General features: G+C 40.2%; 3 long non-coding RNA genes and 1 other non-coding gene across 5 annotated transcripts in view; 2 read left to right on the top strand and 2 right to left on the bottom strand.

Annotated features, from left to right (window-relative positions):
* Positions 1–6,311: 6,311 nt before the first annotated feature.
* LOC132658209 (uncharacterized) lies at positions 6,312–19,875 on the bottom strand. The gene is made up of 3 exons (XR_009597503.1): positions 19,632–19,875; positions 9,958–10,185; positions 6,312–7,009 (listed from the first exon to the last, which is right to left on the bottom strand). It is a non-coding gene; the product is annotated as an uncharacterized LOC132658209 (long non-coding RNA).
* LOC121817205 (uncharacterized) lies at positions 8,353–77,360 on the top strand. 2 transcript variants are annotated; one of them, XR_009597500.1, is made up of 5 exons: positions 8,353–8,546; positions 28,177–28,412; positions 40,061–40,157; positions 42,813–42,970; positions 45,195–77,360. It is a non-coding gene; the product is annotated as an uncharacterized LOC121817205 (long non-coding RNA). The 2 variants fall into 2 exon arrangements; XR_006056990.2 differs by having other exon boundaries at positions 42,658–42,970.
* A 33,800-nt stretch (positions 77,361–111,160) lies between these two features.
* TRNAQ-CUG (transfer RNA glutamine (anticodon CUG)) lies at positions 111,161–111,232 on the top strand. Its single transcript has one exon. It is a non-coding gene; the product is annotated as a tRNA-Gln (tRNA).
* A 190-nt stretch (positions 111,233–111,422) lies between these two features.
* The window catches only part of LOC132658206 (uncharacterized), a 10,539-nt gene continuing 65 nt past the window's right edge, over positions 111,423–121,896 (bottom strand). The window contains exons 1-3 of the long non-coding RNA XR_009597496.1: positions 119,427–121,896; positions 118,447–118,538; positions 111,423–114,096 (exon numbers count right to left, since the gene is read on the bottom strand). The exon at positions 119,427–121,896 is cut by the window's right edge and continues 65 nt beyond it. This is a non-coding gene — a long non-coding RNA (uncharacterized LOC132658206). The remainder of the gene's footprint in view (positions 114,097–118,446; positions 118,539–119,426) is intronic.

Below are 121,896 nucleotides of genomic sequence, written 5' to 3'. Positions count from 1 at the left end.
TTAGTAACCCCAATGAAGAGACAACAAATAAAAAACTAGCATAAACCGTGTCATGAAGATGTCCACATCTTTTCAGTTCCATTTATTGATACCATTCCTGATAACAGATATTATAAACAGATTTATTAAGGGGTGTGCCTTCCAGTTTTTATAGAAAAGTAATTTCAACAGCAGTAGCCATGTTTATATATGCTAAGATATTGATTAAGATACCAAACATGTTATGTGCACTGCTAGGAAATGCTATGGAAAAAATTAGGATGAAGTTGTACTGGTTTTGGTGAATAGATAATTATTTCCCAAATATTGGAAATTGTTTCCCTCGGGAATTGGCTAGTTTTGGAATAAGAATAAATCTGCTATATGAGGTTTCAGCAAATGTGCCTAAAGAATTTAAGACCCTTATGTTGATCTATTTTTTGAGCATTTCAACTCAAATGTTCCTCTCCAAAAGCATTTTGACAGGCATTTCTCTCCTCCTTCCAGCCATATGGAATTCAAGGGAAAAACTCACACAAAAAAGTATTTCTAATTCTCCTCCCTTCATCTCAAGTCATGTTCCAATAAAAAAAAAAGAAATCTCCTTTCCTTGGGAGAAACTGTTGTGCAGGTTGCTATATACTAAATTCACACAGTTGGGACTGCACGGGAAAGAGGTCATTGTACTTGACTTTCCTTTTGGACAGAATGACACCTAAGCACCCTCTGAATGGGTTGGATGAGTAATCTACTAAGAGGAAACCTTTAAGAGCTTGTTCTTAACACAGTCTTCTAGACCAGACTTCACACTGTAAGTTACAGACACACAGACACAGACACACACACACACACACACAGAGGAACTCCTTTCTATAAACTGGATTAGAAATTATAACTACTGAACAAGGGGAAAGGGAATTCAATCACCATTCTTACTACAAATGTCAGTGATTATGTAATAGAACAAGACACAGTGTTTCAGTATCTTATCAGTATATAGACAAACTTGTTGAAACAATGCAATTTCTCACAGAGTTTAACCTTTACTTAAAAAGGAAAACCTCCCAAAGAAGAATAACATTCATTTAATTCGGCTAACTTTTTCTAACTTTTCTCATAATGTGTCGTCAACAAAGAAGGAACTAGAAAAGGTTCAAGTTTATTTGAGGCCACCTAGGTAATTAACATTCAGCTATCCATTTTTTAACTGTTGCATCCCAAAGTGGGACTGAAATATACTTCTGGGAATATTAGGCAGGCAGTGAGCAGTAAGCGACTCTTCTAGGCATTCAGAAAGTATTTGCATTTCCTTAATTTGAAACAGTTACCATACCTTAATGTCCCTTGGTCTGTCCTATATTAACTACGGCGTGGGCAGCCGTCCATGGGGTCGCACAGAGTTGGACACGACTGAAGTAACTTAGCAGCAGCAGCAGCAGCAGCAAACTCAGTAAAACTGTTGTCTTCCTTATTGGACTTCTGAATGATATCTATGATGCTGATGTCCATGCAGAGGTATTTCTGCACTGAAAGCATCCTACCCTTAGGGGTGAGAAGTGGTGGAAATGGGGGAACAAGGAAGTGTCATAGGGAAGAACAAATCTGACTCCATATTAGGTATGTTTCTTTTACTTTAAGCTTTTCTATTCTGTTGCTTTTGCTTTGAGTTAAGAATGTTGCCTACAGCTTGAAATATACAGGATAGCCCATTCTCAAAGCTCTGACCTTTAAGAGTATAACACTTTCCCATTCATATAGAGATACAAGAAAGTTTCTGCAGAACAGAAAATAACATTTGTCATGTTGGAGGTTTACAGGAACATCATGACCTGACCTATCTGGACAGCTGCAAGAACAAAGGATTCCTGCACCAAGAAATATGTAACAACAACCAACCATATCCCTCCCCTTTTTAGTATAAAAAAAGTCTATATTATTACTGGGGTAAGATGGTTCTCTAGGACATTAGTCTGCCATCTTTTCTGTCTTTTGGCTTTCTGGATAAAGTCTCTATTCCTTGTCCCAACAACTCATCTCTTGATTTACGGACCTGTTGTGCAGCAAGCAGAAGGTGTTTGCAGAAGCTGTGTTGTTACTCTTTTAGTCTGGATGCTTTTGAATTTATTTCATATCACATTTGAAATGAAAGGGCATACAGGTAACCAGGTAACCCCAGCTTGGGGGGTTGAGCTCACCTACACACTGGCAAACATCTTAGACTGTCGACAAGCTCCTTTACACATATTCCCTTAAGACACCAAATTAGTGCCCTTTAATGAAGCTTTCAAATTGGATTTTCAAAATAAGGCAAATCGCTAAAATAGCCCAGCTACCTTTATAAGCACCTTTTCAGCTGAAGCGAGAAGTAGAATTTCCATGCTGTTGAACTTCCATCATTTCTCAACAATTAGGCTGCTAGGAACTCCCCTTTAGGGCATTCTTCCCCATTACAACAAAGACCCACAAACCCCATAGACAGAATTCTCATTTGCCCTGTTTCCAACAAAACAGTCTAGGGTCTATTAAATACCAGTCTTGGGTTTAACGCCCTACAGATATGCCTGGTACAGAAAGCCAGGGGAGTCAGAAGGGAGGGTGGGGGGAGAGTAACATTTTAACCAGAAAAGTTGAGTTCCCCATTCTTAATTAGTGCTAAGCCAAAATAACTCTAAAACACATTGCAGAACATCAACAAAGAATGTTACATCACGTATGCATCTGAGCATGAAGAAATGTCACGATCAAACACAAAGAGGACTTGGGAGCCTGGAAACCAAATGTTCTGATGGCACAGATCCTTCTGGAGTCTGCTGTGCACAGTACAAGAAAATGATCTTCACGAACCCTTGGTGTTCTCACAGGCAGACCAGAAATGAAAGCTGGCCGGCACATACACACGCGGTGATGCTTGGCTGACAGGGCAAACTCAGAAATTTCCTCAAAAACGAACCTGTGCAGTATTTTCTTGGAGATGCATCTAAATCAGAGGAGGGACAATGAGAAGAAAGAGCTGAGAGAAGCTTAGGAAACCTTTCATCTGAGCATCGAAAGACAGGAAAGGCTGTTGGCTGTTACATATTTCTTTTCAGCATCTTTTGGGATAGAAATACCAGCATTTAGACACAACCTTAATATTTGGGGGTTTGGGCTCCCGCTGCCCCCGCCCCACCCCCAGAGTACTGTGCATTTTCCCTCTCTGTATCTATTGCCCCGAGGGGCCCGTGACTTCTGCATGGCTGAGGCCTGTGTTCCAGGCAGGAGGCCGCTCAGATGCAGGGACTCTGACTGCAGAGCAGGCATGCGCTCAGGCAGGATGTCCAGTGGCCTCCCTACCTGCCTGAGGTGGGCACTGCTCTCTGGGGACTCTTCAGCATGAAGTGTTTTCAGCTTCCTATGGAACTCATGGAAGATGCTTTCGATTTTTAAAAACTGAGCCCAGAACGGAAAGCATCAATGAAGCAGAAGCATCGAGGGAATATTGGGAAGGGCAGAGGAAAATGTTTCCTCCTGCCATGCAAAGAATGATCCCATAACCTAGCATCTGCCAAAGCCCTGTGTAATCCTGTCTCTAGTTCTGCATTCCTGGTCCTGAGATACAGCATTTTCTTCTGCAGTGGACACTGTTTCCCTTTTTCACACAAAGGAAGACAAAAAGGTTACCGAGTTATTCAGAACTGAAATAATATATCTGGCTTCCTCATAACGACATAATATTAAAGGTCTGTGAATTAGCCCCTAGAATAAAATAGCTACAATTCATCTCTAATAAAATATAGCACATTTGGCATTTTCAACTGTTCTTCATAACTTTCAATGGTGTGTGTGTGTGTGTGTGTGTGTGTGTGTGCATATGTGTTTAAAAGGTAAAACATATTCAGTGTTACTATTTCAAGAGTACTATGATCTTATTGGAAACCCAGCTATAGGCCAACATCCAGCATCTAAAGAAGCATAATGTACAGCTTTATAATGCGACATGAAGGTACAATTTGTTCTCAAAAGCTACTCCCTGAAGAACTTTTTTAACTTTGAAAATAAATGTGCACTTGCAAAATCTATAGAGATTTATCACCAAAAAAAAAAAAAATGAGGGTGGGAATCAAAATTAAGAAGGAACAAAATAAAATCTCCCAAAATACCACCACCAACAGCCATCACTTTTATGCTTAGCCAATTTCTGTACATATCCATAAATATATAGGTCTATTTTGCATAAATGGATTGAAAAATGCATATCACTTCATAAAACGCTGCTTGTTTTTCTATATAATAAGTCATGGGGATTCTTTTCATGACACTGGATATTTCAATATATTAATGACAGCAGAGTAGAGTATTGAAGACAAAACATGTGTTACACACAAGTGAAAGCTATTGGAGAGTGTGGTCTCCAAACTGGAGGATTATCCCTTGGGAGGGTAAGTCTTTAAATCTGAATTGCTTATCGACCATGTCTCTATTTTACATTTTGGCATAATTCTAGATTCAAAGATGCTACATCAGCCTCAGAATGTCTTTTGTTTTCATTACTAATCTTTATTCAAGAGCTGGTTGACCTTTGCCTCCCTGGTAGAAATTATACACAATAGCAAAAATAAATACACTATTAAAAACATACAAAACATTGTTCTGTGTGTATTTTTAAGTTAAGGCAAAATTTCCCTTTTGGAAAGAGAATTAAAAGTTTTGTGAGTTTACCAATTACATTTTTGCTTCAGATTTTTCCCTTAACACAGACACCAAACACTTTTTTTTCTATTAAAAAAAAAATGGTAAATTTTTGAGACAGCTGAGTGAACCCTTTCAGGCCAAGAAATTACCCTGTTTTGGTGGACTCTGCTCTCTTTCACCCAGAAATAAAGCAGATCCCTAGGAGCCATGAGCAAGCCTCTAAAGCATTTTTGCATCTTCTTCTTTTTCTTTTTTTTTTCTTATCGTTTTAACCATTTTAAGCACAAAGAGCCCAAATCACTGATTTGACATATACTTATCCTTTGATTCAATTCTCAGAATAAGGGTACAGACACAAGATGTCAGAAATTTGTTAGGAAACCAGAAGCTTCTGTGGGAGAGAAATCATCAGGTAAGAAATCACCAGTCTGATACAGATGGCCAAAGAGCACATGGAAACATTCTCGAAATCACTATCAGAGAAATGCAGATGAAAACAATACCTTACAATAAGCTCTTACCTCACACCAGTAAGAATGGTTATCATCAGTAAGCCTACAAACAGCAAATGCTGGAGAGGGTGTGGAGAAAAGGGAACCCCCTTACACTGCTGGTGGGAATGCAAACTAGTACAGCCACTATGGAGAACAGTGTGGAGATTCCTTAAAAAACAGGAAATAGAACTGCCATATGACCCAGCAATCCCACTGCTGGGCATATACACTGAGGAAACCAGAACTGAAAGAGACACGTGTACCCCAATGTTTATCACAGCACTGTTTACAATAGCCAGGACATGGAAGCAACCTAGATGTCCATCGGCAGACGAATGGATAAGAAAGTGGTGGTACATATACACAATGGAGTATTACGCAGCCGTTAAAAAGAATACATTTGAATCAGTTCTAATGAGGGGGATGAAATTGGAGCCTATTATACTGAGTAAAGTAAGCCAGAAAGAAAAACACCAATACAGTATACTAACACATATATATGGAATTTAGAAAGATGGTAACAATAATCCTGTATGCGAGACAGCAAAAGAGACACAGATGTATAGTACAGTATTTTGGACTCTGTGGGAGAGGGTGAGGGTGGGATGGTTTGGGAGAATGTCACTGAATCATGTATATTATCATATGTGAAACAAATCACCAGTTCAGGTCCGATGCATGAGACAGGGTGCTCAGGGCTGATGCACTGGGGTGACCCAGAGGGATGGTACGGAGAGGGAGGTGGGAGGGGGGTTCAGGATGGGCGACACATGTACACCCATGGCGGATTCATGTCAATGTATGGCAAAAACCACTACAATATTGTAAAGTAATTAGCCTCAATTAAAGTAAATAAATTTATATTTAAAAAAAAACTAAAAATAGAGCTACCATATCATCCAGCAATCCCACTTCTGGGCATATATCTGGAGAAAACCATCCTTTGATAAGAATGCACCCCAATGTTCATTGCAGCACTATTTACAATGGCCAAACCACAGAAGCAATCTAAGTGTCTCTTGACAGAGGAACGGATAAAGAAGATGCGGTACACGCAGTAGACTATTACTCAGCTGTAAAAAAAGAACAAAATAATGCCATTTGCAGCAACTTGGGTGGGCCTGGAGATTATCATACTTAGTGAAGTAAATCAGACAAAGACAAATATCACATGATATCACTAATACGTAGAATCTAAATTTTAAAAATGTAATGAACTTATTTGCAAAATATAAACAGACTTATAGATATTGAAAACATTCAAATTTATCAAAAGGGAGGAGGGATAAATCAGGAGCTTCGGATTAACATACACACACTACTATATGTAAGATAGATAACCAACAAGGACCTATTGCACAGCACCAGGGAACTCGACTCAATATTCTGTGATAACTCATATGGGGAAAAAGTCTGACAAAGAATGAATATATGTATAAGTATAACTGGATCACTTTGCTGTGCATCTGAAACTAATACAACATTGTAACTCAACTATACTCCGATAAAATTAAAAATAAAACGAGAAATTGTCAGTCTATCAATTCAGTTACTTCCATTTCATCACGTGCAGTTGTAACCCAGCGCTCACCTCACCCATCTCTTCTTTCCCTTAGAGGACAGCACATGCCCTGGCCTTCTTGCATTCAGGAGTGACCACATCACAAATTCTCACCAAGGACAAGTGAACGTGACTGTACATACTGCTTCTGGGCCGGGGCAGTGAGAAGCCTCTGTGAAATCCTCTGGGTTCTCCTGGCCTCCACACAGACACAGAGTGGGTCAGAGGTCAGACAGTCCAGCTCCACGGTGATGGAGCCTGCATCAGACGGCATCCCTGAAGTGGACTAGACGTCAACACTGACCTATGTCACACAAATAAACAGAGCAAGAAAAAAATGGTTTTAAGCCACTGACTCTTACAGATTTTGTATCACCAAAGCACAACCTAGATTCTCTGATGTATAAACACTCTACTGGTTAGTCTGTGAGACAGCAACATATACTGGAGTAAAAATGCCGAGAACAGATTTTAGGAGACCAGAATTTTGGTCCTGAATCAGCTATCAAATCATTATGAGATTTCAATGAGTCATTTCCACCTTAGAGTGGAAATTTTGACTTGACTGTGGCCTGCAAGTTGCTAGATTGTGGGATTCTTTTGTGTTGACTTTTATAAGCTGTTTATGATACATATCACATAGTTAAGGAAAAGAATAATGGAAAAAAGAAAAAAAAAACCAAAACTATACCACCTCTAACCTGTATCTTTACTTACCACCCAGCTTAACCTGAAACAGTGTTATTGATGTAAGAGACCCACTGATTCATGAATGTGAGGGTGCTCAGTGGCTCAGCTGTGTCCGAATCTTTGCAACCCCACAGACTGTAGCCTGCCAGGCTCCTCTGTCCATAGGATACTCCAGGCAAGAATACTGGAGTGGTGTGCCATGCCTTCCTCCAAAGGATCTTCCTGCCCCAGGGACTGAGCCCAGGTCTCCTGCATTGCAGGCAGATTCTTTATTGCCGAGCCACCCAGGAAGACCAAGTACAGTGTATGCAACACTAAAATAAAATTTGTTTGATAAAATATTTAAATGCAAATTTAAAAAGCACAAACTACAATTCAAAAAAAAAAAAACAAAAAAACCCCCACCAAACTCAGGTGGGTACATAATCTGGGAATGTGTAAAACTCTTTTAAATTATAGAACTGATATTATTCAGATTATGCCAGGCTATGCTTTGAGGAAAGGAATACACCTCCAAAATCCTTTTGTTTTTTCCTAACAGACTTCTTTGGGGGGCTACATATTTAATGTGGGTTGGTGCTATGCTCTTTTCTGCTTGATCAGAAATGGAGGCCTTCTAGTCCTGGCTTGTGCTGCCATTTCAACAAAGCTATGACTGGAGAGGGCTGAAGGATGGCATACCAGCTCTGAGACAGCACAGACATGACACACGGTGTATACTTCTGTCCACAGTCCATCACATGGATTAAAGGGGGCCAACAGGAGGACTGGAAAACTGTCAAAGCATGGATAGTCGGAAAGAAATTTATCTACGTTTATTCATTTTACACTTGGCTATATGGGATGTCTCAAGAGCCCAGGATTTTATGAGGACACACTCGCATATTAAGGGATACATGCACCGCAGAGACACTGAAGATTAAAGACTTGGCACAGTAGAGTACTAAGTCACACCACTTAACTTCCACTCCCACGACTAACCTCATTTTAGGTCCCAGGTGTTAGGGGAACCCTTCTCTAAGACTTCTGCCTTATGGCCTAGAGACAGAAGACTCCCATGTTTGACTGCCTTGAAAATACCTGACATCGCTAAGTATGGAGACGATGCAGCTTTGGAATGCAGGCAGAATTTGAGCAGTGGAAGCACTGAGGTAAGAGAAAACACAAAGTAATTAACACAGCATATCTATCCTCCGGGTGTGAATTTAATTTTTTTAATATATTGAAATATGTTCTCTGTATTGCCAAGTGTCTGTTTTGCTGCTACTTGTGGTTTTCAATTAATTCCTCCTCAGATATTCATTTATGTATCACCACACTATTTGCAACAGTTGTATCTAGTGACTCTGGAACATGTTGCAGTAAGCAAATTCTATTACTCTTAAATTTACATGTACATTTCCAGATAAAATATAGGACAATCAGTGTAATTTAAATTTTAGATTAAAAAATGAGTAACTTTTTTCAAGTAAGTATGTGTGAATGCAGTATCGGAGTACACACGCATGAAAAATTATTGCTGTTTATCTGTAATCCAAATTTAATGGGCTGTCTTGTATTTGTATATGATAAAATTGTATAACATGCCTAAAGGGCAATACTGATGGTTTACATTGGAAACTAGATGGACTTTAAAGGCTAGAATTGTGATTAGTTTTATGTCTAAAAAGTAATGAATTTGATTTAAATAATTTTAAAAATATAAATGAAAATTTATTATACTTTATTCAAATTAGTGATTTTATTTTTTATTTTTAATAAAAATAATAAATACTTTAGAAGAAAAAGAACATTCCTGAAAATCTAAATTCTACAGTTTTTGATTTTTTATACTTGTTTCATGTTCAAATTGTCAGCACTTTGAATGCATTTCTATTTTATATTTTAATCTTGTCTGTTACTAATGTTGGGCTTCTCAGGCAGCTCAGACAGCAAAGAAGTCACCTGCAGTGCAGGAAACCCAGGTTCGACCCTGGCTTGAACGCAAAGTTCAAAAGGAGACAAGCTTTATATAAAAACATAATTATTGATTTTACCTGAAGTGTAGGCAAGAAAAGCAAATGCTACAGAATCAGTGCACATTAATTTATATAGTATATATACCTTTATATTACTACTCACGCAAGCATGGCTGAGCTATCAAACACCTAGACATGAATGCTAATTATTAAATTCAGATATCCTTGATATTTTTAAATTCGAGACATATAAATACATAAATACCATAAGTTTTCATCCTAGTGATCACCATGTAGGTCTTTGCTCCCTTCTTCTTGCACATTGAGAAAACAAACAACAATAAAAACTCACTTGTCATGGGAGACAATCCCAAATTCCAACTAATCAACATATTTATTTCAAAGTCTAGGATCTCCTAGTGATGTGTGGTAATTACTATATCAGGTCCACAAGGACTTTCTATAGAATGCTATAGAAATTTGTGAATTAAAAGGAATTTCCTGTCACCCTCTCAACCCACCCCTAAAGGCAGAGATTACATAGGAGAGAGTAACCACAGTAAACATACCTCCCTGGGAAGTGGAAAGAATGGGAGATACATACCACCCATAGGTTTGGAGCAAACTTTAAAATCCTCTGGGTGACCTTCTTAAGGTCTTCCACTCTCCGGATACAGAGAATTCTTTAAGTCTTGATTCCGGTCTTGTGTAGAAACAACCTTGTTTTTACTCATCGCGTCTCTAGACAATGCCTTCTGGGAGGTGGCTCTTTTTCCATCATCCTCTTTGGCCATCCTTGAAGGCCATACAACTGTTTTATTCTGCCTCTTTCCTGCAGAAATTTGAGAGCCAAAGGGTCATTTTAAGTCTCAAGCTCTTGCTTTCTTTGTAACTATCTTTCAAAACTAACTTGACTTCTTATAGTATGATTTCAGTAAATTCTATGTACTTATGGCGGTTTTCTAAACTTTTCTAGCCCTCCTCCATGCCCTGCCCACCAGGCACTCCTAAACCTCTGGTTCTCTCTCTAGGGTATTTTCAAGACGTTATCTGCAATAACACATGTAAAAGCCAAACAAAACTCACTTACTTGTCATTTGGGGGACAATCCCAAATACCAACTAATCAACATATTTATTTCAATCTTTTCCCTGAAGCAAAATAATGCACTGAAAAATTTTAACTTATGTATGTAATAACACTCATGTTGCTTTTTGCTTAACATCATTTCAATCAGTGGATTAGCTTTAATGAGCACATTTCCATTCAAAGCCTCTTTATTTGCCACTTCACTAGGATTTAGATGGAGAAGGCAATGGCACCCCACTCCAGTACTCTTGCCTGGAAAATCCCATGGATGGAGGAGCCTGGTAGGCTGCAGTCCATGGGATTGCTAAGAGTCGGACATGACTGAGCGACTTCACTTTCAGTTTTCACTTTCATGCATTAGAGAAGGAAATGGCAACCCACTCCAGTGTTCTTGCCTGGAGAATCCTAGGGACAGGGGAACCTGGTGGGCTGCTGTCTTTGGGGTCGCAGAGTCAGACACGAGTGAAGCGACTTAGCAGCAGCAGCAGCAGAATTTAGAAGCAGTATACTTTTCTAACAGAACTTTTGCTTCTTTCATTTTTTTTTGAAACCAGCCCAGTCTATCTGGATTTAATCCCTTTTTTAAACACTTTGCCAAAGCATCCAATAATATTCTACACACGTTAATAACATGTTCTATCTTCATAACTTTCCCCCTATGCCCTCATGTATGTAAGGCATGTGATTTGCTTCCTAGTTACTGGAGGTAACAATTTTGTCAGACATGTTGCTCTTTTCAGCCTCTTATATCAGTCTTCCTACATCTGCTGCCTGATTGCTAAGCCAATACCTCCTAGGGTCGGTTTTGGTTACAGTCTCTCTTTCGGTATAAATTTTTTCTTAGTCTTGGTAACATTGAACTATGCTTCAGATTCCTGTTTTCAAAAAATATTGGATAACGCAATTCAACCCCACTTCTTATCTGAAGAAGAAAATGAAACCCAGAGTTTATGTCACTGCAAATTTACATATTTGCAATGTTCTGTTAAGGTCTACAAGTGTTGGGGTCAGGACTGTGATCCACACATCTCTATTTGTTACTTTGTGTTCTTCAGATTCTATTATGTAACTATAGAGGAAACTGTGGTTCTTCAGGACTGTTTCAATCAGGTGTGATATTGTATTCTGCACTCCATTCAAGGTGTTATTTTGAACAATGAAATGTCAAAGTCTTAAAACTTCCCTATAAACCGTGAATTAGAGGTCCCTGTTTGTATACTGGTCTCTTCTTCATGGAAGACCTTCTTAGCTGCTCTAAACAGAGTTACTGCCTCCTCTTCGAAGTCCCCAAGTGGCAATTTATACAGAGTTTGCTGCCTTTAACAGTGCCCCACATTGTAACTTATACTTTGGACTCTTTGAGGTAAGATTTTCTGTCCTTTTTCTTCTTATCATCACTTAAAATAGTGCTTAGGACACTGTAAGTAGCTTTGCATGTAGAAAATACAAGGCAGAATGAACATTCTAGAAGTTTGCATAAAGTACCAGACTGGAGACAAAAATACTAGGATTGGGAATGCTGCGTACCACATTTTATTCATTTTCTTTTCCATCTTCTAACATACCAGAGGCTCTTATGCCTGTCAAATCAATCCTAACTAAGTATCTCGCAAGTATTTCTTAACTAAATAACAATTTATTATTTGAAAATTATTTACATACATTATAAAGAATTTAAGGTTAAATCATCTTTGTAATGTGTGTGTTCTCCTTAAACAAAAAATATAGGTATGTAGGTAGCCAGTAGGTAAGTAGGTAGATATAAACAAAACCTTTCAGAGGAATTTTATAGTACATGCTACTTTTAATAATAATAACTTACTTGGGTATAGGGTGAGGAGAAACAGAAGCAAAACGATATGGTTTGTTAAATAATAGGCGAACGTTTTACACTCTAAGTGGTGGGATTGCCCCCAAATCCTGTAAGTATGTAAAAAATACTAGGAAAAACAGTAACAGGTTGAGAGTAAAACATTTGTCAGTCCCATGTTTCAGTTTTGGTGGATTCCACACTTAGGAAGAAGAAGAAACAAGCAGTTTTGCACTTCTGTCTCCGTGTGCATGCTTGTTCACTTGCTTGTATCCATCTCTTTGCGATCCTAAGGACTGTAGCCTGCCAGGCTCCTCTGTCTGAGATTTCCCAGGTAAAAATACTGGAGTGGGTTACCATTCCCTTCTCCAGGGAATCTTTCCGACCCAGGGATTGAACCCATGTCTCCTACATTGGCAGGTGGATTCTTTACCACTGAGTCACCTGGGAAGTGCCACATCTATCTATATGTCTCCCCAAGTTCTCAGCAAATATGAAGAGCTGATTGTAAGATATGAGTCAAGCAAATGAATATCCTTACCAATCAAGCTTTACTATTAATAATAATTTAATATGCAAGAATTGAGAAGCTCAACCAAAGCAAACAGAGGTTCCAAAGACCGTGATTCCTCAGGTTCTTCCTTCCTTTGCCAAGGTGAGAGGTCTTTGGACCAGAGCAATAAATGAGGCCTCTGATTGAAATCTGCCAGTCTTACACAGCGGAAAACATTTTGGTCACGAAACATTTTCATTTGATATTCCAGACAGTCATACATCTTATATAATATTTTTTGGGAATTATGCTTTATAATGGGGCTTGCCAGAATCTGCCTGCCAATGCAGGAGATGTAAGTTTGATCCCTGGGATAGGAAGATCCCTGGAGTAGGAAAAGGCGACCCATTCCAGTATTCTTGCCTGGAAAATCTCAAGGACAGCCCCACCTGGGGTGAGGGGTGGGGCTATATTCCATGGGGTTGCAGAGTTGGACACAACTGAACAGACACACACACACACACACACACACACACACACACACACACACACACACACAGGTTTCATGAGTCCATTTGTACTGGTCTTGTTCATCACAGGCAATTCTAACCCATGGGTGTTCTGTTAAGGTAATTCCATAGATAAGAACCTTCCCTCCTACCAAATGTCATCATTAGTTACCATTTTAAAAAAGATTAGGTGAGATCAACAGCTTTTTCCCTTCCCCAACAACATTCTTCCAATAATTACAGACTAGCTATTTTAACTTATTTTCAGCCAGTAACATTCTTTATTTCCATGGTCAAAGAATAAACTATGTATATCTGTCCTGTAACTATAATTGTTTAACCTTATTTTGATGGATTCCATGACCATAGTTTCTTTAATGTTTATTTTGATTCATCTCGTGTTTGTCTGGATCTTGTCAACTAAGTATTTTGAGAAGGTCTCAAGGATACTTTTTTACCTTGAGATTTCCCATGTTAAACTGTGTTGGCTAACTGCTTTGAATAATAGCTTGACAGGTAATATTAATCTGAGGCATCTCTCCAAACCTAGCAGGCGTTGGTCAACTTTATTTTCTTACCTTGACTAATAATGTTTTGAACAGAGAAGGCAAATAGGTTTTAAATGAAGGGCAAACTGTGACTGGTTGGTAGGAACTGACTGGAGCACTATATTCCAAGGTAGCATCTGGACTCTGCAGGAAGGAAGACCTTGATCAATTAGCCAAGTCTGGCAAAGGCCCAGGAGGGAAGAGAGATGGCATCAATACCTGGTGATTGCCAGGCCAGCTGGAAGTATCACCTTTTCTAGGGCTGGTGGCATTTCTTTAGAAATTTTTGAAAATAAAAATCCATCTGGATGGGAAGGATTCCATTTCTCATTATGGAATTTTGAAAATGTAGAGAGAGATTTTGCAGCAGCTTTACAAATATGTAAAGCTAAAGTGGGCGGATCCATAGGAGAGACTTTGGAACTTTTTTCCTTAAAAAAGGGAAAAATAGTAAAGATATGATTGTACTATTAATAAGTATGATGAAAAAACTCTCAAAAGCAGCTCATATCTTTCAAAGAAAAAAATAGACTTTTTTTTTTTTTTACAAACCCAAACCAATGAAACATTATAAAAACAGATTGTATGCTAGGCAACAGGCAATTATCTTTAATTTTTAAAAATATGGACAACATATTTTCTGACCCTGATGAAATCAAAGCATAAATCAGTAATATATTAATGGCTAATGCTCTCCAAAACATGTTGAGAAATTATATTTTCTACTTTGAAATAATAAACTAGATAAAATACAGATAAAATTATTTAAATGACCTGTTTTTCAAGCTATTGGGAAGTAGCTAAAGCTGTGCTCAGAGGGGATTTCATATCCCTACAAACAATGGATAGAGATAGGTAGGTAGGTAAAGAGATAGATAAATGGAAAAATAATTGATGTGATTATCTAAATACCCAACTGAAAAAGAAAGACAAGTATAGTTCAACCAGAAATGAAAGCAATATAAAAGGATAATGAACAAATTATTTGTACTTTATTTTAATTATAAGAAAGATCATTTTTCCAAAAATAGTTCATTCCTTGAAAATCAGGTAATTCTCTAAGAAAATAAAGAAAAAATATAGAAATAAACACTCTAATAGGATGCATAAGAGTAACATTGCTACAAATGAGAGATTTCTTTTGTTTGATTCCAAAATAAGCTAGAAACATTTGTCTACAAAAAAATTTTTTAAAGCTTGAAAAAAAGATATATCAAAGAATACTGTAAGTTAAAAAGAGACATAAAAAGCTACTGAAAATTATTTTAAAAAATAAAAAAGCAAATATTATATTCACTAACATAATCTCTAGCCCCCCAACTTTTTCTATTCCCAAAAGGAAACCTCTATGGGGAGCAGGATCAAGTCCTTTAGGATTAGATCCTTAAGCCAATCACTTGCTTCTTTTTGACTATGAGGTCATCATTCAGTTCAGTTCAGTCGTTTAGTCATGACCGACTCTTTTCGACTCCAAAGACTGCAGCACATCAGGCTTCCCTGTCCATCACCAACTCCCAGAGCTTACTCAACCTTCTGTCCATCGAGTTGGTGAAGCCATCCAACCATCTCATCCTCTGTTGTCCCCTTCTCCTCCCGCCTTGAATCTTTCCCAGCATCAGGGTTTTTCAGATGAGTCAGTTCTTCAGATCAGGTGGCTAAAGTATTGGCATTTCAGCTTCAGCATCAGTCCTTCCAATGAATATTCAGGACTGATTTCCTTTAGATGGACTGGCTGGATCTCCTTGCAGTCCAAGGGGCTCTCAAGAGTCTTTTCCAACACCACAGTTCAAAAGCATCAATTCTTCAGCACTCAGCTTTTTTATAGTCTCACATCCATACATGACCACTGGAAAAAACATACCCTTGACTAGATGGACCTTAGTTGGCAAAGTAATGTCTCTGCTTTTTAATATGCTGTCTAGGTTAGTCATAGGTTTTCTTCCAAGGAGCAAGCATCTTTTAATTTCATGGCTGCAGTTACCATCTGCAGTGATTTTGGGGCCCCCCAAAATAAAGTCTCTCACTGTTTCCATTGCTTCCCCATCTTCTGCCATGAAGTGATGGGACTAGTTGCCATGATCTTAGTTTTCTGAATGTTGAGCTCTAAGCCAACTTTTTCACTCTCCTCTTTCACTTTCATTAAGAGGTTCTTTAGTTCTTCTTCACTTTCTGCCATAAAAGTGGTGTCTTCTGCATATCTGAGGTTATTGATATTTCTCCTGGCAATCTTCATTTCAGCTTCTGCTTCATCCAGCCTGACATTTTGCATGATGTACTCTGCACAGAAGTTAAATAAGCAGGGTGACAATATACAGCCTTGATGTACTTCTTTCCTTTCCCAATTTGGAACCAGTCTGTTTTTCCATGTCTAATTCTAACTGTTGCTTCCTGACCTGCATACTGATTTCTCAAATTAAGAAGAGGTGGCAAGAATACACAGAAGAACTATACAAAAAAGATCTCATGACCCAGATAACCATGCTGCTGTATTCACTCACCTAGAGCCAGACATCCTGGAATGCGAAGTCAAGTGGGCCTTAGGAAGCATCACTCTGAACAAAGCTAGTGGAAGTGATGGAATTCTGGTTGAGCTATTTCAAGTCCTAAAAGATGATGCTGTTAAAAAGCTGCACTCAATATGCCAGCAAATTTGGAAAACTCAGCAGTGGCCACAGGACTGGAAAAGGTTGGTTTTCATTCCAATCCCAAAGAAAGGCAATGCCAAAGAATGAGGTCATATTTTATGTTATTCATCTATTTTGAGGTAAATAATGGAATTTAAAAACAAATGAGGAAACAGACAAAATTAAGCCAGTCTCTCAAACTAGCTTCTATTATTCCTCCTTAGATACACTCACTGTTATTTGTTATTATTACTTACTATTTAGCCTCTTAAATCAGGCTTCCTAAACGAAGACACAAGCCTATTCTCTACATTTCCTCCTAGGTTTAAACATTGCTGTTTTATGACTTTCTTTTGTTCTTCTCTAATACCTATGATGTTCATTTTAAACAGTTTCCCCCCTACATTAGAGCACGTTTGTGGGGGAAGTTCAACAAGACATTGTCACCCAAACAATATCTTTTGCCTCCTGGCAAGCCCCTCTAGGGATGGCATCTCCTCAGGGTAGGATGGAGATGCTGACGGAAATTCCTCAGTCTTCCGAATGAGCCTGCTCAGAGCTTACGTTAGGATGAGTGCTCACCATCTTTTCTTCCATCAGTATTTTCTGAAACTTTCTTATGCTCTCACCTCTGTGTTCCTGCCTGAACAGTCTGACTAGCTCCCCTCAGCTCCTCACAGAAATATCTTCGGGAACTACCATACCACCTCCCTTTGCAGATTCAAAACTGTCTCCACTCGGGTTCCCCAGGAAGCAGATTCTGAACTAGAGTTTAATCTGCAAAACGTTGATTAAAAAGAGTGCTTGAGGTCTGTTCTTGTGGAAGGGATGGAAAAGACGGAAATAAAGGTGGAGTAGAGTTGTCTTGTTGGACATTTGCCAGCTTCAGCCAACACTCATTCCACACACACAGACACCCCTGCATGCATGGAGCCCTAGAGCTATAATGGCCCCTCTGAGTTGTTCCTTCCAAGTTGGGATGTCTGTACCTTTACATTCCACAGCCATCAGTCATCAAGATCAAGTATGGACTGTCTCACTAAGGGCCGTGCCTTTATACGAGGTCCACTAACAGTTTTCCCAGTAACTGGGATAACTCGGTCCTTCCTTAAAGGGGACTCTGGGCATGTGACTGCATGTAGTCTACACGAACCACGCATCAAGGGCGCAGTAGCAGGGATCTCAACTTAAATATCTGGCTCCAAGCTTCAAGGACTTTCCATCACATCCCAGCTGTCTCCGTGGCCTTCTCACCCTAGAATGTTCATCTGTGGGGGTGCAGTTTGTTCCAGGTGAGTCAAGTGAGAGACAGTTTGGTGTGACTGGAATAAAAGAGAGAAGGATTTCAATCTTGACTCTTCCAGTGGCTGACTGTGTAACTTCGAGTTACACAGCTTTTATGGCAATCATAAGAGCCAACATTTATTGAGCCTTTATTATGTGACAGTCACCGTTTTAACTGCTTTACATGCGTTAAACTATCTGAGCCTTTGTCTCCTTGATTATAGGCAATAATACCTGCTGAGGAGCTTTGCTATGTGGATTAAATGAGCTAACATATTATCTAAATCTCTTTGCATACAGTGGGTTTGACATCGATGTCAGTGTATTCCTCCTCTTCCCCATCATGCATGAATAATCTAGACCCCCTGTATATGGACTGCTCTACCAGCCTTGACAAACAATAACATTATAATAATAGTAATTACAGCTCCCATTTATCGAGGGCTTACCATTAGTCAGTGTGCTAAGTCTTTGACATATATAGACTCATTGAATCCTCATGATACCCCTGCTGGCAGAGACTCCATCCCCTTGAGTCTTTCCTACCCTGGAAAGAAACCCCAGAGAACATGTCTCTTTGCAAACCACTGCAGTCATTTATCATTTCCTCCTTCTGAACACACACACACACACACACACACACACACATACACACACATATACTTCATCTCAATTCTCTCTCTTATTTTTTACAATTGCCTTCTTTTTTATTTCTCTTTGCCTCCATCTCTAGACATATTTAAATTTTTTCCCTTTTGTTTTATATTCTGAATTATTTTATGCTAAAAAATTACAGTCCCAGAGAGAAAGGAAAAAAAAAAAAAACACCCTCTCCTCTGCAAAGCTCAGCACGGGTGGGAATCCTGCCATTGCACAGTCTGCCCGTGTTCAATTTTAGCATCATATAATTTCCTGCATAATTGTTTAAATGTCCTCATTCTCATCCCTGTCGCTCTCCCCACACTTTGCTATTTTTTAAAGAAAGCATCCAAACTGCATGTGTGGTTCAATGGGGAATTTCACAGAGGAAAAAAATGCCAGGCTGCATCATATGCCTTGAGTTACATTGCAACACCTAAGAAAAAACGTCGTGCATGGCGATGGAAGTCCTCCAGTTTCTGCTGCCTCTGGTGACCTCCCCTCTCTGCCAGCCGCTTCAGGGCCAGGCATGTGAGAATTCCTCATGTGTTTATGTCATTCGATTCCCAAATATCACATAACCAAAAATATTAAAATAAAACTGCTCATAACATTTTCCTGAATGCCATCTGGGCCCCACTGGAAGCTGACACTATCTGTCAAACTCAAGATAACCACATTTTCCCCTCCTTTGTATGTGTTAATGTTTGTCATAATGGATTTCACTTTAATGCCCCAATTACATTGATGACATTCTTTCAACCGAGTGGCACTAATGACTTTCATTATTATTTATGCTCCTCCTTAATTATAAGACTCTCACCTCTCTCATTACACACACTCCTTCATAACCCCCTCACTTGCATACACGCTCTCTGGTATGAGGCTAATGTGCCTTGGCTTCCAATTTCAGAAAACACAATGATTAATTACTCCTGTTAAATCGCCCTACCCTAGGGTGATCGGATTGGCAAAATGAGACGAAAGGCCAGATTGCTACTCCAGAAGGATTTCCCAGGACACCTGTCAGAAAGAGAGAGAGAGAGAAAAAAAGAGGAAGTGTCCCCAACCCTCCAATAAATAAATGCATGGCATCCATACTTGTCTTAGCTCTGGGATGAATCACAAGGAGATACAATTCTAAATTAAAACTACGAAGTTTTTGCTATGAATGCCCTCTTGCAGGTGATGATAGACTCAGTGAAGTGACTTACAGTTGAGCATCCTGCCATGCGGTACAGTGTTCCTCTGTCAATTAAAATTGCATCTAGAAGGGGCTTACCTGGCAGACGGCAAACATCGCGTAAATTCTTTCAGCTCCTCCATCAAGAAAAGGAATGTATTTTATGCTTCTTAAATCTGGGCTGGGCTTATGACTTGATGAGCCAAAGACTGTGGCAGAGGAAAAGTGTTTCTTTCACACCTGGGACACAAGAGGTCTCAGAGCTTCCATTTTGCTCTCCTTGCGCCTTTGCTATTTCCGTGGGAACAAACGCAGCCACTTCAAAAAGGTCTCCCCTACCCCCTGTCACAGGCAGCCTTGGGTGCCTTACCAGCTAAGTGCAGTCACAAGAGCAAGCCCAGCCAAGATCAGCCAAATCCATAACACATCATCCAGCTAAATCCAGTTCAAATTGCCAACTGGGGGAACCCTGAGCTCAGGAAACAGTCTTGTTTAAAATGGTTTAGGGTAGTCCACTAGTCAGCATAAGCTAACTAGTATACCTGTCAAAAGAAAGACATCAAATGAAATCTATGATGGAGGTTGCATCCCCATGGAAAAGAATGCAAAAAAACCTGTCTGAGGAGGCCTTACAAATAGCTGTGAAAAGAAGAGAGGTGAAAAGCAAAGGAGGAAAGGAAAGATATAAGCATCTGAATGCAGAGTTCCAAAGAATAGCAAGAAGAGATAAGAAAGCCTTCCTCAGTGATCAATGCAAAGAAATAGAGGAAAACAACAGAATGGGAAAGCCTAGAGATCACTTCAAGAAAATTAGAGATACCAAGGGAACACTTCATGCAAAGATGGGCTCGAAAAAGTACAGAAATGGTATGGACCTAACAGAAGCAGAAGATATTAAGAAGAGGTGGCAAGAATACACAGAAGAACTGTACAAAAAAGATCTTCATGACCCAGATAATCACGACGATGTGATCACTCACCTAGAGCCAGACATCCTGGAATGTGAAGTCAAGTGGGCCTTAGGAAGCATCACTACAAACAAAGCTAGTGGAGGTGACGGAATTCCAGTTGAGCTATTTCAAATCCTGAAAGATGATGCTGTGAAAGTGCTGCACTCAATATGCCAGCAAATGTGGAAAACTCAGCAGTGGCCACAGGACTGGAAAAGGTCAGTTTTCATTCCAATCCCAAAGAAAGGCAATGCCAAAGAATGCTCAAACTACCACACAGTTGTACTCATCTCACATGCTAGTAAAGTAATGCTCAAAATTCTCCAAGCCAGGCTTCAGCAATATGTGAAACATGAACTTCCAGATGTTCAAGCTGGTTTTAGAAAAGGCAGAGGAACCAGAGATCAAATTGCCAACATCCGCTGGATCATGGAAAAAGCAAGAGAGTTGCAGAAAAACATCTATTTCTGCTTGATTGACTATGCCAAAGCCTTTGACTGCGTGGATCACAACAAGCTGTAGAAAATTCTGAAAGAGATGGGAATAGCAGACCACCTTACCTGCCTCTTGAGAAACCTGTATGCAGGTCAGGAAGCAACAGTTAGAACTGGACATGGAACAACAGACTGGTTCCAAATAGGAAAAGGAGTACATTAAGACTGTATGTTGTCACCCTGCTTATTTAATTTCTTTGCAGAATACATCATGAGAAACACTAGACTGGAAGAAGCACAAGCTGGAATCAAGATTGCTGGGAGAAATCTCAATAACCTCAGATATGCAGATGACACCACCCTTGTGGCAGAAAGTGAAGAGGAACACAAAAGGCTCTTGATGAAAGTGAAAGAGGAGAGTGAAAAAGTTGGCTTAAAGCTCAACATTCAGAAAACGAAGATCATGGCATCTGGTCCCATCACTTCATGGGAAGTAGATGGGGAAACGGTGGAAACAGTGTCAGACTTAATTTTGGGGGGCTGCAAAATTACTGTAGATGGTGACTGCAGCCATGAAAATAAAAGGTGCTTACTCCTTGGAAGGAAAGCTATGACCAACCTAGATAGCATGTTCAAAAGCAGAGACATTACTTTGCCAATAAAAGTCCGTCTAGTCAAGGCTATGGTTTTTCCAGTAGTCATGTATGGATGTGAGAGTTGGACTGTGAAGAAAGCTGAGCTGCGGAGAATTGATGCTTTTGACCTGTGGTGTTGGAAAAGACTCTTGAGAGTCCCTTGGACTGCAAGGAGATCCAACCAGTCCATCCTAAAGGAGATCAGTCCTGGGTGTTCATTGGAAGAACTGATGCTGAAGCTGAAACTCCAATACTTTGGCCATCTCATGTGAAGAGTTGACTCATTGGAAAAGACTCTGATGCTGGGAGGGATTGGAGGCAGGAGGAGAAGGGGACGACAGAGAATGAGACAGCTGGATGGCATCACTGTCTTGATGGACATGAGTTTGAGTGAACTCCGGGTGATGGTGATGGACAGGGAGGCCTGGCATGCTGCAATTCATGGGGTCACAGAGTCGGACATGACTGAGCAACTGAACTGACTGAACTGAAGGAGAACTCATTTTTGCTCTGGGTACAAAAAAAGAATGAACTAAACCAATCTGAGAGGAAACTAGTATTCTTATCTTTCTTACTTTCTGAATGAGAAAACTGAGGCCCAGAGATGGAACAAGATCAGACTGAGGAAATAATTTGCACAAGATCTCAGAGGAGAAAGCAAGGACCAAAGCTAGACCTGTCTGGCTCCAAAGTCAATACGTGGCCAAGTGCCACACCTGCTTACACACACTGAAACTCCCTCATCACTGGAAGCAACCTTTCCTGAATCCTCTTTGCCTTTCCTAGTGGGAACCTGCAGAAAGAGGCTTCTGGGTGACTTCCCTGCTGGCCCAGTGGTTAAGAATCTGCCTGTCAACTCAGGTACATGGGTTTGAACCCTGGTCCAGGAAGATATCACATGCTGTGGAGCAACGAAGCCTGTGTGCCACCACTACTTAGCTCAGGTTTTAGAGCTGGTGAGCTGCAGGTACTGAGCCCAGGCATTGTAACTACTGAAGCTTCATGCCTGGAGCCCGTGCTCGGCAATAAGAGAAGCCACTGCAATGAGAAGCCTGCACACCACAACTAGAAAGTAGTCCCTGCTCACTGCAACAAGAGAAAGCCTGTGTGCAGTAATGAAGACTCAGCACAGCCAAAAATAAATAACGCATAAATAAAAATCTCACAAAAACCATAAGAAAAGATAAAGAGGTAGCTGGGGCAGGGAGGACAGCAAAGTCTCTCGATTCTGTCCTCACTGGAAGGCAGAGTTGGCCCGTTTGAATCTTTTTCATAAGCTGATGGACTGGAGAGGAGTCAGAGACAGCTCCTTAAGCCACCGCCAAAGGCACATGCAGGCGGAACGATGAATTTTGTCAAAAGCTGCATTTCAGTGTGTAAAATGAATTTGCTGAGAAGTGTGAGTTATGCTTGGAAAGTCTGCATGTCTGCTTAAAGGACCAAGCAGTTTTCAGAACAGCCCCTAGTTATTCACTGCCTTTAGTATGCTGGCCTTTTGCTCTTTCTTTGTAGGAAATTTTCCATCTAAAATCACAGTGTCTTAAAAACCACGTTCTATCTTGTTGCTTTTTTACCCCTTTGCTGAGAAACTAATGAGGGTGAATCCTTTTTCCTAAATCGCTGTGTGCCAATCTTGATTTACAACAGACACAAGCTGAAAAATAACAGTGATGATTTAGAAAAGTGCTCAAGTAATCTGTAACCTAATTTGCATTAAATGTCCTCCTTAGCCCGCTCTGTTTCTCTTCGCTCTGTGGTTCAGTTGCTGTCATGACCAACTCTTTGCGACCCCATGAACTGCAGCATGCCAGGTTTCCCTATTTCAAATTTCATGTATTGAACTGACCGTGAAAGTTTATTTGGGTTTTTCCATAAGTCGGAAAAACTCGAATGAACTTTGTGGCCAACTCAGTATATAAAATTCTGGAGGAAACTTTAGTTTGTATACCATGTAATAAATTATTCAAAATATTTACTCACTTTAAAAAATTTTACTCACTTTCCTGGTTTTGACTCAAGGCCCAGCCCTGCCTCCATCTACGTATGGTAGCCCTCAGCCCTAACCAATCTCTATTTAAAAAAAAAAATGGAGATAAACTTTGTGATTTCTGAGACCCCTCTGAAGTCTGAAAAACTCATCATTTTATAAAGAAAGCTATCTCTACCTACTTAGGATGAATTAGGATTTTCTAATTCAAACAGTATGAAAGTATAATATATTTGTACATTGAGCTTTTCCAAGAGATCTTTAGTAGTTTTAACTTTGGAGGCCAAAATCTTACTGGAACCGATTCTTACCATCAGATGGTCACATCCAGAGAGAAAACTGAAGGAGACAATTGATGAGGCTCCATAGTCTTTCCCAGTGGACTTGGAGGGATGGTTTCAGGCCCATCAGTTTTATGCACAAATCTCACAAGACAGATGGGAAGGCCCACTGCTCACCCAAACTACAGTTGTTCGTGAACTCTATGTACTTCCTCCCTAGCTGAAGTCATCTTGCCCTCATAGAAAGTGAAATACCAGTCACATATTCTACACATGAGGTTCCGAGTTCCAAAGTTGAATGAGTCCCAACTCCCCTAGAACAGTAAGTCCAGTGACAAATCTTAATCCCACTGACTGACAGGTTACATCAGAATCATCTGGATGGCCTTATAAAATACCTGTTCTCTCATTCTGATCCAGGAGATTTTATTAATTCTGGAATGGGGTCAAGAATTCTGTGTTGTTCATGAGTCCTTGAGGCTTTGAGATCTGTTGTACTGCAAACTGATGTGAGAAAATGAAGGGTTTTTTTTTTTTTAATAAGTTTTTTTAGTGATGTGAACCATTTTTAAAGTCTGTATTGCATCTATTACAATATTGTTTCTGTTTAATGTTTTGGTTTTTTGGCCATGAGGCATGATCGAACCTGCACCCCTTGCATTAGAAAGCAGCTTCTTAACCACTGGACTTCCAGGGAAGTTCCAAAAAATGAAAAGATTAAATGAGTTTTATTCTATGTGGCCAAAATCTTACTCTACACTTTGTATCCAACTCTGGCTATTTGTTACTAAAGAGACTTGGTAGATTAACTATGTTCGAGTGAAAGGCAACAAGAATTTGTGGTCGCTATGACATCTCCTTGCTGTATAACTTCGAGTCATCACTTAACTTCGCTGGATATCAATTTCCTCACCTGTAAGAACAAGGCGTTAGAAAAGACAATGACCAATCTCTCTCAGGTGACAGGACACACTTGAAGCTTCCTCCAGGGTCAGTGGAGCTCTGAGTCTGAGCAGTGGTTAAACAGACCAGGCCACACACAAGGGCTCCTTATGCTGAACACTCCTCTTTGATTTACTTACAACATTGAAGAGAATTGTGTCTGGAGAAAGGGCTCCAGTGATAAAAGTCTGGACAAGTTGTCTCCAAGGGCCATTGTGACCCTGCTGTTAAGTACGAACAGCTATTAAAAGGAGAATTACACCAGAACAGGCTCACTTGTGAAGCAAGGCTGATAACACAGTCAGACCCATAGTTACAGAGCGATTAGTAGCAGCTCTGTCTGAAAGACTCACAGCAAAGCATGGTCTCCCATTGATTTCTGTAGCTATTAGAACTAACTCTCTAAGGTAACATGTCTGGCAATCACGATTAGAACTGAATAATGGTGACCCTTTCCGTTTTCATGCTTGTTACACACGGTGGAACACTAGCAATGACTGCTACACCCTAACACCTCACAGCACATCCTCAGCGTTCAGAGAAGGAGCCTAGCGTCTTTGCTACACCCTAACTCATTCTTCAAGATCTTGCTCAAATGCCATCTTCCCAAGGAAACCATATTGCCACTCAGGAAAGGACGGAAGATTCATAAACCTGAGTTTTCTCAGCATCTAATGTGAACGGTAAATTAAAACTAAAATAATGAAAATAATCTCTTGCCTTCTTCTTTCTTCTTCTTCTTTTTATCTCAGGAACTACCTATGCTTTACCCACATAAAAATCTGGTACGTAATCGTTGTCATTTTTATCTGTCTTTCCAAACCACTAGACTGTGTGCCGAGTGGAGTTTGGGAATCTTCTGAGTTAATGAATAAATAAGTAAATGAAAGGATGCTTTCTTTATACCTTCTACGTTCTCATTCTTCCCATCCTCACAAACTCTCTTGGCTCCAACTCAAGACTGCAAGTTCTGACTCAGGTACTCAGCTGGGCTATTCTCAATGAAAACCAAAGGCACTGAAGGATAACCAAGACCCCTCTGCCCCAAAACTCATTCCCTCTCATGAGCACACCCAAACCACAATACATGCAGAACAACCACCTATGAAGAAGGCTGAAACTTCTCAGAAAAGGTCTTCTATAACCAAAAACAAAATGAAGCAACCACAACAAGATGGGTAGGAGGGGCAGACTCGACATGTAAGCAAAACAAAAGGCATGGGAAATATGCCAGACCAGCGGGCTAACTCATCAGATACTTACTTCCCCAAAGATAGACAGGGTAGGTTCCCTAATTTCTAACTGGTGCAAGCACAGTTGAAATGTTTTAGAGACAAACTTTCTTGCTTCCTGCATCCATTGCAAGATCTTGTCTCCTCTAAAACCCAAGGTACAAGCCTCATATTTGTCCTTTATTAAATTTTCCAGTTGTTTTGGTTCCCAAGGAATTTAAGACGTTGAAGGCTTTCAGCTCTCTGAGGACATGGACTTCTCACCCTTGTTCCATAGAGCACCTTGCAAAGTGAGCCTCAGTCATCTCCACTGGAAAATAGAAGTTGCTTCTTGAGGGTTATAAACTGTCAGTGGGAAGCGGGAGACTGTGAAAATGTAGAGATGCTGTTTTACTGGAGTGGTGCCTGTCATCACTGAGGGGCTTGTGCTTTCGAATTAAAAGGGGTTTTAAAACTGGTAAGCAGTGCTTTAGCCCCTGTTATGCTAGTGCTGTTGATCAGAAAACAAACAAAACAAAACAAAAACACTCTTATCTATGCATATGGATTCTACATAAAGAGATGCATACATTTAAATCACAGACAAAGCTAAAATACTACAGGGTGTTAATTGCCAGGAGAGTGGTCATCAGTGTGGGAGGAGGCAGCTATGACTGGCAAGGTTCAACAGGTGGCCTCCAGGGTGCTAGAGATCTGCTAGTAACATCTGTTATTAAACCTGAGTGGTGGTTTACAAGGATACGTTCATTTTGCATCCTGTCATCATCATGCACGATTTCAACTCATGCAATTTAATGTTTTATAAGATATACTTCAGTCAAAGGCTAGAAAGAGTGTTGAATTTATTCAGTGAATGTTTCTGAGTGATTTCTATCAGCAAGATACTATACTATACTATGAACAAGACATGGCTTTTACCTTTAGAACATCATAACTTAAAATAGAAAAAAAAAGAAATTGTACAACTATTTTCATTAGATTGAAGTTATATAACTATCTTACCTATTGAAACACATGTTGTAACAAAGAAAAATATGGGACTTATAGACACAGGAAAATCAAAGAAGTCTTCTGTCTATTGAGATCATTTAAGATTTGATGGAGGAGGATAAAGAACAAGGTCCTACTGTATAGCACATGGAACTATATTTGCTATCCTGTAATAAACCATAATGGAAAAGAATATATGTATATATACACACACACATATATATCTGCATCAGTGTATAGCAGAAATTAACACAACATTGTAAATCAATTATACCTCAATGAAATAAATGAAAAAAATAGAAAAGACTTGATGGGGAATATAACATTGGAGCTGGGTGTCCAACGTTGGACAGATTGAAAGTTGGAGAAAGTCATAACAAGAACCATTTACTGAACAATGAACATGTCCCAGGCATCAACTCATTTAAACTTTACAGCAAATCTTGAACGGGCACCATTCCTTTAGCAGTTAAGGAAGCCAAAGTTCTCACAAATGGAATGACTTGTACACAGGTAGCCTTTAAAAGGAGAGTCGGAAATGAAACCTTGGTTTGTAAAGCTTAGGTTTATAGCTAGTCCTCCTCACTGTCCCCTGTGAGAAGGACAAGTAACCAAGGGGACGAGTAGGCATGGAGTTGCTTATGAAGGTAAGTACAGGGCATACTACTACTGCTAAGTCGCTTCAGTCATGTCCAACTCTGTGCAACCCCATAGACGGCAGCCCACCAGGCTCCCCCATCCCTGGGATTCTCCAGGCAAGAACACTGGAGTGGGTTGCCATTTCCTTCTCCAATGCATGAAAGTGAAAAGTGAAAGTGAAGTCGCTCAGTCATGCCTGACTCTTGGCGACCCCATGGACAGCAGCCTACCAGGCTCTTCCATCCAAGGGAATTTCCAGGCAAGAGTACTGGAGTGGGTTGCCATTGCCTTCTCCAAGCATAGTTAGGGCTTATTAGTGTATGCTTATGAGGAAACATAGTCCCTTCAGCCTTTCCTGCTCTGCTCATTCTGTTACATTTAGTGAGGCTTGATTAAGGACCAGCTGCTTCAGAAGCTCCTGGCTGGTTAAAAGGGGGAAACTGAGGGGACCACCTCTGTATTCTTGAATTTTACAGTCTTATTGCATAGGCTTGGAAGGCTGACATCCCACCAGTTAAAGTGGATTCTTGAATGTGGTTATTTGTTTTTTGCAGGAGGCATCTGGAAGTGGGAAAGTGTGAGCAGAGGACTGTGTGCTCTGTGAGCTTTATCACCCACTTCCTTGTCCATAGATGATGCAAAGTGCTAATTGGAAAGGATCCACTTATTCCTCAGAAGGAAAAAAAAAATTAAAAAGGCTGGTTTTCTGGGTCAGACTTTTCACAAAGCCCTCGACGTTCATCCACTCACTGGGAGGCTGTCAACTGGCAGACTGCTGAATTTGTCCTTGGTGAGTAAATGTTTTTAAAGTGAAAAAAGAATAAAACAAAGCAAATTAGAACAAAGCCTTTCTAAGGAACATGCACGAGATGGTCTCTCCTCTGCAGGCCCCATCCTCCTAGTGCTTTGCACCCACAGTCACTGCTCACTCACATCATTTCCTGGCTCTGCCGAGCATCTGAGTTTCTCATTTCTTTTATTTTTTGGGCTGCGCTGGCCCTTCATTGCTGTGTGCAGCCTTTCTCTAGCTGTGGTGAGCAGGGGCTACTCTTCATTGCCGTGAGTGGGCTTCTCACTGGGGTGGCTTCCTGTGTTAGGGAGCATGGGCTCTAGGGCTCAGCAGTTGTGAGGCACAGGCTTAGTTGCTCTGCAGCAAGTGGAACATCCCTGGTCGGGGACAGAACCCATGTCCTCGGCAGTGGCAGGTGGACTGTTATCCGCTGGGCCACCAGGGAATTCCTGAGTCTCTCATTTCTGAGTGAAGGGTAGCATTAAAGAACCTAAGCTTTAGAGTGAGTGTACATGCAATAGGAGACTGGCTATCTGTGACCTTGGGTAAGTTATATGTGCTACTTAACTACTTAACCTGCTTTCCCTGGAGAAGGCAATGGCTCCCCACTCCAGTACTCTTGCCTGGACAGAGGAGCCTGGTAGGCTGCAGTCCATGGGGTGGCTAAGAGTTGGACACGACTGAGCAACTTCCCTTTCACTTTTTACTTTCATGCACTGGAGAAGGAAATGGCAACCCACTCCAGTGTTCTTGCCTGGAGAATCCCAGGGACGGCAGAGCCTGGTGGGCTGCCATCTATGGGGTCACACAGTCAGACACGACTGAAGTGACTTAGCAGCAGCAGCAACCTGCTTTCCCATCTTCCAAGTAGAATGATGTATCTCTTCTGAGTTACTGTGTGTGAAGTTCTCAGCACAGTGCCTGGCACAGAGTAAACGTCCAGTGGCTATTACTACAGCTTGCTTTGGCTACTACTACAATTACAGGGAGTCTGGGGCTCAGTATATTAAAGTTGTTACCCCTGTCGTGACACCACAATTCCCACCCAGGACTTTCCACTCTGCTTCCTTCCTCCTGTATTGATTGGGCTCAAATATTCAAGCAAAGCTAACTTTCTCTAACATGCGGAGTCTGGCCCATTAGAGTTTGCAGTGTGATCAATTTGCTACTTGCTAACTAAAGAAAGGTAGGTAGGTGCCATGTCATGGACCAGTCACTCCCATTTTCCCCGCTTGTTTTCAGACACCGTTGTTTAGAAAATGTTTTCTATTTTATTTTTTAGCCATGCTACATGGGTTGTGGAATATTAGTTCCTTGACCAGGTATTGAATCTGGGCCCTTAGCAGTGAGAATGAAGAGTCCCAACAATTTTACCGCCAGGGAATTCCCAACACCACTGGTTTTTGTTTTTGTTTTTTTTTTTAATTATCTTACTTAAAGTGAGAACTGATGCTTTTAAGTCCCACCTGTAATATCATTACTCCTTTGGTTAAAGTATATAATTACCTGATTCCTAACTTACCAGAATATTTCCCAGCTTTCATTCTGGCTCATCAGATAGCATACTAGTGTAAACCAATTCTGATTTTTCTGTTAGTATTTCAGAGAGAGACACAATTCAATGACAGCTTCTTTATTAAAACGCAATAGAGGATTCTGAGGTCTTAACAATTACAAAGTTTAAAGCTAAGATTGCTCTTGGTGTAAAAGAGAGACAGAGTTCTTGAAGTCTTTCGGCTCCTGGTTACAAATATTCTAAAGTTGAATACCTTATTAAAACTTATAACAATAAGCCTAATAAATCTCTTCACTTGTTATAAGTCTATTCAGATTTCTACTTCTAACTGATTCACGTTGTAGCTTGTGTCTTTCTAGAAGTGTGTGCATTTTACTCATGCCATCTGACTTGCTGGCATACAATGACTTTCCTTATGATGCTTTAACTTTCTGTATGGTCAGTATTAATGCCTCCTGTTTAATTTTTGATGTCAGTAATTTGAACCACCTTGTTTTCTCTAGGCCAGTCCAGTTAAATTTTGTTGACTCTTCAGTTGTCGATTTTGTTGGCTTTTTAAAAGTATCAGCTACTGGTGGTTCTTTTCTTCATTCTCTGTTTTAATAATTTCTACTTGAATCTTTATTGTTTTCTTTCTTCTTCTTTCATTAGACGCACCTCAATCTCTTTATCCAGCATATTAAGGTGCAATGCTAGGTTCCTAAATTGTGATCCCTTTTTTCTTTTCACATAAGTGTTTAGAGCTACAAGTTTTCCTCTAAGCATTGCTGTCTCCCATAAGTTTTGCTACAGTGTGTTTTTATTGATGTTCATCTCAAAGTATTTTCTAATTCCCTTGCGATTCTTCTTGAGTCACTGGTAATTTAGAGGATATTATTTCACTTTTAATTTCCAACTTGGTATCTGTTTTTGAACTTCTCTTTTTCTGTTTCTCCCTCCCACTGCATTTGAAGAATTACTGCGCATGTTTTCAATCTCTTTAATTTACTGAGGTTTGTTTGGAGTATGTGACATAATCTGGAGAATGTTCTATGTGCACTTAATAAGACTGGGTATCTTGTTGCGATGAGTCAAAGATTCTAAAGAGTCTTTTAGGTCAGGTTGATTTCTAGTGTTGTTCAAGTTTTCTATTTCTGTGCTGATCTTTTGTAAAGATGTTCTAGCCATTGTTAAAAGCAGAGTATGAAGTAACAAACTATAACTGTTAAATTGTCTATTTTCTGTTCAGTTCTGTCAGTTTTGACTTCATGTGTTTTGGGGATTCTGTTATGAAATGCACAAAAGTGAAAGTCACTCAGCTGTGTCCGATTCTTTGCAACCCGTGAACTATAGCCCCCTAGGCTCCTCTGTCCATGGGATTCTCCAGGCCAGAATACTGGAATGGGTAGCTGTTCCCTTCTCCAGGGGATCTTTCCAACTCAGGGATCAAACCCAGGTCCTCCTCACTGCAGGCAGATTCTTTACTGTCTGAGCCACAAGGGAAGCCCTGGAGCATGGATATTAGATGCACACATATTTATAATTATTACTGTTACTGATGAATTGACCCTTTTATCATGGTAAAATGCTCTTTATTATTCCTGCTGCTGCTAAGTCGCTTCAGTTGTGTCCGACTCTGTGCGACCCCTAGCAACATTTTAATTTTATTGTAAAGTCTATTTTGTCTGCTATTACTATAATCACTCCAGCTTTCTTATTGCTTCCATTTGCCTTATGCATTTTTTCCATCCATTTACTTTCAACCTATTTGTGTCTTTGAACCTGAAGTGTATGTCCTATAGATATCAAATAGTTGGATTTTTCCTTTTTAATCAAGTCTGATAATCTCTGCCTTTTGGTTGGATTGATTAATCTGGTCACACTGAACATCATTATCAATAAAACTGGATTTATGTCTAACATTTTACTATTTGTTTTCTTTGTATCTCCTATCCTTTAAATTTCTCTATTCTTCTGTTACTGTTTTCTTCTGGATGAGTGAATTATCCTAGTAGAGCATGTTAATTCCATTAGTAATTTGGTCACTATTATTTTGAGTTGGTGTCTTATTTTCCAGGATTTATTCTGATAAATTCTTTAATTTGTTCAAAATCCAAAGGTGTTTTGTTTTTCATGGGATTTTGTCATTATTGTTGTTTGTTTTTACAAAGGAACAGTTTAGGGATACAAACTAAGCTTCTTATGTTACTGGAGGCAGGGCTTGGCTTCTCTCTTCCTTGAAGGCCTTTTGCTGGCCTCAGTGTTCACCACTCCCCTCCCCAGCCTGCCCTCTGGAGGAGGAGTGGGCACTACAGGCCTCCCGAATGTGGCCCATCCTGGGGATCAGCTCCTGTCACTTCCACCACATGAGCCTCCCATGCTCGATGTTCATGTCTTTTTCTGAGCTTGTCAGCAACCAACTGCTCAGCTTCCACTGCCGACTTCAGTATCCTAATAAATTCTTGTGAAACTTCTTAGCTTTTGTTTCGTGATTCCGTAACTGCATCTATGTGCTAACTCACCTTATCCTTGCAATGCTGTCAACGTTAAAAGGCAATGGAGGGACTTCTGTGGTGGTCCGGTGGTTAGGAGTATGCTTTACAAAGCTGAAACTCCAGTACTTTGGCCACCTAATGTGAAGAGTTGACTTATTGGAAAAGACTCTGATGCTGGGAGGGATTGGGGGCAGGAGGAGAAGGGGACGACAGAGGATGAGATGGCTGCATGGCATCATGGACTCGATGGACGTGAGTCTGAGTGAACTCCGGGAGTTGGTGATGGACAGGGAGGCCTGGCGTGCTGCAATTCATGGGGTCGCGAAGAGTTGGACACGACTGAGCGACTGAACTGAACTGAACTTATAGTGCAGGGGACACAAGTTTGATATCTGGTCCAGGAACTTACGATCCCACATGCTTCAGGGCAACTAAGCCCAACCACCACAAGGCTGTGCCAAGCCCTAGAGCCTGTGCTCTGCAACAAAGGAGGCCACTGCGCTGAGAAGCCTGTGCACCGCGACTTAGAGAGGAGCCCCTGCTCACTGCGACTACTCAAAGCCCACACGTAACCAAGAACCAGAGCAGCAAAAAAAAAAAAAAAAAAAAAAAAGGAAAAAACCCCCAGGCAATGGAATATGGATGCTTGCAAGGAAGCAGTATTCACATCTATGTCCATAGATCCAAATGTTCATAAACAAACATATTAATGGTAGAATCAGGTTGGTGCTATAATAAGGAAGTGATTATTTCAAAGTCTTTTAAATAATCCCTTTTTCCATGGACATTTGACAGAGACCATGCCTAAGCCTGCCATCATCTCTATGCACATACGATTAATTCTTCTCTAGCCGGTGGAAATTACGAGTTGCAGGAAGTGGTCTGTGAACAGTAGCTACCAGAGATTATTGTCTTCCCTGCTCTCCCTGCAAAGCATGGGCAAATTAATGAAAAGCTTTATCTCTATCATAAAACAATAGTCTCTATAGCTCTGAGAATGCAAGCAGAAACATTACAGAAGCATGTCGCAAAGATTAGTAGTGGAGAAGAGCAATGAATAATGTAGCAAGATCTTAAACAAGATTATCACGCCAAGGTAGCTTGTCCGAGCACTGGGTAGCTTATTTGACCATCCGTCTTCCTCAGCAGTCACTGAGTGTGTGCTGGCTGGCCCCATCAGAGCATCCTCGTGCAGCTCCTGTCCAACAGTCTTTTATATTATGTTTATGCTCAAACACAAAGTGGTGATGGGCCAGTGCTTGAAGCCACAAATTACATGGCACACTGTCCACACATCCACATAAGCCAAGAGACGCTGGCTTGGGGGTTATCAAAAAACACCAGTGCTCTCTGTTATAAACATTCATCTCACCAGAGACAGCATCTTAAGCACTCAGAGATATTTCCGCTAAACATTCAAGCTGCGAAAAAACTCTTTTGGAGTAATTAAGACAGCATCTGTCTAGGCCCATGCTAAATTAGTTGAAACGAATAAACAAAACTATGCAGTTAGAGTATGCCCGTTATCTTAGCTGGGTCTAAAATTTAGGGTATCACTAACATGGTATGCAAATACGTTCTGAAATATTTATTTACCCAGTAATATTTTGTCAGAATAAACACCACCTAGTTATGCCAACACCCTCTGCGAGGATGCTAAGTACTATGCAGGAAGAGGAATTGAGAGTAATAACATTTATATAGGAAAGCATCATCTGAACAGAATTTATTCCAAGGTCACGAGGCCCAAACTGGATTTTCTAGACTCTATCAAAACCAGAACATTTAAGTCTGATCCAAAATGAAAAATTCATTCCAGTTGAGAATAGCTAGGTCATCCAGTTCCATCCTGCTGAGCATTCTGTGGTTGCTGCGGTGGACACACACACAGGGGCCCAGTGACAGGGCCATGCGGCAGTGGTCCACCCAGCGTGGGGCTTATATCTCCAGCGAAACATGCTTGGGAGCCAATAGTGCAGGAACTTTTGGGTTGTTAGTTTTGTGTGTCTTCCAGGTACACCTCACATTTGCTGCTCAAGGTAAACCACAGGGGCAGATTTAGCATGATCAGCTAAGAGACTGTAGAAGTACAAACAAATCTCAGCAATAAGGAAGATGATTTCGCCTTGTGCGGGCCTGTGACTGACATGAGGTTTTCAGAATCTAGAACATTCGCCATCTTGAATTGTTAACACCATTCATTATACTATTTCCAATGAATTAGTTAAAATTTAAACATTCTCCAGAAGTTATCCGTGTGTAACTATCAGCCTTTGCTAACAACTATCTTGTAATGACCATCTCTGAAAGTGAAAGTGTTAGTTGCTCAGTAGTGTCTGATTCTTTGCGACTCTATGGACTATAGACGGCCAGGCTCCTCTTTGCATGGGATTCTTCAGACATGAATACTGGAGTGAGTTGGATTTCCTTCTCCAGGGGATCTTCTGGACCCAGGGATCAAACCCACATCTCTTAAGTCTCCCGCACTGGCAGGTGGGTTCTTTACCACTAGCGCCACCTGGGAAGCCCCATGGACCCAAGTGAATTTTATCTCAAAAATTTTATCAAATTAGAGATCTCTTAATTTGCTGAATTTCCTTGAGAAACTTGACCACAACTGTTAAGGACTGTGGTCTTTAATCCTTTAAAATTTTTATTTTTATTAAAAATTATTTTTATTACAGTATAGTTGCTATACACTGTCGTGTCTGTTTCTGCTGTATGGAAAAGTTAATCAACTGTACATATATACATAGCCCCTTTTTCTTGGATTTCCTTCCCATTAGTCATCTCAGAGCACTGGGTAAACTTCCCTATGTTATCTAGTAGGTTCTCCTTAGTTATCCATTTCATACATACTAGTGTGTGTACACCAATCCCAATCTCCCAATCCATCCCACCCCTATCTTTCCCCACTTGGTATCCATACATTTGTTCTCTTTGAGTAGTCAAACAATTAGGGCTTTATCAGAAAAGCAGAACTAGTAGGATCTATATCTATATTTTCTGTCCAATATCCAAAACAGAAGATTTGTTATAGGTGCAGGGTCTCAAGTGAGCTGGACTGGTAACGCTAATTGTTAAATACTCAGGAATTTTGTTAAATTATCGTTAAGTGGGTACTAGCACTCCACTGGGAGACAGACGTGAAGTGGCTGTGAGAAGAACAAACCAGAAGGTGCGGGAGGCCACACCAGTCTTCCCCGCCACCATGGGTCCAGCTGCCATGGAGATGACGCAGGTGGCTTGCACTGTGGAGCTAGATACATACCTGGCCGTCAACAGGGAATGTAGGGAACAGGGTTCCCCAGAGATTACAGAAGTGACTTTATAAATGGAAGTCAGAGGAAGCAGCAAACACCCTCTTCCAACAACACAAGAGAAGACTCTACACATGGACATCACCAAATGGTCAATGCCGAAATCAGACTGATTATATTCTTTGCAGCCAAAGATGGAGAAGCTCTATACAGTCAGCAAAAACAAGACCAGAAGCTGACTGTGGCTCAGATCATGAGCTCCTTATTGCCAAATTCAGACTTAAATGGAAGAAAGTAAGGAAAACCACTAGACCATTCAGGTATGACCTAAATCAGATCCCTTATGATTATACAGTAGAAGTGAGAAATAGATTTAGGGGACTAGATCTGATAGATAAAGTGCCTGATGAACTATGGACAGAGGTTCGTGACATTGTACAGGAGACAGGGATCAAAACCATCCCCAAGAAAAAGAAAGGCAAAAAGGCAAAATGGCTGTCTGGGGAGGCCTTACAAATAGCTGTGAAAACAAGAGAGGCGAAAAGCAAAGGAGAAAAGGAAAGATATAAGCATCTGAATGCAGAGTTCCAAAGAATAAAAAGAAGAGACAAAAAAGCCTTCCTCAGCAATCAGTGCAAAGAAATAGAGGAAAAGAACAGAATAGGAAAGACTAGAGATCTCTTCAAGAAAATTAGAGATACCAAGGGAACATTTCAAGCAAAGATGGGCTCGAAAAAGGACAGAAATGGTATGCACCTAACAGAAGCAGAAGATATTAAGAAGAGGTGGCAAGAATACACAGAAGAACTGTACAAAAAAGATCTTCACAACCAAGATAATCACGATGGTGTGATCACTCATCTAGAGCCAGACATCCTGGAATGTGAAGTCAAGTGGGCCTTAGAAAGCATCACTATGAACAAAGCTAGTGGAGGTGATGGAATTCCAGTTGTGCTATTTCAAATCCTGAAAGATGGTGCTGTGAAAGTGCTTCACTCAATATGCGAGCAAATTTGGAAAACTCAGCAGTGGCCACAGGCCACTGGAAATGTCAGTTTTCATTCCAATCCCAAAGAAAGGCAATGCCAAAGAATGCTCAAACTACTGCACAATTGCACTCATCTCACATGCCAAAGTAATGCTCAAAATTCTCCAAGCCAGGCTTCAGCAATTTGTGAACCATGAACTTCCAGATGTTCAAACTGGGTTTAGAAAAGGCAGAGGAAGTAGAGATCAAATTGCCAACATCTGCTGGATCATGGAAAAAGCAAGAGAGTTCAAGAAAACCATCTATTTCTGCTTGATTGACAATGCCAAAGCCTTTGACTGTGTGGATCACAATAAACTGTGGAAAATTCTAAAAGAGATGGGAATAGCAGACCACCTTACCCTGCCTCTTGAGAAACCTGTATGCAGGTCAGGAAGCAACAGTTAGAATTGGACATGGAACAACAGACTGGTTCCAAATAGGAAAAGGATTACGTCAAGGCTGTATATTGTCACCCTGCTTATTTAACTTCTATGCAGAGTACATCATGAGAAACGCTGGGGTGGAAGAAGCACAAGCTGGAATCAAGATTGCCGGGAGGAATATCAATAACCTCAGATATGCAGATGACACTACCCTTATGGCAGAAAGTGAAGAGGAACTAAAAAGGCTCTTGATGAAAGTGAAAGAGGAGAGTGAAAAAGTTGGCTTAAAGCTCAACATTTAGAAAATGAAGATCATGGCATCTGGTCCCATCACTTCATGGGAAATAGATGGGGAAACAGTGGAAACAGTGTCAGACTTTATCTTTTGGGGCTCCAAAATCACTGCAGATGGTGACTGCAGCCATAAAATTAAAAGACACTTACTCCTTGAAAGGAAAGCTATGACCAACCTAGATAGCATATTGAAAAGCAGAGACATTACTTTGCCAACAAAGGTCCGTTTAGTCAAGGCTATGGTTTTTCCAGTGGTCATGTATGGATGTGAGAGTTGGACTGTGGGGAAAGCTGAGTGCCAAAGAATTGATGCTTTTGAACTGTGGTGTTGGAGAAGACTCTTGAGAGTCCCTTGGGCTGCAAGGAGATCCAACCAGTTCATTCTAAAGGAGATCAGCCCTGGGTGTTCTTTGGAATGACTGATGCTAAAGCTGAAACTCCAGTACTTTGGCCACGTCTCGCAAAGAGCTGACTCATTGGAAAAGACTCTGATGCTGGGAGGGATTGGGGACAGGAGGAGAAGGGGTCAACCGAGGATAAGATGGCTGGATGGCATCACTGACTCGATGGACATGAGTCTGAGTGAACTCTGGGAGATGGTGATGGATAGGGAGGCCTGGCGTGCTGTGATTCATGGTGTTACAAAGAGTCAGACACGACTGAGTGACTGAACTGAACTGAGAGGAAGTAAGATACAGATTTTGAGGCACTTCTCAGGGGATAAAGGTGAAAGGTGCTGAATTGCTCAGGGAGTTCTGGGCTTCTGGAGACACACTGGCATTACTGAGTGAAAAGGCAGAGGGCCACTAATCCTCAGGCTAAAGTACTTTACAACTTGGCCTTGAGCAAGCTGATGATACAAATATGTAAGGCTGGTGGAAGCAAGCAGATGGTAGCCTAACTACTTTCTGATCCTATCTGGCCTTGATTTTTACAGCTGTGCTATGAAGACATAGAGTTTTCCAATATGTAGTTTTCAGAGATGTCACTTATGACGGGACTAACAGAGTTAATAAAACAATAATATTAGAAATACACTAGAAAAGTTTTCAAAAAGTCATGTCTGGGATTATGGGTTATTTTTGACTTAAAGAGATAAAATCAATCATGCTATGAAGAGGGACTTTCAGATTCACGGAAATTTATTCAGACCTCCTGAGTCAACAAAAGAATCTACCTGAGGCTTCAGAAGAAGATTCTAGAGAGCCAATCCCATCAAAATATTAACTGTACAAGCCAGGAATGTACAGCTGAATGTTAAAAATAAAAATCTCTTTGTTTCTACATGAGCATAAAGACACTTAATCAACTGGAATGATTTATAGTAGAGTCACAGGGAAGATCTCTGTGAGAAGAGACAGCTTTCAAGAAATCTCGCCAGAGCAGATTTTGATGGATTTTTCCCTAATTAGATCAGAAATTAATGGATGTTGTCAATAACTCTGAAAATATAGAAAAATTAGAGAAAAAGTCAAAATTACTGACTCCTACTATCCACAATATGTGCCTTCTTTTTCCTAAAAAGTAATAAACTTGAGTTTAATAGACACCAAGGGCTAAGACATTTATGTTTTGTGGATTATTCATAGTTTCACATTTTTCCATAAATATACATTTCTCTTTTCATGAAAATAATCTAAATTTGTTGATTGTGAGAAGTGCTTCTTTTATAATGTCATTCTATCAACATGAATCACAAATTCTTGGTATTTAAAATTTTTATTTATTTTAATCATTTTAAATATGTTTTTTATGTATTTAAGGTTTACAACAAGATTATTTGATATACATATTCCTAGGGAAATGATGACTACAGTCAGGCTAAGTAACATTTCACGTGTGTGTGTGTGTGTGTGTGTGTGTGTGTGTGTGTATGATGTGAGAACAAATGAAATCTACTCTTTAAGCAAATTTCTAGTATTCACTGCAGCATTATTTTTTTTTCACTTTATTTTTAATTTTAATTGGAGGATAATTGCTTTTAGTGTGTTGGTTTCTGCTGTAGTATAAAGTGAATCAGCCATAAGGATACATATGTCCCCTCCTTCTTGAGCCTCCCTTCCACTCTTCATCCTACCCCATTACAGTATTATTAAGTATAGCCATCTTGCTGTACATTAGGTCTCTATACTTATTTAACCTACACAACTGCAAAGTCTTGTTTAGTAATCCAGACCCGATTCCCAGGCAGCATAATTAGTATTACCTAAAACACTTCTGATATTTATGATCTATTTATTAGTAAGAGTTACATGACTAATACGTTTCTGTGTATATACAGTCCCTCTATACTGGGAAGTTTGACATGACTGTAAGAACCTGATTTTAAGGCTATCTTGTTAAGCTCTCCCCAAGGTCAGTGACTTTCTTAGGTCTTTGTGAAGTCTAAAAATAAATGACCTTAAGATTCTAACAAACAGGAAACTGAGTGCAAACTGGAAGGATGAACAGAGAGCTTCAAATATCCAGCTTCCTTCCCTCCAACCAGGGCTCATTCTTGGCATCTAACATGCCACCTTCTAATTTCAGAAGCTTTGGCCTTGGATATTCTTTAGGTCTTAAAGTCTTAATGGCTTTCTGTCCTTCATACCAACTACTGGGACCTTGTTCATAAAAGAATCATCACTTTCATCAGTTAAGTGAAATGAATATTTCTTTCTTTTCTTTTTAAAACTTATTTGGCTGCACCAGGTCTTAGTTCTGGCACACAGGATCTAGTCCCCTGACCAGGGATTGAACCCTGGCCCTTTGCATTGGGAGCTCGGAGTCTTAGCCACTGGACTACCAGGTAAGTCCTGAATAAATATTTCAGTTGAACCAAATATACTTTGTTTTCAGTTACCCTTTGAGGCAAAGCTCTTCCTCTGCAAGGCTCAGGCAACCCAAAGAGAGGCCTTGCCCTTATTAGGCAGACATTAAGTGGGAAGATTGATCCCCATTCAGAAGGGTATTGCAACGTGATAACAGAAGAAAGAGGAACTAAAGGGCCTCCTGATGAGGGTGAAAGAGAAGCGTTTAAAAGCTGGCTTAAAACTCAGCATTCAAAAAACAAAGATCATGGCATTCAATCTCATCATTTCATGGAAAATAGATGAGGAGAAAGTGGAAATAGTGACAGATTTTATTTTTTGGGGCTCCAAAATCACTGTGGATGGTGACTGCAGCCATGAAATTAAAAGATGCTTGCTCCTTGGAAGAAAAGCTATGACAAACTTAAACAGCATATTAAAAAGCAGAGATGTTATTTTGCTGACAAAGGTCTGTATAGTCAAAGCTATGGTTTCTCCAGTAGTCATGTATGGATGTGAGAATAGGGCCATAAAGAAGGTTGAGCACCAAAGAATTGAGGCTTTTGAACTGTGATGCTGGAGAAGACTCTTGAGAGTCCCTTAGACAGCAAGGAGATCAAACCAGTCAATCCTAGAGGAAATCAACCCTGAACATACATTGGAAGGACTGATGCTTAAGCTCCAATACTTTGGCCACCTGAGGCAAAGAGCTGACTTATCCCTGAAGCTGGGAAAGACTGAAGGCAAGAGGAGAAGGGGGTGACAGAGGATGAGATGGCATGACTGTGATAACCTGATTTCAAGGCTGTCTGTTGAGCTCTCCCCAAGGTCCATAAAGAAAGACCATAAAGAATGCTGGCTCTGAAGGACCATAAAACAGAAGGACCATGAAAAGAGGGAGCATAAAACAACCTGGCTCTGAAATTAAAATACGCCAGATTAGATGTCAGGGATGGCATCATACTGACTCAGCAGGCATGAGTTTGAGTAAAGTCCAGGAGACAGTGAAGGATAGGGAAGCCTGGTTGCTGCAGTTCATGGAGTCACAGAGTCAGGGATTACTTAGCGACTCAACAACCACAGCAGAAAAAGAATACAGGCAAGGCCCTTAACTAACAACAAGACTAAGCAGAAGAAACAAATTGTCCCACAGAGTCATCTAAACCTCTCTGATCATATTAACACAGGGTCTTTGTTTTAAAGATGGCTGGTATTGTGTTTTGTTTTCTCTAGGGAACCATGTGAAATAAATTTTTTTTAAAAAAAAAACCTGTTGTTTAGCATCCCTTAAGACAATTGCTTTTACAAATGTGGTGTGTTTAAAAAAAAAAAGTTTATATAGTTTTCAGTTTATTGCCCATCTGTGACTTGATTTTGCTGAACTAATGAAAACAAATGAACAAACAAAAAAACAATTTGGCAAGGTAGCAGGTCTTTTTATCTAGAAACCTCTCTCACATGAGCAAGAAGAAAGTCTAATAGTGAATGGACCCCTCTTGACCCACTCAATGAAGACAAGTTTCCATCTTGTTTGTTTTGGTTTTTGTACCTCACTTTCCTGACACCTTAGCAGTTGTGACAGAAGACTTCAGAACTCAGGACTGATTTCCACCACATTCAAGGACACTCTATAAGCACATCTGCCTGTAATAAATAATAGACAGAAGAAATTCCCGAAGACCCCATGAAACATTGACTTCAGTCTGGACTGAGCGATGCCATTATGCTTCTATGTAAGCAGATTAAAATCTTACAGCACTATATCTAACTGATATTTCCAAGCAGGCAAAAACTCTGCCCAACACATCAAATCATCAATGTGAAGCTATATATACAGGTTTCAGGGAGATACGTAGAAGGCAATGGCACCCCACTCCAGTACTGTTGCCTGGAAAATCCTATGGGCGGAGGAGCCTGGAAGGCTGCAGTCCGTGGGGTCGCGAAGAGTGACTTCACTTTCACTTTTCGCTTTCATGCATTGGAGAAGGAAATGGCAACCCACTCCAGGAGAATCCAGTTGCCTGGAGAATCCCAGGGATGGGGGAGCCTGGTGGGCTGCCGTCTATGGGGTCACACAGGGTCGGACACGACTGAAGCGACTTAGCAGCAGTAGCAGTAGCAGGGAGATATTGATGACTGGCCTCTGTATCTACCCTATTTATGTTACAGCTTTCACAAGGCATTGCTAAAAAATGTCATACTCAATGAAGCCATTCTAAACTGCTGCCAACTCCATCAGCTGTCTCTTGGATTCCCCCACACATATTTTAATCGGATGTCCTTCAGCCTCTCAAAGCAGCAGCATGATAAGGCTAAGGGGACAGTGAAGGGGAGGGGATTCCATATTCATGGGCTGCACAGATCAGAGGAAGCAGAGGACATTTATTAGTATACTGCTTTCCTGTTTAAAAATCCAGCATTAACAGTGTGTAAACATAAATCTCAAATTGTTTACCCAGGTTAATACAAAATAATCATGTGTGTCTGTGCTCACTACAGCACTAAAGATTTGGAACCTTGCAACGACTGGAGCGGACAGTGAACAGGATCACTCTGACCCCAAATCATCTAGCCCTTTGCAGCAGGTCCTGTACTTTGTTGAGCCCTGAATTTCAAAAAGTCATTCATCGCAAATAGAAACACTGCTTCTACAGGTTCAACAGCATGGCCATGGCAACTGAGTCTGGATTTCAATCCTGGGCACCATTATTAGGCTTGAGGAGAGTCATCCTCAATTGTAAGCCTGTCCTCAGGGACACTCGAGTCGATCTCATGGATCAATTGCATTGAAAGGAAGAAAGTAACTGCAAAGGTAAGTTTGATGGCTATGGAGTTTCTATTTTTGACTTACTACCTGAGTTCATCTGGGATAAAGGCTTTAACAAAGTTAAGAATCCTATGTTATAACATGATACTAACCATTTTTCTAAGCATTTATATGAGATACACCCTAAATCTCAGACTATTCATATTTAGGTTTAGCACAGACTCCCATGGTGGGGTGGGTACAGTGATTATGCTAATCTTCCTGTCTGCTGGTAAAGAATCATCTGCAGTGTGGGAAACCTGGATTCAATCCCTGAGTTGGGAAGATCCCCTGGAAGAAGGGAAGGGTTACCCACTCCAGTATTCCGGCCTGAAGAATTCCATGGATTGTATAGTCTGTGGGGTTGCAAAGAGTCAGATGTGACTGAGCAGCTTTCACTTTCCCTTTCCTATCTGCAGCCTTCACATGCATTGCTGCTGCTGCTGCTGCTGGGTAGGTTTTAAACCTCACAATGGGCTTTCCAGGTGGAGCTAGTGGTAAAGAATCTACCAGCAATGCAGGATACCTGGGTCCAATCCCTGGGTAAACAAGATCTCCTGGAGGAAGAAATGGCAACCCACTCCAGTATTCTTGCCAGGAGAATCCCAAGGGCAGAGAAGCCTGGTGGGCTACAGACCATGGGGTCACAAAGAGTTGGACACGACTGAACATCTGAGCACAAAAGCAAAAATCCCCAAATATGGCAATGACAGAATGGAAAGTAATATCTCTTTTTTCTGTCTATGATGTGGTTTCCTTACCTTATAAAATCCTATTTAATGATTCCCTTCAGTTCAGTTCAGTCGCTCAGCCGTGTCTGACTCTTTGAAGTCCTGTCTAATTTATAAGGTGTTTTATTAGTGAGAATCCACTTTAAAACTTGATAGAATGTCTTTTTAAAATATTTTTTTTGATGTAGACCATTTTTAAAGTCTTTATTGAATTTGCTACAATACTGCTTCTGTTTTATGTTTTTTGGCCATGAAGCGTGTGTGATCTTAGCTCCCTGACCAGGGATTGAACCCACACCGCCTGCATTGAAAGGTAAAGTCTTAACCACTGATCCACCAGGGAAGTCCCTACAATGTCTTCTGAAAAGCAATCTTTTACATTTCCATAAGTATGCAGTGCCTTCTATTCAAGTCAAAGTATGGTTTTAAACATTTCCAACCCAAGCAGTAGGACATGGAAATGCTTTCTAGAGTTAGACAATAACCCTTCTTGCTACTGTCTCCCAGATGTCCATTCTGGTCCCATGTGCTTTCTCCATCACCTGTGAGGCACAGGCTGAAATTTACATCAGGGATCACTCTTAGAGTTTAGAAGCTATCATCGGAGAAATGCACCGATTTCGCTCTACAGTCAGCATCATCATTGCTATTGCAACTGTGATAGGTATTGCCAGCTAACGCCTAAAGAGGGATTTTGGGGGGGGGGAGTAATTTAAGAAAGGAAAGATTTCTTAGAGGGGGAGAAAGAAGATGTGCCTGGGGAGTTAAGGATTGAAAGGAGTTCCTGTGATGGGTTGCAGACAGGGGTGGAGAGTTAGTTCTGAACAGCTCTAACAGGCTGACAAAACTTCAGGGATCTGAGTGGATAAAACCTGAAAAGCCTCCAGGATGACTTTTATTAAAACTCTAACTTGGGCAAGTCACATGCTTCTTTGTATTAAACTTCTAGCATGGTCTCTACACTCTTAGGCACATGGGAAGTCAGAAGGTGTTTCTCGCCCTTTCTCACTGAGACAGCAGCTTATAAATCCTGTTATCCAAAGAGAGACATGGTGTGCAAAATATACAATAGACTTGTTAAAGGCCCCTGATTAACTGATCTCAGACCCTGGAAACTGAAAAGTCATTCAGTCGTGTCTGACTCTGACCTGTCTTGTCTGTGGCTTGCCCGTCAAGTTCCCCTGCCCATGGAATTCTCCAGGCAAGAATACTGGAGTGGGTTGCCATTCCCTTCTCCAGGGGATCTTCTGGGCTTAAGGATAGAAGCTGGATCTCCCGCATTGTGGGCAGATTCTTGTTTAATGATCTTAGACCCTTAGACACTGAATATCATGTTATGCTCATGCAACTATTTGCTTGAGTTCATTCAGAGTGGTGAACCCTGGCTTTGTCAAGACCAAGTGCAAAGCCGACTATTTAATAATCTGTGTACGGGCTCTGCCACCTTCCAGATTCCACCTGTTTAATTTGTGTTCCTGGTTCCCTCCTTCTCATTTCAGTCAGTATACCCAATGCAGAAAAGAGGAAAATGAACTCGTAATGAAGTCCATGAACCCCAGCGCGCACCAGCTGTCTCTAGAGAGCATTTGAGAGAAAACTATGCAAGCTTTAAATTGTTCCTCAGAATTTAATTATTGAAAAGCACTTGAAAATCTTGGTTTGGGGGATACTATCTACCCATCGATGCATTTTTATGACTTTCCACAAAAGCTATTTTCAGGAACTGTGCAAAGATGTTAAGATGAGTCTACACAGTAGGTTTTTGTGGTTTTATTTTACAAACATTCATTGAGTGTTCAGTAGGTCCAGGAACTGGGAATGGGAAATACAGAGATCAATTTTTAAAATTAAATTGTTCACACAGCAACAAACAAATTAATTATGAAACAATCAGGTATGTACTACATTAGTTATTCCACAGAGGATGATATTAAGGAAAAAAGAAAACAAACCCTGGTGTTAGCATTTCCTGTCCTACAAGAAAGAAGTCATTGTTAATGGGTTTCAAAGGTGAACTGAAGGGGATTCATGCTGAGGGCCAAAGAATTGATGCTTTCAAATTGTAGTGCAAGAGAAGAATCTTGAGAGTCCCTTGGACTGAAAGGAGATCAAACCAGTCCATCCTAAAGAAAATCAACCCTGAATATTCATTGGAAGGACTGATGATGAAGCTGAAGTTCCAATACTTTGGCCACCTAATGCGAAGAGCCAACTGATTGAAAAAGAGCCTGATGCTGGGAAAGACTGAAGGCAGGAGGAGAAGGGGGTGACAGAGGATGAGATCACTGGATGGCATCACTGATTCGATGGACATGAGTTTGGGCAAGCTCTGGGAGATAGTGAAGGATGGGGACGTCTGATGTGCTGTAGTCCATGGGGTCAGAGAGAATTGGAAACGAGTGAGCAACTGAACAACAATGCTAGATTTGGACTGACTGGGAAGAGGGATGAAGTGGAGCCACATTTTTGAATGGGAAAAGTAAAAAAAGGCTGGACACCAAATCTGAGCTTCTTACAGGCCTTGGGCACTAAGGAAGGAAGTGCAGACAAGGGTTCCTCTGGCCTTGAGTGCCTTAGGTGATAGGATGACAGAAGGGTAGCTGTGATGCAGCATCTGTGGTCAGCGTTGTGGACCGATGAGAGGTGCCCAAGGGACAGATGGTGGAGACCACACGAGGCCAGGAGCACGGCTTTTCCTGCCAGCAAATCAGTTGCAGACTCTCGTATATCTAATGGTTGGAGTGGGAAGGTTCCCTGATAACTAAGATTACTTAATCTATCCTTCAGATAGAAGGGGGCCTCTGAGCATGTTACGTATGACTGGAAGGAAACAAAGAAAGGCTTTGATTTCTCCTGCACTTGGGGTTTGGATAAATGAAACCTCTTCCAGTTACTCTTCTTTGTTCATCTTTAAAAATCCTGGCAGTTTCAGGTGTGTTTCCCTGAAACACACCTTCTAACAGTGCTCATCGAGCTTTTGGTGGACTTTGTCTGCTGACCCAATCAGGGCTCCCTGATTGCTGGCAACAGAAATTCAACCCGGATGCATTTAAGCAAAAAACCTCCCGACACAAAGGATCCCAGGGGCTCAGTGAATTGATGAGAGGTGAGAGAAGTGAGACAGGAGGCAAGGCAGCTGCAGAAGTAAGAAGCAGAAAGATGGTCCCAAATGTTCAGGGCTCATTCATAGAGACAAAGTCTATACTGGGCATTTCAGTCTTTTTGTTCCTCTAAGTTTATAATCCCAGAGAAGAACCTCCCAACTGGTCTAACTTGAGTGAAATGATCACCTTTTAGCTATGATGAAGCTGCCAGGCTGATTCTAATACATTAGAAATATTTCTTCAAATTGAAGTCAGGGTGTTGTTCGGAAAGAGAAATCTAGTCAAGGCTATGGTCATGTATGGATGTGAGAGTTGGACTGTGAAGAAGGCTGAGCGCCAAAGAATTGATGCTTTTGAACTGTGGTGTTGGAAAAGACTCTTGCGAGTCCCTTGGACTGCAAGGAGATCCAACCAGTCCATCCTAAAGGAGACCAGTCCTGGGTGTTCATTGGAAGGACTGATGCTGAAGCTTCAGCTTCAATACTTTGGCCACCTCATGCGAAGAGTTGATTCATTGGAAAAGACCCTGATGCTGGGAGGGACTGGGGACAGGAGGAGAAGGAGATGACAGAGGATGAGATGGCTGGATGGCATCACCAACTCGATGGACGTGAGTTTGGGTAAACTCAGGGGGTTGGTGATGGACAGGGAGGCCTGGCGTGCTGCGATTCATGGGGTCACAAAGAGTCAGACACGACTGAGCGACTGAACTGAACTGACCTGAACTGAGTTAAAGAGAGGAACTCTGCAGCGCATCTCCGTGGCTTGGTTTCACTGCCGGCCACCAGTCTTCCCACACTGTCCCCACCCCCCACCAGGCCTGCTGTCCACCACCACACGCCGTTTCACTGCTCTTCTCTTCCTATCCTCTATATGTGGCATAATCTCAGAGTTACATACTCTTCACATCATGTTCAATGTTCTGTATCCTGAAAAAGTGAAAGTGAAAGTCGCTCAGTCATGTCTGACTCTTTCTGACCCCATGGACTGTACAGTCTATGGAATTCTCCAGGCCAGAATACTGGAGTGGGTTGCCTTTCCCTTCTCCAGGGGATCTTCCCAACCCAGGGATCAAATAGAGGTCTTCCACATCACAGGCAGATTGTTTACCAGCTGAGCCACAAGGGAATCCCAAGAATACTGGAGTGGGTAGCCTATCCCTTCTCCAGGGGATCTTCTTGACCCAGGAATCAAACCAGGGTCTCCTGCATTGCAGCCAGATTCTTTACCAACTGAGCTACCAACGAAGCCCAAGACTGTTATAATAATAAAGCTAGACAATGCAGGCAAAAGACATAACATGGTATAATTTTGAAATAATTATGTTATATAATATAATTTACATAATTATATTATATAAATATACATGAAATATATTTATATATTTATAAATATTATCCTGAAACCCTTAGAGGAAATTGACTGTGGAAGGAGTTGAATATGTGGTCATCAACTCAAACTATTCACCAGTCTTTCCAATGCCTGACCTATATGCATTCAACTTTTACACTAAATATTAATGCTATCTCAATTCACTTGAATGCCATCTTTTCTTGGAACCTTCTAGGTTCTGAATTGTGTGAGAAAGTTCTGTGCAGCCTCTGGTGGAGGTAGTGCATTGGACCAGGGAAATCTTCACTCTCTATGGGCCCCATGGTTTTCTCCACCTCTCAGATTCCAGCTCACTAGATATCCACCCTGCGGTCTCTCTTTGGGACAGGGACACTTGTGTCTGAGTCAAGTATAAAGGTAAACTGTCCCTGGGGTCTGTGAGGCTGTGCCAAGGCCAGAATATTCAGGAGCTGATGTTTAGGAAAAAGTTGAATGCATATAGGTCAGGCATTGGAAAGACTGGTGAATAGTTTGAGTTGATGACCGCATATTCAACTCCTTCCACAGTCAATTTCCTCTAAGGGTTGGCACGAGGTACTGTTCTTGGTTCTTCCCCTTCACCTACATTGCCCTGTGTGGAAGGAGCCACGTCCCTTCTCCAGTAACTTAGCCCTGCATGCGTGCTAAGTTACTTCAGTTGTGTCTGACTCTTTACGACCCTGTGGACTTTAGCCCTCCAGGCTCCTCTATCCGAGTTCCTCCAGGCAAGAATACTGGAGTAGGTTGCCATTTCCTCCTCCAGGGGATCTTCCCGACCCAGGGATCAAACCGGCATCTCTTACATTTCCTGGATTGGCAGGCGGATTCTTTACCACTAGCGCCACCTGAAGAGCCCTATCACGTTCCTAACCTGAATGAGCTATTTCTACTAGGATGCCCTCATATCCTCCTTAGTCTCTGGGCTCCAGAGGGAAGTCTGTAAACCCATGATGGATTAGAAGTCTCTACCACTTTCAGCTAAATTAACATTATATAAAAGCTAAGGCATGGTGCGTCCAGAGTCCACCACTGCTAACTAAACCTGCTTTAGTCAGACTGTGTTAGTGTTGGGATGAGAGGATTTTCTGGTGGTCCAGTGGTTAGGAATCCACCTCCCAATGCAGGGCACACGGGTTCGATTCCTGATCCTGGAAGATCCCACTTGCCATGGAGAGGCTGAGCGTGCATGCCACAAATACTAAGGTCTGCACGCCTTAGAGCCCGTGCTCCACAACAAGAGAAGCCACTGTAATGAGAAGCCTGAACACTGCAACAAAGACTCAGCACAGCCAAAAATAAATTAAAATTTTAAAAAAGTACTGAGATACCATGCAATGAGAAGGAAACACCTGAAAACCCTGGAGACATCTTTAAATTCAAGTTGATCAAACTCCCTTCTGTAGTTCTTTTTCTCTTTTTTGGTGTAACAAAATACAGTTCCTGCATTTCTTAAAGACAAATTTTTGCAAAACAATTTACTATGTGTAGCCTCTTTTCAGTCAGACCTCAAATTCATTTTTGAAAATGTTCAATTGGAGTTCCGCTCCTAAGGTGCCACCAAAGCTGCTCTTGTAAGATAAACAATAACTTCCATGTTCAAAATCCAATTGGTTCTTCTTCATCTTCCTAGTTGCAATTCAGAGATGAATGCTCCACTTTTTTGAAGTGGTCAGCCTCTTTCTTTAGTCCCTCTTCCTCCCTCATGCTCCAACTCTTGGTGACCCCATGCGCTGTGGCCCACCAGGCTCCACTGTCCTTGGAGATTCTCCAGGCAAGAATACGGCAGTGAGTTGCCATGCCCTCCTCCAAGGGACCTTCCCAAGTCAGAGATCGAACCCAGGTCTTCCAAATTGCAGGTGGATTCTTTACCGACTGAGCCACGAGGGCAGCCCTCACCTTAATAGGTTCCCTTTCCTTTGCCACTCTGCATCTGCCCCCCAGGATTTGATGCTAGGTCCTCGTAGCTTTAGTGATTTCATCCACTTCTGGTGCTTCTAAAGGTCATGTGTGTGCATGGACCACAACAAGAGGGCTGTTTCTGCCTCAAACCTGTTCTCTGTATGCCAGGGTTATTCATCAGGTATATAGGTGACTTTTCCATTTGGAAGTCAGAGGTGCATCTCAAGCAACCCGGCACAAGATGAAATCTGAGCCTTCCTTCTTTCCTCATGCTAGTTTTCTAACCTTTCCCACCTAATTAAATGGCATCATTCAAGTCATTTGCTTAAATCAGAAATAGCATCATTCTGATCTTCCTTTTCCCAACTCCCCAATCGATTGCATCAGGAAATCCTATCAATATCAATTTTACTTGCAAAACTATCTCACATATATCAATTTCTCTTCACTTTTAATTCCATTATATTAGTCCAAGATATACCTATCTCTTTCCTGGTCATGAAGTGTGAAGAGGACTATTTTTCTCACACCTGCAAGTCACTTATCTACTAGTTAGTTTTATTCTTTGAAAAAAAAATTTTTTTTAAGAGAGCTTGGGAATGGGCTATTTTCTTATTTATTTTTGGCCATACTCATCTTCTAATGTTGAGTCAAATCCCACATTGAAAAGGAGTATTTCATTCTTTAATCCAATTTTCTGTTGATGGGCAGGGCTGTGTTCCCTCCCTGTTATTTGGCCTGAGGTCAAACTGTCAAGCCATGCCTCCACCAGAGACTCCTAGACACTAATGGGCAAGTCTGACTCAGGGCAGATGGGCGGGGCGGTGTTCCCTCCCTCCCTTATGGCAGAAAACAAAGAGGAACTAAAGAGCCTCTTGATGAAAGTGAAAGAGGAGAGTGAAAAAGTTGGCTTAAAACTCAACATTCAAAAAATGAAGATCATGGCATCCGGTCCCATCACCTCATGGCAAATAGATGGGGAAATAATGGAAACAGTGACAGACTTTATTTTCTTGGGCTCCAAAATCACTGCAGATGGTGACTGCAGCCATGAAATTAAAAGACGCTTGCTCCTTAGAAGAAAAGTTATGACCAACCTAGACAGCATATTAAAAAACAGAGAGATTACTTTGCTTGCCAACAAAGGTCTGTCTAGTGAAAGCTAGACATACCAGTAGTCATGTATGGATGTGAGAGTTGGACCGTAAAGAAAGCTGAGTACTGAAGAATTGATGCTTTTGAACTGTGATCCTAGAGAAGACTCTTGAGAGTCCCTTGAACTGCAAGGAGGTCAAATCAGTCCATCCTAAAGGAAATCAACCCTGAATATTCATTGGAAGGACTGATGCTGAAGCTGAAGCTTCAGTACTTTGGCCACCTGATATGAAGAAATGACTCATTGGAAAAGACACTGATGCTGGGAAAGATTGAAGGCAGGAGGAAAAGGGGATGACAGAGGATGAGATGGTTGGATGGCATCACCAACTCTATGGACATGAGTTTGAAGCAGGCTCTGGGAGTTGCCGATGGACAGGGAAGCCTGCTGTGCAGAAGTCCATGGGGTTGCAAAGAGTCAGATACAACTGAGTGACTGAACTGAACTGACTTCATTCTTAAAAAAAAAAAAAAACAAAAAGAAACATTTTTATACCTGGGCAACTCAAGATTCAGAAAGACAAAGCCATCTCCATGAAACTATATGGCTTGGACAGGAAGTTGCTTTTTACTTTTATGAGCCTTTTCAAGAGAATAAAGGGGATGGGAAACAAGCTTAACCACTTTCGTATGTCAGGTGATGCATGGGAACTGTGTCACAGGTGGGTTCATGTAGGATCTGAGATTCACAACTTGCTAGTTTGAATGGAAATCCATCTTTGTGATCATCTGGTTCAAAGGTCATGATTTAGAAATGAAACAACTTAACTTAGGGACTAAGGACTCAGAGTCCCAGAGTGAATAAATGGGATGGTAGGGGTGGAGGGACTCCTGGGGTTACTACTCTTTCCAGAATGTCTTGCTGCCTCCATTGCAAGTAACATTATGAGATTAGTTTGTAGTATAATAGATAAAGGAAATAAATATGTAATACAAATATTGATTGTTTCCATCAACATTCAAGGCATAGTTCTAGGCACTTTATGTACGTTAACTTTTAAATTCTTGCCAAAAAAACACAAAATATCTAAGTTAGAATTACTTTCAAGATTGTGTGTGTGTGTGAATGCATGCTCAGTCACGCCCGACTCTTTGTCACCCGTGGGCTGCAGCCCACCAGGCTCCTCTGTCCATGGGATTCTCCAGGCAAGAACACTGGAGTGGGTTGCCATTCCCTTCTCAAGCAGATCTTCCTGACCTAAGGATTGAACCTACATCTTCTGCATTGGCAGGCAGGTTCTTTACCACTGAGCCACCTGAGAAGCCCTGAGATAAGGAAACCAAGAGAAAGCCTAGAGAGTTCCATATATTGCTCAATGTTAACACCCAGCATCAACACTCATTTAAACTAGGATTATAATTGAGTTTTATTTTGTTGTTGTTGAGCTGCCTGAAGCTCATTGTCTATTTTGAAAATTAACATTCTCTTACACCATACACAAAAATAAACTAAAATTAAAGACTTAAATAAAGAGCCTTTATTTAATAAGGTATGTTGTGAACCATTCTTTCTATGCATTATTTTAATCCACCTGGATGTCACCTGGAGACACACTGTCACTGGTGACAAATTCTACTGCACCTGTGATAAGAAGGGGCTTCCCTGGTGGCTCAGACAGTCAAGAATCCACCTGCAATGCAGGAGACCTGGGTTTGATCCCTGGGTTGGGAAGATCCCCTGGAGAAGGGAATGGTAACCCAGTATTCTTGTCTGGAGGATCCCAGGGACAGAGGAACCTGGTGGATTACAGTCCATGTGGTCACAAAAAGTTGGACTAATACTTTTACCTTCCTTGTGATAGGAAACTCCTAACTCTTCTGAAGTTTCTTCTGGGATCCTACATGTTGGTAACTATTTAATCTCCCCAGACAGACACCTTCCCCTCATTCATTCAGAGTCCCAAGTGGAGAAGCCTTTTTCTGGGCAGTCATTTACTGAGCCTGGTGGCTGATGGACATGAGGGTGTCACACAGATCACAATGGGTCACTGCTAGGCAGATGGTATCTTAAGAAGGCTCTGAGTGACTCTTTCCAGCTGAGAGTCCCAGGGCCCCCACCCTCCTCATCCTAGTGGGCTTCTCTCCAGTTCTAGAAACTTGGAAATTCTTATTTATTGTGTAGGGCAATTTCATCTCTTTCTTTCACAAACTTTCTTTCTTAGCATGCCTTGAGGATGATACTGTCACAGCCAAATGTCCCAACATTTCATTTTGCTCAACAAAAGGTTACCTGCTCCAAAGAGAAATGACACCCCTGTAGGGGTAGAAGCTGCCATCACCTGTGATTTTCGGTAACAGTCTTTCTCTTTCTCTCTCCCTCTGCTTCTCTTCCTTCCTTCAGCTATGCGTTTTGTAAACTGATCAGGTAGGAATAGCTACCTTTAAGTGGAGAAGAGATGGAAGTTCAGAAAGGTTAAGTGACTTGCCCTTCTATAAACAGAATCTTTCTCTCCATCTCTTGTTCTCAAAGTATTCCCATTAATTCCATGCTCAGAAAACAAAGGAGCATGGGTTCCACGCTAGGTTTACATTGTCTATTTTTATAACAAAAATGTCCAAATCCAGTGCTCTGAAAACTAGCTTTCCTTTCTGTTTATCCTCCATCAGCAGTTTCGAGATCAAAATTTCTGCATGAACTGTCATAAATCTGTACCTGTTCTCACACCTTCTCAACATCCTACTCATCTTTCATGTAAATGTATATCTAATCTTTTCTGAAATTAATGTTGTGGGAAAACAATTTGACAGCAAATTTGTAAATGTAAAATTATGAGATTTAGCTCACGCTTCCAGAATCACCAATTCTCTAAAGTATTTATCTTTTTGAAGGCAGCTGTTAAAAATCTTTATAATTTTTATTTTAGCCATACCCCAAGCACTTGATTCAGCTCTATCATTCTTATAATTTGTATATGAGATAGGCAATCAACAAATGAATACATTATTGTTGTAAAAAATAAAAATAAATCATTCAAAAGTGGTTCATCCCCACCCACAGCCAAACCCACTCTGTTCCCAGAATTACTTCTACTGTCTGCTGTGTTGTCTTCTATGATTCTCCTGAGAGCTTTCTAAATAAGCATTTATGCATAGTCACACATACAAAGCTTACATTTGTGGGGTCTGAAAGTACTAATTTTGCTATTTTTACATAACTAAGATCATGCGTTAGAAATGTTTTGCTTTAAAAAAAAATCTACAATATGCCTTCGAGAGCTTTCCATATTATTTTAAGAAGAATTTCCTTCCATCATCATCTTTCTCCAAGTCTGAGACAAGAGGCCTCCTAAATATTGCTCCTCATCAGTCAGTGTGATCTTTAGAAACATAAATATGATGGTGACCTCCTTGATCAAAACCCTCCAGTGGTCACCCAATGCAATTAAAATAAAATCCAAATTTCCTCCCTTGGCTTCTGAGCGCCTCGGGGCTCTCTATCTTGTTTCCCCGGAATCTATCTCCTGATAGGAGCCTCGCGGGCTGCAGTCCACGGGATTGCAGAGAGTCAGACGTGACTGAGCAACTAAGCAGAGCACAGCACAGCCTTTCACTTTAGCCTTGCTTTTGTTGGAAGACTCCACTGACAGTGCTCTTTGTTCTAACTGGAATTCTCTCCCCCAAACCTACTTCACTCTTTGCTCAAATGTCCATGCCTCCAAAAGCCCTTCTACGGACAGCATCTTTCTCTCTATCGCCTGTTCTCAAAGTATTCCCATTAACTCCAATGTTACTGTTTACTCTTGGGTTGGTCTGTTATTGTTGGTCTCCCTCATTCAAAGGTCATCTCTAAAAGTACATGAGTACTCTTTATTTTGTTCACTCTCATCTCCCCAGAAGCTAGGACTGGGCCTGCAGGTTCACAAATAAAGGACTGACTGAGTGATTCAGTCTCCATCTTTATAACTGTTGCATAGTATTCCACTGAATTTCTTTATCGGCTTTGTTAATTACTTCCCGTTGTAGCATATTTGCCTGCTTGTTGTGCTGTTACAGGCAAGGCCGTGGTGAATATTGAGAGAAAACTTTCATTTGGAGGGAGAAGAAGGACCTTCTGTATTAGCCTGCAAAGGTTTTATTGTTTGACCTGAGTGCTGTTTGGGAGAAGACTGTTGGCTTTCTAATAACTCACCCAGCTATTGTTTTGTCTGGTTTTCTGTATATGAGTTTTATTGTACAATCAAAAGGTAGGAGAGAATCCGAGAGAAACAGTTGAACAGAGAGAGAGTTTCTGAACCACGTAATTTGCTCCAGCCAAAACCTCCGACCCAGGAGGCATGGAGGAGGGGGTAGGCCCTGGGTACCCTGGTGCTCAATTTCTCTCTCCACTGGAGTGAGGGTGCGTCCATCACCTGTTTATATCTCTTTAAAAGGATCATTTACCCAGCAAATAGCCATTTAGGATTCTCTCTACTTGATGAATGAAACTAAAAATTCTAAGTCTGGTTGTTCATTATGGCTGAGAAAAGCAGTTAATGAGAGAGAGGGAAAAAAAAAAGGTTTGAGTTGGAGCGAAATCAGTGCACCTGAGAATCCTATCTCTATAAACACAAGCTCTCCTAGCCACTGCAGATTCCCCATTGAATCTACCCTGTGCAGACACATCTTCAATAACTTCATCTTCAATAACTTAGATGAAGTTTTCATCAGTCACGGATGTAATTCCACCTATGTTTATTTATTATTCCAACCCATCCCACTTAACCAGCTGATGAATCCTCCCTTTCTCCTTGACTTCTATGATCCGTGGGTCTCAGGATTTATTCCCTAGTTTCACACTCTCCATCACACTGCTCACTTGAACAACTCAGGTAGTAGGGGAAAGAACAATTTCTTTCAAAAAGAAGGAAATACATTGTTGAGCTCTGTGCACACACACACATCCATTGGACAGTTTTCATTGGGATATTTAGGCATATTATTTCACACCTGAAATTGAACAGTGTGATGAGACCTGTTCCATGGGGGTAAATCTCATTACCTTTCTAATCAAACCAATCAAGGGAAAGGACATGACTATTCTTAATTGAGAAATTAAAACTACCTTTGGCTTGGAGGGAATTAACTACAAAAAGATAAGAAAATTACTGATATTGTACCAAATTTGGTTCAATTCTTAGCAAGAATTTTTTGCATTTAGTTCAGAATTAGGAATCAAATACCTCCAAAATTAGCCACGTTGCTTTAAGTAAGTGACTTTCCTCACTTGAAATGATTTACTTGACCACTAAGACTCCAACTATGTCTAAAACTTTTTGCATAAATGTCTACTTTTTGGAGCTACTTAAGACATAACTAAAGATGTATATGTTTCTAATTTGAGAGAGTTTGAGGAAAGAATCTCTTGGCATAGATGTATCTTTCCATCAATTTGTGTTACACTATTTCCAATTCAGTGAAAGGACACCAACCTAGACCCAGGCTCATGCCCTAGTTGCAGAAGTAAAGACTTAGTCTGTTATTACTTTAAAGGAAGAAAGCTGTTGGAACCAAGGACTTCTTTCCAGTTTCTAAGTGGATAGAAAATGTAATTGCACCTCTTGATGTTATTGTTATTTATTGATTTATAGCCCATGCTTCACAAGATTAAAAGAACTGCAGAATTTCAAGCAACACTTTTTCCCTCCTAAGAGTTGCTTATTATTTTTTAGCAGTAGCTGGTTCCAAAGGTTAAGTATGTATAGCTCTGAGTTCTTTTTGATGTGAGAATCAATCCACTATCATCCACTGAACTGGGCTCAAGGGGAAGCTGAAATTCAAAATCTAGGCATACACTCCAGAGTGGAGGACTTGCCCAAGTTGTCATTTATGTGATGGGTATTCTGCTGAGGATTTAAATTAAGACAGGACTTCACTGCTAGTGCAAGTGACTCTTGTAAGAGAAAATAATTTTCCTCTCGAAGCAAAGCCACTATGGATGTACATTATAGACCTGTTATCTTTACTTAGACTGTGAGCTCCTCAAGGGCAAGGCCTATGATTTATTCATGTCTGTATCCTTAAAGAGTTTCATGCCTGACATACAGCATCATAAGTGATTTTGAACCGATGGCTCATAAGTTCTTTCCTGACATGGCACCATACTAATGCATAAAAGGCAAATGGCCTGGTGAACAATATATACTTTATAATACAAAAAAGATAAATATAAAAGATAATATATAGTATCTATACAGATATATAACTTTTATATATTATAAAGTATATATTATTTTAAATATATAATAATATATGTTGTATATCATGTAAATATATATACACACATAGAAGTAAGATACAGCCTAGTATTAAGCAAAAGATGGAAATAGATCATTATGCAGGCTAACTTAAATTAAAAATACATAAAAGTGGAGCCAACATGTGATAAAAATTTTGAGGGGATATTATTGGAAGTAGAGGATGAGATGGCTGGATGGCATCACTGACTCGATGGATGTGAGTCTGAGTAAACTCTGGGAGTTGGTGATGGACATGGAGGCCTGGCGTGCTGCAATTCATGGGGTCGCAAAGAGTCGGACATGACTGAGCGACTGAACTGAACAGAACTGAACTGAAGGAATATTTTTAACAAGAGTAGTGATTTTCTATCAAAAATGTGTGTCAAATATCATCAAATGTCCTTTTTAAAAAATAAGAAGATTCCTTTTTAAGAATTAATAGATTGAATTATATTAGTAAGGTTTTTTTTATGTCAAACAACTTTTGATTTCTTTCCAAATATTATTTATTAATAGTATATAATATAAATTTGAGTTGGGATGGTTTTTAATTAAACTTTATATGTATATTCTAGTTGAGATTGGTCTTCACATTTCTGTTAGGCTATTTTCCTAATGTAATTTACTTTTAGGGTTATGCTAGTTGTATAATATTAATGGGAAAGCTTGAATTTTTCTATGTTCTAGAACTTAATATTGAAGGCATTATCATGCTTTGAAGGTATGATAGACTTCATCCATAAAACTATCTAGGCTAAGGTTTTTATTTGCAACTGATCATCATTGCAAACTTATCTCTGCAAATAAAATATGTGTATTTTAATTAAATAACATTCTAGAGACACGCATAGCATGAATACAACACCTCCTGTTGTTTCCAGTAGATTCTATTTGTGCATTCCCACCATGAATACTTCTTTAGTAAATAAACAGAATCCATTGGAACTCTTATCACTAAAGACCAACAAAGAAAGATGAGTGTTAAATTTTTAAATAAGACATAATTTCAGCAATAATCTTTATTTTCTAAAACTCCAAGTGTGTTTCTTGTAATGCATTATCTATTTCAGAACTGACATTTTAGACCAATTTGTTAAACTCATTTGTAAAAATTACTCCGGAAATAGATGTCCATATGAAATTTATCTCTGCAAATACAGTAGAGATTTAAATGAAATAACATTATAGAGACATGCACAGCATCTCAAACTTATAATCTCTGAAAAACATCTTCCATCATGATTTTCAAACGTGTGAACATGGAATGGTGGACATCATGGTCCTGCACTCAGTCATTGCAACTGTGTCAGGCTCTTTGTGACCCTATGGACTGTAGCCTACCAGGCTCCTTTGTCCATGGAATTCTCCAGGCAGGAATAGTGGAGTGGGTTGCCATGCCCTTCTCCAGGGGATTTTCCTGACCCAGGATCAAACTGTCATCTCCTGTGTCTCCTGCATTGCAGGAGAATTCTTTATCCAGTGAGTCAACTTGGAAGCCCCACAGTGAGGTCTTACATTTCATCTTTCATATGTCTGTGACTTTATTCTCAACAGTATTTCAAAGTTTTTGTAATTGTGGACTATTTTTATAGCTGGTGGATTCATTCTTTTAATACTATGAATATTTCACTCCACTCCCTGTGATTTGCATATTTTCTGAGGAGAAATGTATGTATTTTTTAATGAGATGAAAAAGAAATAGTGGTGCATCCACATAACCTGTTGCAGTCAAAAAAAGGAAAGAAATGTAGATCTGTATATATTGGCATGTAAATATTAACATTTAAATTAAAGATATTTACAGTTAAAGAAGGGAAGACATTTCCAAAAGACTATGCTTATGTATGTTGCTATATAATTTAAATATATTATATGAATGTATATTATATGCATTAATAATATGAGCTTATGTTCATACATGCTTACACAAATTTTAATGTCTGGGACTATATCAATCAACCTGCTAGCAGTATTTAATTTTAGTATTTATTTATTTATGGCTGTGTTAGGTCTCAGCTTTGGTGTGTGGGCTCAGTTGTTCCATAGCATGTGGGATCTTAGCTTCCCTACTGGGGATTGAACATGTATCTCCTGCATTGGAAGATGGTTTCTTAATCACTGGACCACCACCGAAGTCCCAGCATTTAATTTTAAATAATTGTTTACAGAAGAGGATGAGTTGAAAAGATACATTTTCACTTCATGTATTACTTACTATATTTCACTTGTTTGTTTAAAGACCATGCATTATTTTGATGATGATGATATCAAGCAGTGTCCATTTGGAAAGCATAAATAAACAGAGTCCTAAAGTTAGACATCCTAAACTGACAACTCACTTGCAAACCTATTTCTGCCGTAGAAGAACAGAACTCAAGAATCATCTCAGGAGAATAACTCCTGGGTTGACAGCAAGTGGATCATAGTGAGCTGGATTCTAGAACTCCTAGGAAAATAAAAACCCGCAGTTGATCATACTGGGCACAGAGAACAAGGACACCATGGGCAGAGAATTCTGTCCCAGAAAGCCACCTCACCAGAAGGGTCACCCCAGAGAGAGGGCTATGAGCTGACCGCAGAGGGGAAGGCCACGATGCAGATTCCATGACAGGACCCATGGGAGCAAGGGAAAGCAATTATGCAAGATTTATACGTATTATGCGCAAATACGCTTCCTAAATGCTGAAAGTGACACCGTGCATGATCTTTAGGGGATACAAATAAACTATAGAATTCTGCAGGATTACATGTATCCAGAACTTAACCATTATCAACTAATCATATTTTCTAATTTTTTAAACATTAATCAAAACAAACAAACCAAAAAATACCAAACAGACATTAAAGGAAAAAACATCATAGTATATCTAGTTTAGATTTTCCCTTCCCCCCCTCCACTCCCTCCAACCTCACCCGACCCAGGATTATGGTAAAGAGATACCCAAAATAACTGGAACTTTTGGTGCCACAGCTGTCCTTTATACAAGGAATAAATAGATACAGACTCTGTCGGATTTATTTTTTACCCTAATGCCTTTCTTGACTTGCGCGTAGTTTCTTACCCCAATATATTTTCCAGTTGAGCAGATTCCTCAAATAATTTTTGTATTGTAGAAATGGACAGGTGTGGGGTTTATTTGTGCTGCAAAGAAGTATTTTCTTTCAAGTAGGAAAAGGAGGGGGAACCCATTTACTTGTTGAAAAGCAATTCAATTTCCTTGGTGACTGTCAAACAAGCCAGGGATGAAATTGATCAATTTCAGAAAAGTAATGAAAAGAATTGTCTAGGGAGTCTAAAGGGTCTATTTTGGGAGAAAATCAGTATGTAGATAGACTTCAAGCTAATAAAATTATGGCCAAACTGAGTAACAACAATTTTTTATATCAACGTCATTATCAGAAAAATATTTATTGGGTTTCTTACTATGTATAGTATAGATCTGAGAGCACATTCTTTGTGGTTTCTGATATGCCAAAGTCCTCATGTCACGCTTAGCTTTTCTAGTTATTTCACCTCACCTATGCAGCACTCATGCGATTTCTGTTGTGTAGAAGGTGAACTGTGAATCTATGTGTCTGGATGTTTGTGTAGTGAGCTAGTGTCAGCTACAGGAAAGAGGTAAAAAGGCAGTTGACAACAACTGGGGAGAAAAACCAAGTGAAGGATTTAGCTAGGTAGAAATTATGACGCCATCATCGCATATATGACAAAACAAAATGAGCCAGTGAGTATGTGACCCACTGGGTCACAGTAGGAAATACATTTTTCCCAAGTAGTAGTCTAACTTCTTGCAACCACAGATCAAATTGCCAACATCGTTGGATCAGAGGAAAAGCAAGAGAACTCTAAAAAAAAAAACCACATCTAATTCTGCTTCACTGACTACACTAAAAGCCTTAGACTGTGTGGACCACAACAACGTCTGGAAAATTCTTAAAGAGATGGGAATACCAGACCACCGGACCTGCCTCCAAGGAAATTTGTATGCAGGTCAAGAGGCAACAGTTAGAACCAGAGATGGAACAACAGACTGGTTCAAAATTGGGAAAGGAGTACATCAAAGCTGTATATTGTCACCCTGCTTATTTAACTTTTATGCCGAGTTACATATTCATGTGAAATGCTGGACTAGATGAGGCACAAGCTGGAATCAAGATTGCTGGGAGAAATATCAATAACTTCAGATATGCAGATGACACCACCCTTATGGCAGAAAGTGAAGAACTAAAGAGCCTCTTGATGAAAGTGAAAGACGAGAGTGAAAAACCTGGCTTAAAACTCAACATTCAGAAAACTAAGATTATGGCATCTGTTCCCATCACTTCATGGCAAATAGATGGGGAAACAATGGAAAAACAATGGAAATAGTGACAGACTTTATTTTCTTGGGCTCCAAAATCACTGCAGATGGTGACTGTAGCCATGAAATTAAAAAAGATACTTGCTCCTGGGAAGAAAAGCTATGACCAACCTAGACAGCATATAAAAAAGCAGAGACATTATTTGCCGACAAAGGTCTGTCTAGTCAAAGCTATGGTTTTTCCAGTAGTCATGTATGGATGTGAGAGTTAGACCATAAAGAAGGCTGACTGCCAAAGAATTGATGCTTTTGAACTGTGGTGTTGGAGATGACTCTTGAGTCCCTTGGACTTCAAGGGGATCCAACCAGTCAATCCTTAAGGAAATCAGTCCTGAATATTCATTGGAAGGACTGATGCTGAAGCTGAAGCTCCAATAATTTGGCCACCTGATGCGAAGAACTAACTTATGAGAAAAGACCCTGATGCTGGGAAAGATTGAAGGCAGGAGGAGAAGGGGATGACAGAGGATGAGATAGTTGACTCAATGGACATGGGTTTGAGCAAGCTCTGGGAGATGGTGAAGGACAGGGAAGCCTGGCGTGCTGCTGTCCATGGGGGTAACAAACAGCTGGACATGACTGAGGGACTGAACAAAAAGTCTGACTTCATAAAAGAGTTTAAAATGTAGTCGGAGGGACTTATTTCATCTTTGAAATATTTATATTTTTGATTGTTTTTAAAGCTGGGGATCAAGATTATGCTAATAGTGTATTAGATTTATCTAAGAAGAGGGTTGATTGGAGCAGTAGTGAAAGACAAGAAAAACAATTACCAGGAGCTTGACATAATGTTTGTGTGAGAAGAAAATGTTATACTTCAAGGGCTGGAAAAACAGAAAACTGGAGAAGGGAAAGTTTGAAGGAATTGTGAATGAGATCTGCTTTAATATGGAATAAGCAAAGATAATGTGACTCTTAGAATTAGATTTCCTTTGATACATGGACATTATGTTCCTAGGACTCAGAAAATCTGGTGTTTCTTTCCAGCAGTGAGATCCACCAGCTGTGTATTCAAAAGATAGTTATTTAAATGCTTAGAACCTTAGACCCTTGCACTGATAAAAAGGCCAATCAGCTATAATCAGAACGTGTCATTTCCAGCACAAGCGACCTCACACTAGTCTGATGACTGAACCAGACATCTTTAATCTATCATGGAGCTTTCCCAGTGGGTACAAATGAAGCCTCATTATTAACTAGGTTCTCTAGAGAACCAGTCCTAACTGAAGGAATTTTGAATTTACAACAAAACCAGTTTCTAATGTAGAATGTAGATATTTTGCAATGTTTCTTCATATTTTTGAGGTTTCCTTAAAAATTTATTTGTTTGGCTGTGCTGGGTCTTAGCTGCAACATATGAGATCTAGTTCCCTTACAAGGGATTGAACCCGGGCCCCCTACATTGGAGACAGAATCTTCACCACTGGACCACCAAGGAAGTCTCATTATTTTTGAGTTTTCAATCCTTGAATTCTACTGTTTGCAATTTTTGCAAACGGAGGAACATTAGACTCTTTGCTGGAAATAGGAAAGTTGGAAAAGGGAGTGGTTCAGGGGAGGCTAGAGAAAGGGTGTGTGGGACAGGCTTCTATCCCGAGTGTTGATGTCAGAAGTTCACCCCTGAGTGCCCTTGGTTACCACAGCTAGTCTTTCAATCAGGAATAAGAATGCTCAACAGAATGGGCAGTCCTGGGTGAAGAGCAGAGAAACTCAGGTCAGTACACTGAGAAAGCATCAAGAAATTGATGTTGAGATATGCATGTACCAGAATGAAGGTCCTTCTCTTTTGTCAGGGAGAGGAGGTGAATGCTGTCTTTCCCACTTGAAAGAGACGTTGAGGAATCAGGCAGCTTATTGTGAAGGGCATTGTAAAGTGACAACAAGCAGCAAAAGTAAGAGCAGAGAGATCCAGAATCGTGGACTCTGGCAGCAACCTTTCACAGAGACAAAGGATGCCCCTCCCCCACGGAACATTTGGTTGTGATACTTCCGGTCTCAGTTAGTTACTTCCGGTCTCAGTTAGTTACTTCCGGTCTCAGTTTCTTCCGCATACTTGAATACCCGGCATACTGAGTTGGTACCCCTGCCAGGTGTATTCAATTCCTACCTGCTGTAAGGTCTTTGGTTAATGAATACATACTCATGAAAACCCCAGTCAATAAGACTCTAATTTTGTAGCATGCAGACTAACGTCTATGATACAGTATATAATTTGTTATAAGCTTTGCAATAAGCTTTATCTACAGAGAGCTTGAAAAATCTGTCCTGAGTGTACATGATGGCGATATACAAGTGGAATTAACTGAAGGTTTCTGATCTTCGGGAGACTTTGGATCTATAGGAGCAAATCCCATCTCAGTTGTCTTCATTAATAAATTCTTCCCCTATTTTTATTTTTTCATGAAGGAATAACTGTAATAAAGAAGTTTCATTAAATTCTATATTATATGCTAATTGAACAGACTTATATTCCAGATGTTACACATTTATTTAAAATATGGCACCTCTCTTAATTATAAGTAAAGTAACCATCTAACAATATGACTATTAAGATTATTTCCTGGTTATGACGCCAAAATGATTTTAACTTTGAAATTGTGATATCTCGCTTTATTCTTCCACGTGAGTGGAAGACATTTGCCTCTTTTCATAGCCCTATGTTCTTTAATTAGACTATTATTTTGTCAAATGTTTAACTCTTCATTGTCTTCTCTGCTCTTGTACAGACCTATTGGTTTTCTCAGTTTGTTTAAAGACAAATATATACTTCCCAGGCACTAGCTTTTTCTCTCTTTTATCTTCTTTCTTCTACTTTAGTGCACCCCTGCATTCCTAACTAACGACCTCTCCTCAGAAACTTCCCAAGTTAAACCAAAACAATTCTCCCCTGGGATTTCACGGAATTGCTTCATTCACTCAGAGTCACCTCCTATTATTATACTGCCTCTCTGTTTCTTCATATTTTTGTAGACAGATTATCGTTGCAATCAGGGGCCAAATCTACCAGTCCTTCCAATGGTGAACGTATTTCTGACTGTGACAATCATTGCCTACATAATTTTTCCTGCTTTATGTCTATTAGGCATGTCAGGGGATCCAGGTTTCATCCTTAGTAGTCTATCAATTCTATTTTCTTTAAATAAACTCCTCTTGCTGATCAAATCCATGCATTTATGTGCCATCTTCTTTCATTTGGTCCTACAATATCATTCATCTAATTGTGCTCCTCTGAGACCTTCTCTTCAATTTTATTCTCAGAGATCCCCATGCTGACAAAATGTGAGAAAATTACAAAGATAACAGAAATGCTGAAATGAAAGGCACTTGAAGTCCTAGGACAGACACAGAAACAGATTAAAAATATGATGAGTTTGGTGACAGAGATGTTTGCAGGGCATTCTAAGATAACGGAAAGAACCTCTCAGTGGCCTATGAGACTTCAAAAGAAAACAAGTGATAATCACAGGGAAACTGACAATTTCATACCTAATACTGAGCAGTATAAATCAATGCAGGCTTCCTTGGTGGCACAGACAGTGAAGAATCTGCCTGCAATGCAGGAGACCCAAGTCCCATCCCTGGTTGGGAAGATCCCCTGGAGAAGGGAATGGCAACCCATTCCAGTATTTTTGCCTGGAGAATTCCATGCAAAGAGGAGCCTGGAGGGCTACAACCCATGGGGTCACAAAAAGTTGGACATGACTGAGTGACTAACACACACACACTATAAATCAATACAAGTGTTCTGAAGGATAATTTGGCAATTTGTTACTATATCACTAAAGTGATTTCTACCCTTTAAAAGTCTTCTAGAGAAAAAGGTGCCCCAAGACTGGAATGCGATTGCTCAAAGATACACAGATAAAAGGGCTACTACAGTCCATGGGGTCACAGAGTCGGACATGACAGAGCAACTTTCACTCACTTGGATAAAATGATCATACAGTATAAACCACTTACTTTTAATCCTAAAGCCACCAAACTAGACTGTATGCTAACTTCTTTTTTTTTAATGCCCAAACTGATATTTCCTGATTTTCCATTTACTCTGCCCACAATGGCCAATTGTGGACTGGATTGCAAAAGTAGGAAGTCAGGAAACACCTGGAGTAACAAGGAAACTTGGTCTCAGAGTACAGAATAATGAAGCAGGGCAAAGGCTAACAGAGTTTTGCCATGAGAATGCACTGGTCATAGCACACATCCTCTTCCAAAACACAAGAGAAGACTCTACACATGGACATTACCAGATGGCCAACATTAAAATCAGATTGATTATATTCTTTGCAGCCAAAGATGGAGAAGCTCTATACAGTTAGCAAAAACAAGACCGGGAGCTGACTGCAGCTCAGATAATGAACTCCTTATTGCCAAATTTAGACTCAAATTTAAGAAAGTAGGGAAAACCCCTAGGCCACTCAGGTATGACCTAAATCAAATCCCTTATGATTATACAGTGGAAGTGAGAAACAGATTTAAGGGACTAGATCTGATAGACAGAGTCCCTGATGAACTATGGATGAAGGTTCATGACATTATATAGGAGACAGGGAGCAAGACCATCCCCAAGAAAAAGAAATGCAAAAAAGCAAAATGGCTGTCTGAGGAGGCCTTAAAAATAGCTGTGAAAAGAAGAGAAGCAAAAAGCAAAGGAGGAAAGGAAAGATATACCATTTGAATGTAGAGTTTCAAAAAATAGTAAGGAGAGATAAGAAAGTCTTCCTCAGTGATCAGTGCAAAGAAATAAAGCCAAACAATACAATGGGAAGGACTAGAGATCTCTTCAAGAAAATTAGAGACACCTGGGGAACACTTCATGTAAAGATGGGCTCAATAAAGGACAAAAATGGTATGGACCTAACAGAAGCAGGAGATATTAAGAAGAGGTGGCAAGAATATACAGAAGAACTGTAAACAAAAAGATCTTCATGACCCAGATAATCATGATGGTGTGATCAACACCTAGAGCCAGTCATCCTGGAATGTGAAGCCAAGTGGGCCTAAGGAAGCATCACTATGAACACAGCTAATGGAGGTGATGGAATTCCAGTTGAGCTATTTCAAATCCTAAAAGAATATGCTTGAAAGTGCTGCACTCAATATGCCAGCAAATTTGGAAAACTCATCAGTGGCCACAGGACTAGAAAAGGTCAGTTTTCATTCCAATCCCAAAGAAAAGCAATGCCAAAGAATGCTCAAACTACTGGACAGTTGCATTCATCTCACATGCTAGTAGTAAAGTAATGCTCAAAATTCTCCAAGCCAGGCTTCAGCAATACGTGAACCATGAACTTCCAGATGTTCAAGCTGGTTTTCAAAAAGGCAGAGGAACAAGAGATCAAATTGCCAACATCCACTGGATCATTGAAAAAGAAAGAGAGTTCCAGAAAACATCTATTTCTGCTTTATTGACTATGCCAAAGCCTTTGACTGTGTGGATCACAATAAACTGTGGAAAATTCTGAAAGAGATGGGAATACCAGACCACTTGACCTGCTTCTGGAGAAACCTGTATGCAGGTTAGGAAGCAACAGTTGGAACTGGACATGGAACAACAGACTGGTTCCAAATAGGAAAAGGAGTACATCAAGGCTGTATGTTGTCACCCTGCTTATTTAATTTCTTTGCAGAATACATCATGAGAAACGCTGGGCTGGAAGAAGCACAAGCTGGAGTCAAGATTGCTGGGAGAAATCTCAATAACCTCAGATATGCAGATGACACCACCCTTATGGCAGAAAGTGAAAAACTAAAGAGCCTCTTGATGAAAGTAAAAGAGGAGTGTGAAAAAGTTGGCTTAATGCTCAACATTCAAAAAACTAAGATCATGGCATCCAGTCCCATCACTTTATGGCAAATAGATGGAGAAATAGTGGAAACAGTGTCAGACTTTATTTTGGGGGGCTCCAAAATCACTGCAGATTGTGACTGTAGCCATGAAATAAAAAGATGTTTACTCCTTGGAAGAAAAGTTATGACCAACCTAGACAGCATATTAAAAAGCAGAGACATTACTTTGCCAACAAAGGTCCACATAGTCAAAGCTGTGGTTTTTCCAGTAGTCATGTATGGATGTGAAAGTTGGACTGTAAAGAAAGCTGAGTGCCGAAGAGTTGATGCTTTTGAACTGTGGTGTTGGAGAAAACTGTTGAGTGTCCCTTGGACTGCAAGGAGATTCAACCAGTCCATCCTAAAGGAGATCAGTCCTGGGTGTTCATTGGCAGGACTGATGTTGAAGCTGAAACTCTAATAGTTTAGCCACCTGATGTGAAGAGCTGACTTATTGGAAAAGACCCTGATGTTGGGAAAAACTGAAGGCAGGAGGGGACGACAGAGGATGAGATGGTTGGATGGGATCACTGACTCAATGGACATGAGTTTGGGTAAACTCCGGGAGTTGGTGGTGGACAGGGAGGCCTGGCGTGCTCTGCTCTATGAGGTCGCAAAGAGTCGGACACGACTGAGTGACTGAACTGAATTGACCTGAACAATGGCCAAACTGATATTCCTGCAACACTAGCTTTTGTGTCTTATTTTCCTATTTAAGAACCCACCATTGTAGCTTATGTACCAAAGTATCTACTTCTAAATGTATTTGGCTATTTGTCAAAATCTATCTGATTCCTTGTATCCAAGAAAATTTTGGAATGCACTGTCTAACTTCTGTTCATCTATTCTTTTCCTTGGGCCAGAAATCTCTTGCGTGCCCTTCCATCGTGACTTTCCAAGTTTCCATCCTGTTCTTTCCCATGGGAGGCTGCCTACTTGGATTAAACACCTGAGCTCCAATGTCCACTGGCTTTCAGTACTGTGACCACTGGGGATTTTGATTTTCTCTGCAATTCAGAAGTTGTTCAAGAGAAAGTTTAAAGTATATCCAAGGAGACGAGTTTTTAAAATTTTCTAATTATGCTGTTATTTACCAATGTCATTATATGGTGTTCTATAATATCTTCACCTAGAAAATAACAAAACATATGTGTATCTTTACCCAGACCATTTATTTGTGGTCTTCCCTGACTGATTTTGTTCTTTGTCTAAGCCCTGTGTATGCCATCACTTTTGAGTCTTCTTTCCTTTTTTTTTTTTTTTATAAAATAATTATTTATTTATTTGGCTATGTCAGGTCTTAATTGCAGCATGCAGAAACTAGTTCCTTGACCAAAGACTGAACCCAGGCCCCTGCAATGGCAGCATGAAGTCTTAGCCACTGGAGCACAAGGGAAGTCTTATCTTTGAGTTTTATTTCAATGCTACTCTTCTATCTTCTTTTTTGTTATGACGAGAAACAGAGCAGATTTAAAGGAGAAGGCAGTCAGTGCTTTAAGGTTTTAGATATTGAGCACTTAGCCATCACTGGAAGAAAGATTTTCAAAAGGCCCCTTTCATGTGTTTTTATTAATGATTAGAGAGAATTTTCTTTGTACTCACTCCTGTTATTTCTCCTGGCCATGTTAAAATAAATGGCAAATTAAAGAATTTTTTCCTCCTTCTTTGTGTCCCTAGTTATCCACAGTGGCAAGAATGTTTGTTTGTTTGTTTTTATAAAGGAATTTTTGGCTTCTTTACATCTAATCTGCAAGTGGATTTCCTCCATTCACATCCTTTCTCACAGGGCTGTCACTGAGGTGTTCATGCTTCATTTTGATTTTAAAGACAATATTTTTCCATTACTTATTCATTGGTGAAATTTGAGTCGTATGGGGTTTTATAGTATTGGTACATTTTAAACTTTTATTGATATATTTTGGTAGGTTTTGGAGGAAGGGGGCATAAATCTGCTTTTGCGTTATTATTTCCTTCCCCACTGAATTCTCCCTCTTTTGTTATCTTACTCTTGATCATTAAGTGATGACAAAGACTAATCAGGCAGGCTATAATTTTCATCATGGAAAGTAAAGATCCTGCAGTCCCTGAGTCCATCAAAAAACCCACCTGTATATCACAGGAAGCCTTTGTCTTGGTGTGGACAGTACAGTGTCCTCTTTTCAAGTTATTTCCAACCTCTATCATTACCAAGTAACTATCTACATTGTATGATAGTAGTTAGAGACATCATATGGAGAAGGCAATGGCACCCCACTCCAGTACTCTTGCCTGGAAAATCCCATGGACGGAGGAGCCTGGTGGGCTGCAGTCCATGGGGTCGCTAGAGTCGGACACGACTGAGCAACTTCACTTTCATTTTTCACTTTCATGCATTGGAGAAGGAAATGGCAACCCACTCCAGTGTTCTTGCCTGGAGAATCCCGGGGACGGGGGAGCCTGGTGGGCTGCTGTCTATGGGGTCACACAGAGTCTGACACGACTGAAGCGACTTAGCAGTAGCAGAGACAACATATGGTAAAGATATGATACATGAATTCAGTAATAAAATTTATTGATCTCTACTATTGGAAGGGACTTAAAACAATCAGCAAAACAGACAAGGGTCTGATGCTGCTTATAACCCCTAATGAAACAGATGATCATTAAACAGATAGTCACACAAACTAGAGAAAATCACAATTATGTCCATTGCTAGTGAAAAGAGGTGCATGTTGCTTTGAAATGTGGTAAAGTTGACATTAAAACTCATCCTAAAAGCCAGGGAAAGCTATTTTGAACAAGTAGACATTGAGTTCAGGTCTAAAGGAACAGTGTTAACTAAAGAAAAAGATGGAGAGATGGTGAGTGGGAGGAGAGAGAGGTTGTGAATTCAGGGAGTGTGTTTTGATGTAAAGGGAAGAGCATGTGCAAGGACACTGTGGTGGAAGAGAACACACTGCATTGAGGAGCTGGGGAAGAAGCCAGAGTGAAAAGTCAGGGGACATAAGTGCACACGGCACACAAACCCTTCCATGGGGCAGGAGTCCAGTGCCTTCAGGGCGACATTTCACTTTCCTGTGGTCTGTCCAGAAAGCCCAAATAGCTCACAGAGGTGTTTTTTTTTTTTTTTTTCACTGATTGCATCTTCTCAGTCAGTTTGGTTACCCCAGATAAGGACTGGGGTAGTGCATAGTGCTTCATCCATCATTAAAGCATTAAGCTCATCTTTCAATTGTTATGTGTGAGTCAAACAGAGCAAAACTCTACAGAACATTTTAAGAAATTTGAACTTTGCCCCAAAGCACGAGAAAATGACAAGACAGCTATAAGAAAGAAAGAAAAGGAGAGGGATTTTTTGAAAATATTACTCTAGCTTTTAGGGACATAAATAATTGGATAGTAATCTACCCTTTTCCTTGTTAAACCTCATCTCTTCTTTCCAAGATCGGGCTTTTATAATCCCAAAGCATCCACATGCCTATACTGACAAATTCAGGCTTTCCTGATACATTAATACTTCTGTCATTTCTCTGATTGATACAGCAGTCCTTCATATAAATTAGGGGTAAGTGGAAGTGCTCTAAGCGGAAATGTTTTGAAACTATCCCAGGACTCCTCTGTTTAACAAAGAGCAAATCTGAGAGCTGTAAGATTGCTTAACACAGTTTTTAAGGAGAAGAAACAATACCTAAGATTCCAGACAAGTGATTCTTAGGAAGGACACCTAGACTTTGCCTCTTTTTTGATTGAAGCCATCCTAACAATTTTGAGCTGGAACTTAAGACTGTCTGGAGTCTATAAACAAATTTCTCAGAAATAACTTGGTTTGGAGCAAAAGAATAAAGATCTTTTAGTTAAATTAACATTAATAAAATGTCAAAGCATTCAGTCATTTCAAACCAATAAGTCCAAGGCAATTAAAAGAGAAAAAAGGAAGTAAGTTAATGAGCAAAAGATATAAATTCTTAAAACAGGTCTTGCTGATTCCAAAACTAAGTATGTCTTTGTTGATACAGCTTCAGTTATTATATTTAACTATAGAAAGTAACATCACTCTTAATATAGGGACTTAATAAATTATAATATTACATTCTCCAATAATCTAAAATATATTGGTTTTTATATATTAATAACTTATGTGATCTTCTTTTGTATGAATATAGCTATTTCTGAATATTTTGGCTGGGCTAAGAAGTAGTCTGAATTAATGAGCCCTGGCTGTTTGAAAGACATCAGTCTTTCCAAGAGACAATGGAATAGATACAAATGATCACTTCCACTAAAAAATTCATCCTGCAGATGTACAGTATAGTAAGGAAATTTTGGACAAATCCATGAGAGGAGAAATTTATTGTCAGTCCGGTAGTCCCTAGCTTGAGTTACTTGTAGTCAATAACATGCGTAAATTAATTCTTTCAATACTCTCTTGTACTTGTTGAAGCTCTAAACAATTTGGAATATCTCTCTGGAGACCTGTTTTTCTACTCAGCTTGTTTTCTATAAAGATGTTATTCTCTCTTTAAAATACTTAATTATTTAGGAAACATTATTCACTCTCAAATTTCTGGTGGAATTTCTTTGTTGAAGTGAAGTGAAGTCACTCAGCCGTGTCCGACTCTTTGTGACCCTGTGGACTGTAGCCTACCAGGCTCCTCAATCCACGGAATTCTCCATGGAGTGGGTTGCCATTTCCTTCTCCAGGGGATCTTCCTGATCCAGGGATTGAACCTGGGTCTCCCACATTACAGGCAGATGCTTTACCATCTGAGCCACCAGGGAAGGTTTCCTTGTTGAAATGACACGCAAGTTATAATATGCAGTGTGATATAGACAGTTAGCCATGTGTCTCGTCATGGGTACCAGCTATCCCAACTTCAGAAGAATCTGTTAACATCAGCTTTACAGAAAGACAAATGTATAAGTGGAAAGAGAAAAGAAAAGAAAGAGAAGGAGAGGAAAAGAACTTTTATTGCCATTTTTTGTGTAACTATGAAATATATTAAAAATCTAAGTCCTTTCTGGGGTAGACACACTCAAAGATGGCCCCCAAGATTTTTGCTTCCTGGTATTCATACTCTATGGAATTCCTGCTCTTGATTGTGAATGGGACCTGTGACTTTGGCAAATATCATGATCGTAATAGTGTTCCATAAGATTTTAACCCATTTTGCTAGAAGATATTCTCTGTTGAAGGTTTGAGAACAAACGGTTATACTGAGAAGACCCACATGGCAAGAAACACATGCTTGTTGGCCAGCAGTTAGCCAGCAAGAGACTCAAGCTCTCAGTCCAACGGCCCACAGGGGACTAGATGATGACCACAACTGTGAACTTGAAGATGGATCCTTCTTTATCTGAACTTCAGATGAGACTGTAGCTCTAACCTACACCTTGACAACAGCCTTGTGAGACCCTGAAGCAGAGAAAACCCACTAGGCTGTTCCAAGACGCTTGATCCAACAAACTGAGATAATAAATGTGCATCATTTTCAGCCACTAAATTGGTGGTGACTTTGGTGTGTATATATATAATATAATTATTTTGTATTAGACATCATAGTGGGTTATATAATTTCTGCAGAATTTTATCTGGAAACTTGCCTTACATCTATGTTCCATTTCACCAATGATTTTATACTTGGTTTAAGTTGCACAAGTCATAGGTAATTGTTTTACATATGTGTATTGTACTTGTGCTAAGTCGCTTCAGTCAAGTCCAACTCTTTGCAACCCTATGGACTGTAGCCTGCCAGGCTTTTCTGGCCATGCGATTCTCTAGGCAAGAATACTGGAGTGGGTTCCCCGGGGGATCTTCCCAACCCAGGGATTGAACATATATACTTAATTATAGAATTTTATGTTGTTCTTTTCTTTCTCCTCTTGATGGAGTTCAATTAATTTCTTACAATTTTTACTTATAGTTTAAACTAAGTCATCTCATATATTAAACAAATGCTTAATTTAAAAAAAGTCATGAGTAATATATATTTATCTGGATTCTCATTCATTTATCTTGTAATTATAATTGGAACTTGAACACATGTTTAGAAGGGTGTGTTCATGACAATCCTGAAGATATAGATTAAATGTATGCAGTTGCGTCTGCCAAGTGTTCCATGGGGAAGGCCATGTGTATGTTAGTTTCCCTTTAAGAGTTTTCATACCACATGGGCTATTAAATCCAGGCAAGGTGGCCACTATGTCTGTGAATTCTAAGTAGATTTTGTTTTTGTCTGCAAAGAGCTCACTCAGGCTCTAACAACCTTGTCATCAGCTTGTGCCAGCTGAAAGGTGGTTTTTCTAGTCTTCAGTTTGCTGCACACTGCCCCTTTTGCTGTATCCTGTTTCAAGACAAGGTCTCAATACCAGGACCATATATGGAAAGGGTACAGTAAACCATCTTCTATCCCTGACTGTGGGCTGTGGTTTCCTCTCATCCCCTGACTGCAGAGAAGCTGCAGAAGTAGATTATGAAATTACTATTTTTTGGTTTTCAGTTTTCTTTATTCCTTCCCCATCCTTGGCAATTTTCTGTGGAGGCTTTTTGAGGTCATTTGTGAATTTAAAATGTTGTTTTCTATATTCTATCTAACATTTCTAGTTATTTGTATAGAGAGCTTTTCAAAGTATATGGTTTTCCATAAAGCCTTTTTAAGGTGTATGTGTTAGCTTAGCCTTGTTTTAAAGAGTAAGAATTTAATTATTGGAGATTTGCATATGATCTAACACAACCTTTCCTTTCTTCATAACAATCTCTTTTATTAAGTACAAAACTTTTCCATTTGTAAGATGACTGCAGGCATGAAATTGAAAGACGCTTACTCCTTGGAAGAAAAGTTATGACCAACCTAGATAGCATATTCAAAAACAGAGACATTACTTTGCTGACTAAGGTCCGTCTAGTCAAGGCTATGGTTTTCCCAGTGGTCATGTATGGATGTAAGATTTGGACTGTGAAGAAGGCTGAGCGCCAAAGAATTGATGCTTGTGAACTGTGGTGTTGGAGAAGACTCTTGAGAGTCCCTCGGACTGCAAGGAGATCCAACCAGTCCATTCTGAAGGAGATCAGCCCTGAGATTTCTTTGGAAGGAATGATGCTAAAGCTGAAGCTCCAGTACTTTGGCCACATCATGTGAAGAGTTGACCCATTGGAAAAGACTCTGATGCTGGGAGGGATTGGGGGCAGGAGGAGAAGGGGACGACAGAGGATGAGATGGCTGGATGGCATCACTGACTCGATGGATGTGAGTCTGAGTGAACTCCGGGAGTTGGTGATGGACAGGGAGGCCTGGCGTGCTGCGATTCATGGGGTCACAAAGAGTCGGACACGACTAAGCTACTGAACTGAACTGAACTGAGGCTCTCAGTCAACTTACTGTGAATAATAAGTTGCCAGTGCAGAGACAGATAATAAACCTACATTGATAAAAGATGTCCAAGTACATAGTACAATCCCATTTCTATGCAGTTCAAGAACATACAAAACCAATCAATGGTTGCAAAAGTCAGAATGGTGGTTACTTCTCGTGTTACTGACTAGGAAGGGGTTCAAGGGAAATTTCTGGGATGCATCAATCAAAGTGATCAAGGTGGTAGTTACATAGGTGTTTACCTATGTAAAAATCCACCAAGCTATATACTTAAGATTAATATTCTGTATGTTATATAAAAAATATAACACACACACATATATAACATATGCACATTATAGTTCAATTAAAAAAAGAGGTTTTCAAGATGTCTTCCATAAGTCATACTCAAAAAAATTTAGAGTCATTACCTTGACCATAACTTAGCTATTTTTACTTTATTTTAGTTTTTAAAAGTTAATTGTTCACAGAACTAGAACAAATAATGCTAAAATTCATATGGAACCCAAAAAGACCAAGAATTGGTAAAGCAATGGTGGAGATAAAGCACAAAACAGGATGGATAAACTTCCAAAAGTTCAGACAACACTGCAAAGCTACAGTAATCAAAACAGAGTGGTATTTGCACACAAAAAAGGGCTTATATAGAGCAATGGAACCGAATAGACAGCCCAGAACCCATACACCTAGAGTCAACTAATGTTTGACAAAAGATTTAAGAATATACAGTAGGAAAAATACACCTTCTCTTCAGCAAGAGGTGTTGGGAAAGTTGGACAGCCACCTGTAAATCAAGTTGGAACACACCCTCTCACCACACAAAAAAACAGAATAGCTTAATGACTGAACATAAGACATGATAACACAGAACTCCTAGAGCAGAACACAGACAAAACATTATCTAACAAAAATCATACCAATGTCTTCTTAGGTCAGTTTTCCAAGGCCATAGAAATAAAAACAAAACTAAACAAAAGACATCTAATCAAACGTGCAAAATTTTGCACAAGAAAGGAAACCAAAAACAAAGCAAAAAGATAACCTACAGGATAGGAGAAAATGTTTGCAAACTATATGACTGGCATGGGCTTAATTTCCAAAATACACAAACAGCTCATACAACTCAACAACAACAAACCCAATCAAAAAATGGGCTGCTGCTGCTGCTAAGTGGCTTCAGTCGTGTCAGACTCTGTATGACCCCATAGACGGCAGCCCACCAAGCTCCCCCATCCCTGGGATTCTCCAGGCAAGAACACTGGAGTGGGTTGCCATTTCTTTCTCCAATGCGTGAATGTGAAAAGTGAAAGTGAAGTCGCTCTGTCGTGTCCGACTCTTCGCGATCACGACCCCATGGACAGTAGCCTACCAGGCTCCTCTGTCCATAGGATTCTCCAGGCAAGAGTACTGGAGTGGGTTGCCATTGCCTTCTCCTCAGAAATGGGCAGGGAATCTAAAAAGATATTTCTCCAAAGAAGAAATACAGGAGGCTGATAGGCACATACAAAGCTGCTCGTTGCTCATTTTAGAGAAATGCAAGTTATAACAATAATGAAGGACCACCTTACACTGGTCAGAATGGCCATCACCAAAAAGTCTACAAATGACAAATGCTGGAGAGGGTGTGGAGAAAAGGGAGCCCTCCTAGATTCTTGGTGAGGATGCAACTTGGTGCAGTCACTATGGAAAACAGTATGGAAGTGCCTCAGAAAATTAAAAATAGAATGATCGTATGATCCAGAAATCCCCCTCCTAGGCAAATATCCAGACAAAACTATAATTTGAAAAGATACAGGCACTCCTGTTCATACATGTTCATATAGCACTAGTCACACTAGCCAAGACATGGAGACAACCTAAACGCCCAACTACAGAGGAATGGATAAAGAAGGTGTAACACACACACACACAGAGGAATGCTGCTCAGCCACAAAAATTACAAAATGATGCCATCTGTAGCAGCAGAAATGCAGCCAGAGATTATCATACGAAGTGAATTCAGTCAGAAAAAGACAAATGATATCATTCATATGTGGAATCTAAACTATGACCCCAATGAACCTATCCATGAAATAGGAACAGAAATTTATAACCCCTTTGGTGATTGCCAAAGCGGAGGGGTTTAGGGGAGGGGCTGAGTGGGAGCTTGGGATTAGCAGACGTAAGCTATTATTTATGGAACAGATAAACAAGGTCCTACCGTACAACACAGAGAACTATATTCCGTATCCTATGATAAGTCATAATGGAAAACAACATTAAAAATAACATATATGTATGTATGTATGTAGGTATAACTCGGTTACTTTGTTGAACAGCAAAAATTAACACAACAATGTAAATCAACTATACTTTAATAAAAGATACTAAAACTGAAAAAAAGTTGATTGTTTTCTCAACAGCTAAATCCCAACAATTATAGGAATTAAGGACTTCTAGAACTGGAGGCTGGAATCAGGATACATTGTTAATCCATCCCAGTCACTGTTCTCCTGTTTCTACACAAAGCCCTATAATCCTTTTGAACATGGCTAATCTGGTAGCCATCACCAATCAATTAGGGTGGGAAAGTGAAAACAGATCCACTTGGGATGCCTGATCTGGATGATCTCTAAGGGCAAACCAGTTTCATATTTTATGTCTAAGACTGACTTATAGTGCCCATCTATCACTAGTCTACTCATACAGCATTTGAAAGTAAGTGAATATTCACGGCTGATCTTTTTGTTTTTCAAAGCAAGACTTGCTTTTTATATAACTATGATGGTGTGTTAATTGTCATCTGCATACAAATTTGTTCTTAAAACCTAGCATCCTACTGGTTTCCCTTTAAATTCAGTCATTGCCAGGATGGTGATTATATTGACTGAAATTCCAGTACACTACACAAGGTTAAAGAAAAAAAAACTTAACAGACAAAATCATTGCTTCATATATATAATCATCTGAGACTACTGCCGTCCAACCCAAGGTTCGCACCCATCATACCACCCCTTTTCTTGTTGTTTTCACCAGAAGCTCTGTGCCTCTGGATGAAGCACGCCAAGCCTTTATTAATATTCTTAGCAGACACCATAGAGGTATGAGGGGAAGTGACAGAAAACTCTCTTTTATTGTGCCTGGTCTGTGATAGAAAATAACTTAGAAGACTTGAACCTTGAACTAGAAAACTTGAACCAATTATTTGCTTAAATTCCTTTGTAAGGAAGATCCCAGGGAAGAGTCGAATTTCAGACTCAATTTATTTTGTCTTTTTGTTCCCTCTGGTGAAGACCTTGCTTTTCCATAACAAATCACGAATCCTTAAAAAAAGATGGCTCTGATATTTATATTGACACATCCTCACACTTTTAACCTTCATGTATATCATATTTTGAAAGAAAAATGTTCACTAGAAAATTGCATTCATGTAATAATATATATTTTGCCAATTTTTATAAAGCACAGAATGTTCTAGTTTGAATTCCGCACAAACAGGGCTCAAGAAAAGGACTTGAGGACTGGATGGCCATTCATGTTGTTGGTTGTGTCAGATTTAGATTATTACATTTGATCCCACCTCAAACTATATATAGACCAGGAGACTGAGTTTCAGAGAGAAAACAAGTGATAAATTGGAATTCAAACTCAGCTGTGTGTGTGCCCAAGGAACTTAAGAGTTGCTCTAACAGCTGGATGTTCAGCCCGGACCAGCTTCCATATGTGATCTTAGGCAAATCACTTAGCCTGTGTGGACCTCAGGATCCTCAACTGTGAAAACACAGTTCTGTTTTGCCTCCCACATATGGGAGCCTGCTTGACTTGGGATAGCCATTGTTTAAAAAATAATTGGGGACTTCTGAGGTGGTTCAGTGATTAAGAATCCACCTGCCAATGCAGGGCACACAGTTGCATCCCTGGTCTGGGAAGATTCTACTTGCCAAGGAGCAACTAAGCCCAGGCTCTGGAGCCCTCAACAAGAGAAGCCACTGCAATGAGAAGTCTGCACACCACAGCTAGAGATTAGCCCTGCTCACTGAAAGTAGAGGAAAGCCAGTGCATAGCAACAAAGACCCAACTCAGCCAAAAATAAATAAATGAATAAATACAATGGGGAAAAAAAAAAGAAAAACCCTGGACTGCAGCATACTGGATCATCTCAGGGTGGAATATGTGTCACTCACGAATATGTGTCAAGGACGTGTGGTGTGTTTCTGGGTCCTCTGCAACAGAATACATAGCTTCAAAAACAAAGAGAAAACAAACTTTGTCCCATCACAATTTTGTGGTGAATTGCACAAAGAAATTGACGTCTTTCTGTGTGTGAATAAGGAGGTGAATTTAACAAAAGGCCTAAGCAGGGGACATTTGGCCACTGACGTGTGCACCCCTGGCTTCTCTGCCCTAAAACTGCCTCTAGTTTCTCAGGGTGCCCACCATCGTTTAGGATCCGAGAGCCCCTGCCTGTGTGTCCTAGATTTCTTTCTTTAACAACAGGTGCCTGCATTTCTGAGAGATGGTTTTTATTGCATCTTGATGTCATGACTGCAGCTGCTGGTATATAAATAAACTGGAAGCCACCCTGGGGCTTTTTAAAAGCCTAAGACCTACAAAGAAGAAATGCCTTAATATGTCTTAGATATTTTAACAGAGAAGGAGAAGGAAAACTTCCACTGAAACTAACTTTTAGTATTTCAACGAAGATTCAGCGCCAGTCATTTCTTTCCAGACATCATGTGACTGTTACAGGAGGGATGAACTAAGTGTAGGCCATGCTGGTGTGAGCTAAACTAGAGTAGCCACTTAATTTTTTTGCAGATGTGTGGCTGTCACTCCAATAGGATCCTTTCTCTATTTTCTTCCTTTCCTACTCTCTGACTTTTGCACCATGTAACACAGAGAAATTACAAGAATTAATGGGCTGGTCCATTTGCTGGCAGAGGAAATTCTCAGAGTCTTCCATTTAACAAAATACTTCTCATATGCATTCAACACGGTGAGAGAAGAAAAGATGAAACCCTTAAAAGACCATTATGTCTGTGCATTACCAAGGTTCTTAGTTTTTTACTGGATAGATTTGTGCGTGTGTGTGTGTGTGTGTGTGTGTGTGTGTGTGATTTTCTCTCTCTCCATTGCCAAAACTATGAGATTGAATCTGGTGATACAGTCTTTAGTCTGTAACTAATAGGAAAATTAACTATGGCTCTGGGGACCCTTTAAAGACTGGCTACAACAATGGAGTATTACATTCTGCCACCATCCAGTCTTTGAGAATGGAAGGAATTGAATTTTAAGTAACTCTTTCAATACCTCCTTTTCAACACTTGTTTAATAGTACATGTCCTTTAACCAAAGAACACAGATGGTACAATGAGGTTTTAATTAGATTTCACGTTCGATACAATTAGCTACAGTTGCAAATGTAAAATGTACAATAGAGCATTAAGAAATAACTTTATCAAGTCACTTCAATTAGTTAGGTCACTGGCCTTCCCCGATTGCAGTGGGCACACAGCTTAAGATAACAGTGTCATGAATTCCTATTTAAAACATACGTCAGTGGTTAAAATTGGGTCTGATTTGCAGGTTCAAAAATGGTCTTTCTTGACTTCTCTACTTAAGAAAATATGAATAAAGACGAAATCTCTCAAACACAGATGGAAACGCTAATTCTGGAATTTGGAGAGAACTTATTCTAACAATGAGGCCAATTGGGCTGGATTAGAAATTAAAACACAGCCACAGATGTATCTGAAATACACCTCGTGACATAAGTAGAATTTTCTACATAAGACGGGATTTGGGAGGTAGATGGGGAGCAGTGCCAAAGTGTGTCTTTCATGGTTTTGCCTCCATGAAACCGTAAAAAATGTAAACGATAAAAAATAGCATGCCCACTGCACCTCTCCTACTCTTTTACCTAAGGTGTGTTGCCTCTGAGATGTCTGAACATGGTTCTGCCTCAAGAGTGTCTCTTACTTCTACCCCCTCATCTTCACTTTTGGCGTTCAGTGACTTAGTCATGTCCAACTCTTTGCAACCTCATGGACTGCAGCACACCAGGCTTTTCTGTCCTTCTCTACTTCCTTGAGTTTGCTCCAACTCATGTCCACTGAATCGATGATGTCGTCCAACCATCTCACCCTCCGTCATCCCCTTCTCTTCCTGCTTTCAAACTTTCCCAGCATCAGGGTCTTTTCCAATGAGTTAGCTGTTTGCATCAGGTGGCCAAATTACTGTATTGGAACTTCAGCTTCAGCATTAGTCCTTCCAATAAATATTCAGAGTTGATTTCCTTTGGGATTGACTGGTTTGATCTTCTTGCTATCCAAGGGACTCTTAAATCTTCTCCAACACCCTAGATCGAAGGTATGAATTCTTTGGCACTCAGCCATTTTTACTGTCCAGCTCTCACATCCATACACGACTACTGGAAAAACCATAGCTTTGACTAGATGGACATTTGTAGGCAAAGTAATGTCTCTGATTTTTTAATATGTCATCTAGGTTTTTTATAGCTTTTCTTCCAAGGAGCAAGCGTCTTTTTAAATTACATGGCTGTAGTCACCATCTGCAGTGATTTTGGAGCCCAAGAAAATAATGTCTGTCACTGTTTCCATTGTTTCCCCATCTATTTGCCATGATGTGATAGGACCGGATGCCATGATATTAGTCTTTTGAGTGTTGAGTTTTAAGCCAGCTTTTCACTCTCCTCTTTCAGTTTCATCAAGAGGCTCTTTAATTCCTCTTTGCTTTCTGCCTTAAGGGTGGTGTCGTCTACTTATCTGAGGTTATTGATATTTCTCCCCACAATTTGATTTCAGCCTATGCTTTATCCAGCCCAGCATTTTGCATCTTTACTTTAAAATATATTCATTCATAACAAGAATCAGGGAGAAAATAGGCTGAGAAGTAGGGTAGGGATAGTTCGACCGCAAGGCACTGCACCTTGACCGGTGATACCTCCTGCATTTGAAGCAGGAGGTGCCGGTGTGAAGCAGCCTGTCAGCACGCCCTGCTGGAGGCAGTGGCAGCCCATATACTGCAGCATCTCAGCGGAGCAGAAAGTGGGGAAAGACAACGACTTCATGTCAGTCGGTCAGAAACAAATGGGATGAGAAAGAAGAAACCTCTCTGACGACACATCAAGTCTGGCTGACACTGGGAGTCTTCAGTTGCTGTGTTTAGAAAAAGCTCTGGGGCTTTCCCTGGTGGTCCAGCGGTTAAAACTCTGTGCTTCTACTGTAGGGGGCACAGGTTCAATCCCTGGTGGGGGAACGAAGGTCCCACATGCCCCGCGGTATGGCCAAAAAATAAATAAATAAATTTTTAAATAAAAGAAAGCTCTGTTTCTCCATTAAAAGGAAGAGTTGTTTAATAAAATATGTCTCTGTCATGGGTGAAGGAGGGGTGATTGATTGTAAAGGTTCATGTGTTTAAAAATCACCTAAACAGTCCCTCATAAAATTTGGTTAAATGAATGAAGGCCTATACACTGTGATGGTAAATCGTATGCGTGAACTTGACTAGACCATGAGGTACCCAGATAGGTGGTCAGGTATTATCCCAGGGTATCTGGGAAAGTGTTTTTGCCTGAGATTGACATTGAAATCAAAGGACTTTCAGTGAAGCAGACTGTTCTCCATAATGCAAGAGAGCCTCATCTAATCAATTGCAAGTCAGATTAGAACAAAAAGACCAGTTCTCCCCTGAGTTTGAGAGAATTCTCCAGCTGATTGCCTTTGGATTTCATCAGCAGTATTGACTCTTCCTGACTGATGGCCTTTGAACTTGAACATCAGCTCTCCCTGGGTCTCCTACACCACAGGCTGCAGATTTTACCAATCCTCATACTCACGTAAGCAAATTTCTTACAACAAATCTCTCTCCATATATATATGCATGAGTATATATGCACACAATATATATGGTTCTTAATATGTAATATGTAATATAAACAATATTGGTTCTGTTTCTCTGGAGAACCCTTTACCATACATTAACAAAGAACATCTTATTCTCAAAATCACATTGTGAAGAATATTTAAGCTCAGGAAACCTTATTTGATGTCAAGTATAAAGGATGAAAACCAACACTCTCCATATAACATTATTGCATTTTATAATATTTATATGTAAATACAAAGAAGGCATGAAAGAAATTTAGCAATTATGAATAGTGGTCATCTCTGGGTATTAGGATTACTGGATGATTTCATCTTTTCAATTGTCCAGATTTCTAAATTCTCTTTAGTGAATACTCACTGCTTCTAAGTCAGTAGGAAAAATGCTATTACTTTTTAAAAAATGTAAGCAGCTTAAAAGTCAAGTATCACGGTTAAAATTTTACTGCCTGCAAACAAGAACAGAGAGTAATCAGTTTCCACAAGAACAAAAACAAAGTTTAGGTCAAAAAACTGAAGTCGCAGTTTCTTTCAGCAGGTATCCCACCTGAGCAGATGGTATTCAAGAAAGAAATCACTGCATCCTAATTGGAGGCAGAGATACAATTTTCCCAAAAGGTGACATTAAGAACAGATGACATTTGGGGGCATCCCCATGCCTTCTTTTCAGTGGTTCACCCTACATATTTGTAGCTTTGTTTTCAGAGGACCAGACATCCCTAATCTCCAGGTCCTGGTACTGTGTGAAACACAGGCCGCTACACACCAGTCACAATGGTCATCATGAGGGAGTCTGCAAATAACAAATGCTGGGGAGGGTGTGCGTAAAAGAGACCCCTTCTACACTGTGGTGGGAATGTACGTTGGTGCTGCCTCTATGGAAGACAGTATGAAAGTGACTTAAAAAACTAAAACTAGAGGGACCTAGTAATTCCATTCCTGAGCACATGCTGCTGCTGCTGCTAAGTCACTTCAGTCGTGTCCAACTCTGTGCGACCCCATAGATGGCAGTCCATCAGGCTCCACCGTTTCTGGGATTCTCCAGGAAAGAACACTGGAGTGGGCGGCCATTTCCTTCTCCAACGCATGAAAGTGAAAAGTGAAAGTGAAGTCGCTCAGTCGTGTCTGACTCTTAGTGACCCCATGGACCGCAACCTACCAGGCTCCTCCATCCATGGGATTTTCCAGGCAAGAGTACTGGAGTGGGGTGCCATTGCCTTCTCCATCCTGAGCATATACCCAGACAAAATTCTAACTCAAAAAGACACACGTACCCAATGTTCTCAGCAGCTCTACTTACAATACCCAAGACATGGAGACAGTCTAAACATCAACTGACAGATGATGCAAAGATGCGGGGTGTGTGTGAGTGTGTGCGTGTGTGTGTATGTGTGTGTGTGTATAATATGAATATATTTAGAATTTAGTATTTAGGATATTTAGAAGCAGGTGACATAAATGAGAAGACTGGCAAAGAGGTTGGAGGAGAAATAGGTCTTGGAGTTTTAGGAGTCAAGGAAGGAGAGAATTTCAAAGACAAGAGAAGGATTTGTCATTGGGAAGACAGTAGCTTTAGAAATTTGATTTTTTAAAAAATGTATTTAAGTGCTTCTATGAGAGGAACTGGGAGACGCAGGTTTGATCCCTGGGTTGGGAAGATCCCCTGGAGGAGGAAATGGCAACCCACTCCAGTATTCTTGCCTGGGAAATCCTAAGGAGAGAGGAACCTAGCGGGCTACAGTCCATAGAGTCACAAAGGGTTGGACACAACTGAAGCAACTGAGCATGAATGTGTGTGTGTGTGTGTGTGTGTGTGTGTGTGTGTGTTGTTCAGTTCAGTTCAGTTCAGTTGCTCAGTCGTGTCTGATTCTTTGCAACCCCATGGACTGCAGCACACCAGGCTTCCTTGTACATCACCAACTCTCAGAGCTTACTCAAACTTATGTCCATTGAGTCAGTGATGCCATCCAACCATCTCATCCTCTGTCGTCCCCTTCTCCTCCTGCCTTCAATCTTTCCCAGCATCAGGGTCTTTTCCAATGAGTCAGTTCTCCACATCAGGTGGCCAAAATATTGGCGTTTGAGCTTCAGCATCAATCTTTCCAATGAATATTCAGGACTGATTTCCTTTAGGATGGACTGGTTTGATCTCCTTGCAGTCCAAGGGGATTCTCAAGAGTCGTCTCCAACATCACAGTTCAAAAGTATCAGTTCTTTGGTGCTCAGCTTTCTTTATAGTCCAACTCTCACATCCATACATGACTACTGGAAAAACCATAGCTTTGACTAGATGGACCTTTGTTAGCAAAGTCATGTCTCTGCTTTTTAATATGCTGTCTAGGTTGGTCATAATTTTCCTTCCAAGGAGCAAGGCAGCTTTTAATTCCATGGCTGCAGTCACCATCTGCAGTGATTTTGGAGTCCCCCAAAATAAAGTCTCTCACTGTTTCCATTGCTTCCCGATCTATTTGCCATGAAGTGATGGGACCAGATGCCATGATCTTAGTTTTCTGAATGTTGAGCCAAAACTTTAAAAGTTTTAAGCCAACTTTTTCACTCTCCTCTTTCACTTTCATCAAGAGGCTCTTTAGTTCTTCTTTGCTTTCTGCCATAAGGGTGGTATCATCTACATATCTGAAGTTATTGATATTTCTCCTGGCAATCTTTATTCCAGCTTGTGCTTCATCCAGCCTGGCATTTCTCATGATGTACTCTGCATATAAGTTAAATATGCAGGGTGACAATATACAGCCTTGACGCACTCCTTTCCCAATTTGGAACCAGTCTGTGTTCCATGTCCTGTTCTAACTGATGCTTCTTGACCTGCATACAGATTTCTCAGGAGTGTGTACTGTTAGGGAAAGTAAATGACAATAGCCTTGTTCAGGCTTCAGAGACAAAGAAAGCAGCACAGACCTCTGACCTTGCTTTCGACCGGCCTGTACACTGCCCTGACTACATGCCAGCTGTAAAGGCAAACTGCGTGACACCCTAATGGCAGAAAGCAAAGAAGAACTGAAGAGCTTCTTAATGAAGGTGAAAGAGGAGAGTAAAAAAGCTGGCCTATAACTCAACATTCAAAAAATTAAAATCATGAAATCCTATCTTATCTTTAATGGCAAAGAGATGGAGAAAAAATGGCAATGCTGGCAGATTACATTTTGGGGGGCTCCTAAATCACTGAGGATAGTGACTACAACTACAAAATTAAAAGATGTTTGATCCTTGGAAGAAAAGCTGTGACAAACCTAGACAGTGCATTCAAAAGCAGAGGCATCACTTTGCCAACAAAGGTCCATATACTCAAAACTATGGCTTTTCCTGTGGTCATGTATGGACATGAGAGTTGGCCGTAAAGAAGACTGAGTGCCAAAGAATTGATGCTTTCAAACTGTGGTGCTGGAGAAGACTCTTGAGAGTACCCTGGACTACAAGGAGATCAAATCAGTCCATCTTAAAGGATATCAACTCTGAATGTTCATTGGAAGGACTAATGCTGAAACTAAAGCTCCAATACTTTGGCCACCTGATGGGAAGAGCCGACTTGTTAGAACAGACCTTCATGCTGGGGAAGATTGAGGGCCAGGAGGAGAAGGGGACGACAGAGGATGAAATGGTTGCATGGCATCACTGACTCAATGGACATGTGTTTGAGCAAACTGTGGGAGACAGTGAAGGACAGGAAAGACTGGTGTGCAGCAGTCCTGGGCTCGCAAAGAGTGGGACACACCTCAGTGACAACAAATGGAGGGGGTCCGGCCAGCCATGCCTGGCGCTTAATAACTTAATAACTTTGCAAGATTTGAAGACAAAACAAACAGTGTTGTAAAGAAAGATTAACTTAGAACCAGAGTTGCAGTGTGCTCTTTTGTGGACTGGGATTACAACTGGCAATCCCCAAACTGCAATTTTGAAGTCTCACCCATGGATCCAACTGGGACTCCCAAGTGCTGTTACATGGGACTTCCCAGCACTGTTTGAGTTTGGATGTCCTTCAAAACCCAATTTGGTGATGTATGAGCAGTTATTTTCCCTTACTGTTCTATTTCTCTTTCTTTTTAATGACTATATATTGGAAGTAAGATAAATATTCTCTATTACACATTGATTCCTTTTTCTTTTAATGCTAGTATATCTAAAGTAAGACAGATCATTTTGTATGAAATGCGGGAATTGTTTATTTGTGTATAATGATTAGTCTCTTTTGCTAACAAATCCTTTGAACCTAAGACGAAAGTTAAAACACTTGGCAAAACAATGTATACACACACATACATACATATGTATATATACGCATGCGCACGCGCACACACACACACACACACCCCTACATACAATGCATGATTACCCAGCCATTAAAAAGAATGAAATGAAAAAAAAATTAAAAAAATAAAAAAAAAATAAAAAAAAGAATGAAATGACATTTGCAGCAACATGGATGGACTGAGAGACTATCATACTAAGCAAAATATGTCAAAAAGAGAAAGAAAACACCATATGATATCACTCACGTGTGAAATCTAAAATACAAATGAACATATCTACAAAACAGAAACAAACACACAGACAGAGAGCCAACTTGCGGTTGCCAATGGAAGGGAAGGGTTGTGAGTTTTTGGATTAGCAGATACAAACTCTTCTATGTAGGCTGAATAAACAACAAGGTCCTACTGTATAGCACAGTGAACTATATTCAATATCCTATAATGTCATAATGAAAGACTATAAAAAATAATATATATATAATGTGTGTAATTGAGTCACTCTGCTGAGCAGCAGAAATTAACACAACATTGTAAATCAACTATACTTTCATAAAACTTTTTAAAAATGGACAATAAGCAAGGTCAGGAAAGGAGAAAACAACACAGAACACTAAAACATCAGAGGAAAAAAGATTCAGTTCAGTTCAGTTGCTCAGTCATGTCCGACTCTTTGAGACCCCGTGAATCGCAGCACGCCAGGCCTCCCTGTCCAGCACCAACTCCCGGAGTTCACTCAGACTCACGTCCATCGAGTCCGTGATGCCATCCAGCCATCTCATCCTCGGTCGTCCCCTTCTCCTCCTGCCCCCAGTCCCTCTCAGCATCAGAGTCTTTTCCAATGAGTCAACTCTTCGCATGAGGTGGCTAAAGTACTGGAGTTTCAGCTTTAGCATCATTCCCTCCAAAGAAATCCCAGGGCTGATCTCCTTCAGAATGGACTGGTTGGGTCTCCTTGCAGTCCTGTTCTGAGGTTGTGATTTACTGTTTTTTAATAGATGATTGGGACATAGTTTACTGTACAACTCAGTAAAAATCCCTTCCCTGCCTACTCTTCTAACATTTTTACTACTAAAATAACACAATTTACTCAAAGTCTAGGTGGTGTGTGTGTTTACACGTGAAATGCACATGCATATCTACACACACACGCACACGCACATAGTTTCTGTCTTCTTTCACCTTCTCTCACCCTCGTCCCTTTTCGCTCATTCTATCTCCTTTGCTCCTTAGTCTGTAAGTGAATGAAGGAACTGTGTATGCTGGTGTCTGCTTTAAAAAAATCCAGGACAGGCTTATTAGTGTTACCAAGCACAAGTTCATGTGTCCAACGCACAGCGAGGCCAAACAAACCAAAATGTCAGATTTTGGAGCATAGCAAAGTGTATTATAGGGCCAAGCAAGGAGAATGGGTCACTCATGCTCAAAAACCCTGGACTCCCTGATGGTTTTGGGGGAAAAGATCTTGATAGGCAAAATTTGGAGTGAGGGCTACAGTGGCTTTCTTCTGATTGATCGGTAGCAAGATAGCAGGGTGATGCTCCAGGAATCTTGTGCTCAGCCTGAAGTTGCCATCCTCTACCTGGGTGGGTGGGGGCCTGAGTACCTACAGAAGATCTCAGAGATATATTCTATATATTCCCTGAGCGGGAACCAGGACCCTGCCCCAAGACTGCACTACTGTTTCTTCACTGCTCCTCTCTTCTTTGTGCATTCCTTCCCTTCTCTGATTAGCAGCTGTTTGAATCTGCCCTTTGGAACTCCAGAAAGGTCTAGGAGGTTGAATGTACCTATTTCCTACAAATAAGAAACAGTGGGTGGGGTAGGAAACAGAAAGGCTCTGTACTCTGGAGCCCCACAGAGTTCTGCTTGGTTTCCCTCCAGAAGTTGAAAGATGCAAGGAATGTCCCCCTCCCCTCCCCCACCAGAGATTCTGGAGGGAACTGGGCTCTGCTAACAGCTTAATTTAGGCCAAGTGAGACTGATTTTGAACTTCTGGCCTCCGAAACTGTGATAAGATACATTTCTCTTGTTTTAAGCCACTGTTTATGGCAATTTGTTCTGGAAGTTCTAGGAAAGTAATATGTGCTGTGCTAAGCTGCTTCAGTTTTGTCTGACTCTTTGCGACCCTATGGACTGTAGCTACCAGGCTCCACTGTCCATGGGATTCTCCAGGCGAGAATACTGGAGTGGGTTGCCATGCCCTCCTCCAGGGCAAATTCCCGACCCATGGATCAAAGCCACATTTCTTATGTCTCCCACACTGGCAGGTGGGTTCTTTACCACTAGCATCACCTGGGAAGCCCAGGTAAGTAATACAGGGTGCAGCTAAATTCTGTGGCTGGCGTCAGGTAGAGTGCACAAGTACACCTTCCGAAGTTCTAATCCCTTCAAACCCGTCAGATCTCATTTTCACTTTCATAGATCCAATTGGCTGCTGGAGTGGGCCTTCAGGAAAGCCTCTGAGGTTGAAAATTGGCATTCTCCTAAATGCCTGCAAGTGTAATGATGTATGGATATCTCTACCCGCCTGCCAGAACACAGCGCCTGCGTGTTCTACATGCTGGGCAACTTGCGGGCAGAAAACACACACACACACACACACACACACACACACACACACACACAATCTGAAGACGATCCTGCGCAGACTGCCTAGCATTCTTTGTGTCTGTGTTTTCCAGCCAAGTAATCCTAACTGATTGCGCCTCGTTTACATACCAATTCTTACGGAATGAATTTATATGAAAAAGTGAGGTCTGACCTATGTCCCAGATTTCACTCTGATCCAACCTAATTCTTTTGATTGTTGTTCAAATTTATGACACCCTTTTTGACCTCCTGAAGACCGAAAGTATACGTCAAGTATTTAAATCTGTATATAAGGACTGATATTTTAAACAGATTTTTTTTTCTATTTAGAAGAAAGTATGAGTTAACACTGACCCTGAGGTTTAAGAAATCCATGAAAAGTTATTTCTTCTTTACACTTTCTATTTCAAAGTTCCTGAAGATGAATGTTAAAGAAAATGGCTATTTTGATAATTAATGTTCCTGTGAGGAAAGAATCTCATGTCCCCCTTCCCTACACTGCGCCAATGAGCTGTGTGTATGCCAAGGTAGTGTGAAATTCCCTTTGCCACATTGACCTCTGCTGGATGGAATGTCTTACCAGCTCAGTTTAGCTTAGAAACTTTATCCTGTTGGCTAAGGCTCTAGTCTAAAACCCTGCTAGACACTGACATATATACAATACCACAGTAGAGTAAATAGCTAGTGGAAAGCTGCTGTATAGCGCAGGGACCTCAACTGGGTACTCTGTGACAACCGAGAGGGGTGGGATGGGGGTGGGTGAGAGGGAAGGGATGTATGTGTGTATATATGGCTGAGTTACTTGTACATCAGAAACTAACAATATTTGCAATATTGTAAAGCAATTATCCTCCAATTAAAAACATAAAACCCTGCTAGAAAGCAGAGGGGACATAAAGAGGCAGAGGGAAGGTAAAAAGGCAGGGGGAAATACGGTGTGGAAGGAAGGAAGGAAGGAGAGGAAAATGAATGGAGGAAGGGAAGACCAGAATACAGCAAGGCAGAGGCAAAAAGAAGGGAAATGCAAGAGGCAAAATGTTTGAAGTGCTGAGGAAGGAAGTTCACAACCTGGTCATTCTTCAGCAACCTGTGCCTCCTCAAAAACGGACGGAGCAGTCCTGCTACCAAAGCAAACCGTTGGGTCTGCTTGCCTGTGTGCAATAAAGCCATCTACTGGGTTGTGGTGGAGGAAAGTGCAGGGCTTACTGCAGACGCTAAACAAGGAATCCAAGGCAGCTGGTGCTCAAAAAGTCTGAGTTCACTCCCCAGCGGGCTTCAGGAGGACTATTTTTTTGGCTTTTGTCCAATTTGAATTTACTATTATTTATTTATTGAAGTATAGTTGATTTCATGTTAGTTTCAGGTATACAGTAGAGCAATTCAGTTACGTGTGTGTGTATACATATATCTATCTATCTATCTGTCTATATATATATATATATATCTATCTATTCTTTCTCAGATCCTTTCCCCTTAGGGATCATTACAAAATACTGAGTTTAGTTCCTTGCGCCATACAGTAAGTCCTGCTGGTTACCTATTTTATACACTGCTGCTGCTGCTGCTGCTGAGTCGCTTCAGTCGTGTCCGACTCTGTGCGACCCCATAGATGGCAGCCCGCCAGGCTCCCCTGTCCCTGGGATTCTCTAGGCAAGAACACTGGAGTGGGTTGCCATTTCCTTCTCCAATGCATGAAAGTGAAAAGTGAAAGTGAAGTCACTCAGTCGTGTCCGACTCTTTGTGACCCCATGGACTGCAGCCCACCAGACTCCTCCATCCATGGGATTCTCCAGGCAAGGATACTGGAGTGGGGTGCCATTGCCTTCTCCGATTTTATACACAGTGGTGTGTATATGTTAATCTCAGCCTTAGAGAAACATTTTTAAAGGCAAGATGAGGGAGTGGGGTCAGCAGGGTATGTTAAAAATTCTGATTGGTTGATAGTGAGGTAATTATCAACTGGCTACAAGGTGGTGTCACAGAGGTTAGCATTATCAGTCCTTAGGTCTGGGGTTTATGAGCTCTTGATCATCAAGTACTTAACTTCTTCCATTTAGTGGGAGTTGTGTTAGGGGAAACACGCTGACTGAAACCGTCCACCCTGGCCAGGCACCATAGTAACCACTTGCACGAGTTATTTCACAATAGGACGTCCTGGTAAGGAATATGGAAGTATTAGCCGCCAGCAGCCAGAAAAATCTGGGAAAGATCAAAAGGAGACACCACATGCTCTTCCACCTCCCAGAATCCTCGCTGGCATCCATCATGGCTGGGCAATGTGTGCGCCACCAGGAAAGACCCAGAGTCAGAGTGATTGGCCAAAGACCACCCAGAAACTGATCCCATCACCATCAAACCCGAGACTGTGAGCCACGTGGCAGAGCAGCTCTCCTGGGGTCCCTGAGCCTCCTGGCTCTCCACCGCTGTGCCCCTTCCCAATAACGTCCCTTGCTTTGTCAGCCTGTGTGTCTTCTTGGACGATTCATTTCCGAGTGCTAGACAAGAGCCCACTCCTGGGCCCTGGAAGGGGTCCCCCTTCCTGCAACAGTTTGAGCATCAGTGAAACAACTCAGGAAACGTGTGCCAGACACTGTTCTCTGGGTACTTCAGAGAGGAGCTATAGCAGAGGAGCTGGGAGGAGGGGTTAATCCTGGGAAGGCCCCACAGTGTCCTGCTCAGTTCTAATTCGGCAGCTGTCTAGTTAGTTTGGTTATTTCACTAATTAAAGACACCGTCTACTATTTTGACTGTTTCTTTGGGTTGCCTGAATTACTCAGGTTGAATGTCTCCATGGACCAGGCATGTGAGCACTTAGTCTGTCTCCACTTATTAAGCATCCATTTCACTCTGGGCTCTGCAAACCCTGCCTGGAAGGAGCCAAAGTCAATGAATTCCATGAGGTGAGGTGTACACTGTGCCCAATGCCTCAAGAACCTAAATCGAGTATTTCATGATGGAGCTGAGAACTGGACTTTAAAAAACCCAACTGTATCTTCCAAAAGCCTGTGCTCCTTGCTCGCAGCCTTTCAAGAGAGGGAAATATAAGGCACTGTGAGGCCAGCTCTTCCTCGCGAGTTGGTTGCTCTGTGAGTGGCCAAAGTTTCTTCCCCCAACTTTTTAGCTTCCTGCCACTCCCAGGTCACAGGTTCCCGGTGTCCTGTAGGGGAATGAGAACACCAAAGCTGCTGGCAGCCTCAGGCTCCTGTCCTGTGTGCCACCGAAGGCACTAGTCCCTCCCGCCCCACTTTCTTTACCCTCAGAAGAATCTGGCCAGTGGGGCACCTTCTCAGGCTTGTTTAAAAAAATCGGGAAAACAAAAACCTCCCCATCCATCACTTCATGTTGTCTTCCTCTCTTTCTACTCTTTGCAACTTTATTCCCCCCTACCTTGGCTCAGCATTCTGCCTTTGAGAGTATGCTTCATAATGCAACTTGACTTAAATTATGACCCGGCTGCACTGTTTCTTTGAGCTGCTATTTCCCCTGCCTGTTCCAGCTGCTGAGCACAATTGCTACAGCTCAATTATTAAAGAGATGCTAAAAATAGCCAAGTGCAAGGCTGTCGACAAAGAAAAATCATTCAAACGCAGCAAGAGACACAACCTGGGCAGCCAGCGCTCACTGTTATTAGATCCTTAATTCTCCCCACCCCCTCTCCCTTTCTGCGTCTCTTTTCTCTCTTTCACCAGTAATAAAGTAATAGGCAGCTTAAAAGGTCCCTTTCCTGTACCCACAGGAATTTGCATAAGCTGATGACTGCTTTGCCACTGCAAAGACTCCTTAATAGAAAAGAACAGTCTTAACTTTAGGAGCCCCTTGCAAAGCTGAGGTGTGGAGGAATTTACAAATGATTCTTGTCCAGGCAGGTGGTGTGTGAGTCCCACCCAGGGAGGCCTGACCACCTCCAAAGTGTTCCTCCTCAGATGCATCCCTTTGAGCTGTTAAAATCAAGAGTTTTCCTCTTGGGGCTCATTTTATTTTATCTATATCTATATCTATATCTCTAGATATATTTCTTTTAATAGTAGACATTAGAAAAATGATGGAAAAAATATCAGAAAAGACAGCTGCAAGTCTGGAGAGTTAGAGTATTAGTATTTCCCACCCCTTTTCCCCAATATACTATGTGACACTGTTAAACACAAATTACCTATCTGAGCTCTACTTTTCCTATATATTGTCAACTTAAAAAAAAACTGCACAATGTTAGAGATGGGAATTAAGGGAGCTAAGGTTTATATGGGGTGAAATGAGGACTATAGCCCAGGAGATAGCATTTCAGATAGTTCTGAGAAACTGCTTCAAAGAGGTAGGGGAAAGGTCAACGTATGCGTGGGCTTTGGTACAGGGGCAGTATACGCAATCAAGGACATATTTTTGCAGAAGCTTTCTACTAGTTCACAAAGAGAAGTTGTCACCATGAAGGGATTTAGTGCTTTTCTAGATAATGAGGAGATGCAATAATTAGGCTTAAAAAAATCAGTTCCTGAAACTACGTAACGATCTGAAGCCCTTTTTTTGCCAATTTTTCCTTCTGGCACAGAGTGTCTCATTCCTGCTCTCCACCCTGAACTCCTTTCAGGGGGTGTTGAAAGTCAGCAGCTGCAGCAGCTCATGATTTAATAATGGCAAGTGCCCATGGTAAGTGCTGATTTGGAGTTGACAGTACTCACTCACATACACACACACACATGCACATGTTAATGGAATATATTCCTTTTCTCATAAAAAAGAGAGGAAAGTTGTAGTCTGATTAGTTTGAGAGAACTGTAAAATTTTCTGTGCCCAAGTTTCTATGTATCACTTTTCCCTCCAGGGAATTTTCCCAGTTAGTCTAAGGAGAGAGGCTGATAATTTGAGGAGAGAGCTGCTTCCAAGAGTCACAGAACCAGAAGAGTTTTCAGTGATCCCATAACACTGGGAAGCAAAAATTGCATTTCTGGTCAAGGCATCCCAGGCTTAAGAGCGCAACACCCCAGAAAAAAGAGAAGTAGAAGTGTGTCCAATATCTTTGGTCTCTTTTTCTCTGAACAGTTGCTGATGGTAGTTTCCCAAAGAGAGAGGCCCCAGAAGCTATTCAGACAATGGCTGAAAAACAAAAAAGAATTTCAGCAGTTTCATAGTGCTGGGGATCAAAAAAATGAGTTTAGTCAGATCCTGTCAAGGAGAAGGGACTCGATATGTCCTTCCGGTTCTCATTTGGAATTCCTGGTGAATTAACACCATAGTTAAATCAAGATGCAAAGGGCCTCATCAGTACCTCAAATCTTATATAATGTTAAAGGACAAGATCACAGTTGGAGGAGTGGCATTACCTGACATTAAGACTTACTCTATGGGGACTTTCTTCACGGTCCAATGGTTAGGAATTCGCATTGCAATGCAGGGGACATGGGTGTGACTCCTGGTTAGGGAACTAGGAGTCCACACGCCACAGGACAACTAAGACCATGAACCACAGCCACTGAGCCCGTTGCCACAACTAGAGAGCACATGTGCTGCAATGAAGACCCAACACAGCCAAACAAATATTAAAAATAAATACACAGTGGTTAAAAGAGACTTATTATAAAGCTGTAATAATGATGATGGAATGATATTAATACATGAGTAGACACATTAATCAATGGAACAGAATAAAGATTCCAGAAATAGACTCACATAAATATAGTCAACTGTTGGGAGCTTGGGATCGACATACACACACATTTATAAAACAGATAATTAGTAAGAACCTACTGTATAGCACAAGGAAACTCTACTCAACAGTCTCTAATGACCTATATGGGAACAGAATCCAAAGAAGAAAATATATTATATATATATTCTACATTATATATATATATATATATATATATAGTTGTTGTTCAGTTGCTCAGTTGTGTCTGACTCTTTGTGACCCCATGGACTGCAGCATGCCAGGCTTCCTTGCCCTTCACCATCTCCTGCAGTTTGCTCATATGCGTATATATGTAACAGATTCACTTTGATGTATACCTGAATTTAATGCAACATTGTAAATTAACTATTCTCCAGTGAAAAATAACTTGAAAAACATATAGTCAACTGATCACTGAACAAGGAGCAAAGGCAATGCAAGGGAGCAATACATACATATGTATTATATATATATGGAGTTGTGACTCCTAAACGAAAAGTACTGGAACCACTAGAAATGCACGCGCAAAAAAGCAAAACAAACAAACAACAAAAAACGAATCTGCAGAGTCCTTATACTCTTAACATAAACTAACTTCACTTAACAACTCATCGAGATTATATGAATGACGACAAAACTATTATATAGTTCATTTTCAGAAAAAGAAGAAAAAGATGGAACTTGAAACTTTAGGAATAAAAGAGAAGAACGAGGGCAGGATTTGGTGAAGAAAAAGAGAAACAGAGCAGTGAAAATGCCTATGCAGTTGAGAAATAGATCCAAGAACTTACTATAACAACTTATTGTATAATACAATGGGAATTTCAAGCTATGGGGAAAATAATTAATTCAATAAATTGTGTTTGGACAAGTTGAAGAGGTATGTAAGAATTCTATCTAACATCAAATTAAGTGTAGATGTATTAATATCCAACTGCAATAAAATACATTTATAAAAAATGAAAGTAGAGATGTAATTTTGGATTTCTGAAGATATTTCATATTATGAGAGTAGACTCTGAAATTATAATATAAAATGCTGATAGATTTTATCACCTAAAAACTAACACTTCTCTTAATGTAAAATGCTCTGAGCAAATTTAAGAGTAAGTGACAAAGTGAAAGATTTATTTGACAAAGAAGGGTCAATTTTAAAGAAAGATTACATGATATGAGTATATAGGTATGTATGTGTATGTATACACACACACACACAATCTCAAACACTTATTTACCAAAAAAGAAAAAAAGGACTCCAGTAGGAAAAAACGGTGAAAGGATTTACACAAGTAACTAAACATAACTGTAAATCAGTGTGAAATTTATAATGATATTTTCTTACTTACAATAAATCAAAAAGTAGCAGAGCTACCCCATGTTCAGTTTCTGGCTTTTGGCTGAGATATAATTATTGATTAACCACTAGTGCCAGGGACAGAGCAAGGTAATACACAGACTCACATAAGTTAGAATTATAAACTAGTGCAAATTCTGTAGAAGGCAGTTTGCTGAAAGGTAATAGAAGCCTTAAAAATTCATATGCCCTTTAACTTAAAGTTCCTTTTCTAAGCTTACTTCATTAAGTGATGAAGCAAAATACTCTTTGAAAATCTGTATAAAATAACAAATAAGGGAGAATCTCTAAAGTAAAAGTAAACACTGGATTAGAAAAATACATTAAAAAAATATGATGAACCACTGAGAGACTTAAATACATAAAGCTGTAAAAGGCAGTAGGTTGATATAGAAACTCATTATTTGCTATATATTTATCTGAAAAAATAAAATAAAAAATAATCCCTAACATATATCATTTAAAGCAAAAAGGAATGTACATAAAAACTAATATTTATACATAATAGACTGAACATATTTTTCTCTTGTTTTTGCTTATATTTTTTTTAATATTTTTTTCTTCAAAACTTTATCATAAAGCACAATGAATACAAACAAAGTTCGGTAAAGTTTGAGAAATATCATCTGAACAAACCATGTGTGTTAAGAACTGAGATACCCTATCTGTGCTTATACTTTCAGTGGAAACACCCATAAACCGGTCACCATGTCACAGTGACTTCCTAAGACCTGGTTTAACTTGCTGAGATGAAAATAAAAACAAAAACAAAAAAACAGAAAAGAAGCACAATTAATTCATCCAAGTTTAAAACCTCCAGGGTCACCAATATTTAGTGACCCAAGAATTCTACGGTGTATCTGACTGCCATAGACACAAGTCTGAGAACTAAAATAACTCCAAGGATAAACTCATTGAGATAGCCAGGATCCACATTCATCCGGGAGGACACGTTTTCGCTGATTCTGGGAACAGCATCTGCACCTTTCATGCTAGCATCTGGTGTGAAGATTTTTAAGAATTTCCCATCACCAGCTTATAGCTATGCTCTTCTGTGAGGATGCTGAGTCCCATCCTACCTTTATAATATATTGTGAAATCAATACAATTCAAGCAGAACATCCTTCTCAGGAAGCAGAAACATCAATCATTGCTCCAAATTTGAAGTCTTCTGACGTTTTTGTCTCTGCAGTTTCCCAATGAAAGTCCCTTTGCTTTAGCTTTTCTTTAGCTTCTCTTTCTCAGAGTCTGTGATTTAATCCTACTGGTCACCAAGGATAGAATGAAGGCAAAAGTGGAGAATGGCAGGTAATTGGAAGAGAAAGCAAAAAAGAAACTGAAGTACATTGCTTTGTTATTTATAATTCAGCCTCCTGGTTATGGGACATGGCTGAAATGCTTCCCAGTGAAGGACAAAGGGGACAAAGGAAGTTGCCAGATCACAACACAAGCTTCTTTAACTGGTTGGGATTCCTCATGAGTCTCGCAAACCTTCCAGGTAGCAAAAACCCAGAGGAAATGTGTCTTCAGAACACAGGGCCTATAAGACTTGATAAAGCTTTGGGCAACACCTGCATGCCTGTCTGCTAAGTCGCATCAGTCATATCTGTCTCTTTTGCAACATCATGGACTATAGACCATCAGGCTCCTCTGTCCATGGGCTTTCCCAGGCAAGAATCCTGGAGTGAGTTGCCATTCCCACCACTCTATTTATTTCAGAGGATCCCAGCTCTCACCCCTCCTGCATCCCTCACTGTCTTTCCCAGCATGTAGCTAAATAAACATCCTAATTCCATATTTAGAAGGCTCAAGATGGTAACCACATAGGACCTAGGCACAGACACTGACATTTCATAAAAATAAGAAAAAGAAAAAGAAGAGGGGCAAAAATAAAAGGGAACACGTATCAGAATAATAATATTTACTCCAGGAGACAAATGAGTTCATACACTCTTCCACAGTGCCAGAAAAAATTCATGAAAATATATTTTCCCTGAAAACGGGGATCAAATGACTGATATCGACAACTTAACATAGGATGATCAGACAACCAAAGGTGATCAAAATGAGCTCAACAAATCTGGACAGAAACGGAAAAGAAAAATGAATCCACTTCAGAGATGAAAGCCACACCAAGAGAAAGTAAATGAGAAATGAATTCTGTGCTCACAGTCGGTACTTTCTGGGAAATGTGAAGAAGTTCCATGAAGTAAGAGAGAAAAGGGAGAGGAAGAGATAATGTGAGTAGATAAGAATGACAAGGAAGAGAGGTAAAGGAGAAGAAAAGTATATGATACTATTCCTGGAAATGAAAATGAAATAAATAGAAGCAGGGATAGAAACTTCAACAATTCCAAGATAGCACTTATGTGAGAGAGATTTATATCTACCTATCAAAGAGGAACATGGATTTCTAATATCAACTAGCATCAAAACCGCACAGTGACACAAAAATTCTGTATCTAAGTCATGTGTCAATTGTAGAAACTATGGCCTGATAAGGTCAAACATGAAGGGTTTAGGCAGTGTGCTATAGGTGAGCCTTTCTTGAATAGTTATCATTTTAAAAGATACTATAATATGAAGTTCACATATTCAAAAGATGAGTGAAAGTAAGGAACTCAAAAATACCCAAAGTTTGGTAAAAGAACTAGCATTGTGTATTAACGTATTTAAATATTAAACTGAAACTAACATATTCTGTGAACGTGGGTAGAAAACCAAATGTAAATTCTATAAATCATGCTGTTGCTGAAATAATCATATCACTAACCAAAAACTAGTGGAGGAGAGAAAGCTAGGAGAGTCAGTTCAAGAGTTATCATTGTTATCATTACTAGGAGCTAAGTAAATCTTAAAGCACTGAAACAGAAAAAAACAACAAAAAAGTAGAATGACCTTAAATTCCAGACGTTACTTAGAAGTTTCATATTTTAAATTAAAAAGTTCCACGAGCACCTGAAAAAAAGGTGAAATTCATTGTTTTGGGGTGAAATGTCCTATAGATATCAATTAGGTCTAACTGATCTAATGTATCATTTAAAGTTTGCATTTCTTTGTTAATTTTCTGTTTAGTTGATCTGTCCATAGGTGTGAGTGGGGTATTAAAGTCTCCCACTATTATTGTGTTATTGTTGATTTCCCCTTTCATACTTGTTAGCATTTGTCTTACATATTGCAGTGCTCCTATATTGGGTGCATATATATTTATAATTGTTATATCTTCTTCTTGGATTGTTCCTTTGATCATTATGTAGTGGCCTTCTTTGTCTCTTTTCACAGCCTTTGTTTTAAAGTCTATTTTATCGGATATGAGTATTGCCACTCCTGCTTTCTTTTGGTCTCTATTTGCGTGGTATATCTTTTCCAGCCCTTCACTTTCAGTCTGTATGTGTCCCTTGTTTTGAGGTGGGTCGCTTGTAAGCAGCATATAGAGGGGTCTTGTTTTTGTATCCATTCTGCCAGTCTTTGTCTTTTGGTTGGGGCGTTCAACCCATTTACGTTTAAGGTAATTATTGATAAGTATGATCCCGTTACCATTTACTTTATTGTTTTGGGTTTGGGTTTATACACCCTTTCGTGTTTCCTGTCTAGAGAATATCCTTTAGAATTTGTTGGAGAGCTGGTTTGGTGGTGCTGAATTCTCTCAGCTTTTGCTTGTCTGTAAAGCTTTTGATTTCTCCTTCATATTTGAATGAGATCCTTGCTGGTACAGTAATCTGGGCTGTAGGTTATTGTCTTTCATCACTTTAAGTATGTCTTGCCATTCCCTCCTGGCCTGAAGAGTTTCTATTGAAAGATCAGCTGTTATCCTTATGGGAATCCCCTTGTGTGTTATTTGTTGTTTTTCCCTTGCTGCTTTTAATATTTGTTCTTTGTGTTTGATCTTTGTTAATTTGATTAATATGTGTCTTGGGGTGTTTCACCTTGGGTTTATCCTATTTGGAACTCTCTGTGTTTCTTGGACTTGGGTGATTATTTCCTTCCCCATTTTAGGGAAGTTTTCAACTATAATCTCCTCAAGGATTTTCTCGTGATCTTTCTTTCTGTCCTCTTCTTCTGGGACTCCTATAATTCGAATTTTGGAGCATTTCATATTGTCCTGGAGGTCTCTGAGATTGTCCTCATTTCTTTTAATTCGTTTTTCTTGTTTCCTCTCTGATTCATTTATTTCTACCATTCTATCTTCTATTTCACTAATCCTATCTTCTGCCTCCGTTATTCTACTATTTGTTGCCTCCAGAGTGTTTCTGATCTCATTTATTGCGTTATTCATTATATTTTGACTCTTTTTTATTTCTTCTAGGTCCTTGTTAAACCTTTCTTGCATCTTCTCAATCCTTGTCTCTAGGCTATTTATCTGTGATTCCATTTTGATTTCAAGATTTTGGATCATTTTCACTAAGAAACCAGAAAAAAGTCAAATAAATAACCTAACTCTACAACTAAAGCAACTAGAAAAGGAAGAATTGGAGAACCCCAGAGTTAGTAGAAGGAAAGAAATCTTAAAAATTAGGGCAGAAATAAATGCAAAAGAAACAAAAGAGACCATAGCAAAAATCAACAAAGCCAAAAGCTGGTTCTTTGGAAGGATAAATAAAATTGACAAACCATTAGCCAGACTCATCAAGAAGCAAAGAGAGAAAAATCAAATCAATAAAATTAGAAATGAAAATGGAGAGATCACAACAGACAACACAGAAATACAAAGGACCATAAGAGACTACTATCAGCAGTTCTATGCCAATAAAATGGACAACGTGGAAGAAATGGAAAAATTCTTAGAAAAGTACAATTTTCCAAAACTGAACCAGGAAGAAATAGAAAATCTTAATAGACCCATCACAAGCACGGAAATTGAAACTGTAATCAGAAATCTTCCAGCAAACAAAAGCCCAGGTCCAGACAGCTTCACAGCTGAATTCTACCAAAAATTTCGAGAAGAGCTAACACCTATCCTCCTCAAACTCTTCCAGAAAATTGCAGAGGAAGGTAAACTTCCAAACTCATTCTATGAGGCCACCATCACCCTAATACCAAAACCTGACAAAGATGTCACACAAAAAAAGAAAACTACAGGCCAATATCACTGATGAACATAGATGCAAAAATCCTCAACAAAATTCTAGCAATCAGAATCCAACAACACATTAAAAAGATCATACACCATGACCAAGTGGGCTTTATCCCAGGGATGCAAGGATTCTTCAATATCCGCAAATCAATCAATGTAATTCACCACATTAACAAATTGAGAAATAAAAACCATATGATTATCTCAATAGATGCAGAGAAGGCCTTTGACAAAATTCAACATCCATTTATGATAAAAACTCTCCAGAAAGCAGGAATAGAAGGAACATACCTCAACATAATAAAAGCTATCTATGACAAACCCACAGCAAACATTATCCTCAATGGTGAAAAATTGAAAGCATTTCCCTAAAGTCAGGAACAAGACAAGGGTGTCCACTTTCACCGCTACTATTCAACATAGTTCTGGAAGTTTTGGCCACAGCAATCAGAGCAGAAAAAGAAATAAAAGGAATCCAAATTGGAAAAGAAGAAGTAAAACTCTCACTGTTTGCAGATGACATGATCCTCTACATGGAAAACCCTAAAGACTCCACCAGAAAATTACTAGAGCTCATCAATGAATATAGTACAGTTGCAGGATATAAAATCAACACACAGAAATCCCTCGCATTCCTATACACGAATAATGAGAAAGTAGAAAAAGAAATTAAGGAAACAATTCCATTCACCATTGCAACGAAAAGAATAAAATACTTAGGAATATATCTACCTAAAGAAACTAAAGACCTATATATAGAAAACTATAAAACACTGATGAAAGAAATCAAAGAGGACACTAATAGATGGAGAAATATACCATGTTCATGGATCGGAAGAATCAATATAGTGAAAATGAGTATACTACCCAAAGCAATTTACAAATTCAATGCAATCCCTATCAAGCTACCAGCCACATTTTTCACAGAACTAGAACAAATAATTTCAAGATTTGTATGGAAATACAAAAAACCTCGAATTGCCAAAGCAATCTTGAGAAAGAAGAATGGAACTGGAGGAATCAACTTGCCTGACTTCAGGCTCTACTACAAAGCCACAGTCATCAAGACAGTATGGTACTGGCACAAAGACAGACATATAGATCAATGGAACAAAATAGAAAGCCCAGAGATAAATCCACACACATATGGACACCTTATCTTTGACAAAGGAGGCAAGAATATACAATGGAGTAAAGACAATCTCTTTAACAAGTGGTGCTGGGAAAACTGGTCAACCACTTGTAAAAGAATGAAACTAGATCACTTTCTAACACCGCACACAAAAATAAACTCAAAATGGATTAAAGATCTAAATGTAAGATCAGAAACTATAAAACTCCTAGAGGAGAACATAGGCAAAACACTCTCAGACATAAATCACAGCAGGATCCTCTATGATCCACCTCCCAGAATTCTGGAAATAAAAGCAAAAATAAACAAATGGGATCTAATTAAAATTAAAAGCTTCTGCACAACAAAGGCAAATATAAGCAAGGTCAAAAGACAGCCTTCTGAATGGGAGAAAATAACAGCAAATGAAGCAACTGACAAACAACTAATCTCAAAAATATACAAGCAACTTATGCAGCTCAATTCCAGAAAAATAAACGACCCAATCAAAAAATGGGCCGAAGAACTAAATAGACATTTCTCCAAAGAAGACATATGGATGGCTAACAAACACATGAAAAGATGCTCAACATCACTCATTATTAGAGAAATGCAAATCAAAACCACAATGAGGTACCACTTCGCACCAGTCAGAATGGCTGCAATCCAAAAATCTGCAAGCAATAAATGCTGGAGAGGGTGTGGAGAAAAGGGAACCCTCCTACACTGTTGGTGGGAATGCAAACTAGTACAGCCACTATGGAGAACAGTGTGGAGATTCCTTAAAAAATTGCAAATAGAACTACCTTATGACCCAGCAATCCCACTGCTGGGCATACACACCGAGGAAACCAGAATTGAAAGAGACACATGTACCCCAATGTTCATTGCAGCACTGTTTGTAATAGCCAGGACATGGAAACAACCTAGATGTCCATCAGCAGATGAATGGATAAGAAAGCTGTGGTACATATACACAATGGAGTATTACTCAGCCATAAAAAAGAATTCATTTGAATCAGTTCTGATGAGATGGACAAAACTGGAGCCAATTATACAGAGTGAAGTAAGCCAGAAGGAAAAACACCAATACAGTATACTAACACATATATATGGAATTTAGGAAGATGGCAATGACGACCCTGTATGCAAGACAGGAAAAAAGACACAGATGTGTATAACGGACTTTTGGACTCAGAGGGAGAGGGAGAGGGTGGGATGATTTGGGAGATGGCATTCTAACATGTATACTATCATGTAAGAATTGAATCACCAGTCTATGTCTGAAGCAGGGTGCAGCATGCTTGGGGCTGGTGCATGGGGATGACCCAGAGAGATGTTGTGGGGAGGGAGGTGGGAGGGGGGGTCATGTTTGGGAACGCATGTAAGAATTAAAGATTTTAAAATTTAAAAAATAAAAAACTAAAAAAAAAAATTAAAAAGTAAAATTTGGAAAAAAAATAAACGTGTCTCTTATCTATCTTGTTGTTATTGTTGTTTAGTCACTAAGTCGTCTCCGACTCTTTGTGACCCCATTGACTAGCCTGCCAGGCGCTTCTGCCACATGGGATTCTCCAGGCAACATTACTGGAGTGGGTTGCCATTTCCTTCTCCAGGGGATCTTCCCAATCCAGGGATTGAGCCCACACCTCCCACATCTCCTGCACTGCAGGTGAACTTTTAACCAATGAGACAACAGAGAAGCTCATGTCTTCTATTCATCTCCCTGAAGCAACAGAAAAAAGCAATATGAATTCTGTACATTTTCTACCCTGAAGGCAGAGTACGGAGAGAGCTAAAGAATGGAGGAATTCCATTCAAACAGCTGAGATAAGACTTTAAACTAGTACTCTGGTCTAGCCCTTTCTTACAGAGTAGGAAATGGGTCTGGGTCTGGTTCGAAATAGTTATTCTCCATCTTAGCCAGGGCCATAAGGGGATTTTTCTTTCTTTACCTGAAGAACCTGGTGGAATTCCTGATGGAGGAGCCTACATTTGTATTGGAGGCTCTCCTAACACTGTTTTCCCAGGATTTACATACTTTATTGCCTTGCACACTCAGCCTCCAGCAATTCATGAAGATAACCATATATGTTCTTATTTATTTGGCTGCACCAGGTCCCAGCTGGGGCATGTGGGATCTAATTCCTGACCAGGGATTGAACCTGGGCTCCCTGCGTTGGGAGTACAGAGTCTTAGCCGCTGGACCACCGGGGAAGTCTCCCATTTAATTTCTTATTAGTCCACGGCTGCAATAACTTTCTCCCACAGCTTCTTCTCCAGCTAAGCAGACCTTGGTGCCATATCTCTCTGGATGCACTGTCTTTCTAGCTTTGGGCCTGACGATCAGCTTTGGACCTTGGTTCTGTGACTGTGCTCATCCTCAGTGGTTTCAGCTGTTTCCTACTTTTACGACTCTACGAACTGTAGCCCAGCAGGCTCCTCTGTCCATGGGCTCTCCAGGCAAGAATACTGAAGTGGGTTGCCATGTCTTCCTCTGGGGAATCTTCCCAACCCAGAGACTGAACTCTCATCTTCTGTGTCTCCTGCTTTGTAGGCAGATTTTTTTTACTGCTGAGCTGCAAGCAAAGCCCGAGTTCTCTGATGGTCCTAGGAAAACTAAGGACAAGACTGTCAACTTCCATGCATTGCAATAGCCCTTTACCTACCAAGAGGAATACAGACGAACCATCGCTTCTTTATCTACTTTTTGAAGGTTAATGTTAAAAGCTTTCTGTATTTTTAGAGTTCATGATTTGCTCTAATCTCTAATGGAGCCATAATCCAAAAATCAATGGCAAATAAACCAAAAAGACTATGCTTTGTCATGTCTCGTAGATATAATGATGTCTGTTCTTTTGGTCTTTTGATCCTAGTAGATAGATAGGTGCGAAAACAAACAAGCAAACAAAAAAAAATCTTTGGAGAGAAATGTCTTAAGAGCAGAGAGTAGTTTTACTTATCCTTGCATATGGGAGACGAACCAAACCAGCTCCCACTACATCCACTTAGCCAATTCATGGACGATTTAACTCTTGGATCCATGAGTTTGTGACCCATGCAAATACTGACTGAACACTTTACACATGGGATTAACTCCAGGTTCATGCAGGACAGCAAAACAGCTGGTATTTCAATTATTGTTGCAATAAATGTATAAATGACATTGGAGAGACTAGTCACCTTAAAAGTACTGACATAGACTCTATGAACCCAGTATATCTTTCTACCTATTATTTTCTCTTAAGAGTGTCATTTTAAAGTAAATGGTGGCAGGACTTCCCTCATGATCCAGTGGTTAAGAATCTGCCTTCCAATGCAGAGGATGTGGGTTCGATTCCTGGTGGGGGAACTAAGATCCCACATACTGCAGGGCAACTAAGCCCTTACACCACAGCTACTAAGCACACGCACCACAACTAGAGAGACCACGTGCCACAAACTAGAGAACCCATGCACTCTGGAGCCCCCGTCACAACTGGAGAGAAGTCCACGTGCCATAACTGAGACCTGACATAGCCAAAAATAAATTAAAAAATAATAAATAAATGGTAGTATCCACTTTATGTATTTCTAGATTAAACTGGCATGCAGTTGTCATTTCTTGCAATGTATTTACTACATTTTTGTATGAAGGTCATACTGGCCCCATGAAACAAACTAATCAGCATTTCCTTTTGTCTCTTTCCTAGAAAAGTTTGTGTCGGACTGAAGTGATGCTTTTGAACATGTTGGAGAAGACTCTTGAGAGTCCCTTGGACTGCAAGAGGATCCAACCAGTCCATCCAAAAGGAAATCAGTCTTGAATATTCATTGGAAGGACTGACACTGAGGCAGAAACTCGAATACTTTGGCCACCTGATGCAAAGAACTGACTCATTGGAAAAGACCCTGATGCTGGGAAAGATTGAAGGCGGGAGGAGAAGGGGACGACAGAGGATGAGATGGTTGGATGGCATCACCGGCTCAATGGACATGAGTTTCAGTAAACTCCAGGAGTTGGTGATGGACAGGGAGGCCTGGCGTGCTGCAGTCCATGGGGTCACAAAGAGTTGGACATGAGTGAGCAACTGAACTCAGCTGATGACTTCACTGTTTGATAAAATCCACCAGTGGAGTTGCGGGGCCCAAAAGTGGTCTTGTACTTTTTATGTCTGGATGGTCCAGGAAACATTTTTTTCACCTTGAAATTCAGTCGATCTCTAATATCCTGTTTCATTTGTGCAGATTAATTTTTGCCTCACTTAGGTGAATAATCGCTGTATATAGCATTCAGCAGAGAGTCTAGGAAACATACCGAAACAGTCATGTTCATCACCTCATACACAGTGTGAATGAAGTCTGAAGCCAGTGTTTCCCAGTTAGGTACCCTTACCATGTACTTTAAAACTTCAGGGATGAAGTGCCTTAAAGCAAGGTTCCCCAGCTTCTGGGATCTAATGCCTGATGTTGTGAGGCGGATCTCATGCAATAATAATAGAAATAAAGTGTACAATAAATGTAATGTGCTTGAATCATCCCCAAACTATCCCCCACTGCCATCTGCGGAAAAATTGTTTTCCACAAAACTGACCTTGGTGCTGAAAAGATTGGTGACCTCTGCTAAAGAATACACACACACACACACACACACACACACACACACAGAGTGTATCACAAGGTTCATTACAAGCGGTGACTTAAAAAGAGAGAAAATATGTGTGTAGAAAGCAGGGAACGTATCTTTTATTTTCTGATTCAAGCATATTTTGGGCTAAAGGAAATGTCAGCAGGCAAAATTCTTTCTTTTATTCCAATTTTATGCAAATCCTCTTTACTTTGGTTCAGATAGTAATAAGGAAAAATCCCGCAACACACACCGAAAGGCAGAGGACGCCGACAAAGCATCTATTCTTGGAGCTCCCATATTACTCCCTTCCTCATTCTTCTTACCAGCCTAACCTTCTATACAAACCCACTCTCTTTTCTTTCAAACTCATCTTTTTGAAGCAAAGAAATAGAGAGAGGGTAAGAGGTCTTGATAAGGTGGCAATCTGCCATGTTGGCCCGAGTCCCAGCTGGAGTTAGTGAGGGATTGTGTTAGCTGATCACAATTCCAGAGTAGAGAGAGAAAAAGTTGTGTGTGTGTGTTTTAATGCAGGTGGCAATTTCAAAAGTTCACACTCTTTGAAGTGCCTGGCTGCTCTTCTCAATTTTTTTTTATTCAAAAGATTCTGCAAAAAGAAAATCTAAATTATTATAGTTCTAAAAGTATTATGAGCTATTTAAAAGTCAGCATACAAATCCCTATGTATGTTTGCTGTGGGTCCTGAAAAAAAAGAAAAGCTCACTCAATTCTCTCTTTCTCTTTCCTCCCTTGAAATAATTGGAGACAGGCTTAAATCAATGACCACGTCTAAAATCCAGACCTAGATTGTGCTGGGACATTTAATACTATGACATAGACTGTCAGAGAGTTAGATAATGATTGATTATAGAAAGACTTAAGAGAAGTCCTCTAGGTCTTGATTTATATAACTGTGTACACCTTCTGGCCTGAAGCACTTCCTTGCATGCAAGATGTAACCAAGGATGAACAAAGTTGTCTGTCTTCATGACATGGAACCTCTGTGTGAGGTCAGACCATCCATCAGTTGAGTAACATAGAGCTGTTGAGTGCTTGCGTGCTTGCTTAGTCATGTCAGATTATTTGCGATCATATGGACTGTAGCCCATCATGCTCCTCTGTCCATGGGATTCTCCAGGCAAGAATACTGAAGTGGGTTGCCATTCCTTTCTCCAGGGGATCTTCCCAACCCAGGCAGGGATTGAACCCAGGTCTCTTACGTCTCCCGCACTGGCAGGGGGGTTCTTTACCACTAGCGCCACTTGCGAAACCCACTGAGTGCCTACTATGGGCTAAAAAGACCATTATTCTGTAGGTCACTGCTTCACATGTTTCACACTTATTCTTTGAATCAGTACATACTATATTTTTACAGCAAAAATTCTGGTTTGCTTTGGAAAATTTTCTTACAATCTTAAATACAGCTTAACCCCAGTATGCCTAACAAAAATATCATCTAAGATCTGTACAATAAAGTCATCTATAATAAAACCAGTATTATAATAAAAATATTTATTACACTTTTTAGATATTACTAAAATATAACCAGATATTCATCTTAAATCAGATTATAGAGGAGAGCAAAGGTCTCTTTCCTGTCCGCTGAATTCAATGAGAAAAATGTGAAAAATAATTTCATGAAAGATTTCCTTTTTTGAGGGGGAGGAGGGAGTTTGTTTGCAGATTTTATCTCAAGAGCCAGTGTGTGTACCTTCAGCTGCTTTCTAATATAAATTAATGACAGCATCCGCTTCTGCGGCAGGATTATAACACTGCTTCTAAGTACACATTTGCCACTATTTCAAGGTGGTTGTAGTTATATATTGCTGTGTAATGACCTCTCTGCTCCCCCAATTTATTATAGTCGCTCACAAGTCTGTGAGTTGCAGGGGTTCTCTGCGGGTATCCTGCTTGAGAGCTCTTATGTTTAATATTTGTCTTCCAATGGTCCCTGGGGTTAGTATCATGCAAAATCTCTGTGGGGCTGGATGGCTTCTCAGCATCCATACAGGTCTCCTATATGTGGAATCTGGGTTTCTCACAGTCTTGTGGCTGAGATCCCAGAGGTGGCGAACAGAAAGGAGTGGAAGGCTTTAAATCACACGAGGTTGCATATCCTACTGGTGAAAGCGGTCACAGACCTTTCTGTCTTCATGGGGAGAGGAGATAAATCCCTAGTCTTGATGGAAGGAGGGCCAGATAATCTGCGGTCAGCTTAAATTCAGCATACAGCTCAGCTGAGCACCAGTTTGAATCTGGCACTTTCTAAATGACTACATCTGCAGGTACAGTGATGAAAATATCCCTAATAAGAAGGTTAACTCTTCATCGGGACCTGAAACAGAGAGGGGCCGACAGTTGTAATGATCATTGATCTTTCTCTTGACTTAGCTACTTTCTAACACATGCTTCTGTGCCCTTTTGCAAGTCAATTTAGACTGATTTTCTGGGTCATATTTCATGACACTCTTTAATAGGCATTTTACTGATGTCAAAGTACAGAGTTTCTACTGTGATTCCTGCTCTTCAAATAAGAAGAAATGCTTTCAAGGGAACAATGATCATTTGTTTTTGATTTAGACAATTAAACATAGTCAGTCTAAGTCCTCTCATTACTGCTTCTGTAGACAAGACAATATATATTTTTTACCCTTTATTAACTGTCCACAACTTTTCTTGTTTAACTTTTTTTTTTCACAGTGGAACTTTCATTACATTAACCCTCATGAAAAAATAGGGCAGATTTTAAGTCAGTTTGGCAGATTCAGAAACAAAACGAACAAAAAGCTCCCTTTACCAACTGTACTGATTAGGGTCATTTTTAGCAGCGTTGACTAATGAGTTGTCAGTAGCCAAAATAATTTAATTCCCAATTACAACCCAAGTATATATGGTGAATTAAATGAAAATTTGTTATGTTTGTAGAAAACACTGCTTTTAATTTTTATTTTCTTTCAAATACTCTAGGCCTGTCCTCCATGGAAAGACATAGACTCATAGAGCTGTGCATTTCACTTTTGGCTCAGAATAAATGATGAGAAGATCCATGATACTCATTATGAGATGTCTGCCTTATAAGGGACATTGCTAACTACTATTAGCATAGATCTAAGGGCCTGGAGAATCCCATGAGTGGAGGAGACTGGTGGGCTGCGGTCCATGGGGTCGCTAAGAGTCGGATACGACTGAGTGACTTGACTTTCACTTTTCACTTTCATGCATTGGAGAAGGAAATGGCAACCCACTCCAGTTTTCTTGCCTGGAGAATCCCAGGGACAGGGGAGCCTGGTGGGCTGCCGTCTATGGGGTCGCACAGAGTTGGACACGACTGAACTGACTTAGCAGCAGCAGCAGCAAGGGAAATAATAAAGTCGTAGAGGGCCCCAAAGCCAATTACAGTGCGGTGGGTCATTTACAAGTGAGCACGTCTAACACAGAACAGGGGTTTACATTGGAATTAGTTACTGTCTTTGTGTGTTCTAAAGTCTGGAGTGAACTTTCTGTGATTTCATAAGACTGAGTGAATAAATATTTCAGGGAATAAAGTTTTGACTTAAAGTTTACAAATATATATTATAGTAATAACATATTGCATTATTATATTACTAATATTATATAATACTAATATATTATAACGGGCTTCCCTGGTGGCTCAGAGGTTAAAGCGTCTGCCTCTGATGTGGGAGACCCAGGTTCGATCCCTGGGTTGGGAAGATCCCCTGGAGAAGGAAATGGTAACCCACATAAAACATACATAATATATATTATATTTGTATATATAACATATATACATTATATATATATATGTATATATAAAATATATAAAAAACTACTAATTCAGTTCCAGAACAGAATGGAATCTTTTGAGAGTTAGAAAGTTTTCTACTTTATGGAGTTTTCCAGAAGAAAACTTGGGAAGGAAATTATGAAACAATGTAAGCAAAAGCCATCAACTGGATTAGGGGCCTACTTTTTTTTTTAAGATTTTTTTGGATGTGGACCATTTTTAAAGTCTTTATTGAATTTGTTATAATATTGTTTCTGTTTTACATTTTGTTTTTTTGTCCGAGAAACATGTGGGATCTTAACTCCCAGTCCAGGGATACAAAGCCCACAACGAAGCGATCCAAAGGGATACAGAGGGAGAGTGAGGCCCTGCGACCTCGATGTTCCTAAGAGGTTGGGATAAAATGCATCCTTGTGCACAAGTAAAGGGGAGGCCTAAGCAAGAACAATCAAGGCTCCATTGTAATAGGAAAGGAGGCAGATTTTCCAGGGGGGTTCGTACGGAGGTATGGATATGTGTCTTACAAAAAGTCTCTTCTAATTGGTTGGATTTTGTCAGTGAAGGAGCAAGGTCATCATCTGAGAGTGAGGCTGGGAAGAGGATGGGAGAAAACACATATTGTAGGGAGAGAGGGTGCTTGCAGAGCAGCATTATAAATCCACTTCAGATTACTGGCTAAGACCCGTCAGCACACACCTGTTTTTCTACCATACAAAACTTGGGAGTGGACGCATAGAACAGGTGGAAACTTGCATCTTACTGCGGTTACTGGATTTCTGAATAAGTATATAATAAAGTAAGAGGTTGCTCAGATGGTAAGGAATCTGCCCACAATGCGGGAGACCCAGGTTCAACCCCTGGGTCAGGAAGATCTCTTGGAGAAGGGAATGGCTGCCTACTCCAGTATTCTTGCGGGAAAAAATCCATGGACAGAGGAGCCTGATGGGCTATAGTCCATGAGATCACAAAGTCAGATACAACAGAGTGACTAACACTTTCACACACAAGAAAAATAAAGAAAAAAGTTAACCGAAGATGTAACATTAACTGTGGAATCTATATTATATAATGAAACATGTGAAAGTGTGAGAAGCTGAGGATCAGAATAAAAGGTGATGTGATCAGTAATGAATGTTTCATGAGTCCCAGTGGGGATGAAGGATGGTTGCTGGTAGGTACTGAATGAAGTGAACTGGAGAGACAATAGGTTGAGTTTGAGATTGTAAATCGATTCTGATCACTGGCAATGAAAAGTTTTGGGTATGACCATGGCTCGTTAGGGTGGAAGACAAGTTCATTTGAGGAGAGGAGGTCAGAGAAGTGAAGACTGTTATACTAGAAGCTGATGTGAATACTGGCATCACCAAGGACGGAGGCAGGCAGAGTATAAAGGAGGGGGACTGCAATGCTAGAGCTAAAATCTTCAAGAAAGGGAGTGAATATCCTGAGTCTTGGATATCCTAGTTTATTCAGCAGCTTAAGATAATGGATGCTATATGAAGATCTTAAACTTTTGTTTTTGAGATGTTTTTAACGTGGACCATTTTTAAAGTGTTTATTGAATTTGGTACAGTATTGCTTCTGCATTACATTTTTGTTTTTTGGCCATGAGGCATGTCGGATCTTATTTTCCTGACCAGGGGTTGAACCCCCACCTGCTTCATTGGAAGGCAAAGTCTTAACCACGGGATCAGCAGGTAAGTGTCCCATCTTAAATTAAAACCTGGCTTTAAGTGGCAGAGGAAAGAATCATCTAAAAAAATTTACGGGGGCCAAAGAGCCCTGATCTTACCCATTTTCTATTACTGCATGCTTTTCCTAGAAGTTAGAGTTGCTGCTGATATTCCCTAGAGGAAGAACTCAGGACATTCTAGCAATATTAAAACAAAACAAAACATAGGCTTCTCCATTGAATCTAATTTTAAGGAGGAGAAAAAGAAAGCAACGTCCCCTTCCTATTTTCCCTCCTCCTCACATTTCAAGCCCAACAAACAGAGAAGACGACTGCCCCTCACAGAGCCGGCTATTCCTATGGGCAGGCTCGTTAGCTCTCATGCTTTCTCACATCCTGGCCCTCCTCCCGCCATCAGCACATGCGGCTCAGATAGTACGGCAGTGTTCTGAGCCACATCTAATGGTGAAACTCCTGCACTCAGAACTCATTTGGCGGTGGAGGCTCATTATAAATAAGATCCTTTTATCAGTAGAATTGAAATTCCCATTACTTGTTACAGGTGTTTAAATAGCTACAGTTTAATTAACTAATGAGTATTTCTGAGGACAGTCAAACGGCATCTTCTAAATTGTGTTTTCACAGGCAGTCACCCAGGTAGCTCTGGGAACAAGTGGGGGAGGCTGTGGCATGCTCAGCTGCCTGGTCCCAGCCCTGAAGGGAGATACCCTGGTACCCGAGAGAGCTCTCTGGATTTATGTGCACCCCGAACACTTTGACCTCTATCTCCATTTCACTAAACTGCCATTTGCAATATTTGTGCGCTTCATTTTGACTTAGGTTTTACACGTTCTTCTCTGATTGGGGCATTATGAGATCAGGCTAAGATTCTTTAGAGGTTATTATGACAAATTTTTCTTAAACTGAGATGTTAGGAGCCATCAACCCATCTGAATACACATTTCAGTTCAGTTCAGTTCAGTTCAGTCGTGGAATACACGTTTAGTATTAGTTGAAAAGCACCGAATTTCACCAGAAGATGCCAAAGTGTTCCAGAAAGGCCTCCAAGGATAAATATGAAGTGCTGTCTTCTTTATAGCTCTTGATAACAGCCCTCACTGTGATAATAAAGGAAAGGGGGTTAATTTTAAGGGAATGAGAAAAACCTTATACAAAGTTTACATCTACACGAAATAGTTCTCTTTGAGCTAGCCTTGGGAAACTTAAGCCAAACCTAAACTACCAGCTAAATAGTCCTCCTCACATCCCTGCCAGGCAGACTGGTCTTAAAGTGATTATATTACCCTGGAAACTCCATGATTACTATGGAGAGAAAAATTCATGTGTATAAATGGGCACATATATTGACATGCCTCAGTTAATTGTTACTTATTTGTGTGTGATTTTTGCATATATCACTCACAAGTAATTTTCTTAAAAGGCTGTACTGCCTTGGTGGAAACAAGAATCATTGCTGAGTATTAGTTCCTATGTTTATTCATTATATTGCTTTTTTTTGTTTACTGCTAGATAAAACTAGAAACTAACTTTTGGACCAGAGACCCATTGTTTGAGGACAGGGGTCCAAGCTCTAGAGATGCGGGCTTCTAATCTCAAGACTGCACTTTCTCCTTGGCTACTTGCTTCTAGGGGCAAGTTTCAGGGCTCTTTGGGTTTTAAAGTATCCACACTGTCAGTTAACATGAACACACTGCTATGTTCAAAATAGATAACCAGCAAGGACCTACTGGATAGCAAAGGGAACTCTGTTTAATATCCTGTAATAACCTAAATGGGAAAACAATTTGAAAAAGAATAGATATGTGTGTATGTATAACAGAAACTTTGCTATGTGTCTGAAACTAACACATTAGCTATGCTCCAATATAAAACAAAAACAAAACCAAAATCAAGGGAAAACGTAACTAAATAACACAAAAAAGTAATCAGACTGTAAAAAAAATCCAGATAAACACAATAGCATTAGGAAGATTGTGACATCGCTTTGCCAACAAAAGGCTGTATAGTCAAAGCTATGGTTTTTCTAGTACTCATGTATGGATATGAAAGTTGGACCATAAAGATGGCTGAGTGTTGAATAACTGATGCTTTTGAATTGTGGTGTTGGAGAAGACTCTTGACAGTCCCTTGGACTGCAATGAGATCAAACCAGTCAATCCTAAAAGAAATCAACCCTGAATATTCATTGGAAAGACTGATGCTAAAGCTGAAGCTCCAATATTTTGGCCACCTGATGCAAAGAACTGACTCACTGAAAAGGACTCTGATGCTGGGAAAGGTTGAGGGCAGGAAGAGAAGGGGGTGATAGAGGCTAAGATGGTTGGATGGCATCATCGACTCAATGGACATGCATTTGAGCACTCAGGGAGATAGTGAAGGACAGGGAAGCCTGGTGTGCTACAGTTTATGGGGTTGCAAAGAGCTGGACACAGCTTAGTGAATGAACAGCAACAATGAACTACATTGACTGTATTGAGCACAAAAGATGAGTTTGCAAACTAAGAGTCTTCAAATCTAGGACTAACATGAAGTCCAGAAGGATGACATCACAGAATGGCTCATAAGTGAGGATGCAGAAGTTGTTTAACTTTTACAATGATTGATTATTACCGTGGGGGTTTCCAGATGGAAGGGGGCCAATTATCTTGTACCATTTTAGAACAGTTATGTTTCTTTTAAGAGGTATTTTCAAGAAATAACCTAAGTTAAGTTTTGCTTATGTTCATGAAATAAGCAAGATTAAGTTTTCCTTACATGGATTACATGGTTCTGTCTGTCTGAGGGATTTTCGAACTTTCTCCTATTTTATTTTAACAACATTGAACTGCATTGGCTAGAGTACCAGTGCTGCCACTGATTATATTTCTAGTCATTTAAGTTCCATTTTTGATCAGCTGTTGGAAACTTCTTGAGCTACACAGAAGCTTCTGGACTTACACGGATTGCTCTTGGCATTGACCATTCAGTCTGTGTGGACTCATGGCCAGGGCTGGTGTGCCCACACCCCTCTATCCTTCAGGGATTCTACTGCTTCCTGTCTCCTCCAGGTTTTTCCATGCATCTCTGCTTTGGGCCCTGGAAGGGATGTTCCCTCTTAGGACATTCTGGGTTTCAGCAGGAGTGTCATTTCTGAGAGTTTTTCCCTAGGAGAAACCAGGACCCACCCATTTGCCACTGGAAGTGATCTTTCCTTCTCACACTTTTCACCTGTTTGTTAAAAATCCATACATTTACGTCTTGGAACCAGATTTACCTGAAATTGGACAGAAAGGGAACACACGTGCAGATAAACAAAACTAACTAGACAAGAGAGACTCTTGCATCATCATGAGACTTCGTTTACAATAGCATCAGTATTAGAATATTTTGCCCAGAAACCTTTTTAGAAGGATTCCTTTACTCCAGAAAGAAATAGAGAGGATTGTCTAGAACTACTATTCAATGTTGGATTAAATACTATAGTAGAGTATTTTAAGTCAAATAATAAAAAAACTTCACAAATATCTAGACTTGTTGATTTTTAATCTTCCCTACTTGTTATATTTTAAAAGTACAGCTATTTTTAAATGGAATTAAATTTTTCATACTTTTTTTAACCTCACGTGATCTCTTTATTCATGAATCATAGAACTTCACTGCGTGCTATAAAGGAATTCCAGTACCAGAAGCACTTCAAAAATGGATTCAAATTCAAGGAACATATAATTTGCACATTTGGAATAAAAAGGCTCAGTTGAGAACATCCCTGTGAATATTTAAAACTATGCTGAAAATAATTTTGAGATGACATGGATAACAGAGGTGCCACAACTGAGTGTCTCTACTTCCTTTTTCTAGTACCAATACTATAATATTAAACCTTGTAGGTGGTTATATCAACTGAGGTTTGCTTACAGCAGAAAGCAGAGATGAAGAGAATTTCATAACCCTATATTAGCAGCACCATTTCCTTCACTGTTGCAAATACTTTATATATACCAATGTCTTCAACTCTAAAAGGTAAGAAGAATTATAATATAGGAAGGTTTGATGTAACCTAATTATATATACTTGTATCATTAATCCAGTTTCTAAACTAGAGACTAATGATCCAAATATACTGATGATCCAACTCTGCTTATTCTACAAGATACATTTCAAACAGAATAACTGGGCATCTAGTATTAAAATACTGGTATAAAATCAGCATTTGCCCCTTTTGGGAAATCCTCTCAAAATATCACGGAAGATCAGAAATAAAAATGTAAATGTGGGCTCAGTGAAACATGGAGAAAGCTCAATATATGAGCCACAAGATAAGAGAAATGGCTGCCGTAGGTAGTTGAAACCAAACAGAAAAGCAGAAGGAGCAAATTTGGGATGTACATCTGTATTTGCAGAGCTCAAACAGGGCCAGCACACTATACTTCCACAGGTGGGGGGCATCCCCAAGGGCCCAAGAGAGAGCTCTTCTCTTCAAGAGTAGAAATGAGATGCTTAGGGTTCAGGGAAGACCTTTCCTAGACCTACTTTAATTCTCTAAATCAGAGGATGGAGGGTGAATAAGGTTTTCCCCAGATAAGCTAAATGTGATGGAATTAGTCTCTCTAACTGTCAGGGGAAAGAAACAGGCTTTGCCTAGAAAACAACCTTCTACCACCATCTCTCTTGACAGGGAAAAATGAAAGACTGAAATAACTAACATGCATAAATATGCATAAAAATAAAATGTCTCCCAGGTTTGAATACTGCCTTACTGTAATCTCCTATATTCTGCCTCCTAAAAAAATAAAATTGCTTTAAGAAAATATCACTTCCTAAATATAAGAGAGGTGAAAAGATCTAGTGTAGGAAATCCTCCATCCCCTCAAAATTATTAAGTCATTTAAAAAATAAAATGGAAAAAAGGACAAAACAACAATAAAAATAAGGACCAGAGAGAAAAGCTGGGAGTGTTAGACTTATTTTAGTAACTGTATCTGGGCTGTCTCAGCTTTTCCTCTGCCATTAGTCTATAGAATAACCAATGACTCAAGAACTTTCTTATTTAGCATTTTCTCTTTAAAATGCTTTTGGCATAGTGCTTCAATTCAGGAAATGATCTCATTTGGCAAGTTTTGCTATTGCTGCTAAGTCACTTCAGTCGTGTCTGACTCTGTGCGACCCCACAGACGGCAGACCACTGGGCTCCCACATCCCTGGGATTCTCCAGGCAAGAATACTGGAGTGGGTTGCCATTTCCTTCTCCAATGCATGAAAGTGAAAAGTGAAAATGAAGTCGCTCAGTCCTGTCCGACTCATAGCGACCCCATGGACTGCAGCCCACCAGGCTCCTCTGTCCATTGGATTTTCCAGGCAAGAGTACTGGGGTGGGGTGCCATTGCCTTCCCCGGCAAGTTTTGGAGCATTTAAAATTCTGTACATCTTTCTCATATTTTACAAAACTTAGCAAATTTTGGTGTGCATACCTGAAAGCAAGAGGTTATCCAGTGGAATTGTAGACGATTTATTTTTCAGTAATTCAAATGTGATGTGGTTCAGGGAAGTTCCTGACCTATTACTGCAGAATAAAGTTTAAGTCAGCATTTCTCATTTATATGTGTATGTATCTAAAGATAAAAGTATAAATAATGGATATGTGTCTGAAGCCTGGGTACCTCTAAAGATATTCAGGATATGATTGAGGGGAAACCCAAGTCCCAGTAGGTATCTTTTCCAGTGACGCTTGGGTGTGGGTTAAGAGGATATAACTTCTGCTCTTTGGGTTACTGAGGTTAAGAGGATATAACTTCTGCTACTCCTGTAAGTAAGCAAAGATTCTCCATGGTATAGCAAGGAGCATTTGCTACATTAAGAATCAAATGTGTGAAAGTTCCAGTTTAGTTCCAGCGTCTCCACTAAACTTCCTTCCATTATTGAAAGCACCCTAAGCCTCTTGGTTGGTTCTGTGCTAGCCAGCACTATCTGTTGCTGTTAACACTCTTCCTGGGCCACCCTCTTTCCTTACCTGTTCAGGACAACCACATAATTTTTACCTCTGTCAGAAAGAAACTGTTCATACCCTACATTAACCCTGAGAGACTTTCCTGAACAACCCTGTCTTAAATTTTGATGGCTGATAGTTCATATTTAAAGAGAAAAAATAAAGACTGTCATGTAGGCTACATTGTTTCAGATCTAAATTCACACTTGAAATAATCCATCTTTCCCCCAAATTAAATAGGTTCAGAAAGCAGAGTTGTTTTTGCCTGAACCTACTAACTAGCAAAATATAAAAGGGCAGATATTTCTACTAATAGTAGGTATAATTTTAAGTTTGTCCATAATTTTGTAACATTTAGGGGAAAAGAGAGGCTTCTTGAACTCTATGGAAATTGCCCTAAAATCAGACATCGAGGTGATACTGAGACGCATTGCCGCTGGAATAGTGATTGATTACTGGGAGCACCTTGACTGGCTGGTTCTGGCTTGAGGTCTTTCCTGAGGTGCAATGAAGCTGTCAGCTGGGAATGTAGTTGTTTGAAGACTTCCAGACTCATGCGGTTTTGGCAGGCCTCGGTTCCTGTCTGGCCCCAGGCTGGAGACCTCATTTTCTTGCCACGTGGGCTTCTCCATAGGCTGCCTGGGTGTCCTGAAGTCATGGCAGCTGGCTTCCCGAGAGTGAGATATCCAAGAGACAGAGAGAAAGAAATCTAAGATGGAATCTACAGTCTTAGATAATCTAATATTAGAAGGTGTTACTCACCTAGTATCAGAAGGCGTTACTGAGCCCAAGCTCATACTGCTTGCCACACAACCGGCCAATAAATTGAGAGATAAGCTGTTGAGCCAAGGAAGAGCTGCTTTATTTGGAAAGCCGGAAGACTGAGAAGATGGTGGACTCATGTCTCAAGAACTCTTACCTGAATTACAACTCAGGCTTCTTTGATACTAAGAGGGAAAGGGCGGGTGGCTGGTTGTTGCAAACTTCTTTGGGGTCAGAAGCGATTGTTCTTGCATCTGTCCATGTAGGGCAGATCACCGTGTTCCTGTAACTTCTCTAAGAAGAAGAATGTTATTCTCTGTTCTGCAACTTTATATCTCTGTGTGACTTGGAAATTGTTACACTTTTACAAGTCAGAACTTTCAGGCTGAGTTCTCCTGTATATTTAAGGCATAAGCAACATTTCTAACTTGTAGCCAAAGCTACAGAATACCAAGGTTAAAGGAAAAGAAACAGATCCAATATGGAGTAAGATTTGTTCTTCTCTATTACCATACTAAAGGACATGCCATCACTTCTGCCATGTGTGTGGTAAGTGACCATTTTACAGTTACAATATGCTTGAAAATTGTAAAATGTAGTAAAAATATTTAGAAAGTGATGTTTTCAGTATTCAGTTTTCAGTATCACCTTTGTACCACACTTTAATTAGCCATATATAATTTCTTGTTAAGAGCAATTATTTTAGCTATTGATCCATTGCGGTGCTGGGTCTTGTCTCTGTGTGGGCTCCTCTCTGGCTGTGCTGTGCAGGCGTCTCGCTGCAGTGACCTCTCCAGTTGTGCAACACAGGCTCTGGGGCACGTGGGCATCAGCAGCTGTGGCACGTGGCCTCAGGAGTTGCGGCTCCCGGGCTCTAGAGCTCAAGCTCAGTAGCTGTGGTGCACGGGCTTAGTTGCTCTACGGTAGGTGGGATCCTCCCGGATCAGGGATCAAACCTGTGTTTCCTGCATTGGTAGGCCGATTCTTTACCACTGAGCCACCAGGGAAGCCCTTACAATTTCATCTTTAACAACAGCTGTGTTTAACAACGAACTTACACATTTTCTAAAAATTTAACAACTCCCAGGAGGTGGTGTGAACCCATCCCACACACCCCAAATTCTTTTCTAAAGTGGGCACTCTCAGTTCCAGGTCAGTTTTGATAGGTTCCTATTGTCTTTGGTTTGCTTTTTTAAATGTCTGATTTCTGCCAATATAACGGGAGTCAATGTGAGATTTCTGAATGAGGTCAGGCTTCAGTATGAGGAAATGTGTGTAGGGCCCAATGCCTTATGAGTGTCAGAATAGCTAGAGAGGAATCTCTGTTCTGCAATCTCCCAGCTTTGTAACATTAGACAGTTTACTTAATGTTTTCTGAGCCTGAACCCTCATCTGGAATTTAGGGTTAAACACATACACACACACACACAAATACACCCCAACAAACAGGTCTATCCTCCCACTGGTATTGTAAGCACAAACCGAGACAATGCAGGTAGTCTCCCTTCTAAGTAATGAGGCTCTTATTCATTATCTTGAGTAATACTGACAACAGCTCTATTTAGCAGGTATTAATAACTCTGCTCCATGCCAAAAGTCACAGGGGTTAAGTGACTTGCCCAAGGTCACTTAACTAATAAAGCTGCTCCATAAATACAAAGTCATGATGACAGCGTTGGTTCAAAAACAATAACCTTCCCTGAGAACTGAAATCAATGGACAGACTTTAATTATATAGGGAAAAAGTTATTGCGAGGCTTAAATACAAACAAGGCTTTTTCAGCATCCTCCCTTTATCAGAGAGGTCCCTTGGGCAGATAGAAACTCAGGCTTAATTAAATGAAAAATCCTACACCAGCAAATAGTGTCCATGCGGCTCCTCATTTAGCCATCGTGATGAGCGGCGAGATCGCCTCTATGTTCCCCACACAGGTGATGGGGGATTACAGGCCGGAGGTCTCTGGATGTCACAGCCTCCCCAGTTACACGACAGATATGTTTCCATTGACACCCCATTGGGGAACAGGATCTGTTGTTATTTCAAGCTCATTGAATTTCAAAGAGAAAGCAGTGTGTTAACCTAGAGAGGTGGGATGGAGAGGGAGATGGGAGGGGAGGTTCAAGAGGGAGGGGGCATACATATAACTATGGCTGATTCATGTTGATGTATGGC

The sequence above is a fragment of the Ovis aries genome, chromosome 19 (genome assembly GCF_016772045.2).
Source record: "Ovis aries strain OAR_USU_Benz2616 breed Rambouillet chromosome 19, ARS-UI_Ramb_v3.0, whole genome shotgun sequence".
Lineage (NCBI taxonomy): Eukaryota > Metazoa > Chordata > Mammalia > Artiodactyla > Bovidae > Ovis > Ovis aries.
This window is presented reverse-complemented; position numbering and strand designations above follow the sequence as displayed.